This window comes from Leiobunum rupestre, chromosome 10, assembly GCF_980474605.1.
Source record: "Leiobunum rupestre chromosome 10, qqLeiRupe1.1.hap1, whole genome shotgun sequence".
Lineage (NCBI taxonomy): Eukaryota > Metazoa > Arthropoda > Arachnida > Opiliones > Sclerosomatidae > Leiobunum > Leiobunum rupestre.
Genome location: NC_143393.1, coordinates 46,766,823 through 46,911,001, shown reverse-complemented (window position 1 = coordinate 46,911,001; position 144,179 = coordinate 46,766,823). Strand labels below are relative to the sequence as shown.

General features: G+C 35.8%; 2 protein-coding genes across 2 annotated transcripts; both read left to right on the top strand.

Moving 5' to 3' along the window:
• Positions 1–38,868: 38,868 nt before the first annotated feature.
• Positions 38,869–137,997, top strand: LOC149926065 (sushi, von Willebrand factor type A, EGF and pentraxin domain-containing protein 1-like). Its single transcript, XM_090161855.1, has 35 exons — positions 38,869–39,182; positions 48,015–48,281; positions 51,606–51,695; positions 52,505–52,708; positions 54,018–54,215; positions 55,713–55,895; positions 57,591–57,770; positions 79,994–80,173; positions 81,915–82,094; positions 83,377–83,556; positions 86,235–86,414; positions 86,890–87,072; positions 87,502–87,681; positions 88,463–88,642; positions 91,118–91,297; positions 91,790–91,969; positions 93,780–93,962; positions 97,887–98,066; positions 101,250–101,432; positions 102,345–102,524; positions 105,555–105,737; positions 108,720–108,899; positions 110,549–110,728; positions 110,787–110,969; positions 111,952–112,134; positions 112,862–113,041; positions 115,333–115,512; positions 120,125–120,304; positions 126,274–126,453; positions 127,684–127,863; positions 128,939–129,121; positions 129,902–130,084; positions 132,896–133,075; positions 134,706–134,906; positions 137,544–137,997. The coding sequence occupies exons 1-35, from the start codon at positions 39,125–39,127 to the stop codon at positions 137,759–137,761; spliced, it is 6,303 nt and encodes a 2,100-aa protein (XP_090017981.1). The 5' UTR covers positions 38,869–39,124; the 3' UTR covers positions 137,762–137,997.
• Positions 58,195–79,657, top strand: LOC149926066 (sushi, von Willebrand factor type A, EGF and pentraxin domain-containing protein 1-like). The gene is made up of 22 exons (XM_090160830.1): positions 58,195–58,205; positions 60,232–60,287; positions 61,698–61,880; positions 63,168–63,347; positions 65,212–65,394; positions 65,470–65,649; positions 66,820–67,179; positions 67,566–67,745; positions 67,939–68,121; positions 69,694–69,873; positions 71,782–71,961; positions 73,108–73,287; positions 73,348–73,527; positions 73,584–73,763; positions 74,217–74,396; positions 74,471–74,650; positions 74,735–74,914; positions 75,438–75,617; positions 77,260–77,439; positions 77,882–78,067; positions 78,229–78,408; positions 79,554–79,657. Exons 1-22 carry the CDS (start codon positions 58,195–58,197, stop codon positions 79,655–79,657), a joined length of 3,786 nt encoding a protein of 1,261 aa, XP_090016956.1.
• Positions 137,998–144,179: the final 6,182 nt, after the last annotated feature.

The following is a 144,179-nucleotide window of genomic DNA, read 5'->3' as shown; positions in this document are numbered from 1 at the left end:
AATATATGTCATAATTCTTCAATGTTAAATATAGGTCATAATTCTTCAATGTTAAATATATGACATACTTCTTCAATGTTTAATATATGACATACTTCTTCAATGTTAAATATATGACATACTTCTTCAATGTTAAATATATGACATAATTCTTCAATGTTAAATATATGACATACTTCTTCAATGTTAAATATATTACATACTTCTTCAATGTTAACTTTATGTCATAATTATTCAATGTTAAATATATGTCATAATTCTTCAATGTTAAATATATGTCATAATTCTTCAATGTTAAATATATGTCATAATTCTTCAATGTTAAATATATGTCATAATTCTTCAATGTTAAATATATGTCATAATTCTTCAATGTTAAATATATGTCATAATTCTTCAATGTTAAATATATGTCATAATTCTTCAATGTTAAATATATGTCATAATTCTTCAATGTTAAATATATGTCATAATTCTTCAATGTTAAATATATGTCATAATTCTTCAATGTTAAATATATGTCATAATTCTTCAATGTTAAATATATGTCATAATTCTTCAATGTTAAATATATGACATACTTCTTCAATGTTAAATAAATGACATACTTCTTCAATGTTAAATATATGACATACTTCTTCAATGTTAAATATATGACATAATTCTTCAATGTTAAATATATGACATACTTCTTCAATGTTAACTTTATGTCATAATTCTTCAATGTTAAATATATGTCATAATTCTTCAATGTTAAATATATGTCATAATTCTTCAATGTTAAATATATGTCATAATTCTTCAATGTTAAATATATGTCATAATTCTTCAATGTTAAATATATGACATACTTCTTCAATGTTAAATATATGACATACTTCTTCAATCTTAAATATATGACATACTTCTTCAATGTTAAATATATGACATAATTCTTCAATGTTAAATATATGACATAATTCTTCAATGTTAAATATATTACATACTTCTTCAATGTTAACTTTATGTCATAATTATTCAATGTTAAATATATGTCATAATTCTTCAATGTTAAATATATGTCATAATTCTTCAATGTTAAATATATGTCATAATTCTTCAATGTTAAATATATGTCATAAATCTTCAATGTTAAATATATGACATACTTCTTCAATGTTAAATATATGACATACTTCTTCAATGTTAAATATATGACATACTTCTTCAATGTTAAATATATGACATAATTCTTCAATGTTAAATATATGACATACTTCTTCAATGTTAAATATATTACATACTTCTTCAATGTTAACTTTATGTCATAATTATTCAATGTTAAATATATGTCATAATTCTTCAATGTTAAATATATGTCATAATTCTTCAATGTTAAATATATGTCATAATTCTTCAATGTTAAATATATGTCATAATTCTTCAATGTTAAATATATGTCATAATTCTTCAATGTTAAATATATGTCATAATTCTTCAATGTTAAATATATGTCATAATTCTTCAATGTTAAATATATGACATACTTCTTCAATGTTAAATATATGACATAATTCTTCAATGTTAAATATATGACATACTTCTTCAATGTTAAATATATTACATACTTCTTCAATGTTAACTTTATGCCATAATTATTCAATGTTAAATATATGTCATAATTCTTCAATGTTAAATATATGTCATAATTCTTCAATGTTAAATATATGTCATAATTTTTCAATGTTAAATATATGTCATAATTCTTCAATGTTAAATATATGTCATAATTCTTCAATGTTAAATATATGTCATAATTCTTCAATGTTAAATATATGTCATACTTCTTCAATGTTAAATATATGACATACTTCTTCAATGTTAAATATATGACATACTTCTTCAATGTTAAATATATGACATAATTCTTCAATGTTAAATATATGTCATAATTCTTCCATGTTAAATATATGTCATAATTCTTCAATGTTAAATATATGTCATAATTCTTCAATGTTAAATATATGACATACTTCTTCAATGTTAAATATTTGACATACTTCTTCAATGTTAACTTTATGTCATAATTCTTCAATGTTAAATATATGTCATAATTCTTCAATGTTAAATATATGTCATAATTCTTCAATGTTAAATATATGTCATATTTCTTCAATGTTAAATATATGTCATAATTCTTCAATCTTAAATATATGTCATAATTCTTCCATGTTAAATATATGTCATAATTCTTCAATGTTAAATATATGTCATAATTCTTCAATGTTAAATATATGACATACTTCTTCAATGTTAAATATATGACATACGTCTTCAATGTTAACTTTATGTCATAATTCTTCAATGTTAAATATATGTCATAATTCTTCAATGTTAAATATATGTCATAATTCTTCAATGTTAAATATATGTCATAATTCTTCAATGTTAAATATAGGTCATAATTCTTCAATGTTAAATATATGACATACTTCTTCAATGTTTAATATATGACATACTTCTTCAATGTTAAATATATGACATACTTCTTCAATGTTAAATATATGACATAATTCTTCAATGTTAAATATATGACATACTTCTTCAATGTTAAATATATTACATACTTCTTCAATGTTAACTTTATGTCATAATTATTCAATGTTAAATATATGTCATAATTCTTCAATGTTAAATATATGTCATAATTCTTCAATGTTAAATATATGTCATAATTCTTCAATGTTAAATATATGTCATAATTCTTCAATGTTAAATATATGTCATAATTCTTCAATGTTAAATATATGTCATAATTCTTCAATGTTAAATATATGTCATAATTCTTCAATGTTAAATATATGTCATAATTCTTCAATGTTAAATATATGTCATAATTCTTCAATGTTAAATATATGTCATAATTCTTCAATGTTAAATATATGTCATAATTCTTCAATGTTAAATATATGTCATAATTCTTCAATGTTAAATATATGACATACTTCTTCAATGTTAAATAAATGACATACTTCTTCAATGTTAAATATATGACATACTTCTTCAATGTTAAATATATGACATAATTCTTCAATGTTAAATATATGACATACTTCTTCAATGTTAACTTTATGTCATAATTCTTCAATGTTAAATATATGTCATAATTCTTCAATGTTAAATATATGTCATAATTCTTCAATGTTAAATATATGTCATAATTCTTCAATGTTAAATATATGTCATAATTCTTCAATGTTAAATATATGTCATAATTCTTCAATGTTAAATATATGTCATAATTCTTCAATGTTAAATATATGTCATAATTCTTCAATGTTAAATATATGACATAATTCTTCAATGTTAAATATATTACATACTTCTTCAATGTTAACTTTATGTCATAATTATTCAATGTTAAATATATGTCATAATTCTTCAATGTTAAATATATGTCATAATTCTTCAATGTTAAATATATGTCATAATTCTTCAATGTTAAATATATGTCATAAATCTTCAATGTTAAATATATGACATACTTCTTCAATGTTAAATATATGACATACTTCTTCAATGTTAAATATATGACATACTTCTTCAATGTTAAATATATGACATAATTCTTCAATGTTAAATATATGACATACTTCTTCAATGTTAAATATATTACATACTTCTTCAATGTTAACTTTATGTCATAATTATTCAATGTTAAATATATGTCATAATTCTTCAATGTTAAATATATGTCATAATTCTTCAATGTTAAATATATGTCATAATTCTTCAATGTTAAATATATGTCATAATTCTTCAATGTTAAATATATGTCATAATTCTTCAATGTTAAATATATGTCATAATTCTTCAATGTTAAATATATGTCATAATTCTTCAATGTTAAATATATGTCATAATTCTTCAATGTTAAATATATGACATACTTCTTCAATGTTAAATATATGACATAATTCTTCAATGTTAAATATATGACATACTTCTTCAATGTTAAATATATTACATACTTCTTCAATGTTAACTTTATGCCATAATTATTCAATGTTAAATATATGTCATAATTCTTCAATGTTAAATATATGTCATAATTCTTCAATGTTAAATATATGTCATAATTTTTCAATGTTAAATATATGTCATAATTCTTCAATGTTAAATATATGACATACTTCTTCAATGTTAAATAAATGACATACTTCTTCAATGTTAAATATATGACATACTTCTTCAATGTTAAATATATGACATAATTCTTCAATGTTAAATATATGACATACTTCTTCAATGTTAACTTTATGTCATAATTCTTCAATGTTAAATATATGTCATAATTCTTCAATGTTAAATATATGTCATAATTCTTCAATGTTAAATATATGTCATAATTCTTCAATGTTAAATATATGTCATAATTCTTCAATGTTAAATATATGACATACTTCTTCAATGTTAAATATATGACATACTTCTTCAATCTTAAATATATGACATACTTCTTCAATGTTAAATATATGACATAATTCTTCAATGTTAAATATATGACATAATTCTTCAATGTTAAATATATTACATACTTCTTCAATGTTAACTTTATGTCATAATTATTCAATGTTAAATATATGTCATAATTCTTCAATGTTAAATATATGTCATAATTCTTCAATGTTAAATATATGTCATAATTCTTCAATGTTAAATATATGTCATAAATCTTCAATGTTAAATATATGACATACTTCTTCAATGTTAAATATATGACATACTTCTTCAATGTTAAATATATGACATACTTCTTCAATGTTAAATATATGACATAATTCTTCAATGTTAAATATATGACATACTTCTTCAATGTTAAATATATTACATACTTCTTCAATGTTAACTTTATGTCATAATTATTCAATGTTAAATATATGTCATAATTCTTCAATGTTAAATATATGTCATAATTCTTCAATGTTAAATATATGTCATAATTCTTCAATGTTAAATATATGTCATAATTCTTCAATGTTAAATATATGTCATAATTCTTCAATGTTAAATATATGTCATAATTCTTCAATGTTAAATATATGTCATAATTCTTCAATGTTAAATATATGACATACTTCTTCAATGTTAAATATATGACATAATTCTTCAATGTTAAATATATGACATACTTCTTCAATGTTAAATATATTACATACTTCTTCAATGTTAACTTTATGCCATAATTATTCAATGTTAAATATATGTCATAATTCTTCAATGTTAAATATATGTCATAATTCTTCAATGTTAAATATATGTCATAATTTTTCAATGTTAAATATATGTCATAATTCTTCAATGTTAAATATATGTCATAATTCTTCAATGTTAAATATATGTCATAATTCTTCAATGTTAAATATATGTCATACTTCTTCAATGTTAAATATATGACATACTTCTTCAATGTTAAATATATGACATACTTCTTCAATGTTAAATATATGACATAATTCTTCAATGTTAAATATATGTCATAATTCTTCCATGTTAAATATATGTCATAATTCTTCAATGTTAAATATATGTCATAATTCTTCAATGTTAAATATATGACATACTTCTTCAATGTTAAATATTTGACATACTTCTTCAATGTTAACTTTATGTCATAATTCTTCAATGTTAAATATATGTCATAATTCTTCAATGTTAAATATATGTCATAATTCTTCAATGTTAAATATATGTCATATTTCTTCAATGTTAAATATATGTCATAATTCTTCAATCTTAAATATATGTCATAATTCTTCCATGTTAAATATATGTCATAATTCTTCAATGTTAAATATATGTCATAATTCTTCAATGTTAAATATATGACATACTTCTTCAATGTTAAATATATGACATACGTCTTCAATGTTAACTTTATGTCATAATTCTTCAATGTTAAATATATGTCATAATTCTTCAATGTTAAATATATGTCATAATTCTTCAATGTTAAATATATGTCATAATTCTTCAATGTTAAATATAGGTCATAATTCTTCAATGTTAAATATATGACATACTTCTTCAATGTTTAATATATGACATACTTCTTCAATGTTAAATATATGACATACTTCTTCAATGTTAAATATATGACATAATTCTTCAATGTTAAATATATGACATACTTCTTCAATGTTAAATATATTACATACTTCTTCAATGTTAACTTTATGTCATAATTATTCAATGTTAAATATATGTCATAATTCTTCAATGTTAAATATATGTCATAATTCTTCAATGTTAAATATATGTCATAATTCTTCAATGTTAAATATATGTCATAATTCTTCAATGTTAAATATATGTCATAATTCTTCAATGTTAAATATATGTCATAATTCTTCAATGTTAAATATATGTCATAATTCTTCAATGTTAAATATATGTCATAATTCTTCAATGTTAAATATATGTCATAATTCTTCAATGTTAAATATATGTCATAATTCTTCAATGTTAAATATATGTCATAATTCTTCAATGTTAAATATATGTCATAATTCTTCAATGTTAAATATATGTCATAATTCTTCAATGTTAAATATATGACATACTTCTTCAATGTTAAATAAATGACATACTTCTTCAATGTTAAATATATGACATACTTCTTCAATGTTAAATATATGACATAATTCTTCAATGTTAAATATATGACATACTTCTTCAATGTTAACTTTATGTCATAATTCTTCAATGTTAAATATATGTCATAATTCTTCAATGTTAAATATATGTCATAATTCTTCAATGTTAAATATATGTCATAATTCTTCAATGTTAAATATATGTCATAATTCTTCAATGTTAAATATATGTCATAATTCTTCAATGTTAAATATATGTCATAATTCTTCAATGTTAAATATATGTCATAATTCTTCAATGTTAAATATATGTCATAATTCTTCAATGTTAAATATATGTCATAATTCTTCAATGTTAAATATATGTCATAATTCTTCAATGTTAAATATATGTCATAATTCTTCAATGTTAAATATATGTCATAATTCTTCAATGTTAAATATATGACATACTTCTTCAATGTTAAATATATGACATAATTCTTCAATGTTAAATATATGACATACTTCTTCAATGTTAAATATATTACATACTTCTTCAATGTTAACTTTATGCCATAATTATTCAATGTTAAATATATGTCATAATTCTTCAATGTTAAATATATGTCATAATTCTTCAATGTTAAATATATGTCATAATTTTTCAATGTTAAATATATGTCATAATTCTTCAATGTTAAATATATGTCATAATTCTTCAATGTTAAATATATGTCATAATTCTTCAATGTTAAATATATGTCATACTTCTTCAATGTTAAATATATGACATACTTCTTCAATGTTAAATATATGACATACTTCTTCAATGTTAAATATATGACATAATTCTTCAATGTTAAATATATGTCATAATTCTTCCATGTTAAATATATGTCATAATTCTTCAATGTTAAATATATGTCATAATTCTTCAATGTTAAATGTATGACATACTTCTTCAATGTTAAATATTTGACATACTTCTTCAATGTTAACTTTATGTCATAATTCTTCAATGTTAAATATATGTCATAATTCTTCAATGTTAAATATATGTCATAATTCTTCAATGTTAAATATATGTCATATTTCTTCAATGTTAAATATATGTCATAATTCTTCAATCTTAAATATATGTCATAATTCTTCCATGTTAAATATATGTCATAATTCTTCAATGTTAAATATATGTCATAATTCTTCAATGTTAAATATATGACATACTTCTTCAATGTTAAATATATGACATACGTCTTCAATGTTAACTTTATGTCATAATTCTTCAATGTTAAATATATGTCATAATTCTTCAATGTTAAATATATGTCATAATTCTTCAATGTTAAATATATGTCATAATTCTTCAATGTTAAATATAGGTCATAATTCTTCAATGTTAAATATATGACATACTTCTTCAATGTTTAATATATGACATACTTCTTCAATGTTAAATATATGACATACTTCTTCAATGTTAAATATATGACATAATTCTTCAATGTTAAATATATGACATACTTCTTCAATGTTAAATATATTACATACTTCTTCAATGTTAACTTTATGTCATAATTATTCAATGTTAAATATATGTCATAATTCTTCAATGTTAAATATATGTCATAATTCTTCAATGTTAAATATATGTCATAATTCTTCAATGTTAAATATATGTCATAATTCTTCAATGTTAAATATATGTCATAATTCTTCAATGTTAAATATATGTCATAATTCTTCAATGTTAAATATATGTCATAATTCTTCAATGTTAAATATATGTCATAATTCTTCAATGTTAAATATATGTCATAATTCTTCAATGTTAAATATATGTCATAATTCTTCAATGTTAAATATATGTCATAATTCTTCAATGTTAAATATATGTCATAATTCTTCAATGTTAAATATATGACATACTTCTTCAATGTTAAATAAATGACATACTTCTTCAATGTTAAATATATGACATACTTCTTCAATGTTAAATATATGACATAATTCTTCAATGTTAAATATATGACATACTTCTTCAATGTTAACTTTATGTCATAATTCTTCAATGTTAAATATATGTCATAATTCTTCAATGTTAAATATATGTCATAATTCTTCAATGTTAAATATATGTCATAATTCTTCAATGTTAAATATATGTCATAATTCTTCAATGTTAAATATATGTCATAATTCTTCAATGTTAAATATATGTCATAATTCTTCAATGTTAAATATATGTCATAATTCTTCAATGTTAAATATATGACATAATTCTTCAATGTTAAATATATTACATACTTCTTCAATGTTAACTTTATGTCATAATTATTCAATGTTAAATATATGTCATAATTCTTCAATGTTAAATATATGTCATAATTCTTCAATGTTAAATATATGTCATAATTCTTCAATGTTAAATATATGTCATAAATCTTCAATGTTAAATATATGACATACTTCTTCAATGTTAAATATATGACATACTTCTTCAATGTTAAATATATGACATACTTCTTCAATGTTAAATATATGACATAATTCTTCAATGTTAAATATATGACATACTTCTTCAATGTTAAATATATTACATACTTCTTCAATGTTAACTTTATGTCATAATTATTCAATGTTAAATATATGTCATAATTCTTCAATGTTAAATATATGTCATAATTCTTCAATGTTAAATATATGTCATAATTCTTCAATGTTAAATATATGTCATAATTCTTCAATGTTAAATATATGTCATAATTCTTCAATGTTAAATATATGTCATAATTCTTCAATGTTAAATATATGTCATAATTCTTCAATGTTAAATATATGTCATAATTCTTCAATGTTAAATATATGACATACTTCTTCAATGTTAAATATATGACATAATTCTTCAATGTTAAATATATGACATACTTCTTCAATGTTAAATATATTACATACTTCTTCAATGTTAACTTTATGCCATAATTATTCAATGTTAAATATATGTCATAATTCTTCAATGTTAAATATATGTCATAATTCTTCAATGTTAAATATATGTCATAATTTTTCAATGTTAAATATATGTCATAATTCTTCAATGTTAAATATATGACATACTTCTTCAATGTTAAATAAATGACATACTTCTTCAATGTTAAATATATGACATACTTCTTCAATGTTAAATATATGACATAATTCTTCAATGTTAAATATATGACATACTTCTTCAATGTTAACTTTATGTCATAATTCTTCAATGTTAAATATATGTCATAATTCTTCAATGTTAAATATATGTCATAATTCTTCAATGTTAAATATATGTCATAATTCTTCAATGTTAAATATATGTCATAATTCTTCAATGTTAAATATATGACATACTTCTTCAATGTTAAATATATGACATACTTCTTCAATCTTAAATATATGACATACTTCTTCAATGTTAAATATATGACATAATTCTTCAATGTTAAATATATGACATAATTCTTCAATGTTAAATATATTACATACTTCTTCAATGTTAACTTTATGTCATAATTATTCAATGTTAAATATATGTCATAATTCTTCAATGTTAAATATATGTCATAATTCTTCAATGTTAAATATATGTCATAATTCTTCAATGTTAAATATATGTCATAAATCTTCAATGTTAAATATATGACATACTTCTTCAATGTTAAATATATGACATACTTCTTCAATGTTAAATATATGACATACTTCTTCAATGTTAAATATATGACATAATTCTTCAATGTTAAATATATGACATACTTCTTCAATGTTAAATATATTACATACTTCTTCAATGTTAACTTTATGTCATAATTATTCAATGTTAAATATATGTCATAATTCTTCAATGTTAAATATATGTCATAATTCTTCAATGTTAAATATATGTCATAATTCTTCAATGTTAAATATATGTCATAATTCTTCAATGTTAAATATATGTCATAATTCTTCAATGTTAAATATATGTCATAATTCTTCAATGTTAAATATATGTCATAATTCTTCAATGTTAAATATATGACATACTTCTTCAATGTTAAATATATGACATAATTCTTCAATGTTAAATATATGACATACTTCTTCAATGTTAAATATATTACATACTTCTTCAATGTTAACTTTATGCCATAATTATTCAATGTTAAATATATGTCATAATTCTTCAATGTTAAATATATGTCATAATTCTTCAATGTTAAATATATGTCATAATTTTTCAATGTTAAATATATGTCATAATTCTTCAATGTTAAATATATGTCATAATTCTTCAATGTTAAATATATGTCATAATTCTTCAATGTTAAATATATGTCATACTTCTTCAATGTTAAATATATGACATACTTCTTCAATGTTAAATATATGACATACTTCTTCAATGTTAAATATATGACATAATTCTTCAATGTTAAATATATGTCATAATTCTTCCATGTTAAATATATGTCATAATTCTTCAATGTTAAATATATGTCATAATTCTTCAATGTTAAATATATGACATACTTCTTCAATGTTAAATATTTGACATACTTCTTCAATGTTAACTTTATGTCATAATTCTTCAATGTTAAATATATGTCATAATTCTTCAATGTTAAATATATGTCATAATTCTTCAATGTTAAATATATGTCATATTTCTTCAATGTTAAATATATGTCATAATTCTTCAATCTTAAATATATGTCATAATTCTTCCATGTTAAATATATGTCATAATTCTTCAATGTTAAATATATGTCATAATTCTTCAATGTTAAATATATGACATACTTCTTCAATGTTAAATATATGACATACGTCTTCAATGTTAACTTTATGTCATAATTCTTCAATGTTAAATATATGTCATAATTCTTCAATGTTAAATATATGTCATAATTCTTCAATGTTAAATATATGTCATAATTCTTCAATGTTAAATATAGGTCATAATTCTTCAATGTTAAATATATGACATACTTCTTCAATGTTTAATATATGACATACTTCTTCAATGTTAAATATATGACATACTTCTTCAATGTTAAATATATGACATAATTCTTCAATGTTAAATATATGACATACTTCTTCAATGTTAAATATATTACATACTTCTTCAATGTTAACTTTATGTCATAATTATTCAATGTTAAATATATGTCATAATTCTTCAATGTTAAATATATGTCATAATTCTTCAATGTTAAATATATGTCATAATTCTTCAATGTTAAATATATGTCATAATTCTTCAATGTTAAATATATGTCATAATTCTTCAATGTTAAATATATGTCATAATTCTTCAATGTTAAATATATGTCATAATTCTTCAATGTTAAATATATGTCATAATTCTTCAATGTTAAATATATGTCATAATTCTTCAATGTTAAATATATGTCATAATTCTTCAATGTTAAATATATGTCATAATTCTTCAATGTTAAATATATGTCATAATTCTTCAATGTTAAATATATGACATACTTCTTCAATGTTAAATAAATGACATACTTCTTCAATGTTAAATATATGACATACTTCTTCAATGTTAAATATATGACATAATTCTTCAATGTTAAATATATGACATACTTCTTCAATGTTAACTTTATGTCATAATTCTTCAATGTTAAATATATGTCATAATTCTTCAATGTTAAATATATGTCATAATTCTTCAATGTTAAATATATGTCATAATTCTTCAATGTTAAATATATGTCATAATTCTTCAATGTTAAATATATGTCATAATTCTTCAATGTTAAATATATGTCATAATTCTTCAATGTTAAATATATGTCATAATTCTTCAATGTTAAATATATGACATAATTCTTCAATGTTAAATATATTACATACTTCTTCAATGTTAACTTTATGTCATAATTATTCAATGTTAAATATATGTCATAATTCTTCAATGTTAAATATATGTCATAATTCTTCAATGTTAAATATATGTCATAATTCTTCAATGTTAAATATATGTCATAAATCTTCAATGTTAAATATATGACATACTTCTTCAATGTTAAATATATGACATACTTCTTCAATGTTAAATATATGACATACTTCTTCAATGTTAAATATATGACATAATTCTTCAATGTTAAATATATGACATACTTCTTCAATGTTAAATATATTACATACTTCTTCAATGTTAACTTTATGTCATAATTATTCAATGTTAAATATATGTCATAATTCTTCAATGTTAAATATATGTCATAATTCTTCAATGTTAAATATATGTCATAATTCTTCAATGTTAAATATATGTCATAATTCTTCAATATTAAATATATGTCATAATTCTTCAATGTTAAATATATGTCATAATTCTTCAATGTTAAATATATGTCATAATTCTTCAATGTTAAATATATGTCATAATTCTTCAATGTTAAATATATGACATACTTCTTCAATGTTAAATATATGACATAATTCTTCAATGTTAAATATATGACATACTTCTTCAATGTTAAATATATTACATACTTCTTCAATGTTAACTTTATGCCATAATTATTCAATGTTAAATATATGTCATAATTCTTCAATGTTAAATATATGTCATAATTCTTCAATGTTAAATATATGTCATAATTTTTCAATGTTAAATATATGTCATAATTCTTCAATGTTAAATATATGTCATAATTCTTCAATGTTAAATATATGTCATAATTCTTCAATGTTAAATATATGTCATAATTATTCAATGTTAAATATATGTCATAATTCTTCAATGTTAAATATATGTCATAATTCTTCAATGTTAACTTTATGCCATAATTATTCAATGTTAAATATATGTCATAATTCTTCAATGTTAAATATATTACATACTTCTTCAATGTTAACTTTATGTCATAATTATTCAATGTTAAATATATGTCATAATTCTTCAATGTTAAATATATGTCATAATTCTTCAATGTTAAATATATGTCATAATTCTTCAATGTTAAATATATGTCATAATTCTTCAATGTTAAATATATGTCATAATTCTTCAATGTTAAATATATGTCATAATTCTTCAATGTTAAATATATGACATACTTCTTCAATGTTAAATAAATGACATAATTCTTCAATGTTAAATATATGACATACTTCTTCAATGTTAAATATATGACATAATTCTTCAATGTTAAATATATGACATACTTCTTCAATGTTAAATATATGGCATACTTCTTCAATGTTAACTTTATGTCATAATTCTTCAATGTTAAATATATGTCATAATTCTTCAATGTAAAATATATGACATACTTCTTCAATGTTTAATATATGGCATACTTCTTCAATGTTAACTTTATGTCATAATTCTTCAATGTTAAATATATGTCATAATTCTTCAATGTAAAATATATGACATACTTCTTCTACGGTAAGTTAAAAGAGCGCCAGAGAGCTTCAAAGTGTGGCCTACTAGCCCCTGGAAGTAGGCTGAAACAAGCGCAAAACTAAGCTATATATAATAGTGGTTTAATCGGTGGATATAAAAAATCGATAACTATGAAGCATCTGCCGGGTTAAGCTGAATTCAGATTAGAATCGGTTTTTAACTATCTGGTTTGAATTTTGACCGACCGTATCAGCTGATCTGATAAAATCGTCAATTCAGATTATCCGATATATCTGAGCTAATGTAAATATGAACTCGGTTCAGAGAACGCAACCAGTGGCGACGATTCCGTGGGGGCTCCGAGGCTCGAACAATCAAGGTAAAATTTCTCAACTAACCGATTTAATTTATTTGGAATTCAGTCTTTTTACAGAAGTTATTTTGATATTGAAGATGCGAGTAACATTAAGATGGAAGGAGCATAAAATTGATTTCGATTGATTTGTCCAAACAGAAAATCGCCTCGTCGTGTACCCTGTTTTACGCAATTATCTTAAGTTACGGTATAAAGTGATTTAATAATCAATAATCAGCTAGGCTAATACCCAAGGCACCACCTTAGGCCCAAGTCATCTAGCGACTTATTATGCCTTTAAACAGGTGGCTGGGTTACAAAGCGTAGGAGGGTGGTAGCAAGCCCTACATGCTTAAATTTCGACGGAGGATATTATAGAAAGAACCCTTTTTAAAAAAAATTTGTGTTGTTAATTTTCCGGAAAAATAAATGCGGAAAAAATTCCAGAAAATTGGAAAAATAACAAGTTGGCAAGCCAAAATATACCTCTCCTCGGAAGAGTTTTTAATTTTCAGTGAAGCGTAACTGTATCCGTGGTTCTGCGGTAGAACGCTCACCTGTCGTGCAAGAGGGCTCGGGTTCGAATCCCGGCCGATTAAAAAAGTGTACTACACCCAATGACAAAAAGAGGGCGCTTTTGGAAAAACCTTTTCCCTGATTCTAAGAAACTGGGTACGCAGTGATTACCCTTTGCCCCGAAAATGCGAACGCGTTCACAGGCCTGACAGACAGACACGGTGGTTGTATAACCCCTCCTAGGGTTCAAAGTCCCCTCGGAGAGTTAAAAATTGAAACATAAATTACTTTTTAAGGGTTAATTTTTTTAACTTTTTATCGATATAAAATGTCTAATATCAGTAAACATGAACTATGGTTATAAAGAAAGACTTCGTTAAATTTGCATATATTTAAAACTTTATTAAGGCTTAAGCGTTAGTCTGACTAGTTTCGGCTAGCTTAGCTGGCCATCTTCAGAGACAATGAAATAAGCTAGCCGAAACTAGTCAGACTAAGGCTTAAGCCTTAATAAAGTTTTAAATATATGCAAATTTCACGAAGTCTTTCTTTATAACCATAGTTCATCAACGCATATAGTACGGTGAAACTAAATATAAATATATTCTCAGTAAACATACTACAAAACATTAATAGTGTTACATTTTTAATCAGTTTAAAATAGTCTAGAGATTTAGTTTTACTTTTAGATTAAAAAAATGAGGCGAAAATTCCGCTGTATTTAAATTTGGAAACAATATTAGACCAAGAATGTATTTATTTATATTCAGGGAGAATGAATATGTCGAGATTATTTTTAGCGTTTCTCCAATTCCACCCGTTGGACCCCTGGTATGCTCCTCCGCTTTAATAAAATCAAATAATATTGGTTCTTAAAAATTACGTTTTTCGACGCGATTAACGCTGCTGCGAGGACGCAAAAAATAAGACCGCCTCCTTTTTGACTCCCCCCCCCCCCCTAGCGTGACGGGGTTAGGGCCTCAACGTGTCCGTCGATAGTCTCGACATATTCATTCTCCCTGAGTATAAATAAATACATTCTTGATTAGACTAATCATGGAATGAAAACTTTTTTATTTTTTCGGAAAAATAAGAAATATTTTCCGGAAAAAATTGTATATTAGCCTAGCTCATTATTATTACCTAATTTATCAGTTATTTTAGGTATTAATCGCAGTTGAGTAATTTGAGTTTCTATTTATGTAAGATTAGTTTTCGACGAAGGACCGCGGTCCGAAAGCTCCCAAATTTTAAATAAATTATGTTTTTAAAAACTCCGTGAAACTATTTACAAATTATAAATTTAATAATTTTAAAATAAATTTCATAATTTTGAGCTATATTATGGGTGGACTTGGGAATTTATGGCGTAATTTACTTCTCGTAACGACGAGTTAGCAGGGTGTCGTAAAAGTCTAACTTGGTGACGTTAACTATGATAGAATAAGTGTAGGGAGCTGTTGGCTCGCGTGGCATGAAGGGCTTGTCAGCACCCTCCTACGCGTTGTAACCCGGTCACGTGTTTAAAGGCATTAAAAGTCGCTCGATGATTTGGACCAAAGGTGTGGTTGGTATTAGCTATAGTGGTACTATAGGAGTTTTCCACCTAAGTGTAAGCTGATTCTTTTCAACGAAACCTCCGGGCCATTAGAAGGAACAAGGACAGTAGATACAGGGACGAGAAAGTGTATTGGCGGCCTCTGTTGGAATATATCACCTAAAACGACCTAAACGCGAGGAGAGTTAGTTGTAAACAAGAAAAATGGCGGTCACCTAACTTTAGCGGTTCTTGACGAGGCTTAAGTGTTCAAAACAAATGGGCAGTTTTTTTATTTACGCTCGTAGTTTTATTTTTTAATTGAACATCAAAATAGTAAAAACTAACTACAATAATACTGTCCATGGTGAACCACGTCTTAACAATGGCCGCGGTTTGTTTACATCTAACTCCCCGTGAATATGAAGACGTTTAAAATTGAAAATTTGTTTTCCTGCTTTCTCGTCCCTGTATCTACTGTTCTTGGAAGGAACACCCGCGAGAAAGGCACCTGCGTTCCCATTTTGCATTAGGTAGTAGCAACAGAGCCTACTACGAACTCTTCATTGATCATCGACAAAAGCAAGAAATTCGTTGATCCAACATCAAACGTGCTACTTTAAACTCCCTTTAATACGCGTAATGGTGAGTCTTCCAAAAAGGCCACTGCGAGATAAATACCTATTATAAAGAAAATATCGGATATCCGTCAGTTCAAATTCGGTATTATGACTCTATTCAATAAACAACATTATGAAATTCTCTTTTCTTTGAAAAAAAAAAGATAATGCCTTTTATCTGGCGTACATTTTTCATAGATTGGGAGTAGCTTAAGTCATAGAGCTCCCCTGGCGGAGAAAATCCGCACCAAAAAAAGGGGGCGTGATTGAATCATCTTAGAAGGGAAAACGAATAAAGACGTTTTCATGCATAAAATATTTTCTTATCCAAACTTAGCCCTTTTAATCAATTTTTTGACGCTTTCGGCCGCAACATTAGGAAGTCAATATGGCCGGGAGGGGGGAGGAACCATTTTGGACTTTATTTTACGCGACCTTGTCCGCCCTTCTGTGGAAATGAATGGCTTCCTAGCTGCCTAACCCGAAATATGCCCTTTTTTATTGAGCGTAACTGCCTGGCTATATTACTTTAAAAAAACCGCGCATTATCTTGTAGCTTTATTTCTACTGACATACTCTAACAGCAAAGCTCCTTCCCCGTATCCAGTGATGGCCACCGCTCCTCTCATAGTGAGCGCTTTTGTTATTACGAGCGAAATTGAGCGGGAAAATGTTTTTTAAAAGAGCGCGAAACTAAAATGAGAGGAGCTCCAATTTCAGCGCTCAAAAAAGAGTTGAAAGAGAGGAGCTCAAATTTTACCGCTCAAAAAAGTGTGAAAAGAGAGGAGCGCAAATTTAACCGCTCAAAAAAAGTGAAAAGAGAGGAGTGCTTATTTCCCACTCAAAAAAGTGAAGAGAGGAGCGCTTATTTTATCGCTCAAAAAGAGTGAAAAGAGAGGAGCGCTTATTTCCCGCTCAAAAAAGAGTGAAGAGAGGAGTGCTTATTTTACCGCCCAAAAAAGAGCAAAAAAAGAGAAGGGCTGATTTTACCACTCAAAAATGCGTGAGAGTGAGCGGATATTAGGCTAGCGAGTGCGAGCGGTGAGTGAGCTGAGCGGCTCTTTGACGAAAATGCCCAACACTGCCCCTCTCCATTTCAATCTACAATAAGCGAGTTTCAATAATATCTGACACTTGCGCGGACGATGGCGGTGAGGTTATTGAAACTCTCTCATTACAATAGCTAGCTAAATTAACTTTAAAAATATGTTTTTGATGGTATTAAATAACAAAATAGTATTTAGCTAAATCTGCGATAATTCTTTTGATCCTATCATAAGTTTATAATATACTAGGTTCCTACAAGTTAGAATCATCCATAGATCTAACGTTAACAGTGATTTATCCCCTAAAAAATTAGAAATTTGACACGGGCGGTGATGGGTTTGTTGGCTGGAGAAATTCTTGATTTGGAGGAAATTTAAACGAAACAACTAACGACGTCGAGTCAACATTTTGGAAAAATAATTTATTCATTTCAGTATGAACAGGTATTGTCGTAAAATATTCGCAGTTTAAAGCTTATATATTCGCGATAACTCGCGTTAGGCTTAACGAGCTTCGATCCCGTCGTTGAAACGAAACCGGATTTCACAGCTTTTTCGCCATCAGATGGCGACTTCGACGTCTTGGGAGAAATCGCCTATGTACAATTCTAACCAGCTGGTGTAAAACTGGTTAGTAAGTCACAGGGGCAGGGCGATGTTAGAATTTAGTTTTTAATATCAGAAGTTCTTGAGATGGCGCCACTAGTACGTTTTCGCAACAATTTAGGAACTATTGGCGCCATCTCTCGATTGAAAGAAGCTAAAAAAATCCGAGATTTTACGTACCCCTGTAAAGCAAACTCTGCATCGAACGAGCTGTAAACCGACCTATAGGGAACTAGTGTAATATAAACTTATGATCCTACACAATGCTGAATGATAGAAATATTAGGAGTATTTATCGCATGGGTAGACGTAACGAGATATGTTTCAAAGTTTATAAAACAACCAAAAGATACTACATTTTCCATTCCACGAAAACGCTTGTTAAAGTAATTTATTTTATAAATTATTTAATTCATGTTTTATCTAAATTGGTCTAAAAGTATATTAACAAAAGTAGACCAAAAACTCTAAAGCAAAGGATGGTGATAAAATTTCTCAATTTTTGAACAAATCTAGCGTTACAAAAACACTAAAACATTTTCTAGTCTAAAGGTAGTTAAGTGGAACATTTGAAATTGAAAAATTGGGTGCTAATACGTACTACGATTTATATTTAACGAAAGCAGCTCCAAGCATGGTGCCAGAGATGTGAAATTCGTTGATCCGCCATAAAAACGGTTTTAAGTGTTTTCTATTTTCGTATAAGTAATAATTGATTTCCCACCAAAACATTTATTATTGGCGCCATCTAGTATGTTTAAAAGAATTGAAGGAGAACCTCTAAATGTTTGTTTATCTGTAAAAAAATTGTAAATTAATCTAAATAAAAAAAGCAATTTGGTTTCGATAGGTCGAGTTTATTTAATTTTGTGAAAATTTTTAATCGAACCGTGGATAGTAGATTTTAGAGGATCGGTAAAAAGCCTGGTTTTTAGCCCCGTAAACCAATCACACTAAGGGAGTCGGCCAAGGTTAATTGAAAAAAAAACAAGTATCGCTAAGAGTGGACGATACTGTTCGAAAAAAGAAAAAAGATAAACACGAAGTACATTTTTACGTCAAGAGGTATTTTTTCACGTTTTTATAAATTAAATATGATATACTAAATATCAGTTGATAGTTTTTATTGAATTAAAAAAACAAAATTACGTAACAATATCAACCGCATTAGATTGCCATTTTGAAATTTTAAGATCACGTGGTACAAACGACCTTGCAAGACTCTCTCGGAGTCTCTCGAGCCGATTGATACGCGGGGAGAAATAAAATGCACTGTGGAAGGTTATCGAAAACCTGTCTTCTTAATTTACTGTCCATGATCGAGCAAGACATTTATTGGGTAGGAGGGTGGTGGCAAGCCCTTTATGTCACCTGAGCCAACTGCTCCCTACACTAACTATTAGCATTAATCTCAAAACGTTTTTGTGGAAAGGGGAAACTCGGGAAACAACCTCTTTAAGAAGTGACGAGAGAGCTTGCAAACTCAAAACGGAAATAGGGATCTCGAGTTTTCCCCCAAGTGCCGCCAGCTGGGATCCGGCGAGGCGAAAGTGCTAATTACTCCGCCACCCCCAGGGGCGGATCCATAAGGGGGGCGATGGGGGCGATCGCCCCCCCTTCGAATACTTGAAAAAACATAACAAAACTTTCCTAACTGCCGTATGCAGCAGATAAACACGTTACTTGTTCTGCCTTTTCAATCTACTCTTTACGTGGTTTCAAATTTTAGAGAGAGACTAGAGTATACTAGACTTTCTAGTTGTAGAAAGTACTTCGTTTAAGCAAACGAAAATGAGAGCTCCACGTTACATTTTCACGCTCCATATAGGCTTCGAGCTTAGAAACGATATCGCCATCTACTTTAATACCTGCCAACTAAATTTGTGAAGAAATAGCAGACGACTTTTGAATGCCCATGATCGCCCCTCCTTACTTGGCCACCCCACTGCTAATTAACTATGTTTAGCGGCATAATGGTAGACCGTGTGAGGTGGACTGGGTTAAAAGCGTGTAGATTGCTAGTCCGGAAAATAATTTAGATGACTTAAATTAAATCTAATCGCTTGTTAAACACAATTCAAAATGAATCGTTGAGATTTCCCCCGATTAAAGGGAATACATGGACTAATTAACAACAGAGACGGTCCAGATCTATAACATATCCCTATAAAGACCCCAAAAAAAGTGTTAACGCGTTGAGCAGCGTTGCCAGGCAAATATTTTTTATCCTGGTGATTCAAACGTCATAAACTGGAAACTGATTTTGGAAATTTCGCCATCTGTCGGGAAACATTTTTAACGGTTTAGCGGTTGCGATTGGAATTTTCAGATTGTTTTTTACAAAGGAAGCCCCAAACGTGTCTCATAACCATCTATGTTATCACGTTAAATAAGTATAATTAGTATAGTTAAATAACACGTTTTCCCCTTCTAATTCTAAGATATCTTCTAATTCTAAATTATTCATCATAAAAAAGGTAAGCAACTATTAAGCCACGGTACGATCATTTATATTTATAAATAAAATTTTTCAATGTTAATAATAACAACCGTTACAAATTTGGAAATTGCATTCAGACGGTAAGCAGAATATTTTACATTTTAAAGGAAGTGTCGGCTCGACGTGATGTAGCTCTTTTTAGACAGATGTCGCTAGCGTCGAAATAAAAACAAGATAGTTAAGCTATATTTTTACCCAAAAAGCGGGTACTTATAGGATCGTTTGTAAATTGATCAATAACAAATTACGGTGATTTTAAACAATATATTTTATATGGGATATATAATTTAGGTTAAAGTTGACCTAATAGAGTATAAGAGGTCTAAATATAATTCTCTGCAATGGCTTACTGACGACGGTACCATTTGGATTTTTTAAATTTTAGTTTCCTTGGCCTTTAACAGATGGCACCACGCTCTCCAGTAAACTCGCTTTTTTCGAAGAATAGGATAGATTCATGGCCATCTCTAATAACGGGGGAAATTTCATAATTCAGAAGGCAATGGTAGAGCCGACAGTTGCTTTAAGTATGATCGAAGAACCTCGACATTCTAAATTTTGACGACGATTAATTTAAAAGACTAAAATATTAGCACCGCATGGTAATCTCGTGGTTCAACTTTTAAATTCCAAGCATTCCCAGGAAGCTTCCTTCCTATTTTACTCCCTCCGCTTATTTTGAATCACCAGCCTGTTATGCCCGCGAGTACCGCTAGAGTGCATCCATGCTTGTTCTTTTTTACTTTTTCCCATGCCGGACCGTCCCTGTTGTTAATTAGTCCATGGGGAATATAACCTCAAGTATTTTTGTCGCCCTGCCGAAAGGGTTCCAATATTTTCCGCTTCCTCCTACTTACTATTCACTGTAACAGAAACATTTTTCTAAATACTTGAAAAATTTTGATATTTTATTTATCAGGTTTGTTGGACCTAAGATGGTGCCTTGGCTGTTAGTCTAGCCATAAGTAGATAATAAACATAAGTATGGCGCAGAACGAATTCGGTTATTGATAGTCTGCCGTGGAGTCAGTGGCGTAACGACAACGTTTGGGCCCCGCCGCGGGATATCAAAATGGCCCTTTATAAAAGAAAACTTTTTTATTGGTTATCAAGCATTAGCAAAAAATTAATTCTTAAGACGAAAGGTGTCATGGGCCCCCCCGCGGTCGCGGTCTCTGCGAAATACGATGTTTCCAAATAGGAAACGCATCCCTTGCTACTAGTTCAGTTGGCAAAATAGTTGGTTAAATGGATGGCGAGAAATACGAGCGTACACGCGTTTAGGTTGAAATTCGGAAAAAACTAACTTCTAAAATGGAGCCATTATCGATAAGAGTTATTTTTATCTTCCGATTCAATAATTCATCATTCCAAAAGTAAGCGTTATCTACAGTTTTGAAAACATTTCAATTTTCAATAGGCCTTGGCTGGTCCGTCGAGACCGCCAGCAGTCTTTTCCAAACACTAGGAGAGTTGTCAGTCCGTCGGTAACTTATGGTTTACGTTGTCATTGGCGAAACAGACTATCATTAAAAAATTTGCATTTCGAATAGGAAGTGTCATACTTATGTTTATGGTAAAAAGTATTAATTGTTTTTTGTATTTGGTAATTATTTTTATTTCTTGTTATTTTCGTGTTTGATTTCGTTTCAATTTAATTTAAATGAAACTCGGTTGATTGCCTAATTTATCAACATTCTATTTGAAATGTTAAATTTGTTTCTTATTATCTTAATTGGGTTGTGATGAACGTAGAATAGCAAAATTAACTAGTATTATTTTTGTGAAATTTACCTGCATTCTATTTTAGTAGATTTTAATGTCGGCAATTTCCTTAATGAAATATTTGGGTAACGATGCAAATATCAATTTCCAAGTACAAATATCAAAATCGCAGTTACCGGCTACCAGTATGGCAGTAGCAAAAGCAGAGATTTTTCAGCCTATAACGAAAATAAGTCAAGTAAATAAATTGATTTTTCTGAGTTATATCAGTTCAGAGTTTTGTTAAATTCAGAATGTGTACTATTTATAATCATAAGTAAATAATCTTTTTGAAATAGATCATTTGACAAAAACCTTAAAGCAAATTTATTAGTTGATGAAAAATATTTTCGATCTTATCATTTCAAAGTAAACCAACCCAGTAATCGATTATCGTCATTCGTAATAACACGTGCTTCTACGATAAAAGATCATGGCCGCACTGTTTTAATACTTACCCAAAGACTAACGAGCTAGAGTGCAAAGTCCGTAAGTTGTAGCTGTCACATTGATTTCCGACTATAATAAAATTTAAAAATAATATTTTGAGGATATCAAGGCACGGATAATTATGCAAATATTTTAATTAACATTTTCAGTACTCGGTACATGATCTTTAATTTTTTTTCTATAAAAACGCGCAGTGATAGAAAAACGTAAACAAGCGTAAAGATAAAAAACGGCAGAAGCAATCATCAAACAACTCTAACGAAATGAGAGTTGAAAAAACATCTTTAATTACGCCGCCACTAATTAGAGTTGTTGGCGAAGCCGCAAAAAGATTGGGGCTTGTAACATTTCATTATCATTTCATCAAATAAAAAGAAAACAAATTAATAATCTCGAGAAGCAAACGGCGGAAAAAAATTAATCGCGCTAATTAAATGTTCTAAATAAGCCATTAGTGGCCTCGTTTAATTTTTCTAGCCCGCGAATAAATTGAATCGCGAGTCCCGCGATATTTCACGTCGCATCGAAAGGAAGAGCATCATTTACAATATGTAGCGAAAGGAAATTGTTGACAGTTTTCCCATCATTTGGACAAATCTCGCTACGAGCCTTTTTGCTTGTAGCATCTAGTCTCTAGATTGGAAAATACGCCGTTCTAGTTATAACCGTTATCGCGAGGTTGTCAAATTATTAATACTCATTAATTAACGTAGAGAAATCGAGCGATTTCTGTCAAGTTTGAGAGCCGCTCAGTCGAAGTTATTAGAAACCATAAGTATGCCTCTGTATAACATTTTATAGAAACAAATTCAATGAGACCTTGTTTCATACGGAACGTGAAATAAGTTGTAAAATTCTTATTATCCTTTCGCTATTGAAAAGTTTGCATGGAAACGAAATCACGAGCTAAACTATAGATTGTCAAAGCTAGGAGTAACATACACAAGGAGAACGCAACTAGCCTTTAAACACGCTAACGCAGTGTTGTGTACAAATTTCATTGGACGAGCCTTTACACCGAACGTTTTACGGAAAGGGGGAAGACAATTTCCGAATTTTCCCCTTCCTACGGCAGCACGTGCTAAAGCGTCTAACCAATGAAAAACTGTACGCAAGAAAATGCACGACGGGTCGCGTTTAGGGTTGGACGTAAGGATATTTATTTTATTAGTCAACCTGACTAGTGAGAACCTTATCTTAAATTATTTTAGAAGTCACTGACTAGTGGGGGTAAAAAGGGGAGTATAGAAACAAGAAGGGACAGCCAACACTTTGCTTTACCCGTCAGAATTAAAATAGGAGTTTGTTATCATTTGAGTTACATGACTGATTACAATTTTTTTACGACTTTCTAATTTTTGACTAGTTTTAAAAAATTTCATTTATAATAACATCAAATGACGCGTTAATTTGATATCAAGATTCTGAATTAGAACTTGTATAAGGTGTAATGGACTCTCTAGACTCTTGGTTTTCTACAAGCGCTACAAACATGTTGTGATTTTTTATTAAATAAATGGGATTGATTAATAATTGATTTGTGATACGCCATATTCGCCCTTATTTATGAATATTTAGGTAATTTTTTTCTAGTCAAATTGACTAGTGAGCCCCCAGATTTCGATTAATTTTGGTTGTCAGAGCATTTATTTTAGTAGTCAAATGCCGTGACTAGTGCCTTATGTCCAACCCTGGTTGCTTTCTCCGATTTGGGTATATTTGTTCGAATTTCATTCGTCCGAACGGTGGTACAAATGTCCGAATGCCGGAAAACCGGATCGTATGTCCGAAAACGTATTTCATTTGCTCGAAAAATTTATCACAACTTTTGTTGGTGATTTAGTCGATCAATTTATGTTAACTTTACTGGCGAATTTCATTTGTTCGAATAATCGTTTGTCAGTTTTTTCGAACATTAGGAATTGGTTATTTTTTTAAATATTGTTAATATAAGAAAATAGTAACATTAACGTGAACCTAACCTAACCTAACCTAAAATATCCACAACATTGATCGATATTAATACGGAATATGCAGTAAAATATACAATATATAGATATAGCAGCAATTAAGAAAAAACAACTTGAATCAACAACGATATTTATTTAGTTTTTTATCTTTAATTCTTGCACTAAAAAAAATTAGGACAAAAAAAACAGCAATAAGAAACGCTAATTTAGCGACAGAATAGAGACTTGGCACTCCGTAGCTTTGGCCATGGCCGCCATTGTGGTCATATTTTTCTCCCCACGATAAAAACTATTGAAAAAAAAAACTGTGACGTAGCACTGCCAAGTCCCTATTCGGAGAAGTGATGCTACCGATTCGGACGAATGAAACAAACAAGTTGTCCAATTCGAACAATTTAAACATTTGTTATTTCGGCAGTTCGGACGAATGAAATTCGAACATTTGTTCCACCGTTCGGACGATTGAAATTCGAACAAATCTATACCTACCCCCTTTCTCCTTGTGGGGGGTGCTGTGTTTATTGCTCCTAGTTGAAAAGTTTGCGTGGAAACGAAATCACGTGATCGCGACGCACGAGCTAAACTATAGATTGTCAAAGCCAAAACTGCGCGAGGACTTCTGCGCGTTTACAAAATACGCTCTGTAAAGCTGATGACGCGTGTTTCGTCACGTAATTTACGTTACAGAGTTTCATCAAAGAAAATTAAAACATAAAAAGAAGAAAAATATTACTTAAAATAATAAATATACAAATTGTTTTTTATAAATATTATTTTGTTTATAAAATTCTATGAAAATAACGAAATAAAATGTATTGAAAATAAAGAATTTAGGAATTTTGATGAAATAATTCTTTTCAATGGCAGGCAGCTCTATCAGCACTCCGAGAATAGTTAAAGGAAAACTTTAAGTAATATTAGTCATTATATCCATGACGGTTGACGCTATGCAAATATTTCCTGGAATTTGGGTTTTTGGGTCGAATGACATTTAGTATCGAAAGGATTGAACGACCTACTTCTTCGGCGGATTCCAGGTCTAGGCCTAGTTCACCGATGTCCTCCCCTTTCTGCCACTTTGCTCAGCTTTTGCAGACGATGTTCGCTGTTACGATGGATCGCGTAACTACTGTTTATTCTGTCTGTTCGATAATTTGGAGCCGTTTACGCCTAAAATGAGACAAGGGCGATTATATTTACCTAAATTTTAAAAAAATGTTAATTTGTGCCCGTAAGATAGCAAGCCCAAACTACCGATCGATTAGGCCCTACTATATAGAGACTAAGCCGTTATTAAACAGTTATTAAGCCCTACTGTATAGAGATTAAGCCAGTGCTATCGAGAGATTAAGCCAGTGATATAGAGATATTAAGCCAGTGATATAGAGATATTAAGCCAGTGATATAGAGAGACTAAGACGGTGTTATGGAAAGATTAAGACAGTGTTATAGAGAGTTTAAACCAGTGTTATAGAGAGATGGATAATAATAATAATAATAATAAAAATAATTCACCCGGTATTATAGACAAGTTAAAAGATACATATAAAATAAACCGGTATTATAGATAAATTAAGCCTGTATTTTTTAGATATATTTAGCCAGTATTATAAAAATTAAGCCTTCTATAGATAGGATAATCCCTATATTAAGTTGTTCTAGATATATTAATCCCTACTAAACGGTAATTTTGCCAATTTTATAGAGAGATTAACCAGTGTTATAAATATTAAGCCTTAAAAATATAGATTAAGCCTTAGTCTATGGAGAGTGATTAAGCCCTAGTAAATAGAGATAGATATATAAAGATGTTCAATATGTAGATGTAATTAATTAAGGACAATAAAAGTCGCTAGATGACTTATGCCTAGGGTGGGGCCTTGGGTATTGAGCCTAGCTAATTTTTATTATTATGAAGCTGTTCAATTGATACGATATGGGAACTAAGTCGGTAGTGTAGGAATATTAAGCGGGTACACTAAAGCTTAAGCGTTCTATACATAGATTACGCCCTATTATATAGAAATAGATAGATTAAGATCTATTTTATATTAAGTAACCCCGTAATATTTAGACATTTTGTCGTACTTTGAATATATTGAGCCCTACTATATAGAAAATAGTCTGGTATTATAAAGATTAAGCCTTTCTAGATATTTTAAGCCCTCGTATATATAAATAAAGCAGTACAATAGATATCCGTTCGAGATCTACGGATCGAGATTGCACCGGTATTATACAGAGACTATAAGCTGTACTGAAAATATTAAACCGTACTTTATGAATATAAATAATGTATTATAGGGATACTATTGATAGAATAAGACTTTCTATATAGGAATTACATTAAGCCGTACTTAAAGTACATTAAGTCCTACTATATGCGAATAAATCAGATATTATAGAGATTCTAGTTATACACTTTTAAAAACGTTGGGTTAAATGATTTTGGTTATTTCATTTTTAACTACTTTTTGAGTCAAAAATAACCCAAATGTAGTTGAAAATCTTGAAACGCAAAATTTGGGTTAAACAAAATTAGGTTGTTTTTAAGATAATATAATTGCAACCCAAAATTGGGTCATACTAACAAATTTAAAGTTCCCACGCGCCAAAGACGATATGAGCATCGAAAATGTGTCCATCGAACTTGTAGTCTTTGGAAGACTGGAAATTAACAATTTTGCGCCATTCTTGCATCGTTTCCATGAGTGCTTGAAAGGATTCTTAATTTTTGATTCTAAAGGTATAGAATATTTTTAATTTATTTTACTATTTATTATGTTGTGTTGATATTTCAGCGGAAGAACGTAATGAGCTCCCTTGTTTAAATTTATTGCAAATTGCCAAGGCCCTACGATATTCTTTCCAGTGTGATCAAATTAATTGTTAATTTATAACCCAAAATTGAGTCATATATTAACCATATTTTGGGTAACTTATAAATTTAACCCAAAATATCGTTATTAAAATAACCCATTTTGGTTGAAAACGAAAACCACCCAATATTTTGTTAAGTTAAATACTGACCCAACAATGGGTAAAAAAACAACCCAATTTCGGTCAAAAACAACCCAATATTTTTAAGAGTGTAGATTAAACCTTTCTATATAGGAAAAGACATTAAACCGTACTTAAAGTAAATTATGATCTACTATATATGCTAATAAATCTGTTATTATAGATCCTAGTGATAGATTAAGCCTTTCTATATAGGAATAGACATTAAGCCGTACTTAAAGTACATTATGGTCTACTATATATGCTAATAAATCAAGTACTATAGATTCTAGTGATAGATTAAGCCTTTCTATATAGGAATAGACATTAAGCCATACTTAAAGTACATTAAGCAGGGCCCTACTTTATGATTATAAATCACGCATTATAGAGATATTATTGATAGATGAAATGGCAACGCAAGTGGTCGGCTACAGTGGGTCTATAAATGTCGTCACTGGGAGGGAGCTTGCTTGGATGGCGTGGGGCTGGTGTGCCGAGAGAAAATATTGAGAGAAAATGTTCCAAGCCCGTTTTGGGAAACGTGTCGCCATCTAGCTGTAGTCGTTCGTGGTAAATAATTGGATACTCTGCATCGGAGGTGACAGGTGAGAATGGGAAATCATTATATAATTTAAGTATTATGCCACCCTCCCGACCATATCACTGTTTAGAATCAAACAAGCTCGAGCCATATCAAATGATATTAAAGTGTTGGTTGCACGAAATTTTAGCTATGGCTAATTAATGATTCATTAGAAAGAGCAAACATTTTATAGCGAGTACAGAAAATTTCATCAAAATCGGTTAAGTGGTCTTTGAATTATTATGTAAAGAAGTCGAAATGGTGGAAATCGAGTTTTTCGGCGAATTTCCAGACTTTGTCTGTAATACATTTCTTTACATCTGGGATTAAAAGCAGGTTGATATAACACCCAGGAAAAAGTCCTACGCAGTAGTAATTGAAATAGTCATACACAAGCCTACGTAGTAGAAAAACGATATAAAACCAATGGCTCCTCGTAAATTTTTTGTTAAACGTCAAGCCCGCATTCAGTCGTTTTTATTACTATCGATTTTTCGTGCAACCAACACTTCAAGTTAATACCGTATATCAGATAGTAAGCTCGTACCTTATACAACGATTTCAGTTAATACCGTGTAGAATGATAATAAGCACTTACCTTGTAGAGTAATTTACGTTCATGCCGTATAGAACGATAGTAAGCTCGTACACTCTGCGTTCAGACTATGTGAAAATATTACGTTAGCATCGGTCGTGTCGTTTCGGTTATGTTGGTCGCGTCGGTTCGTTCATTTCACTGTTCAGAAAGGAACCAACCTTGCACGGAGATTAACATAAAAGGTGATTGTTCATCCAATCAGAGCTCAGTAATAACGGCGGAAAAATAATTTTTTATCCACCTCTGATTGGTTATAGTATTTCGATGGTTCGAAAGGTCGCCACTACAGCGCTGATGAGGCATAAGGCTAATTGTCTGCTATGAACTTTTTGAGCTTTAAACCGAGACGCCATCTAGGCAGTCCTCAACGAAATGAAAAAATGTAAACGACACGCGCGAAAATTTAAAGTCTCTGTTGAGAAGTCTGAACGGTGTAAGAAATCGAAAGAACCGACACGATCGACGCAAACGTAATATTTTCACATAGTCTGAACGCTGCTTTAAATAAGTCTTCGGCCGTTGGGATTTTGGCACTTATTTGCGATTATCTCAAAAACTATGAATGATAGCAAGTTGAAACCAATTTTATTTTTAATATTTTACTAATATCTTTCATACCTATGTCTTGATTCAAGTGTAGCATTTCCATATACGCCGGAAACGCCAAATATCGTTTTTGACAACTTTTTTAATTATGATGTAACGCCCCTGAAACCAGCATTGTTGGATTCAAAAGGGTCGATTCATATTTTGAAAGTGTCATTGTTATCCGGCTACGTCGAACGGCTGCTAAGAAATGGCCTATCGAAAATTCGGGTCTCATTCGGAAATTATAAAATGCCTAATTAATCAATATTATTAATCCGGCATATAACCACAGCGTTCCAACAACTCGTTAAATCAATATATATATATGCTTATTGTGTTACCCGCAATGAAACGACGAAAGTTGTTTTTTCCTCAACAATAAGTTATTATTTCTCGGTCGCCTCGAGCTTTGTTCCAACCAACGCGCGTCAAAAAACAACACTCAACCTTCAAACGTCTTTAACGTTTTTACGCGAGACAAGAAAAATACCATTATGACGTGCTCTTACGAGTTGTTGGAACGCTGTGGGTATATGCCGGATTAATAATATTGATTAATTAGGCATTTTAGAATTTCCGAATGAGACCCGAATTTTCGATAGGCCATATCTTAGCAGCCGTTTGACGTAGCCGGAAAACAATGGCACTTTCTAAATATGAATCGACCCTTTTGAATCCAAAAATGCAGGTTTCAGGGGCGTTACATCATTTTTTAAAGGTTGTCAAAAACGATATTTGGCGTTTCCGGCGGATATGGAAATGCTACACTTGAATCAAGACATAGGTATGAAAGATATTAGTAAAATATTAATAATCGCAAATAAGTGCCAAAATCCCAACGGCCGAAGACTTATTTAACAGAGCGTACACTTTATAGAGTGATATTAAGTTAATACCGTAATTAGTCTAAAAATCAGAGAAAAAGTCCTGGAATTTTAAAAATTGTCTAAAAATCAGGGAAAAGTCAGGGAATATAATTTCGGTGGCAAATAGAAAACTTTTACTAAAATATGGGTTAAGAAATACAAAAGTTAACACAAAATAAGTCAAGGAAAATCTCCAGAGATGGTCAGGGAAAACCTGGAAATGTCAGGGAATTTGATTCTGAGAAAACTGTGGCAACCCAGTATTCGGATGCGAACATTTTCACTTGTTCATCTCGGGATCTTGACGATCTTCAATAACCCAAGATCGTTAACGTCCATTCAAATACAACGATCGGTTTTAAGGTTACAACAATATAATTTCGAAGTTCATGAACCCTGCCGATTACCTATCAAGACATCCACACTTGCACTCGGAAGAGGAACAAAGATATGAATCAAGAATAGCGACACTTTTGGAACCGTTTCTCGAAGCTTTCACCCTAGACGACGTAAAAACCGAAACGGCTAAAGAGGAACTTTCATAATAGTTCAGGAGGCTCTTCACGATGAGAGTAAATGGACCACGTTGAAACCTCACGAAGGTGAGCTACAAGAAAATAAGAAACGAAATCACTCTTGACAACCGGTTACTTCTTATAGGAAACTAAATAATACTTCCTACAAACACTCGAAAGTAAGGCAATTGCCATCGCCCACGAAGGACACCCCGGAATAGTAAGTGTGCGTAATCTCGTAGGTTAATGAAACAAAACAATTTTGTACAAAGCTAACTGATATTTACTTACAAAAATTATAAAAACATACAGAAAAACTGAATAACTAACTCAAAACTTTTGCATTGTGTCGCGACAACAGAGAATGACACTCGCTCCTCGTTAGAGACAAAAAGCTTTTTCCAAAAGGAAAATATCAAGGTCGTTTTAGACTGGGGTGACGTAGAACTACTAATAAAACAAACAAAACAGCGTTAGACTAGAGTGTAGGGTAGAAATCAAAATTCTTACACAAAAACCGATAGTATGTGAACGAACAGTAAGAACGAAGCAGACTTTGAGGGACAAACTTTGGTTCCCAAATATCAATGAACAAGTGAAAAAACTTGTTGAAAATCACATCTCTTGCTTATCTAATACGCCTAACCAACAGTATCAACCAGTTAAAGGGCAACGCAAGTGACCATGCAGGGGGGTAAATTATCTTATAGATAAAAAGAACGACTGCGCATGCGCTATCTGCCATAGCCTTTCCCTCTGTAAAAAAAGCAGAACCATATTTGCCGAATTTATTTTGTATAAATGCGCCTCTCGCGGTTTTTACGCAAAATTCATGCATTCTTTAGTCGCGAAAATGGCCGAGGAAAGTGAAGTCGCCGTGCTTACCGACAAATCGGATCCTAAACTTCTACAAAATAAATGTAATAAAAAAGATAAATATTCTGTCGGGGTATAGATAGGGAAATTGTTAAGGGAGACGGGATATAGGAGTGTGTGTGGTGTTGAATTTTCTTAATCCAATGTGAGGCTAGCGGCGGAGATTTACCGCGTCCAAGGCCTAATGTTTCAACTTCCATTATTAAAAATATTCAATTCACAAATAATTTTATTCCAAAACATTGTTAAATCGAAAATATCAAAGTCCAACTCTCGGAAACTAACCCAGTTCTTTTCTCCATAATAAATAAATTAAGCTAGGCGTAAATTCCTGGATTCGTTGATTGCGAGCTAACTCAGTGAAGAAAATCGAAAAATTCGTGAATGAGAGCGAAATTGCGCCACGTGGCTACACCAAGGACAGTAGATACAGGGACGAGAAAGCAGATAAAAAAAATTCTATTTTAAACGTCTTCATATTCACGGGGAGTTAGATGTAAACAAACCGCGGCCATTGTTAAGACGTGGTTCACCATGGACAGTATTATTGTAGTTAGTTTTTATCATTTTGATGTTGAATTAAAAATAAAACTACGAGCGTAAATAAAAAAATGCCCATTTGTTTTGAACACTTAAGCCTCGTCAAGAACCGCTAAAATTAGGTAACCGCCATTTTTTTTTGTTTACAACTAACTCTCCTCGCGTTTAGGTCGTTTTAGGTTATATATTCCAACAGAGGCCGCCAATACACTTTCTCGTCCCTGTATCTACTGTCCTTGGCTACACCAAGGAGAATAAGGTTTTCGCGCTGTATAAAATCATCCTTGGAAAACCTACTTACGGCTTGTTGAAGAAAACATAGTTCCCCCCCTGCATGACCACTTGCGTTGCCCTTTAACTGGTTGATACTGTTGGTTAGGCGTATTAGATAATGACTCCTTTACCAATTTCCCCGTGGCACTCGGTCGCGATGCACTATTTTGGGCCAAACCCTTCGGGTGAATATATTATAATATTGGCGGATGAGTATCACGGCGATTGTTTCATCCACAAACACAGCAACAGCGCTAAACGCCCTAATTAAAAACATCTTCTCTCTTTTTGGAATACCAACCAAAATAAAGACGGACAATGGTGCTCCATTCAATGCCAATAAATATTCACGAATATTGATTTATTCAACTGAAGGTAACGGTAATAATGAGTGTAGGGATCTGTTGGCTCGCGTGGCATGATGGGATTTCCACCACCCTCCTACTCAGTGTAACCCGGCCACCTGTTAAAAGGCATTATGAGTCGTTAGATGACTTGGGCCTAAGCTGGTGCCTTGGGTATTAGCCAAGCTGATTTTTATTATTATTACCAAGATGACCACAGGCCAAAGGACTTATAGAGCGCCAAATGCCAATTTTAGCTTTTGGATGGAATATCCCAGGTGGAAACTGACTTTACCTAAATACCTTCTTAACTTCCGCGCAACTACCAACACAACTACCGGTAAAACGACAGCCTTTCTCTTCTTTAACAGACACATCATACCCAGCCTTCCGACGATATCATCAACTCCATCACATGATCTTGAAGTAAGAATTCGGAACAACTGAAAGAATCCATAATGGAGTCACAAGCTGACCTCAAACATTAAATTAAAAATTCCGATCACGTCCTTCCCAAACTGATCCGAAGAAACATATTTGACCCTACATTTGAGCCAAATCCTATTAACGTCAAGCACTCAGAAGGATCGATCAGCAACATTGATCTTAAAATTCTCCATAGAAACTGCTTTATATTAAAACCCATTAAAATCCCAAACCAACTCGCATTACCGCGAGATATCAGAAGAAAATAGGGGGAAGTACGCTTCTAGTCAGCATTGGAAAGGCGTCACTTTTCACGAATTTTCGCGCCAGAACGGTTTGGCGGGAAATCGCGGATGAATACATCGTTTAAATAATAAATTTTTATCAAATTGAACAATCGTAACATATTGTCCTTTTCATTATCTGCTAAATGAGCTAAGGCGTCTTTACTCTCGTCGTTTATCGCCGTGTTGAAACAAAACAAAAGTGGAACTACTTTTTCATTTTGGTTAATTATGCGTAAAAAGGTGTTTTCGTGGGTCACACGACGCCTTCTACAGCTCAAAGCTACAGATACGTACTTCCCCTATTTTCTTCTGGAGATATGTATACCAACAAGTACGACGATTTTAAACTGCCACAAGAGCAAGATGTCAGCCAGTACAAGCTGCAACCAATAATCAGAACCCAGCAAACCCTCAAAGGAATCCAGTTCAAGATATCGACCGCTCACTTACCGCTAATAACAGGCGACTAGGCGATTCCACGACGGGTTTATGCATAAACCAACAACAAGGTCAACGACGAGCAAATACCAAAAATACTCGGAATTCCTTGACGGCCAAGAAACCAACATAGAAATTTATTAGAGAACGTAAAGGCTCCTAAACGCTATACTGATATGTAAAACTGGTTAAATATATTATTTTTTTTTGGTTATAATGGAGAAATGTAATTTTTTCCATATCGATAGCTTATATATTTTATAATATTCTTCACATTTTAACCTTAAAGACATTTGATTTGGATGCGCTCTTAAAAAGAACGCCAAAGCGAAAATTCGGAAATTGTCTTCCCCCCCGCCCGTAAAACGTTCAGCGTAAAGGCTCTTGACGCTCGTCCAATGAAATTCGTACACAACCCTTCGTTAGCGTGTTTAAAGGCTAGCTGCGTTCTCCTTGTGTTTGTTGCTCCTAGCTTTCACCAAGAAATAACTCTAGCCATAAGTTAATTAATTAAGCTAGTAATTAATTAACTTATGCTCTAGCATAAACGCGCCCTGTTCCAAAGAATAACAAGCCATATTTAACTTAAATTAATAACTTGTCAGAGTGATTTTAAATACGGAAGACGTAACTTTCAATACTACAGAAAAAAATATTTTCTGACAAAGCATTAAAATTGGCCAAAAAAAATGTTTGGATTTTTCTATTAGGTCTTTAATATCTAATTGTTTGTTTGAATAAAAAACTTATTATTTGCTACACTGTGTAGTGTTAAGCTTGAAACTTAATTTAGAAATGGCTCGGCAAAAGCTTGGTTTGGTTCATGACGTAATATCACAATTGACCTTTTTCGATGGAGCAAATTTTATTTGTAGGTTCGAGTGTACGCTCTACAACTGAAACGTTTTGTCTGACGCCTATCGGTAAAAAAAATAATTTTTAGGAAACTACGAAATCTCTACTGATTTTTCTGAACTTTACAAATTAAAAAGTTCCCTTGCGAATAAATATACACTGAAAATTTCAGAACTCTAGATTTAATGGTTTTTGAGAACAATGCCCTTGCCAATCACCCTGAGACATCCTGTATAGCGACTTCCAAAAACTATTACATCGGGAAAATAAGGTTTTAAAAAGTAAATAATAATAATAATAAAAATAATAATAATAATAATCAGCTAGGCTAATACCCAAGGCACAACCTAAGTCATCAAGCGACTTTTAAAGCCTTTAATTAAGGTGTCCGGGTTACAACGCGTAGGAGGGTGGTGGCAAGCCCTTCGTGCCACGTGAGCCAACAACTCCCTACACTAACTATTACCGTTAACCCCGGCAAGTTTTTTATGGAAGGGGAAACCGAAGAGCTCGGGGGAAAACCCCTTTAACCAGTTGGGAGAGAACCTGCAAACTCAACGCGGAAGGAGTTGATCCGAGTTTTCACCCAGTGCCACAAGCTGGGATCGAACCCGGCTCTTCTTGCTGCGAGGACAGTTCAATTTGTACATTTTTTTTTGATATTTATTAGTTGCATTCTCTTTTACCTAGCAGATTGTAGTTACTGATTTTGGGCTATTCCTACCGAGCTACAATTTAGCTATATACAAAATCCACCTAATTAAATGGTAGTTTTCCAACTGTAACTAGGTACAAACGAAACATACTGCCTCATTAAAAATCCACCTAATTAAATGGTAGTTTTCCAACTGTAACTAGGTACAAACGAAACATACTGCCTCATTAAAAATCCACCTAATTAAATGGTAGTTTTCCAACTGTAACTAGGTACAAACGAAACATACTGCCTCATTAAAAATCCACCTAATTAAATGGTAGTTTTCCAACTGTAACTAGGTACAAACGAAACATACTGCCTCATTAAAAATCCACCTAATTAAATGGTAGTTTTCCAACTGTAACTAGGTACAAACGAAACATACTGCCTCATTAAAAGCTGCCTCAATCGTACCCCCTGATATCGCTATAATACCGGCGTAATCTCCATATAGTAAGGCTAAATCGATCTATCGTAAGGGTTAATCGCACTAGGGTTTAAAATACCTACGACGACGGTCTTTATCTCTGTAATACCGGCTTATTCTCTACGCACTAGTGCTCAATCTATCAAACGTACGCCTAAATATCTCTATAATACCGGCTTAATTATCATAAAGTAGGGCTTTATCTGTTTATCGAACAGGTAAATATCTATATAACTATATACTAGGGTGTAAACTATCTATAGAAAGCTTAATATATCTAAAGAAAGCTTAATTTATCTATAGATGGTTTAATCTATCTATAGAAAGCTTAATTTATCTATATAGCTTAATATATCTATAGAAAGCTTAATTTATCTATAGAGGGCTAAATCTATCTATAGAGAGCTTAATATATCTATAGAGGGTTCAATCTATAGAAAGCTTAATTTATCTATAGAAAGCTTAATTTATCTATAGATAGCTTAATTTATCTATAGAGAGCTTAATATATCTATAGAGAGCTTAATTTATCTCAAGAGAACTTAATCTATCTATAAGGGGCTTAATCTATCTATAACGTATTACTAGATGCGATGAAAATATTGTTCAATAACTATAATAATCACAAACATGTTGTTGCGAGACTAAGTTCGGCGCGAAACGGTAAACAAAGGAAATGAACAGCTAACTTCCTAAAATCGTAAACATAATTATAACTTGAATATTACATTCCGCCAACTATTGTATAGCAAGCCTGCTAAATAAAACGTTAGCAAATGATGAAAAACACCGCTTCCGTGTGTCAAAAAGTGGACAACAGCGGCATGCGATGGACAGGATGTACGGAACCATTTTTCGACGTTTTAAGATCGCGCTCATTGTGAAGGTGGATAATAACGAAGGTTAAAAGCGAAACTGAACAACATTGAAGGGCAGAGAGAGGTCATCCAAACAGAGAGATTAAGAATCCTAGTAGTTTATGAAACTAGGCTGTCTCTAGGATATAATCGAAAATTAGTTAGAAACTATTTAAAAAAAACGTTCTACATGAAGGACTTATTTTTAACGTAATTCCGAGCAATTAGTGTTCGGAATTGTTTATTCATTATCCACAAATTTTTACGATTTATTTAAAAAACGTTGGTAAAAAGAATATCATTTTAACTTATTTAATAATGTTTTTTTACGCAAACAAGCGTTTATTTGAATAAAAGTGGCATTTATTCAAATAATTGTTTGTTTTATTTAAATAATTGTTTGTTTTATTTAAATAATTGTTTGTTTTATTTAAATAATTGTTTGTTTTATTTAAATAATTGTTTGTTTTATTTAAATAATTGTTTGTTTTATTTAAATAATTGTTTGTTTTATTTAAATAATTGTTTGTTTATTTAAATAATTGTTTGTTTTATTTAAATAATTGTTTGTTTATTTAAATAATTGTTTGTTTTATTTAAATAATTGTTTGTTTTATTTAAATAATTGTTTGTTTTATTTAAATAATTGTTTGTTTTATTTAAATAATTGTTTGTTTTATTTAAATAATTGTTTGTTTTATTTAAATAATTGTTTGTTTTATTTAAATAATAGGCTTATTCACTTTCGATTATTTAAATATTTTACAATTTTCATTCAACTATTGGTTATTTAAATAAATATTATTTAAATATCGCCGAGCTTATTTTATTCATGGATAAAAATTAATCGAAATACGAGCACTACCAGCAATCTGGTTAAATCTGACGGTAGAAATCATGCCAATCAACCCTAGCTTCTGTTAAACCTAGTGACATATGGAAGTCCATCACGTCCGCGTTCAACACGTCGTTTCGAAGTTGCGGTGAACCTCTCGGTTATTTTCCACGATGAGACGCCTTTTGTGCATAGCTCCCATTTCAATTGACGTCGTTGTATTTTACACGCGAGCCATTTCCTCGAAAGAGTCGAAATTCACTTCTGCGAAATTATAGCCCATTTTATGTATTTTACATTTATTTTTTATATATTTCACCCGTATAATAGCCGCCAAAAATACGACTTTACAGACTGATAACATTTCGCCAGTGGATGTTTGTGGATTCAGGCAACAATTTTTTTAAGCTGAACAAATATGTATTTTTGTTCTCTCGCATCGCCGGTTCGAAAAATTACAAACAGCGTCGATTTCTAACGCGTGTGTTACTTTCGAAATTATCATCACTTTTTGGAATTCTGTTCAATCGATGAAAGCGAAATAGGGTTAAGGTCTAAATACTTTTACGCGTTGACCCTCGCTTTTCTAAAGTACGTATCGTCCACTTCGAAACTCGGCGCATTTTAGGATCAGGCGCCGTCGGAATTATTTTAAAAAATGATACGAAGAACTGCTTAATTAATTTAATTTATATATTTTTTGAAATTTAGTCGTAAATTAATAAAAAACATGTTACCGCGTAAACTTTGGTACTGGTTTATCTGGATCTCGATTTTAATTCAAATAGGTATGTATTTTTTTGTTTCTTGTTGCTTATGAATTTACTTTTGAAATATTTAGTTTCTCAAAATTATTTTTAAATTTTTAATCGCGCTACTTTTGAAATTTTTTTTTCCAAAAATGATTTAAATTATTCAAATGTTTAGAATAGAAGCACTGATATTTTTTATGGTGGTAACAGTAATATAACTTATTATATATTAACGGAATTCTCATGATTGTATTTAATTAAGATTTAATAAAATCAAAAAATAATACATTATTTAACAACTTAATACATTGGACTCGAAACGTTTTGTCCAACTTTGTTTTAACGTATTACGTTGTTAAATAATGTCGAGGGGCAGGTCACTTCCATTTTGGGTGCGTCTTAATCATAGTAAAATGATTAAATCAGGGTAATCGTGATTAAACCAGGGTAATCAAGATTAAAAAATCTAATCAAGATTAGAAAAAATAATCACGATTTAAACGAGATTTAATCATTCTAATCATGATCTAATCTTTTTAATCAGGATTTAATCATTTAAACGAGATTTAATCATTCCAATCATGATCTAATCTTTTTAATTAGATTTAATCATTTTAATTAGATTTAATCATTTTAATCACGATTTAATCAATATAATCTGTCGAATCGAGAATTTATCATTAAAATCAAAACTAAAGTACGATTTAATCATAGTAATCACGATATAATTTTTTAATCAGGATTTAATCGTTTTAAACAGATTTAATCATTTTAATCATTTATTCATGATTAAATCAGATTTAATAATTCTAATCATGATTAAACGTGATTTAATCAACTTAATCGTGATTAAATTGAATTTAATCAAAATAATCACGATTAAATCGGATTTAATCTTTTGAGGGGTGCGCCGTTAATCAAGGAAGTGACCTGCCCCTCGAATAATGTATTATTTTTTTATTTTATTAAATCTTAATTAAATACACTCATGAGTATTCCGTTAATATATAATAAGTTCTTTTAGAAATGTTTATTTTCCCAATATTGTTCATAGTTTTAAGTATTATTTATTATTAAATTAGTTTAAGTATTTATTTTCATCGCTTAGAGCACTTTTCTTAAAAAATTTAAATTTTCATTTTATTTAATGTTTGTTGTTAGAAACATTTTATTAATTAACCTTTTCAGTTACCATAGAGCCTCCTAGCGGAAAATTCCTTTAGCTGCTGGATTTATGTGTGCTAAACCGACGATTTCTCATTTTAGAACACAAAGCATTTATATAAGATTTTTATAGACCATGAACAAAATTTATATTTATATGTTGCAGCCTTGTTAAAATATTTTCCCATTACCGAGAACTCTAATGGGTGTATACAATGCCAGAAACGCAAAGTCTTGACTTATTACCCCGGTCCATCGTAGATCGATATATCGATTGGTAGGAATAATTTATTTGAAAAGTTATTTCGAATTTTGAGTTCCACCGCACCCGTCAAAATAATAAGATTAATATTTGTTTGCGTTTCCCGTTGGTATTATTATCATAGATCTTTCAATATCCATCTTTTCGAGTGTCAAACAATTTATGGACAAATAAAATGGGCGTACGAAGTTCTTATGGCCGATAATTTAAATATTAAAGAGTACTTTATTTCGTAAAACTGAAATCATTTTTATATAGGGACTTAACGTATATGTCCCCAAAAAGAAAAACCGCGAAAACGCTGTAGTCGCGAAAATGCACGAAATGTACAAAATGATGCTACCTAAACAAGGCAATCCCACCAAGTCTGGGCGGCATCGCCAGATTTTGAACTGCTACTTAGCATTCTAGAAACTGTCTTCTGCTAAATAGTGATTCATATCAGCAACTAATCTAGAAATGGAAGCAGTGCTTTTTTATTTAAATATTACTTTTTTACATAAATTATTAAATGTTCGAAACATATTAACCCTTTGTACAACGTTTTTAACTAATTCTTATGTATTTAATATTGAGCATAATTCTCGAATAGAGTGTTGTCGTCTTATACGATTTTGAAACTTTGTAACGTCACAGCTGTAGTGTTAATAGTGGCCGCCATGACATTTACCGTTTTTTATCAATAGGCAAATTACAATGGTGACGTCGCAAGGTTTCAGACGACAACACTCTATAGTAGAAGTTAGCTATTCTAACCTAAGATAATTTTTCCTGTCAGCGGCGGTAGAGTAACTTGAAATTCTACCTAGATATATTGTAACTACTGATATTTAATTATGGCAACTTAAAGTAATCAAATAAGATAAATCAAAAAGCTTAGTCCCAGTTTCAGACAATTTGCAAAATTTGAAAATAAAATTTATCTTCATGCCATTCTGTAGTTAGTAAATATAATGAAATTTTTTCGCCAATAATAACTTCCTAATTAACGTTAATTTTACGTTTATGTTTCATTTCAACAAGTAAATCAATTTTAAATTTGGTTAGGTTAGCTTTGCATAATTCTCGAACTAACCCGATAACCGTAAAAAGTGGTTTTATGAAATAACCCAAACATCATATCGGCTAAAATTGTATCCAACCAAACAATTTTGTGTTCGTGTGTCCTATCGTACCACGTACCTTTAAAATACATGGAAAACGAAGTACCCGAGATTAATTAGTTCTTACCGTGATAGAGTAATTTATAAAATAGAAATTTCAAAGAAAATTAAAAAATTATTGTGGTAAGCGTCTTCTAAACACCAAAACCAATTGTTTTCTGAACCAAACCATTATACTATAATTAAAGTTTGATAAGGGTGTTGGTCCACTGCCAAAATTATCCTTATACATATCGCCGTGATACCTTAGTGCAACGCCAAAGTGTTAGTTTTGAGAAAATTTTATTTGAAGATCCTGAAGCACGGGCTAACGCGAGTTAAAATAACTAACTAATGTTTAACCGATTTATAGGACTAAAATCTCCAAAACAGATTGCTACGATCACACGCCATACTAAATCGGCTCAATTTTGTGAATTAAGTTAAAACTAGCTTTTGTAGTTTACAGCAGAGGTTCTTTTGAAACAGAGTAAATGTACTTAAAGAGATAGTGTCAGAATTTTCTTGGTGTATTAGATTTTTACATGAGCTATATAACTAGTTATTGATAATAATAATAATAGTAATGACGATTTTACTTTAAAAATAAATATTCACTAGCAAATTGAAGTTTTTAAATGGATGGGTAGGCTTCCCTGCATATGTTCTTAACCTATTATTGATGTCATTTGCGTGTAGAGAGTGTTTGTATTGGTTGCCACTAGAGCGAGCCGAGAGAGAATGCTTAAAGGCCTAGGATTTCTTCTGTCTGTTTTTCCTTAAGTTTTCTTCCCGCCGCGCAAATATCCTGGTGGTAGGCCAACGTGTTCTGCGGCTGGCCCACCACCAGGATATTTGCGCGGCGGGAAGAAAACTTAAAGAAAAACAGGCAGAAGAAATCCTAGGCCTTTAACGGGAAATCAGAGATAAAAAATTAGGAAAAAAATTTCGCGAGCTTAATATCTTAAACCTAACTTTGGGATTTTCAAAAATAATTTTAACCCTTATATAGGACACTAATACAACATCGGAATAGAATTTCTACCTTTAATAAAATCATATAATTGTATTACGTATAGACGTATTTAATCCTAACAAAAACTAGAACGGTAGGAATAGGCGCTTCAATAAATAATTACCCCAGGAAATCACCAAGAAGTAATATTTCCGAGAGCCAGGACCGGCAAGTTTATATAGTGCTTGTTAAAATAATGAAAATGTTTCACCTTTACGGCAACAAGAAGCATTCCTTTTTAACCAGGAAGCTTTTTTGACATAATAAGGCTTGGCAAAAAAACGACGTTCTGTTTACATGTGAAACGTTTCCATTATTTCCACAAGCACTATATAAACGATACCTTGCGGGTCCTGGCTCTCGTAAATATTACTTCTTGGCGATTTCCTGGGAGGATGATTTATTTAAGCGCCTATTAGGTAGGAAATATTCTAAATTTTTTATCTCCGCAACAATTTATGACGTCAACAATGGGTAAAATTATAATTTTCATAACTAAATATTTGTTTTAAGTGCCATAACATATATATTTTAGAATTCTGGACATCAAAATATATCTTATGATTTACCCTAAATCACAAATTCGAAATAATAATCAGCTAAGCTAATACCCAAGGCACCACCTTAGGCCGGGTTACAAGGCGTAGGAGGTTGGTGGCAAGCCCTTCATGCCACGCGAGCCGACAGCTCCCGACACTTACTATTACCGTTAACCTGTACTAGAGTCCAAGCTGACATTATCTCTTTAAGGTAATTAGTAGGGCTGTGCGAGTACTTGAACATCATCGATAGGCCGAATACTCGACCTCGAATAAATAATTGGAGAATACTCGTCGATTACAGATTACCTAAAAATTGCATATTCGGGTACCCGATTACTCGAATAAGCTGCTCTCTAAACTGGTCGAGTATTTGTTTTTTCTATCCTCATTGCTTTAAAGTTCGAAGAGGGGTTTTTGCAACTTGGGGGGGGGGGGGGCAATAACCGGTACTTACAAAGTTGTGGAAACTGTGTTTCATTTAAATTAAAGGAATACTTTTCAGCATTGAAAGTTACTTTATACTCCTTTTAAATTCAATTTCATAATCACTTGAATAAAACCAGCTCCTAATCAAGTACTCCATAACCCGACTCGTTACAAATATTATTCGAGATTTTTTTAGTTACTCGACTCGAATAAGAGAAAGTTTCCCCTTAATCAAGTACTCGATTACTCGACTCTACTTCAATATTTCTCGACTCGAATACTCGATGTAAAAATATTTGGTTCTCAATACCAACTCGATTGCCTAAAAGGCTAAAATTACTACTCACAAAGCCCTAGAAATTAGTCTTGTGCCCTTGAACCGAACCCGGTAGTGAGGACGACTGATAGCGATAGACAAGGTCAGGATTTACTTCATTCGGGAGTACTGCAGTAGAAGGATCATTTTAATCATAAACCTAAATGTTTCCGTTGGCCTTGAAGGGTTTCGTCAATTTTCGAAGTGCAGCTAAACACACGTGAATCATTTTAATATTACTCAATTATAGTCTTATGCAAATCTACAATGTCAGGATCAAGAGAGGCTCTATTTCCCTATTGTCTGACTTTTGAATTATCTGTTGGTTTTCAAAACGCCTGTTGTCTTATTCTCACCTTTTTTGGGAGACAGAGTAAAAGATCGAAGTTTGCCAATATTGGTGTTTCCATGAAACATAACAATAAAAAAATTAAAACTATAAAATGTTTGTATCCGCGTCACGAGCATAGATATAGGAAACGTATATAAAGGTCTAGATAAAATATTTCAAAGGGAGTGAATACGGAGGTGACAGCTAGCAGAAACGCGTAATTTCTGCAGGCTATCCTTATAAGACGCTATCTATCGGTAAGAAAGTCGTGCTATCGTCGCAAAGTCATTGTCTCCTGCTTAAAAATTATACTAAAAGTCACCAACAGATGGTGTCTAAAGACTACGGCCTGCGGAAAGGTCAAGCACTTAGTATTAAAATGCTAAGAGAGCTCGCGCTCTTGGTCACGTGCCTTCCTCGGTGTCTGCTAGGCGTCAATTCCGTATTTTATGATAGGCTTAGACGCCCCGAAATTTATCTAGACCTTTATATACATTTCTTATATCTATGGTCACGAGCGTGAGCTTTATAGTACTTTATTGGCACGCGAATTTCGCACGTGGACTTCAAAAATCAAAATCTTTATCGAGTCGAGCGCGCGCTCTCTATCTTCAATATCTATAGCCAAAAGTAAATAGGGGGAGAAAGTCTATCACTGACTTCAGATTTTACCTTCCACCATGCTTGACACCCTTTTTAAAGAGCTAGTGATCACGTGACATTTCTAACCAATAAGGATAGCACATTACGCGCGAAGTAGTGCATTTGTGGTATTCCGGTCCGCGCTCAAGATGAAAATTTTGAATTTTATTCCCTGGCAACCACGTCACCGCCTCGCGATTTCAAATAGTCTCTCTGTCAAATGCTAACCATTATTTCATTTGATAACGGTTGATTTTAATTAATAATTACTATATCAATTGTAAAATAAACATAAAAAGCTCGTAGCTATATCTATTATTTCAGTTAAACTTGCAAATTGTTAGGCCTTAACATCGTAGATATACCAATTAGTCCCGATCTCTGCTCTTAGATGGCGCCACGCTCTCCACGTTTTAAGTGAGTGTTATTCTAGTTACGGTTTATTTCTTTTCAAAAGTCGTGTTATTATTTTTAAAATGTCCCATTTTAATTTCTATCATATATCTACTTTATTTAGGAACTAAACTAACCAAATTATCGAAAGCAAAAGTTTAATATTCACGTATTTTATAGAGAACTATTTTTCATCGTGGCGGAGTACAACCGATACCTTTGTGTCCCTGTAAAGAGGCGAGGGGGAAGTCATTTCCGAAGCCCAAAAATTTTACCCCTCAAATAAGACGTCGTGCGGTTGGACCCAAGTGCCAGACTTTCTCCCCCTATTTACTTTTGCTATAGCTAGTGACGTTAGGGCTAGGCGTTCGGATAAGGAATTTTCTGTTTATTTCTTTAATATCCATATCCGAAAATTATCCGAAAAAAACTTATTTGTTGCATATTAAATCGTATAATAGTCGTAAATAATATCCATAAATAAACAGTTAATCGAATTTTTTTATGATTAATTGAAATTTTGGTGGTTAATTTATCCGATTCCCCGAGCTCTATCTAAGGTGGTGCATTGGGTATTAGCCTAGCTGATTATTATTACTATTAAAGTTAATACGAAATTATGTATAAAAGATCTTGTACTTTATTTTTCTTCGCGGGCCCTACGGTACCAATATTTTTCCTAAACAAAATAAAGCTTCGTATTCCCGTTACTTAATCACTCACTAAAACCTAGAACGGAATTCGCACGAATGCCGAGTTAGACATAACTAATTAAGCAATAGTAAGCCTTTTAGGAGGCTCATCGATCTCCTTAGAAAGATTCATAATATTTATATTCAATCTAATGATTCTATCAATCTAATTTATAGTATCTTATAGTTTATCTTTGCATATTGTGATTAATAAAACCGCTATTTGATTATGAATTACTGGCCGGGAGTAGTGGCTCACTCCTGTAATCCCAGGCGTACGGGAGGCAGAGTTTGTGGAAGGCCGTGTGAGGACGACTACCAATCCGCCAACGGGTGGTCGGGATACTTCCGCCACGGGTGTCCCCACCCCTGTCCCCACGTATCCCCCCGTTGGCGTGGCCGTTACACATATCTCACCCTGATTAATCAGTTATTGTGTGTGTGCTGGTGTCTAAGGCCTCGGGTCGACACCGATGTTTGTGTATCTCAATAATGATTATGAATTACTTGTTATATTAATTTAGAATGTTTTAATTGTTCAATCAGATGGTCGATGTTTTGAATATCGCTAAGATAGCCTACGTTAATAGTGTACATAGAGTAACCCTTTCGCAAAGAGTGGAAGGCCCTACGCAAGCTCATGAAACATTAATCTTAACGGGCCAACTGGTTTTCGAGGCGTGAATCAATATAGTCCGAAGAGCGTTGGTGTTGTTGTCACATTTTTTAGAGTAAAAACCGACTTTTTTATCCAAATATTGTACATGACCTTTAGGCCAACTTGTTAATTTCACACCTCGAAAACAAGACGTTGGGTACGAAAAGTGTTAACAAGTTTCGCTGATAACCTACCGCTCTATGTGAGTGGTTTACTGTATGGAAACAGGGCCCTGGGCCCAAGCTAATTTTGGTGCCCCCTTTCATTGACAAATGGATGGAAAATACAATTTCAATGTAGGCTTTGCGTATATTTTCATGATTTAATCAATGATTGCTTTACATGGTATCGGAAAATGTGGACGCATTTACTAAAATTAATCCGGAATATTTTTTTTCTGAAAGTAAATTGAATTTTTGTACTTTTAATTTTTTTCGAAACCTCTTGGTGCCCCTTCTAGGCTTGGTGCCCTACGCCCAGGCCTAGTCGGCCTATTGGGTAATCCTGGCCTGTATGGAAAATATATTGCCCATTTATAAACAACCGTAACAGTCGTGGCTTGTACAAAATGGCGACGCTCACATTATCGTGTGAAAGTAGCAATATCTAGATTCTAGTCAAGGATCCTATATGTTAGAAGGATAGGTAGCCCTCCGGCCAGCCCGTGTTTTCAAAGTTTTAAGAGAGCCTCTAAACGTGGGACGTCTTGTTTCTATTCCCTCAAGGACAAATTTTGGCGGTGCTTCCTCCATGTTTTGTCCTTGACGGAATCTAAAGACGGATTCTTTTGCCATTTTTCGTCCCTCGCCTCATATCCTTATTGCTCTAGTCTTGTTTGGGCCGGCCTTGGTTTTTAGAATAGGCGAAAGCGCTATGCCCGGCTAACTTGTTAAAGGCTATGGAGGAATTCATAGGCTCTTTGGTGGGAAAGCTAAATGAAGCTTACAAGGAGAGTACCCGAGGTGTTTATTGCCGATTTAGTTCAAAGTCGGCCGTAATGTAGACCTATATGAGATATGAAATTTCCCAAAAGGAAACGTTGCACTACCCATTCGATTTGCCATGGCAACCGAAAATGTTTTTGACCACTTACAACCAAAATAAGATTTTTTCCTTATTTTACCCAAAATTTGTTACAAATTTACCCTAAAAATGAAAATCCCATGCTTTTTTAAATGGAGATTTTATTGTTTTAAGTGATCAAAAACATTTTGTTAGTTGAAGGTAGCCATTTAAACAAGAAGGCCACGTTACTTTATATTATCTCTTGTACTTTCCACTTCAGTTCCATCCAACAGCGGTACCGTGATTCACAACGAAGTCGATTCTCGGCGGTGCCCGAAACTGCTTTTGCGATTTCACTGGAAAGGAAACAGGCACCAGAATGAGACGAGTCACTTTGTCGCCTGCGAAGAGACGATTCCGGGCGGGAACTGTTCGTTGCAGTGCCGAGGAAGTCGTGTCAGAGGATGGTTGACGTGTGGCACAGTTTGGGACATCGAGAACAATGAATACATCGTTCAATGGACGGGAAGAGTGCCGCAATGCGAAGGTAATAATAAGTGGCGCCATCTACGCAACTTTCTAGAAAGCAGAGTATTTACGTCTGGCATAAACGGGTGAAAAGGAAATTGAGCCGCGCAAATACCATTTTTTGGAGGTCGAATCGAATATTAAAAATATTTTTTTTCTCCTAGCCACGTCAAATATCAAATCGACCATTTCCAAAGTATATTCTATTCGACGAATCGAATATTCGACTTGGTATTCGATCGAATTATTTGATGTAAATAAATATTTTGCACACCCCTACGTTTCTTTTAACTGATCATAGATGGCACTTCAGCTGTGGCGCCATCTACGGTGGTTTTTCGAAAGCGATACAATTTAGGTTTCGTAGGAATGGGAGAAACGTAAACCTTTCTTTTTATGATATTAGATGACGAGTAAAACACTGCGCTTGCGTGAATTGAGAACGAGTTCAACCAACCACGTATTTAGGTCTCTAAGAACCTTGAATGAGATAAATCTTGTGACCATTTTATCTTACATTTTTTAGAATAATACCCGGATAGTAGTGCCATCTGGAGGGTGCTAAAATAGAATATCTTGGTTGTTGAATTGCCCAGGTGGTCAATAGTTTTTAATGATACTTGTCTAAGACGTATTGTATTTAGAATATGTACTCAGTGGCGTAGGAACAGGGTAGCTTGGTTGGAATATTCCACTCCTAGTAATAGATTACATTTCTTATATTATAACAAAATTCTATTCATATTTAAAATTTTATGAGATGTACACCTTTTAAAACTTTGCATTTGTTAGTATCGTCCAATATTTATCCTATAACTTCTACTGTATCAAAATAATAATCAAAATTGTACATATTATACTTGCATATTCGAAAAAAAAATTAAGCAATAGAAAATGTGTACCGGTGACTTGACGACGAATTTTAAATCATTATTGAATAAGAGTCAATATAACAGCTATCATGTTTTCTAGTTAGCCTAGGCTAGTTTCATCTAAAATTACATTATTTTAATTTATACATTGTTTTACTAAAGGCTAGTTCCCACTTGGCGAATTTTCAAGACAAATAAAAGTTTCGCACAATGAAAAAAGACGCGTTTTTTCGGTCGCTGGGGAAGCGGTTCTCACTTTAGCGCGAAAATTTAAAAACGCTGAAAACAACTCGTGCGGGTTTTTAGTAATGTTTTAGGCCTAACATAAATCATCAGTTGAAAACGAACCAAATGGATGTTCCTGTTGATAATTTTAATAAATAGACAATTCTATTCGTGAGATAATTACCTTTACTTCAGTATCTTGGTCAAGTTGGCTGAGCCCCTTTTCTAAAGACCTAGGCTTAATAAGTGACCGACGGGAGCGGAATAGATCGAGGGAACGCGTTTTCTGATTGGCTGAAGCTTTTTATCGCCAAGGTGTGGACGTCAAAAAGTAGAACATTCGCTAGATACCGCGGAGACGCGACTTTAGCGGCGAATTTGAAAAAAATCGCAAATTTTATTCGCGAGCGTCAATTTTCACCGCGAAAATTGTTTTTTTCGCTAAGTGGGAACTAGGCTTTACTGTACCTTATTCTTACTAGAAAAGTATTTGAAAGTAGTCGTCTAATCAGTAAATAATTTAAATCATGTCTTTATCATATAAAAAACATTTAAGTGGAAGCAGGAGACATGTCTCCTGGTGGAAGCTAGGAGCAACAAACACAACACCCCACACAAGGAGAACGCAACCCGTCAAAAGTCGTGGATTTTCTTGTGTACGTTTTTCATTGGCTAGACGCTTTAGCGCCTGCTGCAGTCGGAAGGGGAAAATTCGGAAATTGTCCTCCCCCCGTCCGTAAAACCATGGAGGAAGCACGTGACTAATACTGTTTAATGTTTGGAATTTAAAAGTCATTGCGCAATACCGAGGCCTAGCACAAATATAGGTCCCAAAGGCGGGGAATTCATTTCCTCGCCTTAAAATTTTCGTCGATTTTAAAAGTAGATTACGAGCGAAATAATTAAGGGAAAATTATGAAAGTAGTTTTAAATAAAACCTGGAAACTTACTAAAAATCATATGAAAAATTCAAAGTTGAGTACAAACACTAATATTATTAAAAAGTCTCCGAATTGCAACACAGTTAGGAAAACAAATTCCCGTAGGAAAAGCATTAGGAAGAAAAAACAATTTTCACGAAATTCGTCCGCTTAGACTAAGTTCGTGTCTCCGCCGTTCGGCAGAGCCACTTGATTTTTGAACCCCTCCTCTTCTATGGAGATGTCCGCTCCTATTGACGGAACGCAGTATCAGTCACGTGCTTCCTCCATGGTAAAACGTTCATCGTAAAGGCTCGTGACGCTCGTCCAATGAAATTCGTACACAACCCTTCGTTAGCGTGTTTAAAGGCTAGCTGCGGTCTCCTTGTGTTTGTTGCTCCTAGGTGGAAGTGAAAAAGGAAAAATTAAAATTATATGTAATTTGAATTTCCCGCTCAAATAAGTTTAATTTAGGTCCAGATTTCTTTTTAGAAAAATTGTGCAGAAAATATTTTGGCTAAACAAATTAAACAAACTTTCAACAATGGTTTCTAGTCTTCTAGAAACACTAGTCGTAAAAAGCAAATGGGGTTTCGTTACTAGAGAACATGTACATATATGGGTTATAATAATTTTTTTAAATAAAATACACTAATAGCTAAATATATATCAAATTTATCCACAATACAATAATATTTGCTCTTTGAGACAATGACTGAAGGGGTGAAATGAGGCCCTGTACTAAATTACGTTTCAATATTTAAATATTTTTAATGTTCTAATCTTAAAATGTTCATTATTTGTGATAATTATTCAATACTTTAAAAAAATATTTTACATATAGAAATGTAGTTTTATACATTTCATAGTAAGTATAATACGTTTTAAAAAATTCGACCTTTGAACTCGAATCATTCTTACATATTGTAGCCGATGGCGATCCGTGCGTGACCATTCTGAAAGGTCAAGTAGCGGGAGTCAATGTTACCGTTCTGCGTTCTTAGAAACCTAAATAACTTCTTGGTTCTACAAGCTTCATAGTTTAAATTTAAGGTAAAATAGACAGGTGGTTCATGTTTCAAACACTAGATGGCGATTCATTACTAAATTATATATATGCCCACCTTACATTATTAGTGTTAAACCTGAATTCTCTAAAGTTAATTTTACCGAAACTTTCCAAAAGCTCAAAAGTTAACTAAAGTCCTAATTAAAATAAAAAACACGTTCAATGCTCCTAAAAAATATTATTTCCGTTTCGGTTTCAATCTGCATTATCTTCACGGCAGCAAATATAACAGACTATTTTGCATGATTATCCCGCAGACATCGATTACTACGTCAGTTCCGGTTATTTGCACAAGGCAGCTTTAACGAGAGCAGAGCCCAAAATGTTCAAACTCGCCCAGCAATCTTGTAAGTAGATCTCTAATACAATCTTACCAAAAGTATATCTTTTAGGAGATAATTACGCGCGTTTTTTTAGACATACGTGCCTAAAGAAAACAATTAATCGGTCATATAGTTACTTTTTAAAAGTATTACCATAGGTTTATAATTATTATTCGCGTAAGTTTGCCAGTTTCACATAGTAAATTTTAAATGGGAACGATTTCTAGAATGACTAGACATTTCGTCCCGTGTGAGCGCGTGCAGCAGGCGTGTGGGTCGTATAGGACCGGTGCGTGATAATTGGTTTTTAAGTCGCATATTTTTCTCGCTAGAGCAGCTTTTCGGTGCATTGACCTAATTATTTCGAATATAATAATAATAATCAGCTAGGCTTATACCCTTGGCACCACCTTAGGCCCAAGTCATCAAGCGACTTATAATGCCTTTCAACAGGTGGCCGGGTTACGACGCGTAGGAGGGAGGTGACAAGCCCTTCGTGCCACGCGAGCCAACAGCTCCCTACACTAACTATTAACAATAACATCTACAAGTTTTTATGGAAAGGGGAAACCGAAGAACTCGGGGGAAAACCCCTTTAAAGAATGTAATTATAGTTTATAGTATATATTTACCAACCTATAGAAACTGAGATCTCAATTCGAAAATAATTTGGAAAGTTGGAAATTTTCCTCAAAGATCTGTTGGATAAATGTCCTAAACGCTTCGCTAGGAATCAACTTTACCAGGTGTAGAAGGGTCCTTTAATCCTAGAAATTAAGGTTTATTTCTATTATAAGTCGTCACATCTTACTTACGTTTATTCGGTTTGGCAGCGAAAAACTGCCCAGCGCTTGAATTGCAGGGCAGCCAAGGAGTTACAGGATCGTGTCCGGCAAATCCCATCGGCACAACGTGTTACTTCACTTGTCGGGAAAATTACTACACCACCACCGGAAATGGACAGTTCCGACTGACCTGCACTGACGATCCGAACCAACGTGAAGGATACTGGGCCGGAGCCATTCCCAACTGCTTAAGTAAGTGTTCGCTAGTGTCGCTTACCGACACTAAAATATGAGTTAAATTACCAAGACTATTGGGAGTGTTAACTTAACAAGACTAGTTCGAGTGTTAACTTAACAAAACTAGTTCGAGTGTTAACTTAACAAGACTAGTTCGAGTGTTAACTTAACAAGACTATTGCAAGTGTTAACTTAACAAAACTAGTTCGAGGGTTAACTTAACAAGACTAGTTCGAGTGTTAACTTAACAAGACTATTGCAAGTGTTAACTTAACAAGACTAGTTCGAGTGTTAACTTAACAAGACTAGTTCGAGTGTTAACTTAACAAGACTAGTTCGAGTGTTAACTTAACAAAACTAGTTCGAGTGTTAACTTAACAAGACTAGTTCGAGTGTTAACTTAACAAGACTATTGCAAGTGTTAACTTAACAAAACTAGTTCGAGTGTTAACTTAACAAGACTAGTTCGAGTGTTAACTTAACAAGACTAGTTCGAGTGTTAACTTAACAAGACTAGTTCGAGTGTTAACTTAACAAAACTAGTTCGAGTGTTAACTTAACAAAACTAGTTCGAGTGTTAACTTAACAAACTAGTTCGAGTGTTAACTTAACAAAACTAGTTCGAGTGTTAACTTAACAAGACTAGTTCGAGTGTTAACTTAACAAGACTAGTTCGAGTGTTAACTTAACAAAACTAGTTCGAGTGTTAACTTAACAAGACTAGTTCGAGTGTTAACTTAATAAGACTAGTTCGAGTGTTAACTTAACAAGACTAGTTCGAGTGTTAACTTAACAAGACTAGTTCGAGTGTTAACTTAACAAGACTAGTTCGAGTGTTAACTTAACAAAACTAGTTCGAGTGTTAACTTAACAAGACTAGTTCGAGTGTTAACTTAATAAGACTAGTTCGAGTGTTAACTTAACAAGACTAGTTCGAGTGTTAACTTAACAAGACTAGTTCGAGTGTTAACTTAACAAGACTAGTTCGAGTGTTAACTTAACAAGAGTAGTGCGAGTGTGCATTTACCAAAACTAGCGCGAGTGTTGAACTGTTGACTAAGCTTGGCAAGTTCCTCTATATCTTCATTGGTCAAAACTGGTAATCAAAGCGACTTGCCGTGAGTTTAACCTCAGCATGAAAGGACTAGCTTGTGCCAATGCTAACTCGCACCTCGAGAGAGTATTGGCGGAAGCTAGACCTTTCTTGCTGAAGTGACACTCTCATTAACTGGGTTTTACTGTGTGCCGGGACCGTGGATCTACTATAGTCAGAAGAACAACGAATTTATTTCGCTTATCGTTTCGCTTCTATTACGTTCTCTAGTGAAAGTATGTCCATCGATAAACGCCCCCGCTAATGGCCAACTCAGCGGCAACTGCATCAACGCGACCAACGACCAACAGTGCTTCTTAACGTGCACCGGGAACACCAGAGTGGTCGGCAGTAACGTCGTCCGCTGCGTCACGAGCTCCAATTCGAATTTCGGACAATGGAGCCCTTCCAGTTTGGGCGTCTGTCAAAGTAAGTTCTTCCATTATCGCTAAATGTAATTATTTTGAAATAATAAGTTGAACCGTAAAATGTCAACTGTGGTTCGAGATGTTTTGGCTCAACGTTTAATTCAATCTTTAAAACTTCCCGTGAAAAAAAAAGGTTTCTTAAATGACGCCAAGAATGAATGAGCCTTAAAGCAAGTGTCGGCTCGACGTGAAGTAGCTCTTTTTTAGACAGATGTCGCTAGCGTCGAAATAAAAACAAGATAGTTAAGATATATTTTGACCCAAAAGGCGGGTACTTATAGGTACCCCTCGCGTTGATTGGCTCGTTTGTAAATTGATCAGTAACATAAATTACGGTGATTTTAAACAATATATTTTATATGGGATATATAATTTAGGTTAAAGTTGACTTAATAGAGTATAAGAGGTCTAAATATAATTCTCTGCAATGGCTTACTGACGACGGTACCATTTGGATATTTTAAATTTTAGTTTCCTTGGCCTTTAATAGATGGCCCCACGCTCTCCAGTAAAGTCGCTTTTTTCGAAGAATCGGATATAGATTCATGGCCATCTCTAATAACGGTGGCCATTTCAAAATACAGGTGGCAATGATAGAGCCGACAGTTGCTTTAACTGAGAATATGAAAGCAGAAGCCCGTTTACTTCGGGTTTTACTGGAGAAAAACCACGCCCCTTAAGGCTCTTACCTTTTCCCAGCCAATGGGGAAGACAATTTTGATTTGCAATGCCACCTGCACCACCAAACTTCACTGATTCATTTCTAGAGACACCGCTAAAACTAAAATTCAAATAGCCATCGATCTCGACATTTAAATCATTTAAATTAGCATCGTATTTAAATTGCTTTCTCGTAAGAGAAATAAGGTTTCTCTTATAAAAAGCCGTTCACAAATTACGTTACATAACGTAGTAAGGAAGAACTAGTAGTTTGTGCACACGTTTTAAGTGTTACAGGGGAGGGTTCGCTAACAATGTAGGTAATCAATCAATTTCAAAATGTCAAAATCAGCCTAAAAAAGCAGAAACGATCACGAAAATCGTGCTCTAAAATAAGGCCTTTCAATAAAATAAGCTATTCTTGCTAAACTATTTTTTATGCAGCTCATTCGTCACGAAATACGTACAAGTTCAGTTCAATTTATGCTTAAAAACAGGCTGCCTCGTCGAATTTACTCTTATGTCCGGGGTTTTTCTTAGTAAAACGTCATCGATACGTCACCCGTGACGCGGCAGCAACATCGAAACAATAAGTCCAATGTTACTTTACAGAAAGGCCTATTTCGGAAACCATTTTGAGATTCAAAATCCCGTACGTAAAATTGGCTAATATCGGACCCTTCGGAAAAACGATAAATAGTTTTAACTTTGGAAGAAATTTCATAAATTTAATCTTTATGGGGGGATGGTGGGTTGTCGAAAAATTAAGTTTTTGGCATGACGCAATTCGTGAACAGCACTTGATTGAAAGTCGCTGACTGTCTAACATCGTCCGCAGGCGTCAACTGCCCAAACATAGACAACTCGCTTCAGAACGGCTTCACGCAAGGACAATGCGGAAACGCCATTCCCGGAAGTAGTTGCTCCTTCTCGTGTCGTCCGGGCTTCACTCTCATCGGAGTCAATCAACTGCAGTGCACTGGTCAAGGTACTTGGAACAGCCCCGCTCCCGTTTGTCAGGGTAAGTCATTTCATTATATACCATCGGAAAGGTATTACATGTACGACCAAACTTAAATGAATGGAACTATTGAAAGGCGTTATAAAATACCATGGACATTTAAATAATAATCAGCTAAGCTAATACCCTAGGCACCACCTTAGGCCCAAGTCAGCTAGCGAATTTATAATTCTTTAATCATAAGTAACATAATAGCCATAAGTATGACCCTTCCTATTCACCCAATGCAATTTTTCTAATGATACTCTGTTTCGCCAATGACAAAGTAAACCGTTAAGTACGGACGGACTGACAACTCTCCGCAAACTGCTCCTATTTGGAGGAAGCCCTGAAAATCGCCGACGGTCCACCCAATTTTTCTCGACGGACCAGCCAAGGCCTATTGAAAATTGAAATGCTTTCAAAAGTGTAAATTACGCTTACTTTTGGAAAAAAATATTATGAATTATTGAATCGGTAGATAAAAATAACTATTATAAACACTGGCTCCATTTCAGAAGTTAGATATTTTCGAATTTCAAACCTAAACGCGTCTACCGTTAACTTCAACAAGTTTTTATGAAAAGGGAAAAATTTTTATCATCACCTTTACGAACTAGAATAGAGATTTGGTTTTGAAATTTGCAAGAATGGATTTATTTATATTTCATGACGTCAGTTTTTGGGAACCAATGAGATACCAAGATTATAAATGTTGGTACAAAAATACATTTTAAGAATTTAAGGTAAATAATATAACCGTTATTATAGTACGACAGTTATTTAGTCAATGTAAGAAGTCTTTAAAATTTTTAAATTTCAACCAATCGGACCTACATGTAATACCCGAAGTCGCACACAATACCGACAATCGGACAACGACCTCTTTTGAACCAGTGTGGTATTCTTCTGATATTATTTTATATATTTTATAAGCTTTTCAATTTTCCGTGTTTCTTTAACCATGGTATTTCCAAAATACTTTCGAGGTCGATTTGGGTGTAACAGACCTATTGGAAATAGCCAAACAAACATTTAGAGCGAAGTCTTTTGAGGCTCGCGTTTAGTACTTTTAATTAATACTAGATGGCGCCCATTTAAGGTTCGCGTTTAGTACTTTTAATTAATACTAGATGGCGCCTATTTAAGGTTCGCGTTTAGTACTTTTAATTAATACTAGATGGCGCCCATTTAAGGTTCGCGTTTAGTACTTTTTATTAATACTAGATTAATTTTTTGCTATAATAGGAATCAATACTTTATTTATTACAAATTGTTTTGTTGTTTTACGTAAACACTCTCAATAAAAAAGCAGCTCAAAAAAATTCGTAATGAAAATGATATTAATATTTTTCGCGGTTTTTGAATGTTTGAAACCCCTCTACGTTGCCGAACCCATCTGGTATTTACCTCTACGTTAATTAATTAACTAACGTAATTTAAATTAATTAAACTCTAAATTATATTAAATCGCACGTGGTTCACGCGTAAAATGGCAACATTTACCAATTATTATATCTTCAGTGTTGTAGACTTAAGTATTTTTATCTCGCTTACAAACAATCAAGCGCATGCTACAGCTCGTCTTGCATGAAAAACACTTTTCACGTTTTCCCGCCACAACTGCGCATGCCACGGTCTATTATCAAAAGTCCCGAGTGTCCCCACAATGGCTTTGTTTGCTTTCTGTTCGTATGCCAATTATCACCATTCCAGTTAATACCTGCCCGAACATTGGAAGCCCCCTCAATGGTGTAGGGAGCGGTGCTTGCACCAACGCTCCACCGACGTCACGGTGCAGTTTTCAGTGCAATTCCGGATACAGACTCAGCGGAGTCAGTGACTTAATTTGCCAGAACGACGGCAAATGGACGGCTCCGGTACCCACTTGTTACCGTAAGTAGTTGGGATAAGTATGCGTTTTGCTCGTAAGTGGTCCAACAGCAGTAGCCAAAATTAGGCTTACATTGTACAATTGTATATAACTCGGATGACTCGTAATGGACACTCCAGATTCAGGATGGTCAACGAAACGTCTTCCATCTTGCCGGCTTTGAACGATTAAGTAAGTAACTTAATTTAATATTACCATATGTCTATAATTACTTTCCATAAGTGTCTCAGTTGTATTGACGTCATTCCCAAAAAATAACAGTGTCTCTAGCGTTAAAAAAAAAATTTACACTAGGAAGATAGGAAACTTAGACCTTTTTCAAATTAACTATAAACTTATGATATTACGTCTTATCGGAAGTGTATCATATGTCCATTATATCAAACTTTCTTTAATAGGCGCTTAAATTAATCATCATCCCAGGAAATGGCCAAGAAGTAATATTTCCGAGAGCCAGGACCCGCAAGTATTGTTTATATACTGCATGTTGAAATAATGGAAACTTTTCACCTGTAAACAGAACGTCATGTTTTTGCCAAGCCTTAATACGTCAAAAAAACTACCTGGTTAAAAGGGAACGCCGTGGGGAACGCTTGTTGTTGCCGTCTAGGAGCAACAAACACAGCACCCCACACAAGGAGAACGCATGGATTTTCTTGCGTACAGTTTTCATTGGTTAGACGCTTTAGCGCCTGCTGCCGTCGGAAGGGGAAAATTCGGAAATTGTCTTCCCCCTTTCCGTAAAACGCTCAGCGTAAATGTTCGTCCAATGAATTTGTACACAACACTGCGTTAGCTTGTTAAAAGGCTAGCTGCGTTCTCCTTGTGTTTGTTGCTTGTAGGTTTCTAAGTGCGGCGGCGATGGCGTAGCTGTCGTATCCCGCTAAACCAAAAAGTGTTTGTTGCTCCTAGCTGCCGTAAAGGTGAATAATTTCCATTATTTGAACAAGCACGATATGAACAGTAATGCAGGTTGTGGCTCTCGGAAATATTACTTCTTGGCGATTTCCTGTGAGGATGATTTATTGAAGCGTCTATTTAATGTTGTTGACGTTTCAAGTCCCCCCAAATAGACCTTTCTGATTGGCTAGAAAAAATCAATTACTATTTGCATGAATAATGATAAATAATAATTATGATCAGATAGGCTAATACCCTTGGCACCACCTTAGGCCTAAGTCATCAAGCGACTTTTAAAGCCATTAATTCAGGTGGCCGGGTTACGACGCGTAGGACGGTGGTGCGCGAGCTAACAGCTCCCTACACTAAATATTACCGTTAACCTCTACAAGTATTCACTTTAACCATGAATATCGAACTGAATTAGGTATTTTGCCATTATAGTCGCAAGGAGGGGCTAAGTTAGTATGACGTTGGTCACGCGCCCAAACATTTTGGTTTTGATGGGCAAGGCTAAAATTGAAATTTATTTCATAAATTTTAATACGAATCTTTTTCATTGAAGGAAATTAGATAAGAATATTACCAGCAAATGCCTTATTTAAGATTGTCAACAGGTTTTGTAGCAGTAGAGGTGCTTTTCTAAGAATTACGAGTTATTTTGTTGGCCACAGATTCCAACAGTAGACCGGTTTCGAACAATTGGGGCTCATCAGTTCTGTGTAAGAACTCTGGCTTTACTCGGAAAGAACTGCCGATTATGACTTTTAATAAAATTATCTTAACGTTGAGCAAAAAAGTTGTCTGCTGTATAGCGACCGCCATGCAATAATATGTGAAGAATTTAACTATATAAATTGCAATGGTCCGCTCACACCCGGGTTGTATATTAGTTTATTGATATCGGCCAGAGCGCCTACTGATGAGCCCCAAATAGGCGAAACCAGTCTACTGTTGTAAACTCTGGCTGACATTTTGACTTTGTATACAATGTAATTCATGGTTGAATCGAGTACATTCATACTATTGATGAATCAAGCGCAAAAAGAAATTTAATCCTGATTTGGTGTTCACTTTTATTAGTTATTGAAAACTAAACGTATTGTTTGCAATTTTAATTAAGCTACGCAATTAAGGATATTTTGACGTCGTCCTATACGTGGCAGATGTAATTAGCATTTATATTTGACGGAATTGGCTCGCGTGGCATGAAGGGCTTTCCACCACTCTCCTATTCATTGTAACCCGGCCCCTGAATTAATGGCTTTAAAAGTCGCTTGATTACTTGGGCCTAAGGTGGTGCCTAGCTGACTTTAGCCTAAAATCCTTGACTACGAATACTAGTTGGACATTTGTGATACGTCTCTTTTCTTGTTTCAGGATTTTGGAAATCGATTATTCGATGCCATTTTCTTTGAGATAATTTTGATCGAAGATTCATCGCCGTTCATTGTGGAAAGCTTGCGTTTAACCCTGAAATATCAAAAAGCTTTAACTGGCATCCGATGAGGTCGTTTACACGCTTCTTAAGTTGCACTCGTAAAATAATATAAACTGCCGCAGCCGTCTGTGGTGGACTGCTTTATCCGCTTCTTTCGCCTTGAAAAGCTTCAGCTTCAGTTAGTGTCCTTTTTGCTTCATTTGATTACGCGGCTTTTCGGGTCTTATATCACGTGAAAATGTACTTGAAATGTTGAAACTACTGTTTAACAAAAAAGCCTCTTGCATAGGAAGGTTTCTATTGTGTAGACTACAATTTGTAGCGAGTTTTACGTTAGTCGTAAGGTCCACTACCAAAATGTAACTAGAAATTTGTTGCTATTAGTACCAAAGCTTTGCGTATTAGTGGTAAGATCCACTACCAAAATGTAACTAGAACTTTGTTGCTATTAGTACCAAAGCTATAAGCTCTAGTGGTGAGATCCACTACTTAAATGCAGCTAAAATTTTCTTACTATTAGAACCATAGTTTTGAGCTCTAGTTGTGAGATCCACTACCAAAATGTAGCTATTATTAATAAAGCTTTCAGCTCAGGTGGTAAAATCCACTACCCAAATGTAGCTATTAATACCAAAGCTATGAGCTCTAGTGGTGAGATCCACTACCAAATTGTAGCTATTAATACCATAGCCACCTGAATTAAAGGCTTTAAAAGTCGTTCGATGACTTAGGCCTAAGGTGTAGCCTTGGGTATTAGCCTAGCTGATTATTATTATTATTAAATGCAGCTAGAATTTTGTTCCAATTAATACCATAGCTTTGAGCTCTAGTGGTAAAATCCACTACTTAAATGCAGCTAGAATTTTGTTCCTATTAATACCATATCTTTGAGCTCTATAGTGGTAAAATCCTCTACCAAAATGTAGCTATTAATAATATAGCTTTGAGCTCTAGTGGTGAGATCCACTACTTAAATGCAGCTATAATTTCCTTCCTATTATTTAACAGGAAAACCTATATATAGATATACTACAAAAAGTGAAAATCGGTAGTTTAAAAAATCCTAAGACTAACGATAAGTCTGCAATTCGTGGTATTCGTCGCCAGTTTTATATGACCACAAAACTTTATTATATAAAACATAGATTAATAAAAAAATCTTCAGAACTAAAATTGCGGCAGCCTCAAAGTAACTTTCCACTTGGAGGTGGCGAAAGGATGAACCGGATTTGGGAACAATTTCCGCCTTGTTTTGCCGGTCGGCCTTCGTAGGTCTAAAAATGCTTTAAGAAGTCTTGGTCACGTAAGTTGTACCGAGGTCGAGAGTGACGTAATTTGGGGATAATAGTTTAGCTAGAGGATAAATTTTTATTAGTCTATGTGTATAATATCTTCGTGCGGAATTTGGTTCGAATCTTTGATATCTGAACCACGGAAATTTGGGGGAAAGTCGGTTTGGTCGGTTGAATTAGCCGTATACAGTCGCTAATTTTCTAACTTGTCAAGACCTCTTATTTCATGTATAAATGATTCTACCTTTAGTTCGGTTGTTTTAATTTGTTCCATTTTCTGTTATTTTCTTTTGTAGCCAATCTCTGCCCTGACCAATTGGCACCAATCAACGGCGGTACCACCGGAAGTTGTTCTCGTTCACCGATAGGGGGACAGTGTACGTTCGTTTGTAACCCTGGCTACGTTTTGAAGGGGGAAACCACCTTGACATGCACCGGGCCAGACGCTGTTTGGAACGCCACGACGCCAACGTGTGAAAGTAAAAACCATATTTAAATGACTGATAAATCTATTTTCTCAACCCTAACTGTAAAATTAGCACAGTCTCTAGACATCAACTGTCAAAACGTAGTCAATCAAAAAAATAATCGAAAATTAATTGTTAAAGGGAATATAACCTTAAACTTGCAAAGGAATCTTTATGGAAGACCCCTTCAACTTTTAATATTTCCCTGTACAGTGCAGTGGCGCCAAACATTTTTAAAGCCAAAGGCAAGAGCTGTAAACGTTGATGTTCCACACCAAATACCTGAAGTTATATTCCCTTTAAAATATGCAGGTATAACTTACACCTTCGATAGACGAAGCCCTAAATCCGTGCTTAAATATTTTCATTATCAACTCCTTTTTTGAACAAATTATTGTATACGTTGAAATAACGGTATCTCATTAATTCTGGAAAAATTCCGTTTATAATATTGTTACATTTTGAAAAATACTGTCTTCGTGTAGGTAAATTTAGCTTTATACAAAAATATAGATATTCTGACCACGTAGGTTAATTGGTGAAATGATATCTTTCTTTGAGCAACTATAGATGCTCAAAAAATATGCTGCCGACTAATAAACAATGACAATAACGGTGTTGCCGACTAAACATAAGCCGAATTTTTAAAACAATACCTAATGTGCGAAAGGTCTATCCGAATAAAGTAGGAATTTATAAAAGCGTCTATTCTTATACATTTAGTAAGAATAGCGTTCTAGTTTCCTGTTTTTCAAAGCGGAAAGTTAACGAAAAAGATCTTGCAAGTCTTACAGAATTCTTCTCAACTGGACAAACTGGCGCAATTTTTTAATACTTACAAGGAGACTACCCGTTGTATAACGCACCGATTTAGTTCAAACTCGAGGGTTTGGTAGACCTTCATGTAAAATGAAAAACCCTAAAGGGAATTTATTCAATGGGCAACCGTTTTGCCATGGCAACCAAAAATGTTTTTGACAACACAAAATGGAAATATAACATGGGAGTTTGACCAATTTTAAAAAATTTAATAAATTTCGAACTTTTTCATTATTTTTTTATTTAAATTTTCTATTTTAAGCATTTTCTAAAATGAACATTTTTTACATGTTATTTTCAATGGGAAAATTTTCTTTTTGTGTTGTCAAAAACATTTCCCTTTAGGCTTTTTCATGTTACACGAAGGTCTACCAAACTCCCGAGTTTGAACTAAATCGGTGCGTTACACCTCGGGTCGTCTCCTTGTTAGCGACGTTAAAGTGTTTGCTGAGCATTCTAACTTGACTGACTGTGTTTCAGGAATATCTTGTCCCGCCCTGGCGAGCCCGGCCGGCGGTTCATCGTCCGGAACCTGCATCAACGCGTCGCCTAGCAACGTGTGCGCCTTTTATTGCTCAAACGGATTCACTCTCATCGGGAACAACGTCACTACTTGCAAAGAGGACGGTACTTGGAGCTCCCCGGTTCCCCAGTGCCAAAGTAAGCCTCGTTTTCAATATGCAGCTTCGAGAAACTTACAAACGAGGGGTCGGACATTAACCAAAATCCCGTACACTTTGTCTAAAATCGCAAAATCTTTTAACTCTCTCTATGGTAAATTAAACATTGAAATCCCAAAATCACTTCGAAAAGTAATTATCAAATCGCCAAAATCTCTACGAAATCCCGAAATCCCGTACAAAATAATGGCAAGTGTCCGACCCCTCGCTTACAAAATACCAAAAGGTGATACTTTCTGGTGCGCGTAAGTGTGATATTTTTACTGAGATCCATTTCTAGACTGACCACATATTTCTGGTAGGTCATTAAGCCTAACACACGTCAACTTATTCCACAAATGGAAATTGTATTCAACTGACATATCCTAGCTCCTCCCTAGGGAGAGATACATAAAACCAAAAGTAGCGTAAGACCCAAAAGTGTGTCAGAACGGTATAGTAGTTAATGAGAGTTTGTCGCAAAGTAAAACAGGGAAACGAAGGGTGGGGGGTCGGAAAATACGTCATCAAAATCGAGGTACTCCAGCGCCGCCGAGTGAGGCGTTTTAGAACGCATGTCTACGGGCGAGAAAATCGCGCCAGACCATAGACTAAATATAACGTTGCTAGTACTATTCCAACTAGTAAGTTATGTAGTCTATGGTGTGACTAGGTCTCACTAGAAATTTTAATAGGCGCGAAAGTATAGCTGACACAGTTTTGGGTCTTATCGAGGGGCTGATCACTCCGCGTAATCGGTGTACAGAGCCGTACCTTTGACTGTACTAATGGGAATACGCGTAATCTTTGAAGTCCCTGCCTTTGGCAATGGTAATCTAAGCGTAATCTGGTGTACAGATTTTCTAAGAGTGGTTAGCCCCTCGGGTCTTATGCTACTTTTGATAAAACGCTGTGATTGGCTGTAAAGGAATTATTAAAAAGGCTACTACGGAATCGATTTCTATCGTTTTTTGATTTAAAAGTATAAACGAGAATGATATTAACATTCTTCTCATCAATTAAATTCAACTTCAATAAAATAAAACTTAGAGAAAAACGGGCCTTGGGAATTTGGCGAATACCAAGTTAATTTCGGTCGTATTTTGGTTTAGGCTGGTTTAACACTCGACGGAAAATATGCCGGAAAGACGATAATAAACGCCGAGCTGAAAATTTATTCCCATTCGATATACCGCTAACGTTCAACTTTACGCTGCTAATTTTCCATCGAGTGTGAAACCGGCTTTACTCCATACACGACGCAAAAATTTCCCGTTTGTTAGCTTGATGATAGCATATTCGCCTGCCACAGTGGAGGCTGGAGATCGTATCTCCAGTGAACAGTTTTTCATATTATACAGGGTGTTTCAAAATAAAATGCAAAAATTTTAAGCAGTTGTAGGGGGTGAGTTGAGAAGTATGCCTGTTTTTTTTTTTCATTTAGCTCGATTTGTTTACAAAGTCCATTTTTACCTAGCACACGAACCCAAACCTTAATGTTCGCATGTCCTCGCTGCTTGGTTTTGCGTTATAGTAAAATTTTATAACAGGCATTGGTATTTATAATACACACGCGACAGTCTAAAACGTAATAAAAATCACACAACGGGCGTATGCCTTCCAACGATACTTCTGTAAAACTAAACCTTGCAGCAGGATGGGAATTTCGACGAATTAATGGGAACTTGGCTTTCCCTGCTAGGGTTATGCTCCCTTTAAGGTTAATGGTTATTCAAGAGGACCAATAGAATTAAACATTTGAAATATAAATTAAGGCTCCTACATACGTCAAAACATGAATTTAGTCGATCAGCCATCGAACGACCTACTTTTAATTCAGTTTCATAACTGTTTTTTGCCTTCAGGAGTGATTTGTACGCCGGACATAGTGGCTCCCTTCGGAGGAACTATTTCCGGTATTTGCGCATCAGCGACCACAGACAACCAGTGCAATTTCGCCTGCAACAGAGGGTACAGAAGAATCGGTGTCGACCGAATCACGTGTCAAAATAACGGGCAATGGACTGCCCCACCACCCCGGTGCGACCGTAAGTGAAAATGAACCATTACCTCTCAACGGAAACGTGCTAATCTCCAAAATGGTAATTCTTCTTTATTTCCAGCCATCATTTGCCCCGACTTGGTGGCACCCGCCAACGGAGAAACGTCGGGTACTTGCGTTTCTGCGTCTCCAAACAGCGTTTGCTCTTTTAAGTGCGCCGATGGGTTCGCTGTGGTCGGTGCACCCGCCTTATCTTGCTTGGACAGCGGCACTTGGAATGGGCCGTCACCCACCTGCAACAGTAAGTCCAGACGACAACGAATCAACGATAGACGCTAATATAAAAGGGGGTGCAATTTTGGAACGTCACTACTCCTACAAAAATGAACGCCATCTAGGGAGGGATCAGGGAACACCGTATTGGCGGATATTTGACCATGCACAGAGAAGCAATCGGAATTTATTTTACCTTCTATACACTCTTTTTCGCGGTATTTTCTAGGCGCGTCCATGTTTGGTTTTCCCCCTTTCAGCCCCATCCTCCATTACGGATACATAAAAGGGTGGATGCTAGACTCCACGCTGAGGGTAGAGGCAATGGCCGACGCGTGGGAGGCAAGTAAGAGGGGTAAATTAAAGGCGCGAAAAAGAGTGTATTGGTCTGTTAAGAATATGCTTGTAATCATAAGTAAAAGTAGGTTTCTCTGGCGACACGATGTTGAATATCAGTAGCATTATAAAACTGATATTATTAAGCTTTAACTACGCCAGTCAACTAAAATATACGTAAAATCTCACGAAATTTATATATTTATTTCAAGAGCGCTAATTATATTACTTAATTTTTATTTTCTGAAATTCGCCTGTTATAAAATTATATCTCAGACTGCAAATCTAAATTGAAACTTTGGGCAAAGTTTCTCGATAGTGACGTTCAAAATTACATTCAAATTGGTTCACTTTTCTCGTTGTAAACTACTTAACAACCTCATTAACGCGATAGCCATTAAAACCATTCAAAATCAAGAAATCTTCCTATATTTGCGAGAATTCTTATGACCAAATTCTCGATAAAAATCGGTGGTTTCTTTTCGCTTGTTCTTGGATTTCGGAGTAGAGTAAGAAGAGGTAGGCTATGACGTCATTTTACTCCGATTCTGTGCTGACGAATAGTTTGAGTCGGAGTAAAAAGGTTTTTTTATAAAATGGCTGCACAAGGGCTTTTTAGCAGATAAATTCTGGCTAACAGACGACAAAATCCGACTTACACCTTTACACCTCCTATTTAGAAGGAGTAAAAGGAGTAGCCCTAATACTCCGGAACAAGCGAATAGTTTATAGGCTGGAGTAATTCTTATCCCCGGAACAGACGAATAAAACGTTTTAGGGTAAAAAGAGTACACTTTTAGTCCGAGAACATGCGAAAAGAAAGCAGTCTAATAAATGCTAAAAATCGTCTTAATTTTTCCAGGAGTAATCTGTCCCACATTGAGTCCGCCTCAAGGAGGATACTCCAATGGACGTTGCTCCAACGCCTCACCGCCGGACGTCTGTTCGTTCTTCTGTCCTACCGGCACTACTCTGCTCGGCGCACAATCATCCACCTGCCAAATCGACGGTCAATGGTCATCGGAATCTCCGGTTTGCCAACGCAACGTATGTCCTCCTTTGAGCCCACCGGTCAACGGAGCCGCGTCCGGTACTTGCACCAACGCGGGATACAACGACGGTTGTCAGTTCAACTGTTCCACGGGCTTCAGACTAACGGGGAGCTCGTGGATCTCCTGTTTAGCCAATGGATCGTGGGCTTTACCCATCGCCACTTGCGAAAGTAACGATTCGAGCCAGTAGCGTCACAAGGGGTGGTCACTCACGGACTATACTTACCAGGCCATAAATAATTACCAGAAGTATACAGGGTGTTTGAAATGGTTATGCAAAAATTTAAAGGTGCTGTAGGGGGTGAGTTGAGAAGTATGCCTGGTTTTTTCCCCATTTTCGTACGATGAGTTAAAAGATCCTTAGTAACAATAGCGATTTCAGTATTCATTTCAGGCAATATTACTCATAGTGACACTATCGAAAATCAAATAAACACGAACAAATCGGAAATAAATTTATTTTGATGAGATTGTCACCCCCACCGCTACCCCTGGTGACGCTACAGATAACTCTCAAACAAGTTGATAATACTAACTATGATAATTGTTTTTCAAGGAATAACGTGTCAAAGCTTGTCCACGCCAGCCAATGCGGCCGCTTCCGGAGTTTGTACCAACGCCGGGGTCGGGGCCCAGTGCACCTTCACCTGCAACGCTGGTTACACGCCCTCAAACCCAATGACCTTGACTTGTACCGACACTGGTACTTGGAACGGACAATTGCCTACCTGTCAAAGTGAGATGGTGTTACGAAAAACGTATTTATGAATGCTGAGAAATTTTGTAGTTCATATTGTTTTTTTTTTTAAATAATTCGTCGCGTGTTCTCAATAAATCTAAATGTGTTCTTGATTTTATTTGTTAGCACAATATCTCTAAATATGTTCTTGGTTTGGTGTGTAAGCAGTACGTTTTTATTTTACATCAAGGGGTCCTGTGTCCTGGTTTGCTACCACCCGTCAACGGGTCCTACTCCGGAGTGTGCGCCAATGCGTATCCCAGCAGCACTTGCAACTACGCTTGCGACGACGGCTTCCGGCTGATTGGGCCTCCTGTTTTGTCGTGTCAAATTACCGGCACCTGGAACCCCGCTCAACCGCCGACCTGCCAAAGTGAGTTCAATTCACTATTTGTATTAGCAAAAGTAAGTAATGGTATCCATTTAACCCGCTCGAAACATCCCCAGTCAGTTTAATTTCTACAACGTTAATAATAATAATAATTAGCTAAGCTAGGTTTGGTGGCGGAGTGGTTAGCACTTTAGCCTCGCAGCAAGAGTAACCGGGTTCGATCCCAGCTTGTGGCACTGGGTGAAAACTCGAAATAACAACTTCTGCGTTTTAACCGGTTTACCCCCATTTCGCCCAAAATAGTTCTCCCAATTCCAATTTCTCCCAATCCCATTTCTCCCAATCCCATTTCTCCCAATCCTATTTGTCCCAATCCCATATGTCCCAAAATAGTTATCCCAAATCCCATTTGTCCCAAAATAGTTATCCCAAATCCCATTTGTCCCAAAATTACACTTGGTATAAACATGAATCTAAGTTTTATTTTAATATGCAAGTACATCAAATTTTGCCCATTTGATTTTACATCGAATCCCCATTTTATCGCTTCGAGGAATTCTTCTGGGGTTTTGGATCCTAACCTAACCTAACCTAACCTAACGCCAAGTCAATTCACATATTCACAAAACGGTAAACTTACTTTGTTTACCGATTCCAAATAATGATTGGGATAAAGGGGAATCCATATTTTTGGGAATATTGAACGTTGGGAGAAATGGGAATCAATTTTTTTGGGAAACTTGATCGTTGGGAAAAATGGGAATACATATTTTTGGGTTAAATGAACTCCGGTTCGGAGAAATGGAATTGGGACAAATGCGACACCATGTTTTTGGGAGAATTGATAACTTTGGGAGAAGGTAAAATTGGGTTAAATGGGAACATACCTTTTAACCGGTTTAAGTTTAGTTCGCCTACAAAATATTTTACCCGCTCAAAGTGCATTGTTGAAGTTCCATTCGCTCGAATTAACTTTAATTCAATGTTCTGTAAAGCAACAGAAAAGTTTAACACGCTAATTACAACAACAAGTAACGGAATCTCGTATTTTTAAAAAAGAGGCTAAAGTTCATGTTGGTAAAAAAAATTAGATAATCCTACGATTGTATAAGCCATAAAATTAATATTATCATTTCTCTTAAACAATGATGTTCAATTTAATCTATATTTAAAAAACGTTCTGTGAACTAATTGTAACCTAGAACACAGTGGCGTAGTCAGGATTTGGTCTCGGGGGGGGGGGCACACCATTGAAAACAAAGTAAAAAAATAAAAATATTTGTACGTACGACCATACGCCCCTGCAAAAACTATGTACACCAAAGCCGCGGCCTACAGGTTGTCTTGAACCAAAAAACTCTCGAAAGAATTTTTTTCAATCAACAATTATTATTATTAAATTGAAACGTGACCCTTTAAGAAAAATAACTTTATGATTTTATTACTTATGGTTAACGGTTTTGAAATGTACGAACACGAAGGTCGGAAAATACCTGAATTAAAGGCGTCAAAAGTGGCTAGATGAGTTGGGCCAAAGAAGGTGCCTTGATTATTATTATTTATATTATGATTATTAGGATTAGTATTAGTTAGTGATGACTTTATCAATTTCAGGAATCATATGCCCAACTTTGGTTGGACCGGTAAACGGTCAGATTTACGGCGTCTGCACTAACGCCGGTCAAGGGCAACAGTGCAGTTTCCAATGCAATCCGGGATACAATCCTCAATCCAGAATAATTTTGACGTGTCAGCAAAGCGGCACTTGGAATGGAGCCGCTCCGCAATGCTCGAGTAATTACGACAAATTATTCATTCTTAATACTTTTCCGGGATATTTTTCTCGAGTGGTCAGTGCGCACTCGGTTTTCGGCCAGGGTTTTAGCCATAGAAATCTCATAGGTAACTAGAATGCTGCCGTGTAACTGGCAAATGGCCCAAACGCCGTGGCAGACGAAGCCAGATCTCAGCCAATCAGAGCTCAAAGAGCGGTTCTGCCAAGAATTTAATGTCACCGGAGAGAATGACGTCACCTATCTCCCGCTATAGTAACGGAACCAAGGTGGATTATTATCCTCCTTGGCGGAACCACTCTACGGCCTCTCATTGGCTGAAGGTTCAAGGCGAGCTGGCGTCAAGCTCGGCCGTAGGCGGCAGCATTCTAGTTACCTATGAGATTTCTATGGTTTTAGCCTCCGAAAAAACCCATGGTTAAAACCACTATTTTTTATTTAAAAAAATATTGAGAAATTAATTATAGAGATATTGAAAATTTCAAATAAAAAATGCAGAACATAATATTCTGAATTTTTTATTCCAAAACGTAACTAAAACTTAACCTTCACAAGCAATTGGGGATTTTAAAATTCATTTTGCACGTGAAAATTCGCCGCCATGTTAGGGTATAAAAGCGGTTAAATAAGCCTGCTATACATAATACCTCACAATGTAAAGGAACTGTCAGGCGCAAAAACGTAATCTTGAAATCGGGCAATTTGAGCATTTTCGAATAGCTCTTTCTATAAAATGATATATAAGCATACATGTATAAAAAGTGTTATTTTTGGGAGCGCGCGTTTCCTAATATTTCCATGTAGAGGTTCTCGTGCGTTTTCGCGCGAGCTCAACAAAAACCAAAATATGCGCGCGCTCTCTAACTTTAACTGCACGATGAATCTAACGTAATCACGTGACCTCTCGTATTTTATATAAAGAGCTATTAATAATATAAGCAATTTGAGCATTTTTTTATTAGTGGTTTTTTAACCATACTCGATTTTTTATTTAAAAAAAAGCCAGTTTATTTTCCAACCTGGTTTTTGGCGCAACTCGTTCCGTCGTTCGTCAGTTTTACAACGCTAATTTTCGCCATCTATACCGGTACCACCAATTACGTACAAGAAATATTACGAAACCAATTTATTTATGGTATCAATATAATTATTTTGATACCATAAATTCTAATAATATCGTAATATTTGAATAGAAGTAATATCATACATTAGTATAAAAGACTCGATAGATGGCTCATAAAACTATCATATTTGTCCAGCAAAACTCATAATAGTTCCACTCGCGGCTGTTATATGGCGCGACGCGACACGGCGATAAATCCAAACCTCCGCAGTCTTACCCACCTTCACCGGATGTGGACTACGCTTCTTACGGACAGGTTGAATTTAGTTGAGAAAGGCGCCAGAGCTGCCAGTTGCGATCCTTTATAGCGCAATTGGGCTTCTATTTATGTCTGCTTGCGGGATAAAATGAATTGGGTTGTTGGGCTGGTTTTTGGGCTACTTTTCGGAGGTTTTCGATCAAATAAATACGCTTTAAATCCCTCCGAAATATTTTACTCTCAATATATGTACAGTTTTTCTTAAAAAATTTAATAATTCGATTAATTTGTCCCTAAAAAATATTTCGAATAATATCGCTTAAAACTGTTGAGAAAGTGCGCGACATCACGCAAACACCAATATTTTGAAAAGCGCGCTTTTTACTAAATAAACTCTCGCCAAATTGGGCTAGAATTTGGGCTTATTTATAAAATATGGCCTATTTTAAATTGGGCTCCTTTGAAGAGCTGTTGGGCGGTAGAGGTAGAATTTGTCTGGCAGCTCCGAAAGTCCCGCGCGCTGACCTTTCAGCAAAAAGATCCTCGAGTTACTCCCTTTGACCGACGTCGTTTTACTGTGAATTAAGGAGTGACATGTCCCGACTTGGTGGCGTCGACTAACGGCGTCTTGACCGGAATTTGCAGCAAGGCTTCTCCGGACGATAAGTGCCAATTTTCATGCGTCCCGGGCTATAGAGTGGTCGGCAGCTACACGGCCATTTGCCAAAATGACGGTACCTGGGCCAATGCCATTTCAAGTTGTCAACGTAAGTTGTTGATAGATTGCCAAGCAGTTCTTTATATCTGCCGGTTAGACCCGACACCGCGAAATGTTGACCGGTGGCGGCGCGATCGTCGTGTGCCGACTTTTTTGTTGGCCGCGGCGTTGAATCAAAACTTAACGGCGGCGGCGGCGTGGCGCGGCGTTTACAGTGTATTTGAAATTTCATTTTCATTGTAGGATGTTGAATCAATTCATTTTGTAAGAGTTTAAGACGTTCAGAGTACACACTAAATACCAACAGACGTGATAAAGAAAGAACTTCATTTTGTTAAAGCTGCAAAGGGACTGATATTAATGGAAAATCTGGTAGCTCTGTTAGAAAATATTTTAAACCGTCGACAGCGCTAAGAATATAATACTGCGTACCTGGAATATAAATTTGTATTCCCCCATCACGGACTCGCGGTTTTAGCTTCGGCAACGCGAGAGCTATACAATTTCGGACATACGAGCGTAGCGCCATCGTAAAAATAGGCGGAATTTTTTGTCTCTATAAATTTTGCCTACTTTTCATTCTATTCACAACGATTTTTTGTACAAGTTGAAACACGAATATTCTACCTGGATTCTACGAAACTATTTTCGGAGATGTTTATTTAATTTGAAGACAAAATAAATGAATCTTTAACACGATTTTAAAACTGGCACGCATTTCTAACCAAGTCCCAACGAACACGCGGACGAAATTTTGACTACGGTGTCCGCTAGGTGTCTCTAGTACCTTAGGTCCGAATTTCCCACATTGCCAGGCCTATGAATCCCATATTTCCCCTCCAGTATTTCCATCCTCCTAGGACGGCGTGCCGTTCAAAATCGTTCGCCGCGGCGGCGCAAAAATACAATCGAATGTATTGCGAGATAAAACGCTGAAGTTCTTATTTTTACACAATACCAAGGTTAATCAATACCTTGAAAGGTTAGAGTTTAATTTAATTTAGTTCATTAGATTAATGAATCCGCAATTTCCTTATCGATATACAAAATACACACACACACAAACACCAGTGATTCGTCGCTGGATACCCGGTTTTACCAAATTCGCGTAGTGGGACGGATGTAAAGAACTACTTTCGACTATCAATATTTAACATAGTTTCGAGGTGCACGCGTCAATTCCATTAATTTACAGAAATTGAGTGTCCAAACTTGTCACCGCCGGTTAACGGTGACATGAGAGGATCTTGCGTGAATGCCTTTCCTTCCCAGCAATGCCAGTTTTCCTGCCAACAAGGATACTTGCTATCGGGAAGTCCTTTGAGCAACTGCCAACAGAATGGGACCTGGTCCAGTGATATCCCCACATGCTCAAGTAGCTTCATTCGTATCTCTTCTCGTTTTCAAATAAATGAACAAAATCTTTGATTTTCAGGGATATTTTGTCCAAACTTGGTACCTCCGCAGAACGGGAATATGACCGGTCTGTGCACGGCGTCCACTCCTGGTCAACAGTGCCAATTTTCCTGCTTACCGGGTTATAATCTCATCGGAAATCAGTTTAGTAATTGTCAAGATGATGGTTCCTGGTCCAATCTTACTCCCACTTGCACTAGTACGGTTTCCTTATAGTGCTGATAATATATCCCGATTTAACGACATTTTTTTCAGGAATTTTATGTCCAAACCTGACACCTCCGCAAAATGGAAATATGACTGGAATGTGCACCGCCTCGACACCAAACCAAATATGTGAATTTTACTGCCAACCGGGCTTTCGCTTATTTGGAAAATCTTCGAGCACTTGCCAAATCAACGGCGCTTGGTCTTCTGCCGTTCCCACTTGCGAAAGTAATTGTCTTTGCTATAAACGAGCCTATAAAATCTATTTCCCCGTTTCTTATTAACTGAGTGATGGAGGTAAAAGGCCGAGAAGAGATATTATATTTTCTCGTGCTCGAAATTTGACCCCCGCCAAACTGAATTTGTCAATTTCTTGAGGAGTGACAGCGCGGACAGCTTGACCGAGGGCTCAGACCGTTGTGGAATAGAATAACGATAATGAGCATCAATAAATCTGTCAGAGCTGTCAAGTAAGTTGTCAGAGATGTCAATCAGTTGGCATTCGTCAAAAAATAAGTACAGGATGAGAGGGGTGGAAATTCGCTCTCTTTTCGGCCTTTAAGCGAAGCATTTTAGAAGTTTTAACGGAAAGTCAAACTGCGTTGAACAAACTGTCAAATTGACTTATCTAACTTTGGTCGGTCCCTACTGAACATAAATACTAAAATATTTTCTTATTAGGAATATATTGTCCCAATTTGTCACCTCCACCAAACGGGAACATGACTGGAATGTGTACCGCTTCGACACCGGGTCAACAATGTCAGTTTACGTGCGCACCCGGCTACTTTAGGACTGGAAATCCTACCACGAACTGCCAAGCCAATGGCGATTGGACTTATCCAGTTCCCAGTTGCGCGAGTACGTTATCATCTCCAACAAACCAATCTTGAAATACCTTAGTATTAATGAAACATCTATCTATACTTCCCAAGGAATATTCTGCCCTAATTTGTCACCTCCGCAAAACGGGAATATGAATGGAATATGCGTATCGGCTACTCCCACGCAACAGTGCCAGTTCACCTGCAATCCTGGTTACCTTCTAATTGGAAGCTTCGCGATAAGTTGCCAAAACGATGGTACTTGGACATCTCAAATTCCCACTTGCTCGAGTATGTGCATACACTATTTCTCGCGTTTGCAGGATTTATAACTATTCTTAAGAACTAAACTCGTAACGTTTTCATTACTCGTAGGAGTACTTTGTCCAAACTTAACTCCGCCGGCAAATGGCGCTATGACTGGCATCTGCACCGGCTCTGCGCCGAGTCAACAATGCCAGTTTTCCTGTAATCCGGGATTTCGACTAAACGGAAGTCCCTTTATTACCTGCCAAAACAATGGATCGTGGTCGTCGTCAATTCCAACTTGCTCACGTTAGTTCAGTGTTTATCCAAGGTTGCCTGACTTTTACCTGTTTTGCCTGGCCGTTGTTAGAGATTTTCCTCGACCTTTTTAAGGCCAAAAGTAGACCATTTGTATAGGGACTTGGCAGCATGACGTCACGTCGTACCTTTTGCTATGGCCGCCATGCTGTTAATTTTTTTTTTAATTGGAAAAAGTATGGGTGACGTATTATATACGTCATACTGCCAAGTCTCTATTATAAGGCGACTCTTTGGGTCATATTTTAACTACAACATTTTTATTTCATCCTTAAGAAATCTTAGCCCATATCCATAAAATTTCCCAAATAAATTTAAATTCCCTGACTTTTCTTTGACTTTTTTACCAATTCTTAAAATTCCCTGACCTTTCCGTAACTTTTTATCCCTATTTAAAAATTAGCCGACTTTCTCCTGTATTCCCTGGCCAGTGGCAAAACTTTTAGCTTTCTTCCCAATTTCTTGGTAGATACTCTTTTAAGTTTTTAACACGGTATTATTAAACTTTCTGCAGAAATCTTTTGTCCAAATCAAATTGCACCTATTTCTGGGTCCATCAGCGGTGTGTGCCAAAACTCGATACCGAAAGATCAGTGCAGTTTCACTTGCAATGATGGTTTTGCGGTTACTGGTTCGAATCCTATCGTGTGCCAAGATACAGGGACGTGGAATTCCCCACCTCCTACTTGTACTGGTTAGTCTCTAATACTGATTAGTCTCTAATACTGGTTAGTCTCTAATACTGATTAGTCTCTAATACTGGTTTGTCTCGAATACTGATTAGTCTCTAATACTGGTTTGTCTCGAATACTGGTTAGTCTCGAATACTGGTTAGTCTCGAATACTGGTTAGTCTCGAATACTGGTTAGTCTCGAATACTGGTTAGTCTCGAATACTGGTTAGTCTCGAATACTGGTTAGTCTCGAATACTGGTTAGTCTCGAATACTGGTTAGTCTCGAATACTGGTTAGTCTCGAATACTGGTTAGTCTCGAATACTGATTAGTCTCGAATACTGGTTAGTCTCGAATACTGATTAGTCTCGAATACTGATTAGTCTCGAATACTGATTAGTCTCGAATACTGATTAGTCTCGAATACTGATTAGTCTCGAATACTGGTTAGTCTCGAATACTGGTTAGTCTCGAGTACTGGTTAGTCTCTAATACTAGTTAGTCTCGAATACTGGTTAGTCTCGAATACTGGTTAGTCTCGAATACTGGTTAGTTTCTAATACTAGTTAGTCTCGAGTACTGGTTAGTCTCTAATACTAGTTAGTCTCGAGTACTGGTTAGTCTCTAATACTAGTTAGTCTCTAGTACTGGTTAGTCTCTAATACTGGTTAGTCTCAAATACTGGTTAGTCTCAAATACTGGTTAGTTTCTAATACGATAAAGCAACGCTCACATGAACTATTTAAATGTTTCAAAAATGCATGTAAACTAATAATAATCAGCAGCTTCGCTAATACCCAAGTCAGCTAGGGGCTTTTAATGACTTTAATTCGGGTCGCCGGGTTTACAGCAAGCCCCTCATGCCACGCGAGTGAACAGCTCCCTACATTCACTATTACCCTTTAACCAGTAGTGAGAGCACTTGCAAACTCAGCGCGGAAAACAACTAGGCAATGAAAACAATTTATCACTTAGTTTATTCAAGGAGTACTCCCTGGTTTATTCAAACTCATTCACTAGAGCTCTTCAATGTGGCCTAGTAGTATTATTTGCAACAACAGGGTACACGACGACGAAGTAGCTATAACTGAACTGTTCTTTGGGCTGTAGTACCGTTGAACCACCTTTTTTTCTCATTTGCGGTCTATCACAAAAGCTAACAATAGAGTCTTATTTATCATAACTACCCATCGAACCAGGTTTATAACTAGTAACTTAGCAACCAATTTGTTTCCTCATTAACAAAAATCAGTTATTTACTTACAAGGAGACATCCCGATGTGTTTCTCCCCAATTTTTTTTCAAACTCAGGGGTTAAGTAAACCTTCATGTACCTTGAAAGCTCCTAAAAACGTCTTTCACAACTCAAATTTAAACTTTCTCTACGTAAAATAGCATGGCAAAATCACGGTTTGTATTTTATTGGTAGGGTGCGCTTAGACTATACCGAGTAGCTTAGTAGTTTTGTTAGGGTGTATAAAAGTTTTCAAAATTTGGGGGTAAAATTCGATCAAACTAAATCCTGGCCGCCCCTCGTTAGGAAGGCTTGTGGAAGCTACTCGGTGTAGTCTAAGCGCACCCTACCAAACAAGATGGGTTATACTTTCTTTAAATCGAATGTGAAAGTCAGTACTCAGGGATCGTCTGTTTTTTTCTTCTTCAGCCATACAGTGTCCGGATTTGGTTCCTCCTATAGCCGGATCTTACTCTGGCGTCTGCCAAAGAGCCAATCCGAATGCGCAGTGCACCTTCGTCTGTAACGCTGGATTTAGGCTTAGTGGATCGAACCCACTTACGTGCCAAAACAGCGGATCGTGGAACGGTCCGCCTCCCTTTTGCTCAGGTAGGCAAATGTGTCACGTTATTAGATGTAAAAGGCCAACCGCCTTAACCAAGGCTGCGTTCAGTAACGCGTAACGAAATCACCATTGAGTCCGGTTATTTACTATATGGGTTTTCGGTTTCAACATCCCGTTGCTCGAAGAAGTCATCGTTGCTCAACAGTATAGTGAAGAATGGTGGGAACATAATGGTGGATATGTGGGGAATGTTTCTAAAATCACAATATTGATATTGTTTTTTCGTGAAACAAAGTCTATAAACTTGAAAAAACTTAATATTATGGTGAAAACCGTCCTATAAATATTAAGCTGTGGTTTACATTTACATTCTTACGGTCAAATTTAAACTTTTTCAGCAGTAAAAATAACACGTAATTGCGGAAATTAGTGATGAATTTGTGAATTAGAACATCGATTATTCAAAAGACTTATTCCATCTTTCAGAAATATTGTGCCCAAATCTTCAGAACCCCTCTGGAGGAAAAAGTACTGGAAAATGCCAGCAAGCTGTCCCAACGGACACTTGCACCTTTTCCTGCGACCAAGGTTACAGGACGACGGGGAATACCCAGTTTGTGTGCCAGGCCGATGGTTCCTGGACCCCCAATGGCACTCCACCCACCTGCACTTGTAAGTGTTATTAGTAGTTGACTTACGTTTGAGTAAATGGTGGCTCCAATGAAAACACCTTGGATGCTTTTCCGTATTACACCAAAATGATCCCGTAAAGTATCGCCCTCTATCGTAGCTACACTGCGAACTATTTTAATAGTAAAATGGTCTTTTCACAGTTATAACTTGTCCCACGTTGAAAGCGCCCGACGACGGCGCCATGACTGGAGTCTGCACATCGGCGACTGTCAACAGCAATTGTCGTTTTTCTTGCAACACTGGGTTCACGCTTTTTGGCAATTCTTTCTTGCAGTGCTACGACACGGGAACTTGGTCTGGACCCCCGCCGACGTGCCAACGTAAGACTCCTCTCAGATTTTGACCTCTTCCGAATTAACGTTTTTCTACTAACGTTTCTTAAAGGGAATGGTACACGTTTCGCATAATTAGAACTTGAGGCCAATTTTAACGAGGCCATGGGTATAGTTAATGCATTAATTAATCATTTTTTATCAAAATAAAATTCATTCGTGATTTTAAATAAAACATTGAGTATCTTTTGCGCGGTTAATGACAAAAATTTCCTTTTAAATGTTTGTTTGCGTCATCACAATTAAAAATATACCTTTTTTTAAAAAAATTCTTACTAATTTTAACAACGTTCCGAAAAAGGTAAACGTTGGTAGGTACACCCCTTAATACTAGTGCATGGTTACGTCCTTGGTTAATTGTATCATAAATGCCTTCCTTCGAGCAGTGTTTGTAATGATATTTTTATTTATTAGTGAGTAGGCTGTGTGGGACATCATTTAGTCAGTTCAAACAACTTATTAATCAGGAATGGGATATGTGTTATTGCCACGCCAACGGGGTGATACTTGGGGATAGGGATGTATAACAACCACCCGTTGGGGGATAGGTGGTCGTCCTTATACGGTCATCCACATTATCTGCATTACAGGACTAAGCCACTAGTCCCGGTGATTGTAACGATTGCCACTAGTCCCGGCGTTTGTGACGATTGCTACTAGTCCCGGCGTTTGTGACGATTGCCACTAGTCCCGGCGTTTGTAACGATTGCCACTAGTCCCGGCGTTTGTAACGATTGCCACTAGTCCCGGCGTTTGTAACGATTGCCACTAGTCCCGGCGTTTGTAACGATTGCCACTAGTCCCGGCGTTTGTAACGATTGCCACTAGTCCCGGCGTTTGTAACGATTACCATTAGTCCCGGCGTTTGTAACGATTGCCACTAGTCCTTATACTGCTAATTTTATTCGCTTAAAACAGGTACTATAGGAACGAAAATAGTTAAACGTGACCAATGCCAGCCTATAGACGCGGTGTAATCTTACGCAATTTAACGATAAATAGTTCCCATAGGAAACTGCTTCTAACTTACGAAGACACACGTTTCATTATTACACGGGCTTACAAAGTTAGGCCAAAATATTATCTTGTTTCAATGCACAATATTGAAATCTAATCTTGGACAATCCTTAAAGGGAGTATAAAGACTTTGGATGGTGGGTCAAAGAATTTCGAGTTGTTTGCGCTAGGAGCGGAGTCATGGACTCTCAGGGTGAAAGCCTCTATTCCTACCTCCTAATGCAAAATGGGGACACCCGCGCCTTTCCCGCGTGGCGTTTCACCGAGTTTAGTGGCCATAATTACTATTAACACAGTTTATACTCCCTTTAAACAACCAAGTCTTTGATCGTTATATTTTAATGAATGCTTTATCTTTCAGTGTCTTACCTGTTTATTAAAGTCATCTTTCTATAAATATGGGTTTCGCTGTACCTCTTACAACACACTGTTATATAAAACCACGTGTTTTTGGTCGAATATATTAGACCAATTTGCTACTGCTGTTGGATACTTTGACACGAATGTTTTTGAAACAAATCTTACAATGACGTTTTCTTTGTAATGCTTGTAATAGGAGTAACATGTCCTGATTTAAAAGCCCCTCAAGATGGCAGCGCGTCGGGCAACTGCCAAGCTGCCGTTTCGGGGAGCGCCTGCACGTTCGCCTGCGCCGCTGGATACGACCTACAAGGTTCACCAGTTCTAACGTGCACTGACCAAGGGAATTGGAACAACCCGACCCCCATTTGCCTGCGTAAGTGTCTAACTATTCCGTCCGTAGTTATGTTCCACTAGTAGTCACCACAAGCAAAACTAACACAATCACTAATAAGTATAAGCAGGAAACTATAGAGGTATACACTTGGAATGTCTAAGGTTCCATTGGGACAGTGATACGAAAGCGCGTCGAGAAAAAGGCGGGGCTTAACTACGTCAAGTGTAAGGCGTAACACGACATTTCTAATTCATTGGCTCGAGGTTTGACGCGAAAAGATTGCGTCGTCATGGTAACAAATAGGCGATCTTCCCGCGCAAAAATAAAGGTTATAAAACAATGGATTTAAAAACCTCAATTTGTTATCGTACTTAATATTTGGAAGTAATTACAATGTTCTTCGCGAAAGAAGTGTAGTGAAACCTAAATTCAGGTATTTGTATGGTTATAAAAGAGATAATCAGGTAAGCTAATAATACAATAACCATGACTATAGGCTTAATGACGAGTTTTCGTCGAATTAGGGTAGCGAGGCGCGAGAGTTTTCTCGTGAGTTTTCCCGCTTTAAGACACGCCCGTTTCTACGAGCTTCATCACGGCCGAAAAATCTTCCTTAGATATTCCAAGTGTATACCTATGTAGTTTCCTGGTATAAGCATAAGTCTCTAATAATGATCCATAAGTTTGTCACTTTGGTGAATATTTTACTGAGAGCTAGTAACGGAGTGACGTCATCACCAGAAGAAAATCTCAAAGGCTACGTATGACGCGTTAGCAAGCTGACGCAATACAGCGACGAAGCCCGTAATGCAGTCTGTCTTGTGAATAACTCTCAGTAAAAATTTGGCGTGTGAAGAATAGGAAGTGTCATACTTATGTTATAATATTATACACTTATGGTATAAGCGTTTTCTTTAATGAAACCTTATTCACGGCATATGACTTAAATTACATCACTTCCAAGTTCCAACTCGGTGACGTAAAACGCGTCATCAACTTTACAGATGGGAAACGGATAACGGAAAACGGGCAGAATTTCTGGAACTTTTCTAACTTTAACAATGTATCACGTCATTTCGGTTCCATGGTAACCTTTACAATAGCACAAGGTGTAAAGAATTTTTGCATTTTTGGTCCACTCATTGTATGTTCCGTGTGAAACAAGGTTTCATTGAAATTTAATGTTACATAGAGGCACACTTAGGAGTAACAATGTTACATATGCCACAAGTAATCAGTTAATCAAAATAATTACTGATCAATTGTTACTCTGTGAATGACGTAAAATTGACGTCATACCCGTCGGAAGGGGAAAATTCGGAAATTGTCTTCCCCCTTTCCGTAAAACGCTCAGCGTAAATGGTCGTCCAATGAAATTTGTACACAACACCGCGTTACCTTGTTAAAAGGCTAGCTGCGTTCTCCTTGTGTTTGTTGCTCTTGGCTGCCAGCTAGGAGCAACAAACACAACACCCCACACAAGGAGAACGCAACCCGTCAAAAGTCGTGGATTTTCTTGTGTACGTTTTTCATTGGCTAGACGCTTTAGCGCCTGCTGCCGTCGGAAGGGGAAAATTCAGAAATTGTCTTCCCCCCGCCCGTAAAACGTTCAGCGTAAAGGCTCGTGACGCTCGTCCAATGAAATTCGTACACAACCCTTCGTTAGCGTGTCTAAAGGCTAGCTGCGTTCTCCTTGTGTTTGTTGCTCCTAGCTGCCAGCCACTTTATTAATCCCAGTGAACACTGATTTTGCTGTAACATAATTGTTGAATGTCCGCAGCGCTGACGTGTCAGGATATCCAAGCTCCTCTGAACGGAAACGCAGTGGGCAAATGTTTAGGAGCCAAAATCAACGAAGTGTGCAGTTTCACATGTCAAGGTGGCTACAATTTGGTAGGGTCCCAGTCGATCACTTGCCAGAGTGGCCCTAAATGGACCGGTTTCGCTCCTCGATGCAACAGTGAGTTTTGAATTATGTAAAGTATCTTTTACGGGATAAATAACCATCTTCCCATAACGTTATTCGCTTGATTTTTCAAAACATGATTCAGAAGAAAAAATAGTTCCTGACGAAACACAGGGTATAGTTTTAAATAATAAAATATACTTAGTTGGCGTAGTGATACATTCGGTCAATTTTGAGCCGTGATGAGTTGTACGCTTCGGCATTTGAGCGATAAAATCACTCTCTATTTCATTTCATTTTTCATGGATGGATACTTTTCTCTAAGAAATATTTTATAGAAATTTCTACTAGAACGTATTTAGAATTAACGAGAACGTACAAGTCAGCCCGTTCTAGCTACAAGAAGACATTAGATTTTAAATATTAGAATCAAATTTTATTTTTTCCTAAAAGCTGCTCATATTTAACTGAACGCAAAAGCAATCGACCTTATTTGACACCCCTTCCCAATGTAACAATTGCAACGACCATTTCAGAATATCCCCTACCTCTATGAGGTATGCGCAGACCACCTACCTCAGAAGGACTCGCATTAACCTCGAAAAAGATTTGTCTCCAAAATAATGCGACTTTTTTTACAGCAACAGCATAGCGCGTGAAAATTCTTTACTTTATGAAATAAAATTAAAAATATCGTGCGCGAGCCAGATTCTACAATACATTTTTTAATGTCGCGAGTGTCGTATTTGTACCTTCAAAACTGCCTCTACTTGCCGTGAGATGGCGCGTTCTTAAAAAAGCTGCATTCGAGACATAAAATAATTTAAATTACTACCAGCGATAGTAATACCAAGTCCCTCTTGGGGTAGGTGGTCTGTGATGTATGCAAACCCCTCCCCTGACAGTGTTACGTAATTTGTGAACGCCCCCTAGTCACAAGATTTAAAGGGAATATAGCCTCAGGTATTTGGTGTGGAACACCAACGTTTGCAGCTCTGGCCGCTCTTGCCTTTGGCTTTAAAATGTTTGGAGCCACTGTACAGGGAAATTTTAAAAATTGAAGGGGTCTTCCATAAAGATGGCTTTGCAGGTTATATTCCCTTTAAGAAGCTATTTAAATCTCGAAACCGTGAAAGGTGAAACTTGTCAATTAAGTTATTTAAATTACTTAAATTAGTTTAATAGAACTTTTATGATGTACCTGAGTATGCCGAAGGATAACGAAAAATAGTTTTGAAGCAGAATGTTTTATTATGACCTAGTTTTTTGATTCGTATGTTCTCCGTATTTTTAAATATGTTATTGCTTTTGATAGTCTTATTCAAATGAATTTTAGGAATTACTTGTCCCGATTTGCAAACGCCACAATTCGGCATTGTGTCAGGCACTTGCGTGCAAGCGGGCCAAGGAGCTCAGTGCAATTTCATGTGCTCCAGCGGATACACTTTGAACGGACCACCCGCCTTAACATGTCAGGCCAACGGACAATGGAACAACAACGCACCGTCGTGCAGAAGTAATACCTATTTTCAAATCTCAACATAATTAAGCCGACAGTGAGGCATAAGGCACAGGGAAACAAATGTTTAGTGCGACGCCATTAGAGGTTTGATTTTAACGGTTTTTATTTTTACTAGATGGGGTTAATTTAAACTTTTTGCTAGAAATGAATAAATTATTACACAGTTTTAAGAAAATCCAGATTTTAAGAAATATTTTCAACACGGTTTTATGTAAAGAAGAGCTAAACTCACGAAATATACGGCAATTTTTAGATAATTTAAGAAATCGAATGTTTCAAACTGCGGGCGCCATCTGGTAAGACACTAGGTATATAAAAATCGGCCTCTAATGGCGTTACCCCTGTGAAAGGAGAAGTTGGTCTTTATTTCTTAAGAAAATTAATTTGTTACGCCGGTGGTATTGGTGTATTGGACAAGTGCCCTATTAACGCCAAGGCCTAACGAAATATTTAAAAATTATGTTAACATAGTTTTTCCACGTGATATTATGTAGTGAACGTTTACACTACACAATTGCGTTTCATTTTGGGAATAGGCTTCGAGTTTAGAAAAGATAGCGCCATCTACTTTAATACCTGTCAACTAAATGTATCAAGAAATAGCTGACGACTTTTGGATATGAATGTTCTTTAACTGAAACGTTCAGCTTTTATATCGAGAGAATTTTGAATGAGCAGACAGCTTTCACACATTCGATTTCAAACTCAGTCGGTAGGCGGCGATACTGTTGACCAAAGTTTAAACTACGCGCGAAGCTTATAGAAATTATAAAATAAAATGAATAAAAAGTAGCAATATAAAATGTGGCTCTTACGCTGCTTTATTAGTTAAGGTTCTGAGGCGACTTTAGTGCCCTTAAAGCCACTTTCCAATATAGAAAGACCTATTTTCTTAGTTTCCTCTTTAAGAAACGAAACTAATCTTAATTTTATAAATAGAGAGGTTAAGCAGAGCGCTCTAAAATTTAAACGACGACGTTGAGAGTCACGTGATCATTTTCCACGTTTTTTTGCGATAATACTTCGGAGTCGGAACCTTCTAGAACTTTAACACTACGCCCCATTTCTGTCACATATTCGCGACCGAAAACTATCGCTACGCCCCCTTTGGTTCGCCACTGAAACCTAGATAGGTTGCGGCTAAAGCAGACGCTATTAGTTTTTCCCTCCTGGTTATTGGTATATTTGACTATTAGTAATGATACTTGCATTTAAATATAATTTTTACATCGTTTGCTTATATTTTGATAAGTTTATTTAAGAAAAAAGCGTGTTTATGACTTTTTAATTGGACTGTAGCAGCTAGGAGCAACAAACACAAGGAGAACGCAGCAGCCTTTAAACACGCTAACGAAGGGTTGTGTACGAATTTCATTGGACGAGCGTCACGAGCCTTTACGCTGAACGTTTTACGGGGGGGGAGACAATTTCCGAATTTTCCCCTTCCGACGGCAGCCGGCGCTAAAGCGTCTTGCCAATGAAAAATGTACACAAGAAAATCCACGACTTTTGACGGGTTGCGTTCTCCTTGTGTGGGGTGTTGTGTTTGTTGCTCCTAGGAAGCAGATGCTAGATCATAGGCGCTACTTCGGATAAGCTCCACCTAGACTCGTTTCGGTCGTGAATAGTGTTTAAATAAAAATTTAAATTTAACCATAATTTTCAGTTCAACAAATCCAGAGATAATTATGGTCGGATGTTCTTTTTTTAGCAACGTGCGTGTTACCAATTATAAATACTGGTTTAAAATACCTTGCGAATAAGCCTTTTATTATATAAATGAAATTTGAGACATATATACGGTAAACCAGGGTACACGAAAACCAACGTCTGTGTTTAGACAAAGCTCACAGCCAATGGCACGTTTTAACACGTTTCCTTCTTCTTTCCTTCGTGTACCCGGGTTTATCAAATATTTCTTATATGCATTAAAATTCTATTTTGACCTAATTCGTCTGATTTCGTCATTCTTTAGCCGTCCAAATGATAGTACTCTTATCAAAATTTAAAGAAATTATTTTTGCGAACGTCGTTCAAACTTCCGCTCAACCTCTCTAATAAATCAACTCAGCCAGTTGGCGTAACCGATTTATTGCGTCGTACAAAATGAGGTATTACTGGGCTCACGAAATGGAATAAGTCCCCGAAATAATACGTAGAGCGTAAAAAGAAATGGAACAGATGGAAATCTACACTAGTTTAGGTTGGTTTGAATGCCAGCTATGACCGCCGACGATAATTCTTGGTTCACACGTGTGAAATCGCTTCACCCGGCCGCCGGTTCGCTTATAGCCAAGGCTTAACGTCATTTCAAACCAGAATTTTGAAAATACTAAAATGTATCCCAAAACAATTAGTTAATCATGGTTAGGAATAATATTTGACATCATTTAGAATATTATTCCCATTATTTTTGAAAATTCGAGCAATTTTACTTCCCCGCCTTGTCGTTTTGAAAGCGATTCTAAGCGAACCGACTTGGACGAGTTGCTTCCCGAACCAACACGAAGCGATTTCTCGCTCTGTTTTGGAAAACTAGTTATCTAAAACGAAGCGATTTTAGGGGTAAGTGTGAACCGGGCTTAAGAGATTTTTTGAACACTAGATGTCGCTTTCTCGCGAGTCTATTTTCTTCGCCATTTACTAATGTATACGTAATTTGCACGCGTTAGTTTTGCGTTGCCCCGATTTGAGACCGCCAATTGAAGGTCGAGCTCAAGGACAGTGTGCCCAAGCCACTCCGGGGTCAGTATGCACCTTCTCCTGTAATCCTTGTTATAGACTGCGCGGTGATTCGACCTTGACATGCTCCGGCGATGGACTTTGGAGTGGAAACGCCCCCATCTGCGAAGGTATTGAATCTATTTTTTTATAGTTTATTTCTAGTCTCGGCTCTATCCAATAAAGTTGAAGTATCTGACCAAATGCTTCTTAAAAGTGCCTTAATTAAAAATAAAGCTACGCGTAGATTTATTTCGTCTATGATTTGGAAACACCTTTCTGTAATTTTATGCCAAAGTGACTAGTCTGCCATCTATTGGTGGCAATGCGTACTAAAATACAAAATATCCTTAATAAAAATAATTAAATACATAATTATAATATTATTTAATAATATTATCATTTATTTATAATATTTAGACAAACTAAACTATACTAAGTGAACTTTATGTAGGAGAACACGACATTTACAAAGGTCCAATCAGCAACACCAATTCATAGCCATTGTAGTTTAAGTAACTTGTTCCCAAGGCTAATACAGCACTTTGGATGGAGCCTACACTTGATGTAACTTTCAATTATTTAAACTCTGGTTTCCATTACCAGTGATCAACTGCCCCAACCTCACAACTCCACCTCCTTCCGGTGTCTTCTCCGGGGTATGCACCTCAGCCAGTCCCGGAAATATCTGCAAAATTACTTGCAGTTCAAACACTCTACTTAGAGGAGCCAGTAGCTTAACTTGCCAAGCTAATGGTACTTGGAGCGATGCTTTACCAACCTGCGGAGGTAAGCATATTTTTGTCATTGGTCGAGGCTAGGATTATTAATTAGAATTTAAAACTTACGAAACAGCCGAAATTGGTACTTTTCACATCTTGTAAATCAGCCACATTTATTTAGATTTAAACCCGATGCCATCTTGTAAAATGGAGGATACGTATCCCAGAAACTATAAATGTCGAAATTATTATCTGATTTGATTGATTTTTTGTTATTACGTTTTAAACCCGATGCCATCTTGTAAAATGGAGGATACGTATCCCAGAAACTATAAATGTCGAAATTATTATCTGATTTGATTGATTTTTTGTTATTACGTTTTAAATTTAAATACAATGCCATCTGGGAAAATGGCGGCTAAATATATATATATATATATATATGTAGAAACCTTTTTATTCAATTGAATATCACTTATTCTTTGATACCAATTAGCGATAACATGTCCAACGTTGGTGGTGCCATCCGGTGGAACTCAAAATGGCGTCTGCAACCAAGCCCTACCCAGTAGCGTTTGCTCTTTCACCTGCAATCCTGGAAACACGATTATGGGACCTCCCAGTCTGACTTGCGGTCCCGATGGAAAATGGAATGGACCTCCGCCAACTTGCACAAGTAATATCCTAAGCAGAGCCGATGAGAGCGGGCCCGGTTCCCGCCAAAACCTTAATTTCGGGCCCCACGAAAACCGTTATTAATGTAGATACGATATATTTGGGGAAACCTGGGAAGATGATGGCTCCCATCTCCTAACCCGGGCCGATGATGGTTCCCATCTCCTTACCCGGGCCGATGATGGCTCCCATCTCCTTACCCGGGCCGATGATGGTTCCCATCTCCTAACCCGGGCCGATGATGGTTCCCATCTCCTAACCCGCGCCGATGATGGTTCCCATCTCCTAACCCGGGCCGATGATGGCTCCCATCTCCTAACCCGGGCCGATGATGGCTCCCATCTCCTAACCCGGGCCGATGATGGCTCCCATCTCCTAACCCGGGCCGATGATGGCTCCCATCTCCTAACCCGGGCCGATGATGGCTCCCATCTCCTAACCCGGGCCGATGATGGTTCCCATCTCCTAACCCGGGCCGATGATGGCTCCCATCTCCTAACCCGGGCCGATGATGGCTCCCATCTCCTAACCCGGGCCGATGACGGTTCCCATCTCCTAACCCGGGCCGATGATGGTTCCCATCTCCTAACCCGGGCCGATGATGGTTCCCATCTCCTAACCCGGGCCGATGATGGTGCCCATCTCCAAACCCGGACCCAAGGCTTGCACGGGTCCCTTTCATTTCAAACGGTTTTCCCCGCTCTTTCGTCGGACCTGATCCAGAACTGTGTTAAATCGAGATCGTATCTACAAATATCGATTGTAACGAGGTTTGTTCACAGCTGTTAGATGTCCTGACATTTCTACCGTCGCCGATGGAATTTTGAGTCAAATGTGCAGAAATGCCGTGTCAGGAAATACTTGTACCGTCAGCTGCAACACCGGTTTCCGCTTACAAGGGTCGCCAACTCTAGCTTGCAGACCCGACGGTACTTGGAGCATAAATACGCCAGTTTGTCAAGGTATTTCTCACTTACTTCAGGCTTGTCTGAAACAGTCTGATTTAAATAAATTTAAAGGGAATATAACCTCAGGTATTTAGTGTGGAACACCAAAGTTTGCAGCTCTGGCCGCTCTTGCCTTTGGCTTTAAAAATGTTTGGCGCCACTGTACGGGGTAATTTTAAAAATTTAAGGGGTCTTCGATAAAGGTTGCTTTGCGGGTTATATTCCCTTTGATAAGCTAATCGCACCCTTGGTTAATCAAAATTCCTTAGATATTCAATCCAGTGTAAATTCTTGTCATAGCAGACGCCTTTTTATAATAACACTACCGACATCTCTAGATTTTTTGTTCAACCACAATTTGGTAGACCATAGTTCATAGAACCCAGCGAGCTAATACATGTAGTTTAGTCATAAATCTAGAGATGGCGCCACGTTTGCGGTTATCATGCGCTAGTCTCGTTGACATTCAATGAGATTAATTTGAATCGCCTATTTCACTGCTATGTATTTATGACAATGCTCAAAACTTACTGATTAAATGTTATTAAGAGGATTAATTTTAATTTTATTGATTATTACGTAAATAATTAATCAATTTGCTAAGAAAACGAGGCGTAATTTATTTCTAAACAACCTCAGGAAATAGGTCTGGAAAAATGACCAAGTTGGTTTTTATCTATAACAGGAAAAATGTTATAATCATTTATATTTTCAATAATCACCAATGAGCTAGTTCGCCAGTCGAGCACTTTAAATGAGTAAGTGCCATTTGCGAACAAGTCAATTTTATTGCCATTTGCTGACAAATATTTTTGAAATATAATATACGAATTGAGTACGAGGTCTTTTTTCAAGCCCTTTTTGATATAGTGTTTTTTGCAAATTAACCTAACTGGACCCAAACCAACCTAAGCTAACCGTACCTAGCCTAACCTAACCCAACTAAACGTAACCCAACTCCACCTAATCTAGCCTAGCCTAACCTAACCTAATCCAACAAAACGTAATCCAACTCAACCTAATCTAACCCAACCTAACGAAACCCGACTCAACCTAACTTAGTCTAACCTAACCTAATCCAACGAAACGTAATCAAACTCAACCTAACCTAACCCAACTAAACGTAATCCAACTCAACCTAAACCAACTCAACCTAATCTAACCCAACTAAACGTAACCCAACTCAACCTAACCAAACCCAACCTAACCTAACCTAGCCTAACCTTACCTAATCCAACTCAACCTAACCTAACCCAACTAAACGTAATCCAACTCAACCTAATCTAACCCAACTAAACGTAACCCCACTCAACCTAATTAAAACCCAACCTAACCCAACTAAACGTAACCGAACTCAACCTAACCTAGCCTAACCAAACCCAACCTAACCCAACTCAACCTAACCTAGCCTAACCTTACCTAATCCACCTCAACCTAACCTAACCCAACTAAACGTAATCCAACTCAACCTAATCTAACCCAACTAAACGTAACCCCACTCAACCTAACCAAACCCAACCTAACCCAACTAAACGTAACCCAACTTAACCTAGCCTAGCCTAACCAAACCCAACCTAACCCAACTAATCGTAACCCAACTCAACCTAACCTAGCCTAACCTTACCTAATCCAACTCAACCTAACCTAACCCAACTAAACGTAATCCAACTCAACCTAATCTAACCCAACTAAACGTAACCCCACTCAACCTAACCTAACCCAACTAAACGTAATCCAACTCAACCTAATCTAACCCAACTAAACGTAACCCCACTCAACCTAACCAAACCCAACCTAACCCAACTAAACGTAACCAAACTTAACCTAGCCTAGCCTAGCCTAACCTAACCTAATCCAACTCAACCTAATCTAACCCAAACTAACCTAACCCAACTAAACGTAACCCAACTCAACCTAACCTAGCCTAACTTAACCCAACCCAACTAAACGTAACCCAACTCAACCTAACCTAGTCTAACTTAACCCAACTAAACGTAAACCAACTCAACCTAACCTAGCCTAACCCAACTCAACCTAACCCAACCAAACCTAAGCTAAGCCAATGTTTAAGAACTACAATAAATTATGTATCAAAATACGAATATACGGATAAATAAACTGTTTATCCACAAATGGCACTGCTTTTCCCAAATATGTGATTTTTTAATTTACCAATAACATACAGTCCGCAAATGGCACGAAAATTGACGTGTCCGCAAATGTGAGGAACCCATTTAAATCACCCCATGGTGCAGTCGCCAACTTCGCCTTGTGTCTCACGGCTTGCCTTGACAGGACACGAGTTTGCAGCTCTCTCCACGGGCCAGTCTCACGCGTAGGGGCCTTATAGAAACTTTTTATCGGTTATAGATAGAAACACAACTCCAATTGCATTTATTCTTTCAACGTATTTCTATAGAAAAGTATTTTTAGTGAGCTTTTACTTTAACAGGGTGGTTTTTCAAAATACAATTTTTTTTCACTTTTCAGCCTTGAACTGTCCGGTATTACCGTCTCCGGCAGGTGGTTCAACCAGTGGCGTTTGTTCACTAGCGAGGGCTAACGACAAATGCAATTTCGCCTGCAATTCCGGTTTCCAACTACAAGGAACTCCAATTGTGACGTGCACCGTGGACGGCACTTGGAGTGCGGCTGCTCCTAAATGCGTCGGTTAGTATTTACAGGATTCTATAATAGAGAGGTCAGCGCACGACACCATCTTTGCCGTATAACGAAGTGCAAGCGTTATCTATCCCTGTGTATAGAGGGGGAAATATAAGTGTCTCGTAGTGACATCTGACTACCGGTAATTGAACTAATAGGATTTTTACCTAAATTCATGTAATACTGAATAAAGGAAATACACTATGGCGCGCCATCTATTGAACCTCATAATATTCATATATTTTATAATTTTTGTCAATATATTACATAATTATTACCAACAATTAAGAAGATAAAATACTGATATTGGTACCTTAAATAATTTATTGGTACCATAAAATATTTTAATATAATATAGATGGCGCCAAATAGCACTGTGAGATTTTTCTCAGCTTGAAACTGATGAAAGGGTTGCGAAAAAAACCAGAATGGGCGGACCTCTCTATAAAAAGATAATGTTATTTCATTACATTCCTAATAATTTAATTTGTTTCCTAGGAGTTCCGTGTCCTGATTTAGTGGCTCCAGTTGGTGGGAGAATAACCGGACAATGCGTCCAGGCAACAGTCGGAAATATTTGCGAGTTTACATGCAACGGCGAGCTCGTCTTGATTGGCACTGGATCCTTAGTTTGCCAGCCGGGTGGAACTTGGAATTCCAATCGACCATCGTGCAATAGTAAAAAGAATCACTTTCCATATATCTATTAAATATATTGGAAACTATGTAAAGTAGGACAGACGACGACATAAATGCGTGTGTGGGCAATACTACACTGCCGAATTCCTAATAACGTGACTTAACCTAAAAATTGGCTTCTTTACTATTTCTGCTTTAGTGGATTCCAAACGGTCATTTTTTAATTTTTCAGTGGCGTAGGAATTGGGGGGGGGGGGGCGATTGTAAAGGGGTCAATAAACTTAATTGCCAGGCCCCCACACTAAAAATGTTTCTGTTTATTTCAGAATTAAATACTTTTGCGGATTTTAAGCTGAATAGTTTGAGGTTATGGCAATATTTTGCGTATTCTAGTTAGTTTTGCGGTTTAATCTTCGCCCTCTCAGTCAACGAAATTGATGGAGGTTGCAAAACAACATTTATTTTAAACCTAAAGAGGGGGAGTGCACAAAGTCAGTAGATTTTGGGTCCATAAGGGGGTATACAATTTAAACCCCACCCGAAATTAATTTCTGATTACACCCTTGCAATAACGAAAATTTAAAATGAGTTTGTTTCGCGTTATTACAATGGAAACATTTATAAAATGTACCATATTTTAGTGACCATTCTTACCAAACAGAAAAACAAATTGGGGTTTTCACCGATTATAAAACCCTATTAGTGACATCATCTCCACTCCAAGACTCAAAACCTTTTTTACGAACCTGGTCATCTTGGAGCTCATCAATTTAAAGGGTAACCGAAGGCCTAAACATGTAATTAATGTGCATATTTTATCGGGTTATTTAATTTAAAGAAAGCGAATACTTAATTTTTCCGAAATTTCAGTGTAATTATAGCCAAGGCTTATCCTTTAGTTAAGTTTAATTACTGCAGATCAGTCCAGATCTGTTACTTGGGAGGGTGAATAAGATACAACCATAAGTTAATAATATACAATCTACTTATAAGTTAGAATCCACCATAGATTTAACGTTAACAGCGATTATCTCCCATAAAAAATCAGAACCGATATACGTAACTCCCTGCGGCGACTTTTTGCCCTATCTTTTTAACTTCTTCAACTTCCGTCGGTAGCGGAAACGGCTATCTCCATGGATACGAGACGAACAGAAGCGAAGTTAGCACGTAGAGCCGAGCTAGCCCTAACGACGCTTGTTTGAAATTTGACACCGGCGGCGATGGGTTTGTCGGCTGGATAAATTCTTGATTTGGAGGAAATTTAAACGAAACAACTATAATGTGTGAACATTTTGAAGTAATATTTTATTAATTTCAATATGAACAGGTATTGTCGTAAAACATTCGTAGTTTCAAGCTTATCTCTTCGTTGAAACGAAACCGGATTTTACAGACAAGCTCATATTTCGCTTTTTCGCACAGCCTATGTACGATTCTAACTTATAGGGATCTAGTATATTACAAACTTATGATACAAGTTGAGATCAGATTGCTGAGTGGAATGAATATCAAAAATAAATCCGATCTGACCAATTAATTATCATTAGATATCTGAAAATAACGACCTGAATAACCTTAATAGTTGGCCGTACAATTTGCCCCTATATCCCGTATTCCGCTATAACTGGTTTAAAGTTAAGATATTTTGGTACTACACTTTGCGGCAATAGTATGATGTTGCGCAACACTAGTTGAAAGTGTAACCAATAGTTTTCAATATCTTAGCAGATAATATTTAAAAGTATTATGTAATAATATAATTAGTTTAAATAATTGTTGAATACTCTCGCGTGATGAACTCCTTTGAATAAAAAGTAACTTAATTCTTCGGACATTTTCGTTGCAGCCACTCCAAAATGTCGCGATTTGGTCGCCCCAGCTGGTGGGTCCTTAAGTGGACAGTGCACCAACGCCCAGCCAAATTCCATTTGTACGTTTTCCTGCACTGAAGGTAGGCAATTGAAAGGATTTAACCAATTGACTTGCAGAAGCGACGGAACCTGGTCGACTGAACCGCCTACTTGTCCCGGTAAGTACCGCCCCATCACACCATTTTCATTAGATTTGGCAGCCTTGTCATCGCGTTTTCGACCACATAATTATCAGAGCCAAACGGAAATAACGAATTAAGCCGCGTTCACACTTACCCTACCCTCGGAAACGTGTTGCCTCGGTTCGTATCGTTTATTAGTTTGTAAACGTTTAATTAACACGTTCAAGATCAAGAACCTTTTAACGAATTTCCTATTTGTTCGAAGTAATTTCAAAATTATCAGAAGTAATTTCAAAATTATCAGAAGTAATTTCAAAATTATCCGAAGTAATTTCAAAATTATCCGAAGTAATTTCAAAATTATCCGAAGTAATTTCTAAATTATCAGAAGTAATTTCTAAATTATCAGAAGTAATTTCTAAATTATCAGAAGTAATTTCTAAATTATCAGAAGTAATTTCTAAATTATCAGAAGTAATTTCTAAATTATCAGAAGTAATTTCAAAATTATCAGAAGTAATTTCAAAATTATCAGAAGTAATTTCAAAATTATCAGAAGTAATTTCAAAATTATCAGAAGTAATTTCAAAATTATCAGAAGTAATTTCAAAATTATCAGAAGTAATTTCAAAATTATCAGAAGTAATTTCAAAATTATCAGAAGTAATTTCAAAATTATCAGAAGTAATTTCAAAATTATCAGAAGTAATTTCAAAATTATCAGAAGTAATTTCAAAATTATCAGAAGTAATTTCAAAATTATCAGAAGTAATTTCAAAATTATCAGAAGTAATTTCAAAATTATCAGAAGTAATTTCAAAATTATCAGAAGTAATTTCAAAATTATCAGAAGTAATTTCAAAATTATCAGAAGTAATTTCAAAATTATCAGAAGTAATTTCAAAATTATCAGAAGTAATTTCAAAATTATCAGAAGTAATTTCAAAATTATCAGAAGTAATTTCAAAATTATCAGAAGTAATTTCAAAATTATCAGAAGTAATTTCAAAATTATCAGAAGTAATTTCAAAATTATCAGAAGTAATTTCAAAATTATCAGAAGTAATTTCAAAATTATCAGAAGTAATTTCAAAATTATCAGAAGTAATTTCAAAATTATCAGAAGTAATTTCATCATTGTTAGATTTAATTTCATCATTGTTAGATTTAATTTCATCATTGTTAGATTTAATTTCATCATTGTTAGATTTAATATCAGCATTGTTAGATTTAATATCAGCATTGTTAGATTTAATTTCATCATTGTTAGATTTAATTTCATCATTGTTAGATTTAATTTCATCATTGTTAGATTTAATTTCATCATTGTTAGATTTAATTTCATCATTGTTAGATTTAATTTCATCATTGTTAGATTTAATTTCATCATTGTTAGATTTAATTTCATCATTGTTAGATTTAATTTCATCATTGTTAGATTTAATTTCATCATTGTTAGAATTAATTTCATCATTGTTAGATTTAATTTCATCATTGTTAGATTTAATTTCATCATTGTTAGATTTAATTTCATCATTGTTAGATTTAATTTCATCATTGTTAGATTTAATTTCATCATTGTTAGATTTAATTTCATCATTGTTAGATTTAATTTCATCATTGTTAGATTTAATTTCATCATTGTTAGATTTAATTTCATCATTGTTAGATTTAATTTCATCATTGTTAGATTTAATTTCATCATTGTTAGATTTAATTTCATCATTGTTAGATTTAATTTCATCATTGTTAGAATTAATTTCATCATTGTTAGATTTAATTTCATCATTGTTAGATTTAATTTCATCATTGTTAGATTTAATTTCATCATTGTTAGATTTAATTTCATCATTGTTAGATTTAATTTCATCATTGTTAGATTTAATTTCATCATTGTTAGAATTAATTTCCAATATTATTATTACATTAAAAGTAATTCTTATCAATAATAATAATTGTTATTATTAATTTAATAAATATTAATTTGGAGGAGACTTTTCGTTGGCGGGAGGCTCTTGGTTAGCAGGTGTGTAAAGTGAACGTTCTCAAATAAGTTCTTCGTAGCAATGAAACTGATAGTCTAGTTCAGAACGGTCAGAGTTTTTTTCGCGCGTGATGACGTCAAAGCGAACTTCAAAGATCTAATCTAATCTCCTACAAGTTCCACCTACAATATTTGAAGAGGGTGGCTTAACCTGTCTGTTAAATCCCTATCTGTAATTTTTGGATATTTTGGTCAGCCCCTACTAGGCTCAATGTGACGCGTTAATGTGTACCCCTTTTTCTACATTTTTTATTCAGCCCCCACTATGGTCACTGTGACGCGTTAATGTGTACACCCTTTTTGTAGATTTTTTCAGCACCCACTATGGTTAATGTGTACCCCCTTTTTGTAGATTTTTTGTCAGCCCCCACTATGGTTAATGTGTACCCCCTTTTTGTCGATTTTTTGTCAGCCCCCACTATGGTTAAGTTGTACCCCCTTTTTGTAGATTTTTTGTCAGCCCCCACTATGGTTAAGTTGTACCCCCTTTTTGTAGATTTTTTGTCAGCTCCCACTATGGTTAATGTGTACACCCTTTTTGTAGATTTTTGTCAGCCCCCACTATGGTTAATGTGTACCCCTTTTTGTAGATTTTTTGTCAGCTCCCACTATGGTTAATGTGTACACCCTTTTTGTAGATTTTTTGTCAGCCCCCACTATGGTTAATGTGTACCCCCTTTTTGTCGATTTTTTGTCAGCCCCCACTATGGTTAAGTTGTACCCCCTTTTTGTAGATTTTTTGTCAGCCCCCACTATGGTTAAGTTGTACCCCCTTTTTGTAGATTTTTTGTCAGCTCCCACTATGGTTAATGTGTACACCCTTTTTGTAGATTTTTGTCAGCCCCCACTATGGTTAATGTGTACCCCTTTTTGTAGATTTTTTGTCAGCCCCCACCATTGTCACTGTGACGCGTTAATGTGTACCCCTTTTTTAGATTTTTGGTCAGCCCCCACTATGATCACTGTGACGCGTTAATGTGTACCCCCTTTAGGTAGTTTTTTTGTCAGCCCCCACTATGGTTAATGTGTACCCCTTTTCGGAGATATGTTCTCAGCCCCCACTATCCGGCTGTGACGCATATGACTGGGGGAATACGCCTATATTAAAAGGTGGGTAAAAATGTCGACTCACCCTGCGAAAATTTAATTTATATGAAAACGAATTTCCTGTCGTGTATTCGGTTTAAAACCAGCTGCGTTTCTCTCGACGTGTCACGAAATAGCAGTTTCTTATTGGTCTTTCATATAACTTCATATTTTGCTGGGTGGGTCGTCATCTTTACCCACCTTTCGATATAGGCGTATAACTTTATTTGTCAATCAATATTTTCAGAGAAGACGCCAAAACAAGCTCGACGAAAAAGACCCTTTCCCATTTCAAAAAGCCCTTTCCCGGCGTTAACCTCCTCTGGCAGCGCACAATAATCCGTTCTTAAGCACTTATTACTCTGCGAACCTGTGCATGAGACTTCTTACGCTTTTGTTCATAAACTAACTTAACCATTAGTAGTAATGTTTTAACCGAAATAAATCTAATTTAAGATTCCTGGTAACTAATCCTGGAAATATTATGCTTTTGGGGGTTTCATAGCGAGATGAATAGATGCTTCGATAAATCCGATTCAGCAATTATCTAGGAAGTATTAATCCAACCGGAGCCTGGACGTGCGAGTGAACTCTTTATATGGTCTTTGTCGGTATGGCTTAAAGAGGTGCCAGAAATAAGGGATAATTTTCAAAACTGCAGGGACTGCGACTGTCGACGCAAAAATATTGCGTTAGGCCTAACGGAAATTTTTGCATCGACGCTCGCGGACATGGAGTTTTTACCCTAGTAAAAACCAGCCCTTAAGGGAAAATAGCGGCTATTAAGTGTCAATCAGTTTGTATTTTTACATGTTCCGATGTATCTTTAGGTTTTCAGTGTCCACCATTAGCATCACCGCAGAATGGAATGACCAACGGAGTTTGCGTCGGAGCGTCAGCCGGTCAGTCCTGTCTTTTCTCTTGTACAAACGGATTCATCTTGACCGGACTGGATCGACTGACCTGCAATCCTACCGGAAGTTGGAGTGGTCCTGCGCCCTCGTGCCAAAGTAAGGGTTACTTTAAACTCCTACACAGCTTCGTAATAGTATCAGGATCTGTTTAAGTTCGCTGGTCAGTTTCAAAATGATGGCTATCAGGGTTGTTTAAAATGCGTTTTGCATTTTGAGTTAGAAAAAGCATTTTGCATTTTACATTTGGAATTTTGAGTTTCTAGGAAACTATTTTACATTTTAATAATGTTAATAATTAGTTACCACAGTTAGTTTTAAAAGTAAACAGAGTGCAAATTGTAAAAACATTTTGCATTTATAAAAAACAATTTTTAAAATGCATTTTGTATTTGGCATTTTGAATTATGGAGAAAGTATTTTGCATTTTGAGTTATGGAGAAAGTATTTTGCATTTTGAATTAAGGATAAAGTATTTGGCATTTTGAGTTATGGATAAAGTATTTTGCATTTTGAGTTATGGAGAAAGTATTTAGCATTTTGAGTTATGGAGAAAGTATTTTGCATTTTGAGTTATGGAGAAAGTATTTTGCATTTTGAATTAAGGAGAAAGTATTTTGCATTTTGAGTTATGGAGAAAGTATTTTGCATTTTGAATTAAGGATAAAGTATTTTGCATTTTGAGTTATGGAGAAAGTATTTTGCATTTTGAATTAAGGATAAAGTATTTAGCATTTTGAGTTATGGAGAAAGTATTTTGCATTTTGAATTAAGGAGAAAGTATTTTGCATTTTGAGTTATGGAGAAAGTATTTTGCTTTTGGAATTAAGGATAAAGTATTTTGCATTTTGAGTTATGGAGAAAGTATTTTGCATTTTGAGTTATGGAGAAAGTATTTTGCATTTTGAGTTATGGAGAAAGTATTTAGCATTTTGAGTTATGGAGAAAGTATTTTGCATTTTGAGTTATGGAGAAAGTATTTTGAGTTATGTAGAAAGTATTTTGCATTTTGAATTAAGGAGAAAGTATTTTGCATTTTGAGTTATGGAGAAAGTATTTAGCATTTTGAGTTATGGAGAAAGTATTTTGCATTTTGAATTAAGGAGAAAGTATTTTGCATTTTGAGTTATGGAGAAAGTATTTTGCATTTTGAATTAAGGATAAAGTATTTTGCATTTTGAGTTATGGAGAAAGTATTTTGAGTTATGGAGAAAGTATTTTGCATTTTGAATTAAGGATAAAGTATTTTGCATTTTGAGTTATGGAGAAAGTATTTTGCATTTTGAGTTATGGAGAAAGTATTTTGCATTTTGAGTTATGGAGAAAGGATTTAGCATTTTGAACAAACCTGGTCACTATGCTGATTTGGGCCATCTATACTGATACCTCCAAAACGCATAAAAGAAATAACTTTAGTGTAGCAATATAAAAAATGTATCTTTTCATAATATGCTAATATTTTAACCGAAGTTATACTTGTATAATATATTAAAATGATAAAATGCATTAGAAGGTTTAATGAAGTGTATACCCTTCATTCAGCCTACCAAAATCTTCTGGATTATAGTAGCACAAGTAGTAATATTTTCCCCTTATGTACTGCCTTTTCCCAATAGGCAGAAGCAGAATACACTTATGACGAATCGGGTCGCGCTTTGTTAAATGGAAGAGCACTGACCTAAGAGGGGAAGGTCACTATCATGATTATTTGGACGGCCTTAAAAGATGAAATCACGTTTAAATAATTAAATGGCGATTAAAAGCTTAATTTGAGATATAAATGATTAAATAGAGATTTCAATTATTAAATATAGATTTCAATGATTAAATAGAGATTTCAATGATTAAATCGATATTTAAATTGTGACTGAGATGATTAAATCGATATTTAAATTGTGACTGAGATGATTAAATCGATATTTAAATTGTGACTGAGATGATTAAATCGATATTTAAATTGTGACTGAGATGATTAAATCGATATTTAAATTGTGACTGAGATGATTAAATCGATATTTAAATTGTGACTGAGATGATTAAATCGATATTTAAATTGTGACTGAGATGATTAAATCGATATTTAAATTGTGACTGAGATGATTAAATCGATATTTAAATTGTGACTGAGATGATTAAATCGATATTTAAATTGTGACTGAGATGATTAAATCGATATTTAAATTGTGACTGAGATAATTAAATCGATATTTAAATCGTGACTGAAATGATTAAATCGATATGATTAATATTATTAAGCCATGATTCAAATAATTAAGCCATGATTCAAATTATTAAGCCATGATTAATATTATTAAGCTATGATTAATATTATTAAGCCATGATTAATGTTATTAAGCCATAATTAATGTTTTTAAGCCATGATTAATATTATTAAGCCATGATTAATATTATTAAGCCATGATTCAAATTATTAAGCCATGATTAATATTATTAAGCCATGATTCAAATTATTAAGACATGATTCAAATTATTAAGCCATGGTTATATTTATTAAGCCATGATTAAAATTACTAAGCCACGACTAAAATTATTAAGACATGATTCAAATTATCAAGACATGATTAATATTATTAAGCCATAATTAATATTATTAAGCCATGACGAATATTATTAAGCCATGATTAATGTTATTAAGCCATGATGAATGTTATTAAGCCATGATGAATATTATTAAGCCATGATTAATATTATTAAGCCATGATTAATATTATTAAGCCATAATTAATATTATTAAGCCATGATGGATATTATTAAGCCATTATGAATATTATTAAGCCATGATGAATATTATTAAGCCATGATTAATGTTATTAAGCCATGATTAATATTATTAAGCCATGATTAATATTATTAAGCCATGATTAATATTATTAAGCCATGATTAATATTATTAAGCCATGATTAATATTATTAAGCCATGATTAATATTATTAAGCCATGATTAATATTATTAAGCCATGATTAAAATTTTTAAGCCATGATTAATATTATTAAGCCATGATTAATATTATTAAGCCATGATTAATATTATTAAGCCATGATTAATATTATTGAGCCATGATTAATATTATTAAGCCATGATTAATATTATTAAGCCATGATTCATATTATTAAGCCATGATTCATATTATTAAGCCATGATTCATATTATTAAGCCATGATATAAATTATTCCATCATGGAATCATCTAGTAGGGACCTCGCTAACTTCTCAATAAAAAGAGCCTAATAGTGCACACGCTAACACCGATAATAATTCCAGGACCTGGCATCAAGTGTCCAAACGCAGCTGTGCAGAATGGGATAGTCAACGGTAAATGCATAAACACTGAACCAGGATACGTTTGCGAAATAAGCTGCTCTCCAGGATTTAAAATCAGAGGCGCCTTTAAACTAATTTGCCTGGCGAATGGTGTTTGGGATAATGCCTTTCCTGTCTGCGAAGGTGCGTCAATTTACTCATTCTATTCACCTTAATATCATTTAGACTATAATTATTCGTTTAGTGCGAAGAGTCTAAACATACGTTCGAAGAAGACGTCAGTTTGACATCTAAGTGGGACTGTCGACGCGGAAATTAAATAGTATAAAGCTTAGTTTCCACTAGCGCGCTTAAAAGCGCGTTACTCAACTTTGGGACCTAGAAACGTTTTTACGTGTGTGAAGAAAAATATATTATGACGCACGCCAGTGGAAACTAAGCTTTTAGCCTTTTCCACTAGCACGCGTAAAAGCGCGTCACTCAACTTTGGGACCTAGAAACGTTTTTACGTGTGTGAAGAAAAATATATGACGCACGCCAGTGGAAACTAAGCTTAAGCCTTTTCCACAAGCACGCGTAAAAGCGCGTTACTCAACTTTGGGACGTAGAAACGTTTTTACGAGTGCGTAGAAAAATATATTATGACGCGCGCCAGTGGAAACTAAGCTTAAGCCTTTTCCACTACACGCGTAAAAGCGCGTCACTCAACTTTAGGACGTAGAAACGTTTTTACGTGTGTGAAGAAAAATATATTATGAACAAATCGAAGCTCAGATTCCACTGACGCGCTTAAGTGAATCAACGTTTTACAAACGTTTTTATTTGCGTAATGATGTATTTTTCTTGACGCACGCCAAAACCTCCCAATGTTTAGATTCGTGTGGAAACTAAGCATAAAGCTTGGATCACGCATACGTAAAAGTGTAACGGAGAAACAAACTGAAACGTAAATGTAAACATGTTTACTTTTTCTCCATCGTAAAATATTCTACGTTAAGTCAATGGGTTCCCGAAAATATGACGTCTTACGAGAATTGAATCGCCGGGGTAAAACTACACTTTTGCTTAGTGTCTAAACGTTTTAAATTTACACAGCGGTCACTTGTTCAAGCATCGCGGCTCCGCAGAACGGATTCACAACTGGAGTTTGCGTCAACGCCCAAGTCAACCAACAATGCTTCTTCAGTTGCCAAAACGGTTTTAAATTAACAGGGCAGACTTTCATTACGTGCTCCAATACGGGAACATGGAACGATTCCCCTCCCATGTGCCCTCGTAAGTAAACGCTGTACCATTATCGAACATTTCCTTTGTAACAATCACCTTTCCCATCTCATTTACGTTCAAATATTTCTCATTCCCGCCCATTCCCATTCCATTTGCCTTAAACTTTCTTATTCCCATTCCATTCGACGTAACCTTTCTCATTCCCGCCCATTCCCATTACATTTGACGTAACCTTTCTCATTCCCACCCATTCCCATTCCATTTGACGAACCCTTTCTCATTCCCGCCCATTCCCATTCCATTTGACGTACCCTTTCTCATTCCCTCCCATTCCCATTCCATTTGACGTAACCTTTCTCATTCCCACCCATTCCCATTCCATTTGACGTACCCTTTCTCATTCCCGCCCATTCCCATTCCATTTGACGTAACCTTTCTCATTTCCACCCACTCCCATTCCATTTGACGTAAATTTTCTCATTCCCACCCATTCCCATTCCATTTGATGTAACCTTTCTCATTCCCTTCCTAATCCAGAAGAATTACCGAAAAATGCTTACTAAATAGCTAGGAGCAACAAACACAAGGAGAACGCAGCTAGCCTTTAAACACGCTAACGAAGGGTTGTGTACGAATTTCATTGGACGAGCCTTTACGATGAACGTTTTGCGGGCGGGGGGGGGGGAAGACAATTTCCGAATTTTCCCCTTCCGACGGCAGCAGGCGCTAAAGCGTCTAGCCTATGAAAAACGTACACAAGAAAATCCACGACTTTTGACGGGTTGCGTTCTCCTTGTGTGGGGTGTTGTGTTTGTTGCTCCTAGCTAAATAGCATCCCATTGAAATTATCGCCATGGTCGAAAATTGGCTCGAAATAGACCAATACTGATTTGACAGAGTAACGCCATTAGAATCGAATTTTTTAATCAGACCGGGATATGACAGGGGATGTTCAGCGACCCAAAGAAGTACTCAGGTACCTCGAAGGTAAAAAACCAGAAGATATATTTCTTGAGTTAATGTTTTTAAAACAAATGGTAGCATCCCCGAGTTTCGGTCGCTGGATAGGAGCTTATTTTAAACACCCGTAGTCTTACCAGTCTGAAACGTAGAAATTATAAATTATCTAAAAACCGCGAAATAAAAGTGTTAGAATCAAACCTCTAATGGATTCTCTCTAACCGTGGGGTGACGGAGAGGTTAGCACTTTCGCAGGCCTCGCAGCAAGAGGAGCCGGGAGCCGGGTTCCTCTCCCAACTGGTGGCACTGGTTTTTATCCTAAAGGTGGGCAAAACAGATAAATTAACTGCCAAAATATCGATTAACCATAAAAATGCGGTTAACTGTTTATTTATTGATATTATCCACGGATAAAAAGGGACTTAACATGCGAAAAATAATTTTATTTTTTGGATAATCGTCGGTTGTGGATAAAAAAGATAAAAGCGATTATTTATTATCCAAACGCCGACCTCTATTTATCCCCACTGGTTATGGTTATGATTATGATTAAAGGGGCTCCCCTTTTCCCAAAAACCTGTTGAGGTTAACGGCAATATTGAGTGCTGATTATTATTATATTTGTTCCTTCTAAACAATTTGTACAGTTGCTTATAATAATTAGCTAGGCTAGGCTAATACCCAATGCACCACCTTAGACCTAAGTCATCAAGCGACTTTTAAAGGATTGTATACCATTGGACCGAAATCCCATTCGTCCGAATGTACCATTTAACCGAATCCCAATCGACCGAAAACCGCGTTTTGCGCGGTTTTCATTCAATATAACGTTAGTGATACATTTTTATATATCGTAGGGTACGTGACGATAGTATATCTAATTTGGACAAAACTAGGTCTTAAATATTTATTATTTCGTACCGATGTGTATTTTTAGACCTTTTTCCCTTGAAATTCGATATTTTCCGGGTTTAATTTTTGAAAATAACCTTGACAAGACCCGACGTGAAATAGTTGCCTACCATATCTAACCTAACCCAACCCAATCTAACCTAACCTAACCTAACCCAACCCAACCCGAACTAACCTAACCTAACCTAACCCAACCCAACCCAACCTGAACTAACCTACCCGAAGTGAAAACGAACCAGATTTAAATTTCCCGTTCAACCGAATCCCGCTATGTTGGGCTATAAACGAAAATACGTTTCGGTTCAATGGGATTCGATCGAACGGGATTCGGTCCAATAGTATACAACCCTTTTAAAGCCATTAGTTCCGGTGGCCGGGTTACAATGCGTAGGAGGTTGGTGGCACGCCCTTCACGCAACTCGAGCCAACAGCTCCCTACACTAACTATTACCGTTAACCTGTACAAGTTTTTATGGAAGGGGAAACTGAAGAACTCGGGGGAAAACCCCAGAAACCAGTGGGGAGAGAGAATTCAACGCGGAAGTAGTAGTTCCGAGTTTCCACCCAGTGTTAAAAGCTGGGATCGAACGCGGCTCCTCTTTCTGCGAAGCGAAAGTACTAACCACTCCGCCATCCCCACCTACCCTCTACGTGAAACATGACTCAAACTATTGTGAAAAGTAAATTTTATTCGAAATAAATGAGTAGGTATTTTTTCTTCGCGCCCAGAAGTGGAAATTAGCGCCATCTATTAAAAATTAAAGCGTTTAAAGAGAACCTCTGATGGCTTTTCTCTGGATGTCAATAGCTGAAAACTATTCGTGAGTTCTGAACCGTTCAACCAGTCCCCATGCGCACTATTCGGCAAAAAAAAATTCTAGAACTACCCAAATGCAAACTATTCGCAGACAAGAACCTCTTGTTGAACCGTTCGGAACCGTTCTAAATGGTACCTGCTCAAGAGCAAGTACCGGTCGGAACTCAAGGTTGAAATCTCTAAAATTCGTCTGCACATCGGGCTGCGTACGTCAAATCGTACGAATCACAACTATTCGTACAAAAGTTCTGAACTATCCAGAACTTTTGCGTGACGTCACAGCTCAGTCTTAGGCCGTTCTCTTCACGGATCAGAACTCACGAATAGTTTTCAGCTATTATTTGCTAACACACGTTATCCGTGAATGATACTATCTTTGAACTTCGCAGCGACAACCTGCGCCGACTTGCCAAGTCCCGAGTTCGGAACCGCGACTGGAGCGTGCAGCTCGGCCAATGTGGGCGACAAGTGCGAATTCGACTGCGAACCGGGGTTCAAGTTATCGGCGGGGATAAAGACGCTGACGTGCAAACCCACCGGCGACTGGGACTCTAGTTTTCCGTCTTGCTTGAGTAAGTAATCGGACAATCAAGTGCAGGTATCTTCATTATGAAGCCAAGAAGTTATTTAGGAATACTTAGGCAGCTCTTCAAGTCTGCCCCGATGCATTTTGAGACAAAACCGGATACCCGACGACGAAACCGAGGGCAGGCCACTTCTTTGATTAACGACGCACCCCTCGAAAGATTAAATCCGATTTAATCACGATTATGTTGATTAAGTCACGTTTAATAATGATTACAATGTTAAAATCTGATTTAATCCTGATTAGAATGTTTAAGTCTGATTTAATCATGATTAAATGATTAAATCTGATTAAAATGATGAAATCCTGATTAACATGATTAAATCCTGATGGAAACGATTAAAGCGATTAGAAATTAGAAAGATTATCAAACAATTGCGATAGAACCATCAATATTAATAATTAATATTAAATTATCGTACTTTAGTTTTAATTTTAATTATAAAATCTCGATGCGACCGATGCTATTGAATAAATCGTGATTAAAATGATTAAGTAGTTATTAAAATGATTAAATAGTTATTAAAATGATTAAATAGTTATTAAAATGATTAAATAGTTATTAAAATGATTAAATAGTTATTAAAATGATTAAATAGTTATTAAAATGATTAAATAGTTATTAAAATGATTAAATAGTTATTAAAATGATTAAATAGTTATTAAAATGATTAAATAGTTATTAAAATGATTAAATAGTTATTAAAATGATTAAATAGTTATTAAAATGATTAAATAGTTATTAAAATGATTAAATAGTTATTAAAATGATTAAATAGTTATTAAAATGATTAAATAGTTATTAAAATGATTAAATAGTTATTAAAATGATTAAATAGTTATTAAAATGATTAAATAGTTATTAAAACGATTAAATAGTTATTAAAACGATTAAATAGTTATTAAAACGATTAAATAGTTATTAAAACGATTAAATAGTTATTAAAACGATTAAATAGTTATTAAAACGATTAAATAGTTATTAAAACGATTAAATAGTTATTAAAACGATTAAATAGTTATTAAAATGATTAAATAGTTATTAAAATGATTAAATAGTTATTAAAATGATTAAATAGTTATTAAAATGATTAAATAGTTATTAAAATGATTAAATAGTTATTAAAATGATTAAATAGTTATTAAAATGATTAAATAGTTATTAAAATGATTAAATAGTTATTAAAATTATTAAATAGTTATTAAAATTATTAAATAGTTATTAAAATTATTAAATAGTTATTAAAATGATTAAATCTGATTAAAATGATTAAATCTGATTAAAATGATTAAATCTGATTAAATCTGATTAGAATGATTAAATCGTGATTAGATTTTCTAATCTTGATTTCCCTGATTTAATCACGATTACCCTGACTTAATCATTTTACTATGATTAAGACGCACCCAAAATGGAAGTGGCCTGCCCCTCGGACGAAACATTTCGGCTAAGACTTTGTTCGTCGAGTTACCATTTGCATTTGTGCAAGTGTAAATTCCATTGGGTTCGTTTTCATTAGTAGTAACATTTAGGGGGAGTTAAATATTTGAAATGTTATTGCCCTCTGATGGGTAGTTTTGGAAAAAATTTAAAATTGTGTAACTGGCGGGTCCGGAGTTATTGTATTCCCGGGGCCCAAAGTAGATTTCGGTGGACCTGCTAGTTCTCAGTCATCCTACATAAATTCTTGGTGAAATCAAACTTTTGTAATGTAAAATTGATATTTTGTTATCTTTTTTTTGAACTAACAACCGTTCTATGAAGTTGTTTTTCTACCACGACTTGGGTATATTGTTAATGCTATCAGAGTGCTACCTTTTTTGTACACGCACACTACATTGCGTGGTGTTCATTGTAGTAGAACCTGTGTTCACAAAATCACATTCCCATTTAGTTTCCCAGTAGTGAAGCATGATCTTATTAGTTCGCTACGAAAGGTTTTCGCATGAAATGCACTGCAAGAAGTGAAAAACACTGAATACCAGTCTTAAGAATTACGATTTTATCGTAAAAAACTTTGGGCTGGTTTTTTATTTTGGGGACAGAATGTGTGTAGTGGATTTTAAATAGTTTCTTTCAGAAATTTCGCCACACAAAAATTAATTTCAAATTAATTAATAATACCCATAAATGATAAGTTACAACAGAGGTTAAGAAAAGTGCTCTAGACGACAACGTCGGGAGTACCTAGGATAAGTGTGCTTTCAGTTCAATTGCTCAGGAAAACGAGTGCCCTTCCAATAGAATTTTAACGTATTTTACATATTTTGCTAAACTTGGATACACGACGGACAAAAACGTGTTTGAACAATACTAAAACACGCCTTATGAATGACTGCGAGCATTGTCTAAATTCAATTATGTTTTCGTGTACCCTGGCTTACCACAAATTGTACTTGTACCTATTTCGTCGAAGTACATAGGTCCACAACACAAAATTTTATACTTTTAAAGCAACTGTCGGCTCTATCATTGCCACCTGTATTATGAAAAGGCCCCTGTTATTAGAGATGGCCATGAATCTATCCGATTTTTCGAAAGAAATGACTTTCGTGGAGAGCGTGGAGCCATCTATTAATGGAAACGGAAGCTAAAATTCAAAATGCGAAACAATAACGTCGTCAGAGAGCCATTATAGAGTGTTATATTTAGACCACTTTTACTCTACTTAGTGAACTTTAACCGAAATTATATATCTCATATAAAATATATTGTAAACAATTATTATAATTGAAGTTATTGACAAATTTACAAACGAGCATACTTTTATGTCCCGCCTTTTGGGTCAAAATGTAGCTCCAGCATCTTGTTTTGATTTAGACGCTAGCGACATCTGTTGAAAAAAGAGCTACTTCACCTAGAGCCGACACTTGCTTTAATGGCTTTGAAAAATTATAATGACGACAAAACGTAAAACATTAAGCCAAAAAATGCAATATCTTAATTAATATTGGTCGTCCTTTGAAGGGACCATTTGCCCCAAGAAGGTATCTGTCCCAAACGGGAAAATATCCGGCATCTGTCAGGACGCCACTGTGGAGCAGATCTGCAATTTCCAGTGCGACCCAGGCTACAAGATTCAAGGCTCCGTAGATTTAACGTGCAAGAGCGATGGAAAGTGGGACAGCCAAAGCCCAGCCTGCATTGGTAAGATTGTTAATTTAACAGTTAAATCCACTGAAACGTAAAACACGCTTCTTCGGATACCTCTCCCGACTAACAAATGCGTAACTCCATATGGAACATAATACCAATAAGTATGACACTTCCTATTGCTTTAATGCTAATTTTCTAACCGAACCTTTTTTCGGAACTGATACTCTCTTCAAGCTGTGACTTGGATTCGCGACTAACAGTTTTGGATGACTACCTTTTGACATTGAGTTGGTAATATTACTCTAGAGGTCCAATCAAAACGTCGGTATTCAGTATTACGCGAAACAAGCTTTTAAATGACGAGAAAACTTTATCATTCTACCCGTGGCGCCGTCTATCTCTCAATGGTTCGTTCAAATAAGACGCGTTTTCCGGCAAATTTTTTTTTTTAAATAATGGATGGCGCCTTGGGTCGTATGATAACGTTTTCTCGTCATTTTAGAGGAGACGGCACATTCGTAATTTTCAAACCTTGTTTCGCGGGGAGCAGATTTGATCGGATCTCTAGATTAATATTCCCAACTCAATGCCTTTTGATAAAAATTTAAGCCTAATACCGGAGAGCGCGTTCTGGAGTCGCGAGGGGCTTTGGCTTTGCTCTGAAGCCCGCGTGCGAATCACGCGTGATAAAAAAACATGAGCTCGTGGCGCCGAGAAAAACTTTTTTAATTTTTATCATTATAACCAAATATTTCGCATATTTTAGACACTAGAGGGCTCTGCGCTGAGAAAACATCTTGATTAAGCAATAGCTATGAAAATCAGTTTGGTTGTAATGCTCGCTAATTGTCATACTTAAGGTCATTATGTTACTTATGGTAACTTGCTATGCAAATGTACGAGGGTAACTCAAGGAGCTGCTAATATTGAAAACACCGATACGCCGATATATTAAGGTTAAATCCCGGGGGACCATTCTTCCTATATTTTATAATTTTTCCTATATTTCAATGCTTTCCTTTATTTCCCTACTAGATGGGAAGCCCGTCCTTCGGCCGGGCCCCAGCTAGAACTAAAATCCCGTGGAGACTGAGTCAAAACAAATTTAAATTTTATTTATGCAAATTTTCCTATATTATCAAAGAAAATACTCCTATATTCTCCTATAAATCGACTGTTAAATTTCCTATTTTTTGGGGTTTTTCAGTTGTCACCCTGATGACAGTTTCCTGTCTTTAGCCTATTTAAATTAGACTTGAGCCATTTAAATTTTTGGTGGACTTCAGACATTAGGCCTAATAACCGTTCTTAAAACCGACGCGTTTTTAAGTTGCCTCATGGCGTTTATCTTTTTGGGTATGACGTCAATTGCAACGTCATAATTATCAGTACTGATTTCAAACGATGGAACATAATTATTACACGCATTGGGGTTCTATGATCCAGATTTACTGCTAGCCGGCTCAATGGCGTATGTATTGGTATCAGGGTAACGCACCCCCCCCCCCCGAAATGTACGTTTTCTAATTAACAAAATGTATGTAACATTATTTGAGATTGATTAGTTATGAAAATAATTTAATAAGAGGTTATTCACTGTTAAAAATTAGAAAAGAAATAAATATTTTATTGAACCAATATCTAAGTCACGTCCATCTTCCATCATATGACCTCTAATTTTATCCATCCAATTTGTGCAGAAATTCGATGTCAAACGCTGGCTAGCCCCGTCAATGGTCGCCAATCCGGGTCTTGTACGGCGGCTCGAACAACCGAAGAATGCACGTTTGCCTGCAACCCGGAATATAACCTGAACGGATCGCCGAAACTGACATGTCGGCCGGACGGCACTTGGTCCTCAGCCCAGCCAACCTGCGACGGTAACTTGGTTTCTCTTTCGTACCATTCATTTTTCTGATTTTCTGATTCCGACGCCAGTGCAAGTGAGATGTCCAAATTTGCAAGACCCACCCGGCGGAGGAGGCAGAGGCACTTGTTTCAGGGCCGATCCCGGCAAGACGTGCACGTTCACTTGCGACTCTGGATTCGTCCTCGTGGGAGAAGGTGACCTCACGTGCCTCGCTGCCGGACAGTGGAACAAACCCGTGCCCAAATGCGACCGTAAGTTCTATTCTCGTTTGGGTTTCTGCTAAGGTATGGTGGTGGATTGGTTAGCGCTTTCGCCTCAAAGCCAGAGGAGCCGGTTTCTATCCCAACTCGTGGCAGTGGGTGAAAACTCGAAACTACTCCTTCAGCGTTGAGTTTGCAAGTTCTCTCCCCACTGGTTAAAGGGGTTTTCTTATGTTTCCTCTCTCCATAAAACCTTTTCGAGGTTAACGGTAATAGTTAGTGTAGGGAGCTGTTGGCTCGCGTGGCATGAAGGGCTTGCCACCACCCTCATACGATTTGTAACCCGGCCACCTGTTTGAGGCATTATAAGTCGCTTGATGACTTAGGCCTAAGGTGGTGCCAAGGGTAATTAATTAATGATAGATGTTGTATCTCAAAGAAGCGTTGGCAACTTTGATGACACGCCCAAGTTGATTTGCGCGAAAGGAGGTTAAAATTCCACAATTTGTTACTGTTAGCTTCTTTTTGGGGGTAACATTTCTTTTAAGTCTCAAAGAGAGGGATGCAAAACGTAAGAGGTTGGATTACGACGCTATACCAGTAATAGAAACGAATGTCCGGCAATAAGTCAAACCATAAGTCTATAATATTGGTCCATAAGTTTTCACTTTGGGGAATATTTTACTGAGAGCTAGTAACGGAGTGACGTCATCACAAACAGGAACTCTCCCCCTAGCGAGGCGCTGTCAAAGGCGACGTGTGACGCGCTAGCAAGCGGACGCAAAACCGCGACGAAGCCCCTAATGTAGTCTGTCTTGTGAATAGCTCTCAGTAAATCTTTTGCATGTGCAGAATTGGAAGTGTCACACTTATATAATAATAGTATACACTTATGGGCAAACTTTATCCCCCTCCACCCTCACCTGGACGACCAAAGGGATTTTTATATTGATATTTTAACAGTGCCCTCTATTGCTGATAAATAAAAGCTCGTAAAAAATAAGTAACTATAAAAATAATTTGATATTTGTAGAAATCACGTGTCCCGCTTTAAACGCGCCCGAAAATGGCCGATCCGCCGGAACCTGCAATAACCGGGCCGTCTACGGCGACGAGTGCAGATTCTCCTGCGCGAGAGGATACCAACTCAACGGCCGCTCTACATCGAGATGCAGATTAGATGGCACTTGGACCGAAAACGCCCCCACGTGCACTCGTGAGTATATACCGGATAAAACTTCGCGATAGACTAAATACGTATTTAATTATCCTTCGGTAGAATTACTCGTAGTTTTTCCCCGGTTTTAAGTTAAAGCAAGTGTCGGCTCGACCTGAAGTAGCTCTTTTTTTAGACAGATGTCGCTAGCGTCGAAATAAAAACAAGATAATTAAGCTACATTTTGACCCAAAAGGCGGGTACTGATAGGGACCCCTCGCGTTGATTGGCTCGTTTTTAAATTGATCAATAACATAAATTACACTAATTTTAAACAATATATTTATATGGGATATATAATTTAGGTTAAAGTCCACTAAATAGATAATAAGAGGTCTAAATATAATACTCTACAATGGCGTACCGACGACGGTACCATTTGGCTATTTTGAATTTTATTTTCCTTTGCCATAAATAGATGGCACCACGCTCTCCACTAAAGTCGCTTTTTTTTTCGAAGATTCGGATAGAATCATGGCCATCTCTAATAACAGGGGCCTTTTCATAATACAGGTGGCAATGATAGAGCCGACAGTCGCTTTAAATGGCCGCGCCTTCGTTTGAAAAATCTGGGATAAAATCGAGTACCTCCACCCCTACGTAGTGATAGAAGATACGTTTAACCGTATTATGGGATTTCCCCAGACCTATTTCTGGATCTAATAGTAAAATTGAAACGCGGGTGTTACCCCCTAGTTTATTTAACCCATGTCGTCCCTGATTTCAGCGGTGTCTTGCGGTTCAATCACCAGCCCGCAAAACGGAGCGGGCAACGAGGGCTGCACTACTGGACTACTCAATTCCAGGTGCACCATCACGTGCAATAATGGGTACCGACTTATTGGAACAGCGACCATCGTTTGTACACCGAGCGGTCAATGGTCATCCGAAACTCCAACTTGCGAAAGTATGTATTTTTTTTCTAACACGAATATCTAACCGCATAAGGTATAGAGCAGTAGCACTCCGTAGCTTTGGCCATGGCCGCCATTTTGGTCGCAAATTTTTTAACTATAGGAAAGAGCATGTGTGACGTACTAGGACGTCACAGTGCCATTACTCTATTCTGACCACTGGGTAACGTATCTTGGACACTAACGATTTTTTCATAAACATTTTGAAACTTGGTGATTTGTATTGGCAAGGCTTATCGCCAAATTGTATTTACAAAATTTTTAATACGTATCTTTTTCATCGAGGAAAAATACGTGCAAATATTAAAATGATAATTAACAAATTTCGTACTTGTACTGGTATTTTTTTAAGAATTACAAGTAATTGTTCTCGCCAGTTAAATCGTGTTCGTCATTTACCGGGGTTGTTTGTTAGAAAAAGTATTTTGCATTTTGAGTTTCTAGGGAAGTATTTTACATTTTGCATTTTGTGGGTTTGATATGTAGAAAAACATTTTCAAAATGCTGTTTCAAGTATGTTTTTACTCTGGTACCATCATCGCAGCTCTTGGAGAGAAAGTTCGTCTGCTATTACCTCCCTAGCAAAATGTAATCATAGATGGCGATACTCAGTTATTCATTTACTCAGAAGCAGACGAAAAGTCGTACAGTGCCACCGCTTTATTTCCCACGCTGTCTGCGGGGATAGTTTTGAAATCTTTACGTAATTATTATTGATTACTAAGTAATTAATAATTATTACAAACTGTGAATTTGTAAAAAACATTTTGTATTTTTATTATGAGCTGCAAAAACCATTTTGTATTTGGAAAACCAATTTTCAAAATGAATTTTGTATTTTGCATTTTTGAGTTATGAAGAAAGTGTTTTGCATTTTGAAAAAAAAAAGCATTTGGAACAACCCTAACAGTTACACGTGCCTCCACGTATGAATCTTCCACAGCTTAGACAGAGTTTTGATACAGATATATTTTACACTAATTAGCAAAAGGGACCTTTCTGCCCTACTGCAAGTGAGAAAATGCTTATTCCCATCGCTCGGTCCGGAAATATACGCATAACAGCAACTGCGCATGTGCGAAAATATTATAAGTAGTGGCCATGTTTAGAAATGACGTAAGCTACGCCATCTGACAGCTTTTAACAATATTACCATTTAAATTAAAGCCAACAGTGGACGCTATCACGTGATACTATTGCACACGCGTGGAGTTGAGGTACACATTTTCGCCGGTAGAGCGATGAGAATAAGCGCTTCTAGCTTCTATCGGAGCGCAATAGGCCTTTCCATAAAATATTTCTACGTGCTTTCATTGTTTTTTTTACGTCACCCACCACCAATTTCGCTAAAACTAAACAAAAAGTTGGCTGTACTTTTTGTTTTTCCTAGTAAGATTTCGCCAAACATTTTACACGGAGCTCAGGTTAGGCTTAGTGACTTCGGAGTTCAAACTGATTTTAATTTATTTTTGATACTAATTAAATGAATTATTACTGCAATACTCTATGAAAGTATTGTTAATACTTATATATTTATTAGCAAACAAACATCATGCAATTTTTTTCGTTATTTTAAATATCTAAATCATCTCCTTTTATGACTAGTTAAGTAAACGAAATACTTTATACTTTAAACTTTTGATATAACAAATTTATTAATCTCACATGGATTAATTTTAATCCGCCGTGTTTTGTAAATGTTGACACTTACGTAGCAAACGACATTCCGAGCTCATGGCTAAAAATAATAATCAGCTAGGCTAATACCCAAGGCACCACCTTAGACCCAAGTCATCTAGCGACTTATAATGCCTTTAACTCTAAGAAAGCTCAGCGCTGAGCTCAACGGTCAGCGGTTTTTTACCGAATGGGTTTTTTGACTTCCGGTTTTGACTTAACGTTGCCCATCCGTTGAGCAACGAAGTTGTGTAGCAGGTGTTTCCGTTGCTCAACGGTCACGTGACGTCGCAGCACAGAGTAAGGCTAGCTGCAGACGATATTTTACAAAATTTACAACAAGTGTAAAAAGCGTTCAACAAGATCCTACGTTACGTTAGCAACGGTCTGAACGAAAATAATTTTTCAGATGCTTCGTTGAGAGTTATTGAACGCAGCCCAGGGGTCAAGCGAGGAGTAATATATATAACGTTTATCTAAATCATCCTTTCAACATTTTATAGAAAGGTCTATTAGTCTAAGGTTAGATATTCATGGTAGAAATAAATACGTGATACACGTCCATTTGAAATCCTTGTCTGACTGTGTTTCACGCGTGAAATCTTAGTTCAAACGTGTCGCAGTTTGACCGCTCCGACCAACGGAAGAATGAGCGGACGCTGTTCTCCAGGGAACGCCTTTCTGGAGTGTACCTTCGAGTGTAACGTCGGCTACCGCCTTCAAGGAACGGCTCAGTTGCAGTGCGAAGCGAATGGACAGTGGAATGGACGAGAACCAACCTGCGTTCGTAAGTATTTCCTTTCGCTGCAAAAATTAAGTGGCTTTCACATTGAAACGAGGGGTGCACAGTTTCAAACCCATCCGATATTAAATTTGGTCTTTTGAAAGTAACTAGGCCTACCCAGTTGTTTTCTACTCGTTGGGAAACAGGGCTGCTGTCCGTCTTAAAGGTTGAATAAATAATTAGGAATACAACCCGGTTAAAATACCGTCTGTTTAACCATTGTCCACTTACTTCCAAAAACCGCCGCTTGGTATAAATACCAACGCCCATTGAATTTATTTACGTTTTGTAAAATGTGATTTGTTTGACACACGACCAACTAAATAGGTTCAGTGATACCGATGTTAGATTATTAGTAATATTTCACACAATAGGCGCTTCAATAAATCATCCTCCCAGGAAATCTCCAAGAAGTAATATTTCCGAGCGCCAGGACCTGACTGCACTGTTTATATAGTGCTTGTTAAAATAATCGAAATTTTTACACCTTTACTTCTGTGTTTGTTGCTCGTAGACGGCACTCACGGCAGCAACAAACGTTCCCCATTGCGTTCCCTTTTAACCAGGTAGCTTTTTTGACATATTAAGGCTTGGCAAAAACACGAGGTTCTGTTTACATTTGAAAAGTTTACATTATTTAAACAAGCACTATATAAACAATATCTTGCGGGTCCTGGCTCTCGGAAATATTACTTCTTGGCCATTTCCTGGGAGGATGATTTATTTAAGCGCCTATTCTTAAAAATTAACCACTGGTATTCGTCAGAATGGCTTCCGACAATTGTTTGCTACAACAGGGTACACGACGACGAAGTAATAATAGATGGACTGAAGCTCAATGGGCTTTTTACTATTGTTGTAGTACCGGCCAATCACATTTTCTTCTTTGTGTCCAGGCTTATCACAAAAGCTAGCGATCGAGTATGGTCGTAACTACCCGCTAGAGCTTGCGAATGGGTTTTTAATTTGCCAGCCAGTTTTGATCCCGCGATGACGGAAATCAATAGTCCTTTTACTGTGGCTTTAGATTTGACAAAATACTAATTTTATCTTCGTTCCATTTAACTGTAACTTTAAATTCAACAAAGTACTAATTTTATCTTCGTTCCATTTAACTGTAACTTAAAATTCAACAAAGTACTAATTTTATCTTCGTTCCATTTAACTGTAACTTTAAATTCAACAAAGTACTAATTTTATCTTCGTTCCATTTAACTGTGAATTAAAATTCAACAAAGTACTAATTTTATCTTCGTTCCATTTAACTGTGACTTAAAATTCAACAAAGTACTAATTTTATCTTCGTTCCATTTAACTGTGACTTAAAATTCAACAAAGTACTAATTTTATCTTCGTTCCATTTAACTGTAACTTTAAATTCAACAAAGTACTAATTTTATCTTCGTTCCATTTAACTGTAACTTTAAATTCAACAAAGTACTAATTTTATCTTCGTTCCATTTAACTGTGACTTAAAATTCAACAAAGTACTAATTTTATCTTCGTTCCATTTAACTGTGACTTAAAATTCAACAAAGTACTAATTTTATCTTCGTTCCATTTAACTGTAACTTTAAATTCAACAAAGTACTAATTTTATCTTCGTTCCATTTAACTGTAACTTTAAATTCAACAAAGTACTAATTTTATCTTCGTTCCATTTAACTGTGACTTAAAATTCAACAAAGTACTAATTTTATCTTCGTTCCATTTAACTGTGACTTAAAATTCAACAAAGTACTAATTTTATCTTCGTTCCATTTAACTGTAACTTTAAATTCAACAAAGTACTAATTTTATCTTCGTTCCATTTAACTGTAACTTTAAATTCAACAAAGTACTAATTTTATCTTCGTTCCATTTAACTGTGACTTAAAATTCAACAAAGTACTAATTTTATCTTCGTTCCATTTAACTGTGACTTAAAATTCAACAAAGTACTAATTTTATCTTCGTTCCATTTAACTGTAACTTTAAATTCAACAAAGTACTAATTTTATCTTCGTTCCATTTAACTGTGACTTTAAATTCAAAAAAGTACTAATTTTATCTTCGTTCCATTTAACTGTAACTTTAAATTCAACAAAGTACTAATTTTATCTTCGTTCCATTTAACTGTGAATTAAAATTCAACAAAGTACTAATTTTATCTTCGTTCCATTTAACTGTGACTTAAAATTCAACAAAGTACTAATTTTATCTTCGTTCCATTTAACTGTGACTTAAAATTCAACAAAGTACTAATTTTATCTTCGTTCCATTTAACTGTAACTTTAAATTCAACAAAGTACTAATTTTATCTTCGTTCCATTTAACTGTAACTTTAAATTCAACAAAGTACTAATTTTATCTTCGTTCCATTTAACTGTGACTTAAAATTCAACAAAGTACTAATTTTATCTTCGTTCCATTTAACTGTGACTTAAAATTCAACAAAGTACTAATTTTATCTTCGTTCCATTTAACTGTAACTTTAAATTCAACAAAGTACTAATTTTATCTTCGTTCCATTTAACTGTAACTTTAAATTCAACAAAGTACTAATTTTATCTTCGTTCCATTTAACTGTGACTTAAAATTCAACAAAGTACTAATTTTATCTTCGTTCCATTTAACTGTGACTTAAAATTCAACAAAGTACTAATTTTATCTTCGTTCCATTTAACTGTAACTTTAAATTCAACAAAGTACTAATTTTATCTTCGTTCCATTTAACTGTAACTTTAAATTCAACAAAGTACTAATTTTATCTTCGTTCCATTTAACTGTGACTTAAAATTCAACAAAGTACTAATTTTATCTTCGTTCCATTTAACTGTGACTTAAAATTCAACAAAGTACTAATTTTATCTTCGTTCCATTTAACTGTAACTTTAAATTCAACAAAGTACTAATTTTATCTTCGTTCCATTTAACTGTGACTTTAAATTCAAAAAAGTACTAATTTTATCTTCGTTCCATTTAACTGTGACTTAAAATTCAACAAAGTACTAATTTTATCTTCGTTCCATTTAACTGTGACTTAAAATTCAACAAAGTACTAATTTTATCTTCGTTCCATTTAACTGTAACTTTAAATTCAACAAAGTACTAATTTTATCTTCGTTCCATTTAACTGTGAATTAAAATTCAACAAAGTACTAATTTTATCTTCGTTCCATTTAACTGTGACTTAAAATTCAACAAAGTACTAATTTGATCTTCGTTCCATTTAACTGTGACTTAAAATTCAACAAAGTACTAATTTTATCTTCGTTCCATTTAACTGTGACTTAAAATTCAACAAAGTACTAATTTTATCTTCGTTCCATTTAACTGTAACTTTAAATTCAACAAAGTACTAATTTTATCTTCGTTCCATTTAACTGTGAATTAAAATTCAACAAAGTACTAATTTTATCTTCGTTCCATTTAACTGTGACTTAAAATTCAACAAAGTACTAATTTTATCTTCGTTCCATTTAACTGTAACTTTAAATTCAACAAAGTACTAATTTTATCTTCGTTCCATTTAACTGTAACTTTAAATTCAACAAAGTACTAATTTTATCTTCGTTCCATTTAACTGTGACTTAAAATTCAACAAAGTACTAATTTTATCTTCGTTCCATTTAACTGTGACTTAAAATTCAACAAAGTACTAATTTTATCTTCGTTCCATTTAACTGTAACTTTAAATTCAACAAAGTACTAATTTTATCTTCGTTCCATTTAACTGTGACTTTAAATTCAAAAAAGTACTAATTTTATCTTCGTTCCATTTAACTGTGACTTAAAATTCAACAAAGTACTAATTTTATCTTCGTTCCATTTAACTGTGACTTAAAATTCAACAAAGTACTAATTTTATCTTCGTTCCATTTAACTGTAACTTTAAATTCAACAAAGTACTAATTTTATCTTCGTTCCATTTAACTGTAACTTTAAATTCAACAAAGTACTAATTTTATCTTCGTTCCATTTAACTGTGACTTAAAATTCAACAAAGTACTAATTTTATCTTCGTTCCATTTAACTGTGACTTAAAATTCAACAAAGTACTAATTTTATCTTCGTTCCATTTAACTGTAACTTTAAATTCAACAAAGTACTAATTTTATCTTCGTTCCATTTAACTGTAACTTTAAATTCAACAAAGTACTAATTTTATCTTCGTTCCATTTAACTGTGACTTAAAATTCAACAAAGTACTAATTTTATCTTCGTTCCATTTAACTGTGACTTAAAATTCAACAAAGTACTAATTTTATCTTCGTTCCATTTAACTGTAACTTTAAATTCAACAAAGTACTAATTTTATCTTCGTTCCATTTAACTGTGACTTTAAATTCAAAAAAGTACTAATTTTATCTTCGTTCCATTTAACTGTGACTTAAAATTCAACAAAGTACTAATTTTATCTTCGTTCCATTTAACTGTGACTTAAAATTCAACAAAGTACTAATTTTATCTTCGTTCCATTTAATTGTAACTTTAAATTCAACAAAGTACTAATTTTATCTTCGTTCCATTTAACTGTAACTTTAAATTCAACAAAGTACTAATTTTATCTTCGTTCCATTTAACTGTAACTTTAAATTCAACAAAATACTAATTTTTCCCTTGTTCCATCAAGAAATTCAGTGTCCGTCGTTACCACCGGTCCTCAACGCCGTGGCCAGTGGTCAGTGCAGCCCCGGTTTGCCCGGAGCTGGCTGCAGGTACTCGTGCAGACGGGGTTTCAAGCTGATTGGCCCTCAAGTCGTTGACTGCACTCTAGAGGGAACATGGTCTACTCAGCCACCGACTTGCGAAGGTACGTTGACGTTTATATGACATCGTGAGTTTAGAATTACTTTTCACGTATGCGTGTCAGTGGAATATCCTCTTCGTGTTCACTTTTCATAATGACCATACATTTTTTGAGGACTTCAGACTCTAGCGTTAGGCCTAATACGCGTTATTTCCATATAAAATATTTCAATGAGAACTAGTTTCACAAGTAAATGTAAAATTCTTATAATCCTTGCGCTATTGAAAAGGTTACCATGGAAACAAAATCTAGGCACGAGGCTTAGAGAGCTGCAGAGCAGCGAAAATACCATACCGTTTCCGCTTCGTTTTGTTTCCCGGTATGGTACATATATCCGTTTCCGGTCCGCTTTGTTTCTCGCCTATTATTTCCGTCCGTTTCCGGTCCGCTTGGTTTCTCGTTCGTTATTTCCGTCCGTTTCCGCTCCGGTTTATTTATAGCCCAATATTTCCGTCCGTTTCCGCTCCGGTTTATTTATAGCCCAATATTTCCGTCCGTTTCCGCTCCGGTTTATTTCTAGCCCATTATTTCCGTCCGTTTCCGCTCCGTTTTGTTTGTCGCCTATCATTTCGGTCCGTTTCCGCTCCGTTTCATTTATCGTCAATATTTTCCGTCCGTTTCCGCTCCATTTGTTTCTCCGATATTATTTCCGTTCGTGTTCCGCTCAGTTTCGTTAATCGTCTATATTGCTTAATATTTATGCTCAGTTTCCGCTCCCGTTTTATATTTTGCTTTCCCTCAGTATACACTCTTTTTAGAAACGTTTACTGGGCGCCGCCATTATCATACAGACAACCAACGAGCCAGCCCTCTACCGCAGAAATTTCATCCCCCCAAAACCGGTTTTTTCATCACCCTCCCCGTAGACTGTAAGGTGGGAAGGCGCGTTTAAGAGTCTATAGTCTTTAAAAATGAGGAAAAATTATTTTATTTTCCTGAATACAGAAATTTACAGAAACAATTATTATTTCTATTGAATTGAATGTAAAACTAAAACTTTACCGAAAGCTGGGATTACCCGGCCAATTTATTCCCCCTTTTCGCTAAACGGCCTTTGTACCTTTTGCGATTCTGCGCATTGATGTACGCAACGTAGTCGTAGAGAAAAAAGCTTCAGTTGCAGTTATGTTTCCCACGAGCCGGTGAAGAAGGGGGGATTATGATCTCACTGTCTGGAAAAGTGGGAGACCCAATCAGAAGCCAAGAGAGAAATGAAAACAGTGTCTATGCTTCAATATACGACGGAAATTTGCTTCCCCTTCCGTTACAGCGACTTTTCGGAAATTTGCTCCGATCCCGTTCCGTTACAACGATTTTTCGGAATTTTGCTCCGATTCCGTTCCGTTACAACAAATTTTCGGAAACGGAATAATTTCCGCTCCGTTGCAGCTCTCTAACGAGGCGCTAAATAGTCTCGTCGAGATGTCCTGTAGCCCTCCAAAAATTCCCAAGTTAATGGAACTCTGGGATGTTGTTTAGTTTGCGGGTGCCCAGTAGAGCTACATTCAATTTATCCAACAAAATTTCCTTGGGGGGGGGGGGCGAAAAACTGAAAAATGTTAGCACTTATTTTTAGTTTTTCGTTTATATCTTGTACAAAATGCGTTTTGTCTGTATCATATGTAATTAGAAAGTTAAAGATCATAACATTTCCTTCAATTTTCACTGGTCAAATTTCTTTTTTGACCTCATAGGTACCGAGATACAGGGCTTTGAGAAAGTGCAAAATTTCTTCCTTTTTGCCCCCCCCCCCCCCCCCAACGACTTGGCTTTATCCTGAGTGACCTTTAGAAGATGCTCTTTAGGTTAATAAACTAAAAAACACATTTTTTTGTTATGAAATTTATTAGTAGTTATGTACAGTAAAATGTAATAAAAGCAGAAAGCAATATGTATGTACAACCAGTAAATCCAGAAGCATTGAAAAGAATACATTTAATATTTTTGTCGTTTTGCCCCGTACGGAGCTTCCTCTTATTCTCCTTCTTCTTCGTCCATATCCGGTACTGCATCCATCATGCTCTGCTCTTCGAAGACCCCCGCTTCATCCTCTTAGAGGTCAGCCTCGAGGGAATTTTCGCAACCGTTCCCCGCGCAGTTCTCGCAAAGGGTGGAGCACGGCATTCCTGCTTTCTTGCAGCTGCAAGCTGCATTGCTGCACCCTTTCTCGCATTTACAGGAGATTATATTCAAGATGTTGTCAGGAGGTGCGTTTAGAGTGGCTCTGATGGGAACAACAACTCCCCTTGTCAGTGACCAACCCCAAACCGACGGTATGGTGTCGTCATTACCTAGCCAGATCTGGACTTGGAGGTACGTGCGAAGAATATGGTGGGTGTGGCCACTGACTCCATTTTCCCCCCCCCATACGTCGCTATCAAAAACTTATCCCCTGCCTCGGAAATCTGGGAGGGGGTGGCTTCCGGGTCTTTAAAAGCAGCTGCCAAATAGTGTGGGGAACTGTTCTTCTCATATAGCTTGCACACTTTCTTCTTCCATTGTCCAAAGGGAGTCGAAGTGGTGTCGCAACCGTTGATTGCGTGATGAAACAATGTCTTTTGGGTCGATCTTGCATGAAGCTGCTGCAAATAAGGTTGTAGGGGCATTGCCTCTCCCACTCTTCTAAAAATAGTGGTTTTTGTGAGAAGTGGAGGCAAGGGCTGTCAGTATCACGAGGAGATCGACACCTTCACCCGTGATTACAACACTGTCATATTCAGCAGCCTTCGATATTGCTGTTCTCACAATCATAACGTCTGCATCTTCAGTAGCCTGTTGCTGTCATTTATGTCATCAGCATTGTGATCAAGTTTATTTTGTTGATGTCATTTGATAAGAACGACTCTTGAGCTATCGTCACAGCAGTTGTTGTGGACGAGTGAAGTACAGCCCGGGGAGCTCTTTCTGCGGCCTTGGTGCTTTGGTAGGAGGCATCGATATCCCTCAAATACCACTGTGGCATTGCACCAAAAGTGTTTCAGCACGTAGTCCACGTAGGTCTGGCACACAGACTGGAACGAGGGTGCAATAGGAAGCCTCCGTCAATTGCTGCATATTTCCTGCTGCCAAAGTTCGCTTCCACTTGAATAGGGGTAAATGCTACATCATATAATTCTGACTTGGTACTATTCCGCTAGTTCGTATTTTAACAATTCCTTGATGTCTTCGTCAGACTGCTTGGCAATGCAAATTGGCTGGAACAGAGTCAGTGGATCAACTGTGACGTTCTTGTGTGCAATTTTCAGGGAACAGGAAAGGGATGCAAGGGTTACCACCTTGTCCTTTCGTTTCAGCTTTACATTTTCAAACGTTTTGCCCACAATTTTTTTCATGCGTGTGATACCAATTTCTCTTGCAGTGTGACAGTTCACTTCTTCGTGATTAATTTCACCTTTGCTTAAAGAGATTATCTCCATATTATCAAGGAATGGTGGGTGTTCAGCAAACCAGCCTCGCAGTTTCTCCATGTCTAATTACATCAGTAAACATCTCTACTTGTGCGCATATGTGTTGGAGGCACAACATACCCAAAGTCCACCTAGAAAGCACGCTGTCTGTCATCCCACGACCACGAGTCAGTCCTCAGTAACTTTTCATTGCCCTCATTAACACCTGTTCAATACTCATGTCAGACCAAATTCCCGACCAGAATTTTTCACTTCGACGAATAGTGAAGTAGCCTTGTGTCGTGAACTTGTGAAATTCCCTAGGGTCCATTTTGTCTTGCAGGTTGATCATGTCTTGGTAGTAGAGATGTGAGCTTTTTGTAAAACTTAAATGACCTGCTGCATGGAAGAAGGGTATCATTTCTTTGACACATTCCAGATGCAGATTCCAATCCCTCATCCGTTCCGGGTTAATGAAGTCTTTCATCAGAGTACACATACGGAAGTACTGAACCCATAGGGCTGCAGTTGGCCCTTTCTTTTCAATCGTTTTTAACATTTCAGTGCATTTGACAGTCTTTGCATGAAATGCCTCATCCTCATGTGCCCTCAAAATGATGGACCTGTCAGGATCATTGATCGTGCTGTCCAGTGCAGATAAGTCTTCTTCTGTTAGACTCAGACGTTCAAAAATCAAACCAGCCAAGACAGCGTGAGTGAGGATATTCCCTCGAACAGCCCTGGCATATGCATGACTTGACAGTATTTTATCAACGCTGTTCCCTGCAAAAATTGTGCAGAACAGCTCTTTCAACCCACTCCGAGCCATAATTGTCCCCTCTGCACCGATAAATGACATCAAGAGGTGGAATCCTCCTAGCCTCACGACGACATTGCTAAGCTCTGGAATTCAATAATTAGCTACGATATCACGAGCCTTCCAGTTTAATCATGATGGGAGACAGAAACGATCTTGGACAAACTGCTGTCATCATGGCATGAGCCAAAGCAAGGCATACTTTCTTCCATGAATCGAATGAGCCAAAGCAAGGCATACTTTCTTCCATGAATCGAATGAGCCAAAGCAAGGCATACTTTCTTCCATGAATCGAATGAGCCAAAGCAAGGCATACTTTCTTCCATGAATCGAATGAGCCAAAGCAAGGCATACTTTCTTCCATGAATCGAATGAGCCAAAGCAAGGCATACTTTCTTCCATGAATCGAATGAGCCAAAGCAAGGCATACTTTCTTCCATGAATCGAATGAGCCAAAGCAAGGCATACTTTCTTCCATGAATCGAATGAGCCAAAGCAAGGCATACTTTCTTCCATGAATCGAATGAGCCAAAGCAAGGCATACTTTCTTCCATGAATCGAATGAGCCAAAGCAAGGCATACTTTCTTCCATGAATCGAATGAGCCAAAGCAAGGCATACTTTCTTCCATGAATCGAATGAGCCAAAGCAAGGCATACTTTCTTCCATGAATCGAATGAGCCAAAGCAAGGCATACTTTCTTCCATGAATCGAATGAGCCAAAGCAAGGCATACTTTCTTCCATGAATCGAATGAGCCAAAGCAAGGCATACTTTCTTCCATGAATCGAATGAGCCAAAGCAAGGCATACTTTCTTCCATGAATCGAATGAGCCAAAGCAAGGCATACTTTCTTCCATGAATCGAATGAGCCAAAGCAAGGCATACTTTCTTCCATGAATCGAATGAGCCAAAGCAAGGCATACTTTCTTCCATGAATCGAATGAGCCAAAGCAAGGCATACTTTCTTCCATGAATCGAATGAGCCAAAGCAAGGCATACTTTCTTCCATGAATCGAATGAGCCAAAGCAAGGCATACTTTCTTCCATGAATCGAATGAGCCAAAGCAAGGCATACTTTCTTCCATGAATCGAATGAGCCAAAGCAAGGCATACTTTCTTCCATGAATCGAATGAGCCAAAGCAAGGCATACTTTCTTCCATGAATCGAATGAGCCAAAGCAAGGCATACTTTCTTCCATGAATCGAATGAGCCAAAGCAAGGCATACTTTCTTCCATGAATCGAATGAGCCAAAGCAAGGCATACTTTCTTCCATGAATCGAATGAGCCCTTCTTGTTTGTCAGAATGAGGGTGTGAAGTAGGAGAAGCAGTGTTTCAGGGATGACGTCGGTGACCTATGACGTCGGCTTAAGCTTCCTTTTGTTGTACCATCCTAATAGTTAATTTAGATGGCGGTGCGGCTGTTGAAACTCGCTTATTAGAAACAGCCATGGGATTCTAGTTATTATTGTCCGCTAATTTGTGGTTCAGCAACGAATCTAAAAACGACGGTTGTGTTATTACAAAAGCGGGTCAGAGGTAGCAAGAATTGACAGTAGATTGAATATGTAATCAATTTGGATTAACCTAGGTTTAATTAACCTACCTACAAATTTGAAGACGTGTTTTTCGTGACGGAATTGGATGTGTCATTAAAGAATAATATTTTTATGACACACTTAGACTAACTGACTCGCTTATGGAAGGTTAAATGATAGCCTGATACTACGCGGTATAAATGGCTGACTCTTGATATATTTGACTTTAGCCTTAAAGTGTCCTGATCTGACGGCTCCCCCGAGCGGCTCCATCACGGGCGCCTGCAAAGCCGCCACCTTGGACGGGAAATGCACCTTCAAGTGCTCTGCTGGGTTCAGTCTGACTGGTCGATCGATGTTGACTTGCCAGGCTGACGAACAATGGGATGACATCACTCCAGTTTGTCTGCGTAAGTATTTCGGCCTCGTGATATTCCGTGGTATGTCAAATTGATGAGAATTTCGGCACAGAATAAAAATAAAATCGAGTTATGAAACATAATGTTTTACGAACAACCAATAAAGGCTGGTTTTCACTTGGGCAAAAACGCCACAGTGGTGAACGTCGACGCAAAAAATCCCCGTTAGGCCTAATACAAATTTTACGCGTCGAAGCTCGCCGTCGTGCCATTTTGGTCCTAGTGAAAACCAGCCTTAAAGCATTGTCCATTTCGAACGGCACGGCACTATGCTTTAGGATGTTCTAATAATCATGATTTAACAATTAAAAATTCAATCACGATTTAATCATTTCAAGCACTATTTAAAAGATTCAGTTACAATTTGATTCTTTCAATCGCGGTTTAATCATTTTAATCACGGTTTAATCGATCGTATCGTTTCAATCACCGTTTAATCGTTTCAATCGCGGTTTAATCATTTTAATCACGGTGTAACCGATCGTATCGTTTCAATCACCGTTTAATCATTTCAATCGCGGTTTAATCATTTTAATCACGGTTTAATCGATCGTATCGTTTCAATCGCGGTTTAATCATTTTAATCACGGTTTAATCGATCGTATCGTTTCAATCGCGGTTTAATCATTTTAATCACGGTTTATTCATTTCATTCGTTGTTTAATCATTTCAATCGCTGTTTGATCATTTCAATCGCTGTTTGATCATTTCAATCGCTGTTTGATCATTTCAATCGCTGTTTGATCATTTCAATCGCTGTTTAATCATTTCAATCGCTGTTTAATCATTTTAATCACGGTTTAATCGATCGTATCGTTTCAATCACCGTTTAATCATTTCAATCGCGGTTTAATCATTTCATTCGCTGTTTAATCATTTCAATCGCTGTTTAATCATTTCAATCGCGGTTTAATCATTTCATTCGCTGTTTAATTATTTAATTCGCTGTTTAATCATTTCAATCGCGGTTTAATCATTTCAATCGCGGTTTAATAATTTCAATCGCGGTTTAATCATTTCAATCGCGGTTTAATCATTTTAATCACGGTTTAATCGATCGTATCGTTTCAATCACCGTTTAATCATTTAAATCTCGCTTTAATCATTTAATTATTAATAAATCCATTAAACCGTTATTTCATAATTTTAATCGTGATTTAATTCTTTGAGTGTGTCCCGATAATCATGATAGTCTAATTGCAAATTGGTTGTACGTCTCAGAGAACGAATGCCCCGAGCTGGGACCACCTGACGACGGTTCGATGGACGGGGACTGTTCCCCGGGTTCCCCCGGCAAGACGTGCACCTTCGCTTGCAACCCCAACTTCAAACTGGTCGGCCGTCCTGTGCTCACTTGCAGAAACAACGGCACGTGGAGCAGTCAGCCTCCTAAGTGTAACGGTAAGACACTTTGTCTGTTAGGTAGTCGGTTAGAATTCAAGTCATTTCTTGTGGACTTGTGTTAAATGTTTTGCGTTGGCTGGTCACACCCAGCAGCTGAGACTCGTTGTTCAGGGTTGAATTTCGACGCCATCTTTTAAAATGGCTGACAAGAAATATCTCCCATTGGAAAATGATAGATACCATGTACAATAACTGCGGTTATTTTTTGTCGATTTGGTTTAAAATACGCCGAATCCAAAGCTAGAAAAATTCAGAGCTTCACTAATGCTTAAGGAGGAAGACGACAGTGGCCATTGTCTACTTTCACGCTATTTCAAGCAGAACTCTTTTAATTTTGTATTTTAACTTATAAAATTCATATTTATTGTAGAACAGCCTCTTTTTTAGTGCTTAAAATACTTTTGGCAATTTAAAATTTTAAAATAATTAAGTTATTACGTTTTAATTCGGACCCCCGGAGCTAAACAAGTTGGGCAAGCGCCCAAACTACCCTTTAGTTAGGACCTTGTATCTCGTTAACTATTAATATTAGAATTATAAAATTTATTTTAAGCACTAGAGGAAGGTTCAGCCTAATAAGAAAAATATAATTCAATTATGTAATTGTTGAAACAGAAACGTCCAGCTTGAACGAAAAAGAGGCTTTTACTGTATTTTTCTTTAATGCTGAGTTTGCACCAGCGCGTAACGAAGCGAAATTCAACTTGGGGTGAACAAGGTGTTTACGCTCATGAAGTAAAATATATTATACTCGCGCTAGTGTAAGCCAAGCGTAATTCTTAGTTTCCACTAGCGCGTTACGGAGCGTCCTTCAACTGGTGGTGTGAACAAGGGGTTTACACGCATGAAGTAAAATAAATTAATACGCGCGCTAGTGTAAGCCAAGCGTAATGCTTAGTTTCCATTAGCGCGTAACGGAGTGTCATTCAACTTCGGATGTACAAAGGCGTTTACACTCCTGAAGTAAAATCCATTAATACGCGCGCTAGCTTAAGCCAAGCGTAATGCTTAGTTTCGACTAGCGCGCGTCGCAAAGTCAAGTCAATTAATTGGAAATCATTTGAAATTGAAGAAATCAAGTGCCCTCGTTTGAGCCCACCCGCCAATGGATCGATGGACGGCATTTGCGAGCCCAACGGATTGGCCCCGGAAACGTGTTCATTCTTTTGCAATCCTGGTAATCGACTGGTCGGAAGTGCCACGTTGACGTGCTTGGAAACCGGAAGGTGGGACAACAAAGCACCCAGATGCCAGTGTAAGTAACGCAACGATGCAAATCTCTCATAAGAAAAATATCCTGTCACAGGTGGATTTTTAGTTAAACGAAGTCTTACCCCGGCCCGACAAGAGAGGGGGAATCCGTTACAAATTACCCGGGCTCGTGCAGCCTAAGGGCCCGGGTTTGAATAATCGGGTTTCTCCCAGAAAACGTATAGCTATCTCGGGAATTTATACTGAACCGTCTTTTACAATGATTTTATCATATACACTACTGTTATTAATAATAATAATAATCAGCTAGGCTAATACCCTTGGCACCACCTTAGGCCTAAGTAATCAAGCGACTTTTGAAGACATTAATTCAGGTGGCCGGGTTACAATGCGTAGGAGGGTGGTGGCAAGCCCCGCATGCCACGAGATCGAGCCAACAGCTCCCTACACTAACTATTACCGTTAACCTCGACAAGTTTTTATGGAAGGGGAAACCGGAGAACTCGGGGGAAAACCCCTTAAACCAGTGGGGAGAGAACTTGCAAACTCAACGCGGAAGGAGTTGTTCCGAGTTTTCACCCAGTGCCACAAGCTGGGATCGAACCCGGCTCCTCTTGCTGCGAGGCGAAAGCGCTAACCACTCCGCCACCCCACTTCTGCTGTACCCATATCGGTGCATCCCTATTTCCATCCAAAGAGAGTGAATTGCATCAACATTAAAAATCAGACCTCTTAGGGCTTCGCTACGAATGTTTGTTTACCCGCCAGCATTTCGCGAATCGGTCTATTAGCATTCGAATAATGCGCTTTGTCTTGTTGGCAGCGATTATATGCCCGAACGTGGGTCCTCCCGTCGGAGGCGCCATCACCGGCCAATGCGCCAGAGCCGTCCCAGGACAGCAGTGTGTGTTTACGTGCATCAACTTGAATTCGAGGCTGGTCGGAGAGAGACTGATCTCGTGCAACGAAGACGGCACTTGGAGCGCCTCACCTCCCAAGTGCGAAGGTACGTTTCCTTTCAGTTACGCCATAAATTCATTACATTTCGCCTAAGTGTGGCAGTTAGTGGGAATAATTCAGATAGCAATATTCGACTGCCTTTCCCTCAAGTAACGTTTAGACTATCAGGGCGACGACTTACAAGGAGACATCCCGAATTGTAACCCACCAATTTTGTTCCAACTCGGGGGATTGGTAGACGTTCATGTATGATGAAAAATCCTAAAGGGAATTTATTCAATGGGCAACCGTTTTGCCATGGCAACGAAAAATGTTTTTGACAATACAAAATATAAAATTTTTCCATTGAAAATAACATGGGATTTTGAACTCAAATTGATTAAAAGTTGATCAATTTTGATGTTTTTATTGTCAATTTTTAATTATTTTTTCTTTTTTTGGCATTTTCGAAATTTTGAAATTTGTTCGGAATCCCATGTTATTTTCAATGGGAAAATTTCCATTTGTTGTTGTCAAAAACATTTTTCGTTGCCATGGCAAAACGGTTGCCCATTGAATAAATTCCCTTTAGGATTTTTCATTATACATGAAGGTCTACCAATCCCCCGAGTTTGAACAAAATCGGTGGGTTACACTTCGGGATGTCTCCTTGTAAGTCGTCGCCGTTAAAAAAAAACCACGTATCTTTTCGGTGGCCTTTTTGAGAAAAATTGATTTTTTAATTTTGCAGGGACTTGTGAAATCGCGTGTTAGGTTTTTACATGTGAGTTAATTTTATAGTTAAATAATTTCGTTTCAATATTGACTCTTTATGAAGATTTTAATTTAAAAATATTTTGCTAAAGGGGATTTTTTAGAGATACGTGGTTTTGCGTCATGAAGTGAGATAGGAGCTGAAAATAAGCAAGATACGTGCTTTTGCGCTAAATAAGTTGTGACTATCAAAGATACGTTTAAATGTTTTCTCGATTTCAAAAAATAAATCCAATTGCAACCTATTAATGGTTTTAATGTTATATACGTAAATTGGGGTGTAGAATCTAAATATGTCAATTTTGACAAAACCACGTATCTCACGTTACGTGGTTTTGTTTTAACGGCGACGACTTCCTATATTTCCTATATTTTTAATACCTTCCTATAAATTCCTATATTTTCCTATAATTTCACGGCCTTTTGAAAATGAAAGAACTTTTTGTACGTGTCATAGAACATCTAGTTCTAACACTGCCACTTTCGAACCAAATCTTGGAATGTACAGGCTTTGTAAATCCGATAAGTGTACAAAAAATAAACAATATTCTCGGTGATTCGAGTCCAAGTATACCGATATGCAATAATTACCATATTATTTTTCCTACTTAGTGTCCTATATTTTTCTATAATTCGCCTATTTTATTTCGTATATTTTCCTATAATTCACCTCTAAAAATTAATATTTTTCCTATAAAATTTTCAAAGCCTTTTCCTAGTCACCCTGGACTATGCAATTTTGTTAGTGCCAAATTAGTTGTACATATTCGATGTACCAATTAGTTGGTGGCCTTACGTTGTTCGCACGACAATTGTCCACACGTGGACTCACTATTTCAATTCCTACAATGGGATTATTCGTATTTTTATTATCGTCGACTATACTATTATGAAATATAGAAATTAGGCTTAGCCCGTCAAAATTATTTATTTCTGCTATTTCGATAATAGTAACACTATATAATAAGCAGATGACGGATAAAAGGTAATAATAATAATCAGCTAGGCTCATACCCAAGGCACCACCTTAGGCCCAAATCATCTAGCGACTTATAATGCATTTAAACAGGTGGCCGGGTTACAATGCATCAGTCTTGCATTAGTGACATCACGGAATAGTTTAATTTCATTGGTTGAATTTCAAATAGCTGCAAATCGCAACCAAAAGGCCTTACTATAGAGTAACATTGGCCTTCTTGTTTCGATGTTGCTGCTGCGTCACGGGTGACGTATCGATGACGTTTTACCACGAAAAACCCCGGACATAAGAGTTAATTCGACGAGGCACCCGGTTTTTAAGTTTAATCTGAACTGAACTTGTACGTATTTCGTGACGAATGAGCTACATAAAAACAAGTTCCGCAAGCGTAGCTTATTTTATAGAAAGGCCTATTGTACAGCCAATGCGTGTTGGTCCATCAAAAAGTGTACCAACAACAATTAGTGGGACAAATTTGGTGGTCAAACTAATTGGCATTTAAAAGTTGTATAGTGTGACATACCTCTACTTGGAATGCCTATTGCGGCAGATTTTCTTCTCGATGTGGCTGACGGTTTTTTTGACGTCACTATGTTAACTTAACAAACAACAACGTGAGAGGGGAGCGCGCGCAGAGGGGATTTTTGGTCTCGTAGGTGGGGCCAAAGCCGTCAGAGTGATCTTACCACAAGCGACATAAGATCCAAAAGTGTGTCAACTCTACCTTCGTGCCTGCTAAAACATCTAGCGAGAGCTAGTCTCACTATAGACTACATATCCTACTAGTTGAAATAGTACTAGGAAGGTTATATTTAGTCTATGGTCTGGCGCGATTTTCTCGCTCGTAGACATACGTTCTAAAACGCCTCACTCGGCGGCGCTGGAATGGAGAAAATTTCAAATTTTGATGACGTAGCTCGTACGTTACTCTTGACCCCAATCCCAGTTCATTCCCCTCAGTGCAACAAGCTCCCACTGACCGATTTACATTTCTGACACACTTTTGGGTCTTATGTCGCTTTTGACCATACGCGATACCGAGCGCACGATAAGCATTCCAAGTAGAGGTATGGATTCCTGGGAATGATGACGTGTTTCTAATTTTGCGTAACTTTGGTTTTGTAGCAATAACGTGTCCGGAGATACCGGCTCCGGCGAACGGAAGAGTGAGCGGCAAATGCGTAGCGGCCACCGTCAACGACATCTGCTCGTTCTCATGCTCACCCGGATACGGCCTCACCGGAGCCACGTCCGTTTCTTGCACCCGAGACGGAGCCTGGTCTGGACCGGCCCCGGAATGCAGACGTAAGTGACAAAGGCTTAAGGCAAATGTCGGCTCTATCATTGCCACCTGTATTATGAAAAGGCCCCCGTTATTAGAGATGGCCATGAATCTTTCCGATTCTTCGAAAAAAAGGCGACTTTACTGGAGAGCGTGCTGCCATCTATTTAAATTATGGCAAAGGAAGCTAAAATTCAAAATAGCCAAATGGTAGCGTCACGTCGTCAGTAAGCCATTGTAGAGTAAATTTATATTTAGACCTCTTATGCTCTATTTAGTGCACTTTAACCTAAATTATATATCCCATATAAAATATATTGTTTAAAATTACTGTAATTTATGTTTTTGATCAATTTACAAACGAGCCAATCAACGCGAGGGGTCCCTATCAGTACCCACCTTTTGGGGTCAAAATGTAGCTTAGCTATCTTGTTTTTATTTCGACGCTAGCGACATCTGTCTAAAAAGAGCTACTTCACCTAGAGCCACCACTTGCTTTAAAAATCCGACACGAAACCGATTCTGCAATTCGTTATGAACTATTAATAGAGTGCTCCACTTCGACTACCTCATTTCTCCCTCTGGCGGTTCTAATAAATCCCTTTTTATTCCATTCCCAAAGAATAATCCATTTTCTCGCTATTAAATAATTTTGTTTTACTAAAATAATAAGATTTATCATTTTTGTCCTTATATAAAGAATTTTTTTTTTTTAAATCTTTTAAATTCCGTGACATCCTGGCACTTGGAAACCTACGAGCAACAAACACAAGGAGAACGCAGCTAGCCTTTAAACACGCTAACACAGGGTTGTGTACGAATTTCATTGGACGAACCTTTAAAGCAACTGTCGGCTCTATCATTTCTAAATGTATTATGAAAAGGCCTCTGTTATTAGAGATGGCCATGAATCTATGCGAATCTTCGAAAAAAATGACTTTCGTGGAGAGCGTGGAGCCATCTATTAATGGGAACGGAAGCTAAAATTCAAAATAGCGAAACAATAACGTCGTCAGAGAGCCATTACAGAGTATTATATTTAGACCACTTTTACTCTACTTAGTGAACTTTAACCTAAATTATATCTCTCATATAAAATATATTGTAAACAATTACTATAATTGAAGTTATTGACAAATTAACAAACGAGCCAATCAACGCGAAGCATACTTTTATTTCCCGCCTTTTGGGTCAAAATGTAGCTTCAGCATCTTGTTTTGATTTCGACGCTAGCGACATCTGTTGAAAAAAGAGCTACTTCACCTAGAGCCCACACTTGCTTTAAGCTGAACGTTTTAGGGGCGGGGGGGGGTAGACAATGTCCGAATTTCCCCCTTCCGACGGCAGCAGGCGCTAAAGCGTCTAACCAACGAAAACTGTAAGCAAGAAAATCCACGACTTTTGACGGGTTGCGTTCTCCTTGTGTGGGGTGCTGAGTTGTTGCTCCTAGCTGCCAGAATGGCGCACTCACAGAGCAAGTGCTAGTTCACCTTCACCTGGGTTTAAAAATGAAATTAAGGTCGAGGCGAGGTATTTGAAGTCCTAGACCAAAGTATTTCTGGCGAAATTTCGAAAAATTCCCAAAATCCTTTTGCTTTTTTGGAGTTACTGAACTCAGCCATAGTCCTAACTCCGTCTTCCGTATCTTTACAGAGGGAACGTGTCCGGCTTTGTCCACCCCCACCAACGGCGTCGCGGAAGGAGCGTGCCAGCCTGGTGTTCAAGGTCAAACGTGCACCTTCAAATGCAACGAAGGCTTCCGACCGGCGTCTACCGCTTTCACTTGTCAAGCGGGAGGGAATTGGAATCCAGTTCCGCCGAACCCCATCGTTTGCACCCCTAATTCTCCAAACCGTAAGTGCCAGTTTTCTTCATATTACTGACTATGAATTCCTCATTTATCAGTTGAAGTTTTAAACAAACCATTGTAAATAATGAATTAACGAAATGCCTTTTATTGCGTAAATATCCTATTTATAATATTGCTATATTTGTAAATATAATCTCTTCGCGTTGGTCACCTTAGCTAATTATTAGAAATTGGCCAAACCAGGACTGAAATCTAGTAGAATTTTTAAAACTAAACCATAGTCACTGTTGCTAGTCCTACTAAAGGAGCGTTATTTAGTTTTTGCAAAGTTCTTAAGTGTTTTATATAACCGGAATCTCTATACCTCTACTTGGAATGCTTATCGCGGCAGATTTTCGTCTCGATGTAGCTGACGGTTTTTTTTGACGTCACTATGTTAACCTAACAACCAACAACGTGAGAGGGGAACGCGCGCAAAGGGGATTTTTTTTGTCTCGTAGGCGGGGCCAAAGCCGTCAGAGAGATCTTACCATACACGATACGGCAGGATAAGCATTCCAAGTATTGGTATGGATTCCTGTATAGAATGATAAATAAAATGTGTTTTTGCGTCAAGGGCCCTAAAAGGAGAACGCAGCTAGCCTTTAAACACGCTAAGGCAGTGTTGTGTACAAATTTCATTGAACGAATCTTTACGCTGAACGTTTTACGGGCGGGGGGGGGAGACAATTTCCGAATTTTCCCCTTCCGACGGCAGCAGCCACTAAAGCGTCTAACCAATGAAAATTGTACGCATGAAAATCCACGACATTTGACGGGTGGCGTTCTCCTTGTGTGGGGTGCCGTGTTTTAATAAAACAGCGCCACTATTTCCTGGCACTAGGGCGATTTTACCAGGGTTCCCATTTTGCCCATTCAAGGTGGGGATGCACAACATTGTAACTTTTTTGTTAGTCCTCGAGGGGGTGCAAAACGGGCCCCGAAATCAGCCTTCGTCTTGGGGCCTCGAGTCGTGTAAAGGTACCCCTGCTGCCATAGCTAATCGCTTTCCTCAAACGCCTCTTTCGATGCCGATAGTATTTAGATAATAATTTGTATACGAACTTTTACGAAGGCGTTAGAAATGAAAGAAACTAATCGAATTTCTCGCGTGGTTAACGGAAATTGTTAGTACTACCCAAAATTGGATAATGGTTTTGGTCATTGCCTACTGACGTTTATTAAAAATAAGTTAAGTTAGAAGAGACCACCTATGGACTGTGAGAAGGATGATAAAATACGCGAAAAAGTAGATTAGTCCATAATTAAAAGGGATAATATAGCTAAATCCTAAACAAATTTGAAGAAATTAAAAAACTTACTAATAACTCGTACCAATAGGTCTTCGAGCAAACAAAAAAGCGAAACTCGGCTCAAATAGATCTTCGAGTATTAAACTAAACTAAAAATAAATAAAATAGCCAGAAATTCCAATGGTAGACCGGTTTCGTTCTATTTGGAACTCATCAGTCGCCAGCCAGATTTCCCGCAAGGTACTGATGAGTTCCAAATAGAACGAAACCGGTCTACCGTTGGAATTTCTGGCTATTTTATTTATTTTTAGTTTAGTTTAATACTCGAAGATCTCTTCCAAGTTACGAATACGTTACATTAGTTTCAAAAATCTTAAATTCTCCAATTCGATTCATCAGCTTCGAAAATCCGCCACTTGGAAGAGATAAACATAACGTTCATTAAACGAATTTTAGATTCGAAATTAATTTATTTAACATCGAAAATGTTAATAAGTCGCTGGAAAACAGGGTTGCCATACATTTATTTAGGACGAAAAATGCATGGCAACCCTGTTAAAAAAACGTCTGCTTCACCATGTTCGACACGCAAGCTTCTCAAAACCACCACTTGAGGGAAATAGGAACAACGCCCATTATCTTAATGCAATTTACTTAGGCTCTAAACTATACAATTCATTGGAAAATAATCTGAAACAGTGCCCTAACATTAATATATTTAAAAGCCAAATCACAACGTGGCTGATATTGTTTGGTATTACTAATCTTTACAATTTTTGGAAATTTTAATTTAATTTTAATAACCCTCTATCTATATCGATATTAATTAACTGTTGTAAAACATATTAGTTGTGTAGAAGCTCGAATTGTTAAACCAAAAGCTTTTCTTGTACTTGTATACCTTTTTACCGGCGGCCACGCACGACCAATTTATGCTTATGTGGCCAAACGGGGGGATACTCTAAAATATTTTTAACTATTTGTAATTACTAACAAAGGAGACTACCCGAGGTGGTTATCACGGATTTTGTTGAAACTCGGGGGTTAGGTAGACCTTATGGTAGTAAGAAAATTACCAAAGGGAAAAGTTGCAATGGGCTATAGTTTTCCCATGGCAATCGCAAATGTTTTTGATATCTCAAAACGAAAAATCTCCATTTAAAAAGTATGGGATTTTCTCGGTTTCACATTGTACTTACTTAAGAACATTTTCGGTTGCCATAGGAAACTAAAGCCCATTGCAACTTTTCCCTTTGGCAATTTTCATACAACCATAAGGTCTACCGAACCCTCGAGTTTTAAGAAAATCCGTGATAATGACCTCTGGTAGTCTCCATGTAACTATATGTAAAATGCAGTTTGAACCTAATAATTTTTCTCGTCACTTAGCCGTCTGTACCCGTTTGCTGCGACCTCCGAACGGCAGAATGGAGCGATGTGACTTGTTCCCCGGGGGCAAATGCCTCTTTGTCTGCAACGAAGGTTACGTGATCTACGGAGAACCTGTTCGAACTTGCCAGTCCAATGGCCGCTGGGACGGTGTGGCACCGACCTGCATCAAAAGAACGGTGGTCATCCCCAACAGTTCTTACCAAAGAAGATCTTAATATTCATATTAAAAAACTCACGAGAGCATGTTGCGTATTACCAGATGTATATAATATATTTCTTAAGAGTGAAGCTCCTATACTGCTTCAAACGTAAATAGAAGAAACGTATATTTCACTTTTAAGACCTAAACGGATACTTATCTAGTAAGAGGTATATTATCTACTTCTGATATTGCTAGTTCCTTAGGTTTAAGGTTTTAGTTTTTTATTTTTATTTTAATTAGTTTTAAACGTGTTGCAATTTGGTAGGAATGTTTTTTAGGCGTTTGATGTTATATAAATGTAAAAAAGATTCTAGTTGTATATATTTTCAAATATAAATTTATCTTTATTACAACGTGTGTTTTGATTGAGTTTTAATAAACTTACATAAACCCTAGATTCGAAATAACTAGCGTTTACCCATATCCTGCCTGCAGGGCAGGGCGTAGGAACCGGGAGGGGCAGGGGGGGGGGCAATGCCCCTCCCTAGAATTATGTTGGGAGGGGCAACTAATGTTATTGCCCCCTCCAACATTTTGGTCAGTTGAAATTTTCAAAAGGCTCAAATTATCATTTTAAAAGCATATACAGTTTATAGAACCTCAACTGTGTTTAAATTTCAGTCTTTTCCCGCCAATTTACATAGTAGTAAACAGTACACATGCATTCGGAGAAGCTACACCCCATTAAAAATTCAAAAACATTCTCCAGACCACTTTTCGTTTATCTTTGCCCCCTCCAACTTCTAAATCGTTCCTACGCCCCTGCTGCAGGGTGACCATTCTTCCTTTATTTTATAATTTTTCCTATACTTCAATGCTTTCCTTTATTTTCCTATAATTTAACCATTTTTCCTATATTTTCCTATAATTCGATATTATTTTGTATTTCGCGCGGTTTTTCGAATTTTCCGCGTGCCTAGTTCACTTTTCGTAATACAGATGTACTAAATCCCTTAGATAAAATTTAAACTGCTTCTCTAAAGAACTGCACTGAACGGAATTAAAAATATCATCGGCTGCTTAAAAAAGTTCCTTTTATATTAAAACAAATTAAAATTTTATTTATGGAAATTTTCCTTTATGTTCCTATATTATCAAACATAATACTCCTATATGTTCCTATATTATCAAAGAAAATTATCCTATATTATCCTATAAATCAACTGTGAAATTTCCTATATTCCTATAAATATTTTGGAGTTTTTCAGTGGTCACCCTGCCTGCCTGAACTCCGAAATAATATGCTCCATCCCACTTGAGATAAGACCACGGCCATCTTTGATGATGGGCTGTTCGCGCAACAGCGCGTCATCAAAGTTGGCCGTTATAGGACAATGGCAGCCACTGATGGAGGCTGAGTTTTCGGAGGTCACGTGCCAAAAGTGTGTAAACGCTACGTTACAAAACCGTCAATTAGAAAGCTCTCAGAATTCGAATCAAGGCTACGGAGTTCTACATTATCTTTGGTTTGACGTACATTGTGGCTCGCACGAAAAGCAAATTAAATCATGTTATTAAATCTTTCATATACTCATTTAGTCCTAAGTAAATGATGATTTAAAAACACTTACATCGTAAATTACAATATTTAGCATATAAAATATCCACAAAATATCTAGGAAGTATTAATTCACCAGTCTTGCAATTAAGGGCAGTCCGGGGGTCATTTACTCTCAAAATAAACGCTGGAACCCTCGAAATAAATCATTCAAAGAGGGGTCGAGGGTCCCTAGGAACCACAATTTAAATGAAAACGTTTTAGAAAATATCACAATATATCATAACCTATTTGCTTTCCTGTCGTTTCTGTAAATATTTATTTAAATTTAACTCCCCCAAAAGTCAATGACCCTCATGAAAAATGGACCGAAAGACCCCCGTCTGTAAATTCACAGAGCCTGGCCCAATGGTTTTTTTCTCGACGAACCTTGAGCCTGGACGTGTAAGTTACCTTTTATATGGTCCTTGCCGCTGGGTTAAAGTAGGGCTAGAAATAAGAGATGATTATCAAAACAATTTTTAACGTAGCTCCCAATCGCCCTCATAAAAGTAATCTGCTCCCCCCGAAAATAAATCAAATCAGAGCGGTATATAGGCCAGTAGCCACGGGGGGGGGGCATTTTATTGCCCCCTCAATTTAATCCATTCCCCCTCAAAGAATATTATCTGCCCTTTTATCTTTATTAGTTTTTTTAAGGGGGGTGGCGCACTGGGAGATGTTAACCCCGATCAAATGGTCCTATCTCCACCTCCGACTTCGGTCAGGTTTGGGCTGGATACTGAACTTCGGTTCAGGCTAACGGAGAGGGTCCAGGCAAACTGGTCGCCTCGGCGGATTGGGTAGCCTGCTGTGGGGCGGCGGGTCTCCGTATGAGGCGCAGTGGTCCTGTTTCCCGGCCTTTTGGAGTCCATCGGGATCTCCGGTGCCAGGTGTGCCGGGTTATGTGGACTGCTGTGTGCCCGTCGTTCCCCTTTAAAGGGTTCGTACACGACCTAGAAAACCTGGAAAAGTCAGGGAATTTGAAAATGTTTCCAAAAGGTCAGGGAAAAGTCAGGAAATTTGAAAATGTTTCCAAAAGGTTAGGGAAAAGTCAGGGAATTTGAAAATTTTTCCAAAAAGTAAGGGTATTTTAAAATGACTCCAAAAAAATCAGGCAAATAAATTTTTGAAAGAAAATATTTTTCAAGATTTTTACCTCAAACCATTCATTTATTCTAAAAAAAGGTCAGGGAATATTTGGCAATTTGGTCAGGGAAAACCTGGAAATGTCAGGGAATTTAATTCCAGAAATTTGGTACGAACCCTGCCTTTAGGAGCTCTTTCTGAAGGGTGTGGCTCTCTACCTACGTAGGTATTCCCACTGCTGTGTGCGAAGTGAGGGGTTGGTCGTCCCATTGTTGCACCTTCTGCTGGGTTGAGTGGCTTGCGTCGAAGGTGAGACCATCAGTAGTAGGGTTCTACTACCCATGCTGGATTTTGTAACCTGTCCGGGCTTGTGGACGCTGGCGTAGGGCATTATGATGATAGACCCCTGGTGGTGTGTAGAGCTCTGCGTAACAGATAAATTAACTGACAAAATTTCGATTACTCGTAAATATTTTGGTTAGCTGTTTATTTATGGATATTATCCATGGATAAACAACGATTTAACATGCAAAAAATAATTTATATTTTCGGATAATTGTAGGTTATGGATAAAAATAAAATAAGTGGTTAATTTTTATCCAAACGCCGAGCTCTAGTCGTGTGGTTTAAATCCTACCGGTACACCGGGCTTTAAATTCTGACACTATTTGTAGGGGCAGTATTTTAATTCCCGATTCCCATACATCCGCGGAAAGCGTCATTAGGCGTTAAAAGTAGACGTTCTTAGCGGCAAAATTCGTTAATACACCATCGATTCATCGAATATCTTACTTCATACTCACTCAGTAATCGATTTAACGAAGATCGTCGCGAATTGTAAAAGTTATATCGGGTCTATACGGAGTTCCTTATTTAAGACTGGAATCCACGGTAACAGCTTTCATTCGGGCCATGCTCAAAGCAGACTTATCCACAAGCGCTTCCATTCGGGTCGCGCTTTTAGCGAACTCCAGTACAACCGCTTTCATTCCCACCACGCTCAAAGCAGACTTATCCACAAGCGCTTCCATTCGGGTCGCGCTTTTAGCGAACTCAAGTACAACCGCTTTCATTCCCACCACGCTCAAAGCAGACTTATCCACAAGCGCTTCCATTCGGGTCGCGCTTTTAGCGAACTCAAGTACAACCGCTTTCATTCCCACCACGCTCAAAGCAGACTTATCCACAAGCGCTTCCATTCGGGTCGCGCTTTTAGCGAACTCCAGTACAACCGCTTTCTTTCCCACCACGCTCAAAGCAGACTTATCCACAAGCGCTTCCATTCGGGTCGCGCTTTTAGCGAACTCCAGTACAACCGCTTTCATTCCCACCACGCTCAAAGCAGACTTATCCACAAGCGCTTCCATTCGGGTCGCGCTTTTAGCGAACTCCAGTACAACCGCTTTCATTCCCACCGCGCTCAAAGCAGACTTATCCACAAGCGCTTCCATTCGGGTCGCGCTTTTAGCGAACTCCAGTACAACCGCTTTCATTCCCACCGCGCTCAAAGCAGACTTATCCACAAGCGCTTCCATTCGGGTCGCGCTTTTAGCGAACTCCAGTACAACCGCTTTCATTCCCATCGCGCTCAAAGCAGACTTATCCACAAGCGCTTCCATTCGGGCCGCGCTCTTAGCGAACTCCACTGCCACCGCTTCTATTCCGACCGCGCTCAACGCGGACTTAACTACAAACGCTTCCATTCGGGCCGCGCTCTTACGACGAGACGACCCGAGGTGGTTCTCACCGATTTGGTTCAAAGTTGGGGGATTGTTAGACCTAGATGTAAAATGAAACCCGTTAAAGGGAAAAGTTACGCTGGACTTCCGTTTTGCCATGGCAACCAAAAAATGTTTTTGACAACATAAGATAAGAAAAAGTCTATGTAAAATAACATGCGGAAATGACAAATTCTAAGTCCCTATTGAGCAAAACTTCAATAAATCCAAAAAAAATATTAAAAAAAAATTAAAAAAATAGTAAATTTAACATTTTAGGATTACTTTGGAAAAATAGGGGGGAATAAAAACCATTTTGGGTGAACTCGAGCGAATTGGAATAAATACGTCGAAATTTTAGGTATAATACAAAATATTTTTAAAACTTATGCCGTGATAACTGCCATATATTTTCGCCGATAACTCTTAAAATTTCTACATTACATTATCTGAACGATGTAAACAGATTTTTAGATTTCGATAGAAAAACGACGCCATTTTATAAAATGGCGGATACAAATATAAATCATGGTGCAATAAGTTAGGTAATTTGTATCCGATTAACTTAAGATTTTTTACGTTACATTATCTGATCGAATAAATAAGCCCATTTTACAAAATGGCAGATATCAATATCTCATAATGCGATAACTGCCGAAATTATTTGTCCAATTACTTGAAATTTTCTACTTTTACATTACCTATTAAAGATAATAAATCCTATTAATTTTAATAAAATTCGAGGCCATTTTGGAAAATGGCGGATGTCATATAAGTTCCGTAATTATTCGGCGATAAATCTGAATATTTCTGTTTCATTAAATGATCGAATAAATAAGTCCTTTCTATTTTGAAAGAATTCCGAAGCCATTTTGCAAAATGGCGCATGTCAATGTATCCCTCGATGTATCCCTTGGTGCGATAAATTCTATATTGTTATTGTTAAAAAAAATATAGGAAACTTCATATAAAATGGGTAAATTTTAATACATTTAGGCAAAATCCAATAATATTGGGTAAGTTCTTATATCATTGGATTAATAGAAAATAATTATGGTTAAATTTATCATTTAGGCATAATTTGGGTAAATTGAAATATTATTAAATTAGTTCAATTGGCATTGTAGAATTATTGGTAATTCGGGAAATTATTGTTAATTCAGAAAATGGTTGTAATTCAGGAAATTTTGGGTAATTTGGAAAATTATTGGTAATTTGGGAAATAATTAGTAATTTGGGAAATAATTTGTTATTCTGGAAATTATTGGTAATTCTTGAAACTAATGGTAATTCTGGAACTATTGGTAATTCTGGAAATTATTGGAAACTCGGGAAATTATTGGTAACTCGGGAAATTATTGGTAACTTGGGAAATTATTGGTAACTCGTAAATTATTGGTAACTCAGGAAATTATTGATAACTCAGGAAATTATTGATAACTCGGGAAAATATTGATAACTCGGAAAAATATTGATAACTCGGGAAATTAATGATAACTCGGGAAAATATTGATAACTCGGGAAATTATTGATAACTCGGGAAATTATTGATAACTCTGGAAATTATTTATAACTCGGGAAATTATTGATAACTCGGAAAAATATTGATAACTCGTGAAATTATTGATAACTCGGGAAATTATTGGAAACTCGGGAAAATATTGATAACTCGGGAAATTATTGATAACTCGGGAAATTATTGATAACTCGGGAAACTATTGGTAACTCGGGAAATTATTGGTAACTCGGGAAATTATTGGTAATCGATAATTTTTCTAATAAAAATCAAGAGATATATTGTTATGCGCTATTTTGCACACGGCAGATTTCAAATTAATGTACACATAATTTCGGCAGTTATCGCATTATGAGATATTGATATCTGCCATTTTGTAAAATGGCGTCATATTTCTATCACAGTGTAAGGGGCTTATCTATTCGATCAGACAATGTAATGTAGAAAATTTCACGAAAATCGACAAATAATTTCGGCAGTTATCGCATTATGAGATATTGATATCTGCCATTTTGTAAAATGGCGTCAGATTTCTATCACAGTGTAAGGGGCTTATTTATTCGATCAGATA

Bases quoted from the DNA above. Each gene is read 5' to 3' on its own strand.
- LOC149926065 (XM_090161855.1), top strand. From the start codon at position 39,125: ATGTTACCGCGTAAACTTTGGTACTGGTTTATCTGGATCTCGATTTTA. The intron at 101,433-102,344 runs GTGCGTCAATTT...AAATTTACACAG, and splicing joins TGCCTTTCCTGTCTGCGAAG to CGGTCACTTGTTCAAGCATC. The intron at 120,305-126,273 runs GTACGTTGACGT...ATTTGACTTTAG, and splicing joins TCAGCCACCGACTTGCGAAG to CCTTAAAGTGTCCTGATCTG.
- LOC149926066 (XM_090160830.1), top strand. The intron at 61,881-63,167 runs GTAAAAACCATA...ACTGTGTTTCAG, and splicing joins CACGACGCCAACGTGTGAAA to GAATATCTTGTCCCGCCCTG. The intron at 75,618-77,259 runs GTTAGTCTCTAA...TTTCTTCTTCAG, and splicing joins CCCACCTCCTACTTGTACTG to CCATACAGTGTCCGGATTTG.